Source organism: Antechinus flavipes, chromosome 6 (assembly GCF_016432865.1).
Source record: "Antechinus flavipes isolate AdamAnt ecotype Samford, QLD, Australia chromosome 6, AdamAnt_v2, whole genome shotgun sequence".
Taxonomy (NCBI): domain Eukaryota; kingdom Metazoa; phylum Chordata; class Mammalia; order Dasyuromorphia; family Dasyuridae; genus Antechinus; species Antechinus flavipes.
In genome coordinates, this window is record NC_067403.1 from 192230363 (window position 1) to 192374541 (window position 144179).

A 144179-nucleotide genomic window follows, 5' to 3' on the forward strand; every position below is an offset into this window, starting at 1 on the left:
TTTGAACATATTAGGTGCACAAAAAAGGTTTGTTAAATTGAAATTATGCAATTCAATTCAACAGATTTTATTGGCAAATATGCTTGACAAACCCTGCACTTAGTGAGAAGAGAAACATAGGAATAAATAAGGTACAATGACTACCCTGAATAGCAAATGGTTTAGAAGGGAAGACAAGACCAATTCAAGCTTGATAGTCATACCAAATGCCTCATGAAAGCATTCAGGTGGTACAAATACAGATTATTATTGTTCAGTCACTTTAGTCGTGTCCAACTTTTCATGATGCCATTGGGATTTTTTGGTTATTATTAAAACAATATACAATAACAAAAACACTGGAATGGTTTGCCATTTCTTTCTCCAACTCATTTTACAAATGAGGAAACTGAGGTAAACAGAGTTAAGTAACTTGTCCAGAGTCACACTGCTAACTAGTAAGTCCCTGAGACCAGATTTGAATTCAGGAAAATGAATTTTTCAGATTGCAGGTCAGAACTCTAGTCTAACCCATACTGGAACAGAAATCCTCTTCAAATTACTTCTGACCAATATCATTTTTATATCTAATAATATTATCTAATATAATATTTACCTGAGAAGGTAGGTGAGTATAAATATTTAACAACCAGCTCTATGTAAAAGAGTACATATGACACCTTTTTAAGTTTAATCTTCATTATTAACACTTTCACTATCACTTTCTTAAGATCAGTCAATAAGAAAATAAACCAAGTACAAATCCAAAGCATTTGTAGATTTCCAATATATAAATGTTCATACTATAAACTGAACAATGATCTCTCCGGAGGCAATACAAGCTAGCTGTAACTTATCATTGCCCCCAAATCTTCATCTAATTTGATATTGGTATATTGATTCCACCAGCCTAAAATACACTTTTATCTTTTCATCTCATCCACAGGAATAGCCTAAGAAATTCTGTCAAATGCTAAAGCAAATGTGAACTAGGACCACAGAATTTTATGGAATTATTTTCCTAAAATCCACTTAGGATAACAGACTGAGTTCTCTAAATATGATCATCACCCTCAGGATATTAGGGGTAGCCTTGAGGGGTTGAGAGTTTCTATAATACTCTGTTAATCAGGAATACTGTCTGAAAAGGAAATGAAATTAGTCTGGCATGTCCTGACTCTTTGTGATCACTGTTTTTCCTTTTCTAATTGTCCATAAGCCATTCATGTATCTATACATTGTAGAAGATTGTTGCTTTCCTCAAAATGTCGGGATACATTTGTTTCTATAGAGTTGAAAGCAGAAACGTTATCTAAAGTTTTTCTTTCCTCCAGAGCTGAACATGCGGCTTTGTCCACAGCAGGTGCTTGATAACATTTGTTGAATTTCAGTTGAAAATCTATTCACTTCCACTTGCTGATCATACAGCTTTAGTCATCAACAGCTCTGTTCTTTTCTAAAGAAATTTGTTACTGATTACATAGCCCATTAGTCTTTACTGCATGGTACAAAAATGAAGACCTTTGACAAGATGTCACATCAGCCTGACATAGTGGAAAGAATGTTGGCTCTTGGCAAAGAGTAGGTGGCTCGGATTGAAATCTTAGTTCTGACACTTGCTTAACTGTGTGATCATGGGTGAATCCCTTCCCCTTTCTGGGTTCCATTTTCAGCTTCAAAATAGAGATAGTAATGCCTTTCTCACATGATTATTGTGAAGAAAGTGCTTTGTAACCATTGCTATTGTTTAGTGGGGCACCTGGCCAATACAGACCATACCTTTGGAGCCCATAAAATATGCCATGGCTGTTGCAAATTCACATGGAAGTTTAGTGAGGCTGTTTCTAGGAGGAAGAAAAGGGAAATTAACATTTCTGTAGTGTCTGGAACTATACTAAAAACTTTGTTTTTAAAATAAATATTATCTCATTTGCTCCTCATGAAACCTTTTAAGATGGGTGCTTGTAGTGTTTTGGATGGTTTTCTGGAAGTCTCTGGGCCAGCCTTCATTTCAGCACATTAATTACCACAAGAATAGCCAGGTATTAAAGTCCAAATTCTTTATTGTCTCCTTGCCTGGGACCTGGGCTAGTTTGGTCCCAGTGGAGGAAATGCAGGAGGACAGACCAGCCCCCACGGTGAAATCTCTGAGTCTGAGGGCTTGTTCTCCAATCTCCAATGGAATGAATGTGTCTCTGAGTCCCACCCTGCCTTAGTTTGTCCCAGTTTATAAGCTCTATTATAATGAGATCATTTACAGTATACTGAGTATAAACCAATCATTATATCACTAGGGAACCATTATTTGTTGTAAGATTAAATCAATCATACTGAAGTAGAGAACTATTAATCACCATGCTAAACTAGATAGCCATTGTCTTATCAATTCCACTTAGTTAGCACTTAGTAAGAATCCTTGTTTCCAGTACAGAGTTCTGGCCCATAACAGGTGCCATTATTGTTATTCACATTTTACAGTTGAGAAAGCAGAGGCAAAGACAGGTTAAATGACTTTCCAGGGTCATACAGCTAAGAAATGTCTGAGAACAGATTTGAACTCAAGTCTTCTTGACCCCACTATGCTAATAGGTACCTCAGAAATATGTGCTGGAGAGGTCCTTGTCCATCTTGACTAAGAGGATGAGCACATATTCTGTGACAGCTTCCCATTGAGTTGTTCATGTTATGAAAAATCTGGCTGTTGAGTCAGAAGTAAGCATGCATCTAAAAGGCTCAAGCAAACGGAAGAACTATCTCTAGTGGTTTTCAAGTGAAGAGAAAAAAAACTGGCAGCTATAATATCCAGTCCCTATTGAGCTGCAGATATATGAAATTCCTCTTTCTGTCTCTGTCGGGCTTAGTTCTTTTCCATTCTCAGATGATGAATATCAGAAATAGAATGAACCAGGTTACAATCATGTGAGCTTTGAAAGGATTGGAAGAATCACCAGAGATCCAGCATCTGGAATCCATCATAACCACAGCGAAAGAAGTCAGTAAGGAAGCAACCCTGAGAAATAACTTGCTTGACCCAGCCTAGCAGTAAATTAATCTATAGCAAAGACAGCAGGATATACAGGCAAGAGAGATACATGTTTATAGTCTCTGCTATATACAGAAGTCATCTTAGTTTGGCAGTTGATTCTTTAAGCTTGAGTCCACTTTCCCCAGAGACCAAGTCACTACAGAGATGGTTAAAGGGGTGGGAAAGTGTAAGTGTGTGTATGGTAGAATGGAAGGGGAAAGACAAAAAAGACAGACTTTTGTCCTTGCTATACTTTCTCATAAATATTCCTTTGTCAAAGCTAATTGATTAATTGATATTAGGAAGATATCAGTTAGTAGATGACAAAGGAGAGATATTAACTTGTGATTGATAACCCATTGCTAAAACTTCTCATTGATACAGCATAATAGAAATCCTCAACCCCTCAAGGTTATCCCTCATACCCTAAGGAGAAAAAATGTTGACCACACTTGGAGGACAGAATCTTCTATCCCAACCGGTCATTAGGAAAATAAACTCTGAAGCTTAGATGTTACACTAGGGTTCCATTGTCTATGGATATTGTGGATTACACAAGTTAGAGATCTGAGAAGAAGAAAATTATTAGATCTCCTTTATTTCCACATAGCATGTGGTCAAAACCACTGTAAAAGTATTACTCCTGGAATTTTCCTTAAACATTTTCAGAAACAGAGATTTCCCAATCTCCTTTTGAAATGCTTTCTGGTGTCTCATAACCCAGAGAGCTGGGAATTTCTTACTGGTGACTCATGAAATAGTATGAACTACTAATAGCTCAAATTAATACAGTCCTTTAATTTTTGCATAGCATATTGCGTATATTATGTCATTGGCTTCTCACAATAATCTTGGGAGGTAAGTGCTATTATTATCTTTATTATTATCATCATCATCTATATTTTACAGATAAAAAAGGTTAACTGAGAGATTAAATGGCTTACCCATGTGGTAAAATGTTCAGGTCTTCTTGCCTCTGAGTCCAGCCCTATTTCCACTGTGCCACTCACACCCATTAGTATTTTAAATCCTTTCTTATCATCTGCACTTAAAGGACACTAGAGAATAACTTGTATCTCACTGTCTATATGTTTTCCTTTAACTAATTATGGGGAACTTGATAGACAGTGTAGTAGACAGAATGCTTATTTAGAGCTCCAGAATCTAGATTTATATTCTAGTGCTATTAATTAACACCTAAATAACATTGGGCAACTAGGTAACAATACATAGAGAGCTAGGCCAGGAGTCAGGAAGATTCTTCATCTTTCTGAGTTCAAATCTGACATCAAATACTTAATATCTGTGTGACCCTGGGCAAACCATGTTTGCTTCAGGTTGCTCATCTGTAAAGTTAGCTGGAGAAGAAAATGGCCAACTACTCCAATATCTTTACCAAGAAAACCACAAATGGGGTCATGATGAATTGGACACAACTGAAAAGTGACTGAACAACAAAAATGACATTAGAAAAGGCATTTCTCTTCTTTGGCCTGAAAGATTATGTTAGACTAGATTGGTGGTATAGAAATGATGGCCGTTAAAACGTACATAAGGATTCCTGCAGGGTACATATTTCCTTGGATAAGCACATGTTAATATTATCTATGATTCATTGTATTTTTATTTATTTTGTTAAATATTTTCCAATTCCATTTTAATTTGGTTTGCACCACACTCGAGAATGTTGTGAATCTCATGCAGCCAGGGGATTATATGCTTGATACTTCTGGACAAAATGCTATCTGTGGTCCTTTCTAGCTTTTTTTTTTTTTTTGAAGGGGAAGCCCTTGTTCACTGTTCATTTCTAGGTGACCTGTGAAGTAGGGAAAAGATGGCTATTTGAAAAGAACAACAGGTGAAGAGGATCGATGCTTTGATAATTTGTGGGTGAGGTGGATTTAAAAGCCAAATTGGCCACTCTCCAGCAGATAGCATGATGATATGAATCTCAATAGAACACTAATTCTCTCATCAAACATGGAAAATGGAATTTGGTCACTAACATGGGTTATGGACAAACCTCTGGCTAAAGGAAACATATTGATCAATATTCCAAATAGAAAAAATAATAAATAAAATAAAATTCTATTAATAATTAGAATAATTAAATTAACAAATTAATTCTAAAAATAATAAATAGAATATTAAATATGGCACCCCTTTGTGTTACTCCCCCACTTCCTACATTCCTGCTGCCATATTGGATCTCTAAAGAGTAACCAGGTTCTAGAGGTAAGCTTATGGGTCAACATTTGTCCCTACACTCCTCCCATTGAATGATTCCAGTTAACAAAGTAGGCAGATTAGCTCAAAGCAAAGGCATTTACTAGACTGACATAGTAAAAGCAATACCTATAAACAACTTCTCCATTAAACTTGGAATGTGTTCTTTCCTAAAGACACCCAGTATATGTGAGAGATAAGTACAAACTTTGAGCATAATGATAACGAGGTACACGTGTTTGGAACATATATTGCTAGGATGATTCACAGTTTTGGATCTTCAAGGTTTCTAAAAGTCTTTCCTAGGAGGTCTTCATAAAGTTTCCCCTTGGGCATGACATTTGATGTACAGTTTGCTCAGCTCAGCTTCCAGCATCTTCTCTTATCTGTAGCTCAAATCTGTATTGCCAACTAGCTGTCTCTTGAGTCCATAGTCAGCTCTCTTTTCTGCTGCCAGTAATACCATTTTTCAAATTTACTTCTGTCATCAAGTAACTGATTGCCTTTCTGCATCTATCTCTATTTGGATCTGAGTGTGGGGAGTTCAGTTGCTTCAACTATTTTTTTTTTTAATTCTCTTCAAACTGGACGAGATGTCACTTGCTCTAAGATTAGTTGTCATGATTCCTTTTTCTCTTAGTCCCTTTCTTGCAAGGCTCTTTCACAAAGCATACCTAAAGTCCCTTCCAATTCTACTATCTTATGTTCTATATTATAAGGTATCTTTAAGCCCTGACATTTTATATTTAGTGATCTAAGTGTTACGAAAACTCTTTTCATGAGAGTTTTTTAGGATGTGAGATTGATTTTTTCATCTTCTTACCTATGGTCTAATGGTGAGTGTTGTGGTGGGGTATGTAGAATGAAGCACCATATGGCACAAATATTGAAAACATGCTATGACCAGTTCTAAAACACCAGTCAGAATACAGCATCCTATTCTAAGCCCTGACATTTCAGGGATACTGTTGATGGATTTCCTTATTTTTGAATACCATCCCACTGCTCCAAGATTTTATCTAACAGTTGTTTTCTATTTATTTCTGTTATTGTTGGTATTTTTAAACTTCCCATTTCTTTCCTAGAAATCTTGCTCAAAAATAATTATTTAAGTTCTGTTTGATTGATATAATCAAGTACTTTTATAGGAATATGATACTGGAAATTTTGAAGTTTCATTTTTTTCCCCTCTAGCAAATTTCCACAACTTACTCCTCCACTTTTTTATTCAGTGGTTTCCATTAGCTAGCCTGCTATCCCTATCCAAACCCACTTGCTATAATTGTCCTTCTCCTGTATTGGATACCAATGAGATGCCAACATTACACCCTATTCTTTTCTCATTCCCACATCTTTATTCATATTTTTCCTTGTTGTCTTCTTTCTTTTGTATTCCTTATTCTCTATTGCCATCCTTATCTAAATTCTAAGCAACCTTCAAAATATAGCCCATATCTCCACTTCCCTGTGAAATCTTCCCTGAGAACTAGAGTTCAGGTGTGCAGAGGGAAGGTACCATACTTATAATCAGAAGACCAAGACTTTTGTCTTAGCTTTATGGACTGTTAACATGGCATGTTGTAGCTGTGTGACCATCAATCACTTTGTCTTTCTTTAAATTCAAATTTGTCTTTCTGCAAAATGACAATTACAAGACTTGCCCCACTTATCTCAAATGCTTGTTATGAGGAAAATACTTTGTAAACCACAAAGTGATATCAAAATATGAGATAGAATTATAACATGGAACATCTTAGAAGCCTTTGAGCTTGAATCTTAGTCTCCTGTCTTCTTGACTCTGGCTCCAAAGCTTACTAAGGTAAAAAACTTTTTTTTTCAATTAATGAAATTATTTATTATCAATTAATGAAATCTATTTATTAATTAAATTAAAATTAAATAATTTTAAAATAAAAATAAAAATATTAAATAAAATTTTTAAAAAACTAAAATTATTTATTAATTTAATTATTAAGCTTTTTAAATTAGTAGAACATAAGGTAAAAGTCAAGGACTCTTACCTTTTTTTCTGAGATATATATATATATATATGATAGATAAATTGATAGACAGACAGATAGATAGATAGATGGATGGATGGATGGATGGATGGATCTAAATTAGCACTATGGGGTAGAAGGGTGAAGAAAAAAGCCTAAGACTTCTTCGCTCAATCTTTGCCCTCAAAAAAGTTCTATTTGTGCCTTTTGTTTTTACCTAATTACTACATATAGCCTTCCCCATCTCCTTACCTTCTGTACCAAGTGGGGCTTATTTTGTAACAGGGAAGAAAAATTATATACATGTATTAGCCTTTGTTATTAACATTTTTTTCCTGATAATAAAACAGGATCTTGGAAGTGCAGTGGGCTTCATAGCATGAGATACTACCCAACTTCTGTGCTATTATTGTTTTGTTTTGATTTGCTTTGGGAAGAGGACTTTGGAATTTATAAGCATAGTATCCCACAAAAAAAAAAAGCTAAGTGGAAATTATAAGTAATTTCTGACAAAAAAAATCAGATAGTTTTTGGAACTATAGACTTCTAATCAGTCCCAGACCCAGATAATCAAAAACATAGACTTAATTTTAGTACCTGGGAACTCTGGGTTATTTCAGAAGCTTTTTTAGCTTGGTGTGGTAGTTTATAGTTTCAAGTATGGATTCAGACCCTTTAGCCTGCCTTTGGCTATGAAAAGAGAAGTTCTTCTAGTGACTGAATCCTAATAGGTAGGAGCTGAGCTAGTAGATTATTCTAAAGAATTGAAGCCCAAACTCATAACAGAGAGAAACTTGGGTCTTGTGACACCCAAATTCCCCTAGAAGAAATAACAAAAGATCTGTTAGAGAACATAGATACAAAACCTAGCAGAGGAGAGGAGCATGATGACATCACTCCATAAGGGCAGAAATGTGATTTGTCCTTATCACCCAAGTGCTTCCTTCTACTCTCCCCCCGATTATTTTTACTTTTGATCTATGTTGTGCATACTTATATCTATATGCATCCCCCCTCTCCTCCCAAACTCAAATATAAATTTCCAGGTTATAGAGATAATTGAATTTTGTCTTTGTATCCTCAGTGCATATAATACATGGTACTAAGTGCCTGTTGACTGCGTTAGCCATAAACATATTTCTTACATTCGTTTCCACCTTGCATACTCCCTGGTTAAATACATTCTCTATGTGTATGTTTTTCCACATTGGTAGTATGGTGACCTATAGGAGAGCATACTCCAAGTGTTTCTGAGAAGGGTGATAGATCTTTACTTGTCATTTTATTTGCTATGGATGGGTAGAAGTCATGGCTGTGGTTTTTCATGGGAGTGATAGAAGATCTTGAACCTGAGGTAGTTTTTTAAGGGCCACTAGCTGAGAGAAGTGCTGCAGGTATTACTTGGGACAAGTTACTTCATCTCTCTGTAATTAATCTGGGTCCAAATATTCAAAGTGTCTCTTTTCAGAACCATAGCAGCATGCTGTTATTGTCCTTGGCTGGCAGAAGAACTAGAAACCTTATACTTCAAAAAAGGGCAACAAGGAAAATAGAATCCCAGTTCTAGGCACACATATAGGGTTCTTATTACTTCTCTCCCCTCCTGAACAGCATCATGATTGTTCTGAGCCTGAACTTCTGAAGAACCTCAGTGAAGAATAAATAATAAAACCTTCACAGCCAGATTCACAGAATTGTTGCTAAGAAAATGCTTTATAAAAAGTAAAGCACTATAGATATGAGTGCTGTTATTATTCTAGCTATATTGATCTCTCCATTTCTTTTCTGAAATTCTTTGGTGCTAACATTTACCACACAATTTAGTACATAATAACGTGCTTCCTTCTTGACAGTCAATCAACAAGAAGTTGTTAAACCAGACACTTTGCTAAGTATTAGAATGAAAAAAGAAATGGCAAAAATCAGTCCCTGCCCTAAAAGAGCTTACATTCTAATAAGGGAGATGATGTATAAATAACTAAGTACTTGCAAGCTATCTATAGAATAAAAGGAAAAGGAGATGAGGTGAGAAGCTACTAGCAGTTGTGGAGACAAGTAAATCCTCCTGCAGAAGACAGAATTTGTGGGGAGTCTTAAAGGGAGACAAAGAAAATGAGATCTTGGAGTGAAGGGGCAGAGCATTCAGACACAAAAGTGAACCAGTAGAAAGACAGGGAGATAGAAGATAGAGTGTTATGTTTGAAGAACTTCAAATAGATCAACAATCCTGATTCACAGAGTGCATTGAAGGGAGTAAAATCTAAAAAAATAACAGAAAGTTAGGCAGAAGCTTTAAATATTAAACAGAGAACTTTGTATTTGGTCCCAGTTTGGTAATTGGGAACCTCCAAACCTCATTGAACAAGGAGTGACATGGTCACAATTATGCTTTTAAAAAATCACATTGTCAGCTTAATGAAGGATGGATTAGAATAAGAATAAGAAAAAGAGAGGAAAAGATATAAGGAAAGGAGTTCAGTTAGAATATTATTGCAATTGTACAGATTAGAAATAATGAGAATTTGAATAAGAGTGGAGGTTTTACTTGTGGAGAGAAGTGATCACATACAAGAGATGTGAAAGTAGATATGACAAAATGGACAACAGATTAGATATATAAAGTGAGTATCAATCATAAGTGAAGCATGATACTGAGGTTGTATACGTGGGTACCTAGAAGGATAACAATAATAGGGAAATTTGAAAGAAGACTAGTTTGAGAGAAATGATAACAAATTCTATTTGGGACATAATGAGTTTGAGATGCTTTCAGGATATCAGTTGGAGATGTCCAAAGAGCAGTTGGCCATGTGTCACTGTGACTCAAGGAAGATAACTAGGGCTGGATATCTACATCTGTGAGGTTTTTGTTCAGTTGTTTAGTCATATCTGATTCATGACCCTATATAGGATTTTTCTTGTTAAAGATGCTGGAGTGGTTCACCAGTTCCTTCTTTAATGGATTAAGGAAAACAGAAATTAAATAACTTGTTAAGGTCACAAAACTAATGAGTGTCTGAGGCCATATTTGAACTTAGGAATTCCTGATTCCAGGCCCAGAATTCTATCCACTGAACCATCTCGTAGGGGTCCTCAAACTTTTTAAATAGGGGGCCAGTTCACTGTCCCTCAGATTGTTGGAGGACCGGACTATAGTAAAAACAAAAACTTTGTTTTGTGGGCCTTTAAATAAAGAAACTTCATAGCCCTGGGTGAGGGAGATAAACATCCTCAGTTGCCGCATCTGGCTCTGAGTTTGAGGACCCCTGAATTTTAGTGGCCTCATATATATGGATATTTATATCTGTGTTTATATCTATGAATAAGGCACAATTGACCTTGATATCTTATTGATATTGACATATCTGGGAATCATTTAGATTGAGATAATAAAACCATGATGAGATCACTGACAAACAGAGTAGGGTAGGCAAAAGTAGAAGAGGGTCCAGGACATAACCTTTTGGGGACTCCCTTCACTCTACAAATATGGTTATTATGTGTTTGAGGGCAGGCATTTTTCATATGTATATTTTCCATAGTATTGTACAACAAGTCCTACTCAAAAGGAAGTGTTCAAAAACATTTTATTGAGTCACAGGCTCTTCCTGTCCTACAAAAAATAGTCATCTGTTATTTACAATAATAAAATCATTGAATAGGTCTAATAAATATTATCCAAGTCTTGTTCTGTTTCTTCCCAAGTGATCCACTTTTACCAAATACTAAGTTACTATGAGTGGGGAGAAAGTCAACAAAAGAAGAAATAGTTTTTGAAGCTTGTGGCCACTGGGAGCCTTTGAGTCCATCACTGTCATTGTGCATAGCAGGTACTGGCAGGCAAGACACTGAATATCTTGTTCCCTCAATTTTCTTGTTGGATGAAATTGGGTAATGCTGGCTTGTCAAGCATTTGGAGATTCCCTGATGGGTACTAAGTACAGGGTGTGTGGACAATAGACATTTAGTTCTACATCGTTCAGCAGGGGATTGAAAGTAACTATTTTCAGGAAACAGGTAAACCATGAATTTAATAAGGTTTCACTGGGATTTGGAAAGATTTTAACATAGTTCCAGGATTTGCTGGAGGGAGCAGAGAATGATTAAAAAAAAAAAAAAACCACTGAATTTGTGATGTGAGGATCTGAGATCAAGTCTTATTTGTCATTTACTGTAAATAATTTGGCAGCTCTGTGTCTCTAATTGAGAGAGAGCTAAACCTGAAAGCAAAAAGGCCTGAGTTCAAATGTAGCTTCAGATACTAGCTTCATAAACCTGAGCAAGTCATGTAATGTTTCCTCCCTCAATTTCCCTATATGTAAAATTAGGGTAGTAATAGCATTACCTCCCAAGATTGTTGTGAGGATCAAATCAAATAATGCTTGTAAAATATTTCACAAACCTTAAAGTACTTTAATAATAATAATCTTCTCTGAACTTTAATTTCTTCATTTGGAAAATAGGAAGTTGTATCTGATGATTCTTAATGAGTCTCCCAGCTCAGCAGCACAGTGAAATAAGAGTTCCAGAATCAGAAGAGTCAGGTTCAAATTCACAAAGTAGTTTGATATGAATGAAATGATGAGATTTCTTTTCCCTGAAAGCAAATTTTGTATTTTGGAAAAGAGTAGGGAGGAAGAGATCAATTCAACAGGGACAAAGAAAGAGACAGAAACCAGGAGAGAGGAGATTAAAACAAAGGGGGATCAGACACAGAAACTAAGCCAGAGAGAATCCCACAATATTGAGAGGAGAGCCTGAATTTGCTGACCCCTTCTCTCTTCCATCACTGAAATACCTAGTTTGCTATCTGGCTTTCCATGTATCTCTTGTTTCCTTGAGTCACAGTGACACATGGTCAACTGCTCTTTGGACATCTCTAACTTGCATCTCAAATTCAATGTCCCAAATAGAATTCATTATCATTCCTCTCAAACTATCCTTCTTTCAAATTTCCCTGTTACTGTTATCCTCCTACATCCTTTGGACTTCTTAAGGATACTAAGGAAATATCTGAGAAATAACTGTTGTCCAGTTATCATACCACATTCTCATCATATATGGGTTGGAAGCAAATACTGGTTGGTTTTTGATGGCCCGTCTACCCTGGACTCATACTGTCTTTGTCCCTTTCTCTTTGTGTGATGAGACCCAAGTTCTAGTCAAAGTCACTACAGTGACTCGGGGGAAGATGAAGATATCCCCCAGGGATACCCCTATCCACCCAATCTCTTTTATATACAAGGAATTGGATAATCCATTCATTCAAAATGGAAGAAGTGAGTTTTCTATTGTAGAGAAAGTAGGGATTTTGTCACTTATCAGGGAAATAAAAGGAAAGTTAACAAAGCCTTAAGGTCTTGTTTGGGGTGGGACAAAGAATTAGCATGGACTAGAACTGCTCTGTTGGGAATAGAAATGAGTTAAAAAGAATTTTCTCACTTAAAGTCAAATAAGTGACTTGGACTCACAGAGTGGTGGTTCAGATAGACTCAAGGGAATTCAAAAGAGATTTAGCCTAAATCTATGATCTGTGGACTAGTGGGCTGGCTGTGGCTGAGATTTAATTACAAAAGCATGAAATAGCCAGCCCCTGGAGCTAAGTATGAAAGAGCTTAAAATGCCTTCCTGATGGGAGAAGAAAAGGCCATATATTTCAATGAAAGGCAGAATTAGAGAATAGCAGAGAACCCACACTGAGAAACTCAGCTATGGAAGATGAGCAGTAAGCAAGAGACAGTCTAATGATACAACCTAGCAGTTCAGGCCAGCAGACCACATATCTTGACAGCACCAGGCCACCTAGATGATAACAACGGCTCTATTAAGGGATTAAGGGTCAATATCAGAAGCAAAGGAGGGTTTCAACAGGGATGCTACCCCAGGAAAGTTACTTTGGCTATTTGTGTTTGTATGAATACATGTGCCTTTCTTCATTCATTTGTAGGGTGAATTGTGGGGGGATGATGTGTTGTAAATATGTAGGCAAGATTTATTCTCTACTTTGTAGTATTTAATTAAATGTCTAAGGCTGCAGTAGTAAGGTAAATTTTTCTTTTAAAAATAATAGCTTTTTAGTTTTTCAAAATACATGCAAAGATAGTTTTCAACATTCACCCTTGCAAAATCCTGTGTTTCAATTTTTTCTCCCTCCCTTCCCCCTCCTCTAGACACCATATAGGTTAAATGTGCAATTCTTCTAAACATATTTCCACATTTATCATGTTTGCACACACACCAAAAAAAATAGATCCACGGGGGGGGGGGGGGGGGGGGGGAACAGGACAAAGAAAAAAAACAAACAAACAATAACAAATGTGAAAATACTATGCTTTAATCCATATTTAGTTTCCATAGTTTTCTCTCTAGCTCTGGATGACTCCTTTTGATGAGGTTAGTGGCAGTGCAGAGAATTGTGGAAATCCCCTTTTGGTAGAAGCCGCAGATTCTTCGTGAAAGAATTCAGGAGCCCAAAGAGTTTTAGGTGGCAAAAATGGAAGTTTATTGTCGGATGAGAAGTCAACTTTGCTAAGAGACTGACTTCTTTAGTGGCAAAGTCCTATTAGAGAAATGGAGGCTGACACTGAGAAGAGAATGTCTTCTCAATGGGCAGGGTCCTGGTAGCTATACCAGGGGACCAAGACAATGTCTGCTTTGGACATTCTGCAAACATTCTGCTTGGTGTTGTCAAGAGTAAATAGAAACCTCTTATATGAGCAGATCTTGGTGGGGGATGGGGCAGCCTGAGCTGATAAGATCAGGATCTCCCAAATGAAATTGCTTTGAAGGTTTCCTCAACCTGAATTTGAATAGAAATGGCCCAGACTGATGAACTTAACTTGCCTGGGGAGATGTGCCTCCTAGGAGGACCTGAGACTCCAACCTCTCTTCTTTGCAGATCAAAGGGCAGACAGTTTTAGAGTGTTAATTTTACAGATTAAAGGGAACACAATTTCACACCCCTATCACTTCTGTCACAAGTCTATTGGAATTGCCTTGAATCACCTCATTGATAAAATGAACTAAGTTAAGGTAAAACTTTTTTTAAGCTTTTTTATTTTCAAAACATATATACAGATAATTTTTCAATATTGACCTTTGCATAGCCTTGTGTTCCAGATTTCCCCCCTCTTTCTCTCACTCTCTCCCCTAGATGGCAAGCAATCAAATATATGTTATACATGTTAAAATATATGTTAAATGCAATATGTGTAAACATATTATATAATTCTCTTTTTGCACAAGAAAAATCAGATCAAAAAAGAAAGAAAATGAGTAAAAAACAAAATGCAAGAGAACAACAACAAAGAGTGAGAATGCTATATTGTGGATCCACAGTCTGTTCCCACAGTCCTCTCTCTGGGGGTGGATGGCTCTCTTCATCACAAGATCATTGGAACTGTCCTGAACCGTCTCATTGTTGGAAAGAGTCTTATCCATCAGAATTGATTGTTGCTGTGTAAAATGATCTCCTGCTTCTGCTCACTTCACTCAGCATCAGCACATGTAAGTCTCTCCAGGACTCTCTGAAATCATCCTGCTGCTCATTTCTTATAGAACAATAATATTCCATTACATTCATATATATGGTAAACTTTTCCAAGAAGTAACTGGATTGTTTTTGTTTGCTCCATATTTATATTGCCTTTCACATAGTCTGAACTTAATAAATTTTGAATTGATTTTCATTGAATTCTCCCCCCCTCCTCAGAAAGATACTGTTGAAATGTCACTCTGCCTGCTGTCCTTCCTCCACATCCTCCCAAGCAGAAGAAACCATGAGACAGAAGTAAGACACATGGAGGGATGGAATAAACCATTTCTCAGTATTGCCATGGACCAATCTTTCCCCCAGCACCAAAACAAATTTAACTAAGCTCTTGGACAAACTCCCTAGCACAATCTCTCTCTCCCTCCAGGTGGAGACCTCCTAATTTTGTTTCACACCAGTCTTCTCTCTACAAATCTCCTTCCAGCCAAAGCACCACAAATCCTTTCTTGTTCCAGGCCCACCCACTGTGGACTGTTTTGCCCAAATCCTCTTTGGCATCATCACAACACTCAGAAATGAGCTGAACTGACTCTTAAGGCTGGGAGAACAGAGTTTTTGGCTCTCTAAGTCTGATTGGATTTCTATCTCTGTGTTTCACCAACCACAACCTGGCTGGAGATGAGAGGCAAGATCGGCTCAGCTCTGATTTGTATTCCAGGCTACCACCTCAGGCTCCACATCCCCACCATCCAGTTTATCTCAGCACATCGACCTCCACAATGCACTGGTTAAAATGCCTCATCAATTTCTTTAGACTCAAGGAATCATGAGAACAATATTTTCTGTCTGTGAGCTAACTCTATAGCCTTAGGCAAATGAGTTTCCTTCTCTGGTGCCCAGTCTGCCTTAATGGAAATAACCAAATTTGGAATTGGAAACTTAATGTTCAGTTCTGGCTCTGCCATTGTCACTAGGTGAAATTCTTGTCACAAGCTATGTCACCTCTCTGGGTTTCAGTTTCCTCATATATGAGACAAAGGGTTGGACTGTGCATGATATCTTAATTTTTGAGCATATGACTATGGCTGTGCTCATAGAGGACCAAAATGCCATCATGATGTTGGAATCAAAGTACAGTGTATCTGACTAGCTGATTGGACCAGCCTAAGCTCAGAAGTCTCTACCACAACACAAATAATCCATAAGCACAATTGGAGGAGATCAGATCTTTTTTTGCTCTATTTTTTGAGGTTCCCAGGTAGGACAGAAAATAAACAATGGGACTGGAATCAGGAGGATTCATCCCTATGAATTCAGATATGGTCTCAGACACAAGCTGTATGACCCTAGGCAAGTCACTTAGCCTTGTTCCCCTCCATTTTTTTTATCTATAAAATGAGCTGAAGAAGGAAATGGCAGACCACATTAATATTTTTGCCAAGAAAACCCCAAATGGGGTCACAAAGAGTTGGATATGACTGAACAACCATTCTCTATTTCTCAATTTGTGTATTTTGAATGGGAATGGTGAGAATCTATTATTCCCAACATAATTTTAGCCATTAATAGAAACTGAACAAAGTTGTCAGAAATTATCTGGTGATGGGAAGTTAACTACTTTACAATGTCAGTGACTCTTTAATTAAAAAAACAAAACAAAACATTACTTTCTTCCTCCCCTCTCCTTCCCTCTCCTTCTTTTCCTTCCTTTCCCTTCCCTTCCCTCCCTTTCTTTTCTTTTTCCTTCCCTTCCCTCCCCTCCCCTTCCCTTGGCTTCCCTTCCCTTTCCCTTCTTTTTTCTTCCTTTCCCTTTCCCTTCTTTTTTCTTCCCTTCCCTCCCCTCCTCTTCCCTTTTCTTCCCTTTCCTTCCCATTCTTTTTTTCTTTCCTTCCCTTGTCTTCTATTTTCCTTTTTTTGTATTTTTTGAAATTCCTTCTAAAGGCAAAAGGAAGAAAATGTTTCATCATATTCTGTCACTCTCCTCTTAGCCCCTTTCCCAATTCATAGCATCATATTAATTTTTCATTAAATTTTTCCTGTACTCTCTAATTTCAGGATTCATTCCTCACCACACAAAGACTATTGCAAAAGTCTCTTAGTTGGTGTTCTTGCCTCCAGGCATTTCCCCTTTTCAACTCATTCTCCACATAGACCCCAAAATCATTTTCCTAAAGCACATATATAACCATATCATTTCCCTGCCAAACAGCCTTCAGTGGTTTCCAGTTGCCTATAGGGTAAAACATACTCCCCAGTGGTTGCTATTTCAATCCCTCCATAACCTGGCCCCAAGTCACCTTTCTCATCTGATTTCCTATTGCTCCACTTCACACATTTTGTATTCCACTCAAATCAGAGATGTTTTCCAAACCTGACATTTCCTTCTCTTGCCTTTCTGCATTTGCACAAGTCTCCAATACTTGAAATGTACTTAGTACTCTCTGAAGGTGTGGAAGGCTCAGCTCAGGTGTTAATTCTTTTGGGCAGCCTTCCCTTTTCTTACCTATCCCACCCCCATCTCCATTAAATTGCCTGATTTTTATTTAATTCCCCTAGTTAATTAGTGCCTTCAGGACATTATCTTGTTTTTATTTTTATTTCCCCAGTACCAAATACCGTGCCTTGCACATTTTATAAACTTAAAGCATATTTGTTGAATTTAGAGGATCTAGAATCAGAAGAAAAAAATAGACCTTATCCTGTCTAACAATATTCATGATTTTTCAATGGGGAAACTGAGATGCAGAGAAAGCAAGTAAGAGATCATCTAATTCAGCCATAATCCTGGGATCCTGAGATCTTGCATGAATCCCAGGAAGCCTCTCTAAAACATCTCTGCTAGTCATTGTGGGTTTTATATACGTTCAAATCCATATAGTTGTCATTGCTTTCTTCTCTTTGTTTTCCTTTCCTAGGTTCTCCTCCCTCCTTCCCTTCGTCTCTTCCTTCTTTCCTCTTCTTACCTTCCTTCTTTTCTTCCTTCTTTCCTCCCTTCTTCCCTCCCTCCCTTCCTCCCTTCTTCCCTCCCTTCCTTCCTCCCTTCTTCCCTCCCTTCCTTCTTCCTTCCTTCTTTTCTTCTTTCTTTCTTTCTTTCTTTCTTTCTTTCTTTCTTTCTTTCTTTCTTTCTTTCTTCTTTCTTTCTTTCTTTCTTTCTTTCTTTCTTTCTTTCTTTCTTTCTTTCTTTCTTTCTTTCTTTCTTTCTTTCTTTCTTCCTTCCTTCCTTCCTTCCTTCCTTCCTTCCTTCTTTCTTTCTTTCTTTCTTTTTCCCTCCCTCCCTCCCTCCCTCCCCCCACCCCTTTACTCCCCTCTCTCCCTGTTCCCAAAGACTTGATCTTTTGGTAGTAGACAGTGCAGTTGTCCAATTGACTTAGACTCTCAGCTCAGAACACTCAGTCTCAATCCATTAACTTCATCACCCACCCACCCCCAATTAGCAGAAATTATAGACTTATACTACTATACCTAGCTGCTACTTTTCAAAAATAAACATCCTGATTATTTTGTTCTAAGGTCCTTCCCTGATATGATATGCCATATTTCAAGGTTCCTTCCAGCACTGACATTCTATGTTCCAAAGTCTTTTCAGCTCTGATTTGGATATTCCAAGGTCTTCTTCAGCTCTGACATTTTATGTTCTCAGGTCTCTTCTATCTCTATTATTCCATATTCTAAGGATTCTCTAAGTTCCAACAATCTGTGTTCCAAGGTCCCACCAGCATACAACAGTCTATATTCTATATTCTATGTTAAGTTAAAGTCTGCCTGTCTTTCTTCACTGGTGAGTCTGCAGAAAGGAGAAAAATAATGACCTTGGTTATTCAGACGAGGTTGTGCAGACTGTTTAAAGTGATTATCAGCATGATGCCATGACAGCATTTTTCAGTGCAGTGTGCCCCAAATATCTGTTTCTCTGTGCCACTACGGTGAAGATAACTTCCCTTTGACACTAATGAGTGTGAGCTCCACCTAAAATCCCACACCCCTTTTCAATTAGCAGGAACAGTTTGCATCCTCTCTGAGACTTCCACCTCTTTCACTGGGATTTTGAAAGTATCTCTGCCCTTAGCAGCCTGGGAGGGATGAAATGTTTCCTCATCCTGCTTTAGAGACAGGGAAGAAGAAAAAACCCTTACCATTCAATCCATTGATGTATGCAAAGTACAGGACTAAGTTTCCTTGGAAACAGTGGCTGCTCTTCTTCTGGCCTGAGAAATATTCCCTCCTTTTTTGGCCTGAAATCTTTCAAAGAAAACATTGTTAGTGTTTATTTTCCCCTTATTCTCTCCCCCCACCCCCAACCTCAGGTTATTGCTCTGTTTGCTCCCTGGACCAGCCTTTGCAGATTGCCACTTATTGGAGAGGATCTGATGGAAACACTGTCTGAAGCTTGGCAGCTCTATGCAGGCAGAAATGTGTGTGTGTGTGTGTGTGTGTGTGTGTGTGTGTGTGTGTGTGCTAATGCTGAAATACATTGGGAAGAAGCTTTTGTCTTCCTCTTACTGATAAGGAATCCAGCACTGCCATGGTATAAAAGCAACAATAACAACAACTACACACACACACACACACACACACACACACACACACACACATTATACTAGACCAAGACTTAGAGAGCAACACAACTAGTAAAATAAGAATTTTTCAGTGGGATAGTGATTATGATATTATTATAATGATAACTCATAGAACTACATCTGGGAAGGACCTCAGAGACCAACTAGTTCGACCACCTTGTTTTACTGAGGGAACAACTGAGATCATAAGGATACTTGACTTTTTCACAAATACTCCCAGGGTCAGACAATCCATTTATCAAGTACCTATTATGTGCTAGATGCTGAAGTGGGGAAAATTTTTTCTTTGATCTCAATGAGTTTATAGTGGGGGGAGAGAGTGAAGCAATAATTCCATTTGTTTAAATCCTCCCTCCACCTCCCCTCACCCCCTAGGAAGTAGTCTTTATAAAACGTCACAGCACTGTGGTCCATCTCTAATGTTCTTATCAAACAATGTTATGTGTTAGAGTTATTCATGTGTGTTTTTTATATCCTCATTAGGCTGCAAGCACCACGAGGTCAGGGATGGTCTCATTTAAACTTTTAATCTTTCCTGGCACTAAGCACAGACAGGATTTCACACACATCATCATCATCATCAACAACAACATCATTACCACTGTGACCACATATATACAGGGCTGTGTGCCAGGCATTATGTAAGCACTTTACAATTATCTCATTTTGTCCTCAAAATTCTAATCCATTATGTTTTTTCCCATTTAACAGATAAGAAAATGAGACATATTATAAACCACCTGGATAGGAAGTGGCAAAAGATAAATTGATACCAAATCTTCCATCCCCAGTTCCAACAACTTTATAATGACATGTGTCTGCTAGGTCCATGGGGAAAACCACTTTTGTTTTATCTTTATTGAAATTTGCTCAGAAAATATCTGGGTTAGTAAATATAGACTTAAGTATAATGGATTCTTATTGTGATGAACAGATAGTCCCAAAGGAACGTAAATTCTCTGAGGACAGGGACTATTGTCATTTTTTTTTTTTTTTTTATACCTCTTTCTCCTTCTAGACATTATCTCCTCTCTGGATTTTCACGATGCTGCTCTCAATTATCCTTCTGCCTGTCTCATAACTTCTAAGTCTCCTATGCTAGTTAATCTTTCAAATCACATCCTATTAGCTGTGTGTTTCTCAAGTATATAATCTCAGCCTTATCTCTCTACACTCTCTCATATGGTGGCCTCTCATCTGTTCTCATGATTTTGATTTTTATCTCTTTTCAAATGACTTTCATTCTCCATCTCTAACCCTAGTCACTGTCTTGAGCTCCAATTGCATGGTTACACTTCATTTATAGCTTCTATACCTTGATTTTTAACTGTTTTCATTATTAGAATACACGGTCATCTCATCTCCACCTCTTAAAATTCATCATTTACTTTAAAATGCTAGTTTTATGACATTTATTTTACATGAATCTTTCTAAACACTCTACTCCAAATACTGGTGTTCTGCTCAAATATTTACCTTGTATTTCTTTTGTGTGTACTCACTTATTTATGTTTTGTCTACAGATTTTGGATGTGAATCCCTTGATTGAAGGGACCATTTCATTGATGCTTTTATATTTCCATGGCCTGGAACATTATAAAGGCTTAATAAATATTTGTTGATTTGTTAGCTAGTAGAAAATGAGTTGCCCATTCGACTGCATATAATAATCTGTACAACATGAATTCTTTATCCCCTTTATTTGTGTATCTATATTTGACTTAGTTAATATCTTGGGAATGATATTGTCAATAATAATAAATCAAAAGTTCCCTTAATTATTAATTTTAAGTTATGATAGTATTCTTGGATCCAAAGGACTTGGATCGAAAATCCAGGATTTTTAATTACTGTTTTATGAAAAAGTCATTTTAACTCCTGTGGGTCTCACTTTTCTCATCTGAAAAATAAGAGAATTATAATAGAATATCTATATGATCCTTTCTGTGTCTGAAATTTTAAATTTGTGCCAAATCAGGTTCAGAGAAGGCTCTCCCGATGAGCTGGAGAAGAGGCAAGTGCCAATCTCACCATCAAGGCTTTCACAATATGCTTAGTCTTTATAAAAGACTTCCTCAAGCTCACTGTGCATAAGACTGTAGCTAATTACACACAGCTGCCAGAGATCAATGTGTGACTATTGCAACCACCTATTTCAGCACCTGAATAGCAGCTTATGAATTTGGACCATGGACAGCACCTACTTACCATTAAATGGTACACTACACAGACATAGACGGACACAGACAGACACAGACACACACACACACACACACACACACACACACACACACACACACACCCTTCATTCCATGTCTGTGAACAGTGGAATAGAAAATTCCTAAGCTTTTAAGGCATCTCCCTTGATCTTCTTAGCCTTTTATAACAACCTCAATTGGACCCTCTATTTCCATTCTCTCCTTCCCTCCTCCAATCCATTGCACCATCCAGAATCATTCATTTGACTTCAATTTTTCTTTATTTCCTAATTTTGTATACCTCTCTTCTATCATTCTATAATCCTGCCTGACTGGACTACTTGGTGTATTTCCTGGTCTTTTCCTCAGGCTTCTGTGTAGTCACATATGTTTCCCTCTTGTTTAAACAAGCAACAGTTAGATAGCACAGTGGATAGAGCATTAGATAACTCCCCCCCCCCATCCCCATCCCACACTCCTGAACAGGGTTCAGAAAGACCTGAATTCAGATATGACCTTACATACTTACTAACTGTATGACCCTGGGCATGTCATTTAATCCTATCTATATTAGTTTCCTCATCTGTAAAATGATCTGGGAAAGGAAATGGCAAACCACTCTAGTATCTCTGCCAAGAAAACTCCAAGTGGCATCATGAAGAATCAGACACAATTTAAACAACTGAACAATAACAATGCTTAGAACAGATTTGCCTCCCTTCCTTCATCATTTTAGTCTGCTGAAAAATCCCTTTGTGGTTAGAATCAGCTCAGTATTCACTTTCTCCATGAAGTTTCCCTTGAACCCCCAGCTAAAGGAAGCTCGCCTCCCTTAATCCTACTTCAACATTTTATCTCTTTCTGTTTAACCTCTCAGACACTTGCCACATTATACTTTATATTCAAATCAACAGGCATTTGTTAAGTATTTACTATGTGGCCAGCACTATACTAAGCACTAGAGATACAAATAAAAGAAAAATAAGTTCTATTCTTGAGGAACTTACATTCCAATGAAGGAATACAGTATCCAGAAGTTGAAAAGTGTATATAGGGAGTGTTAGTAACCAGCATGAGGGCATAATGGAGGAAGGAATTCAGATACAGAAGAGAGGGCCCAGAAAGGAATGAAGAAGTAAACATAACTGTCCTAGAGTCCTTCCTAAATTGGAGGTTCAAGGAGGAAACTACCAATCAGAGGCAGGGGCTGAGGGATGAGAATGTTGATGGGACATGGTGGAAGAAGAAGTCTGGAGAGTCATAGGGAGGTCTAGAGAGAAACAAAGGCCTAAGCATGGCTGGCAGGGGGGCACTTTCTTAAAATAAAGGATTCATTAACTATAGGAGTTTGCAAATATTCTTCAATTATCTGTTAGGATATTAAAATATTCACTAAGTACTTTATCAGAGAAGTTTGGGGGACAGAGATAAGAGAGGAATAGAGACAGCCAGGCAAGAGAGAGACAGAAAGAGAGAATATCCCTTTCCCAAAAGGGAAAAAAGATATATGGGAGAGTAGTGGCCAGTTAGGAGAGCTTGGTCTGGAGAGCCACAGTGATGATAATTTGATCCATACACTTTCCAGTAGCAATAGTACTATTGATTTGATTACTGTTCCAAGAACAAGAAGTAGAAAGTTGTGAAAAGGGGATGAGGAAATGAGTGAAAGTAGGATACATATACACTGGCAAGCAGATGCCAAGATGCCCTCAGTAGACAAATGGCTGCATGGATGTAAAAACAAAGCATGGTTTGGGATAGCTTTGGTGGACTAGATGCGCTAGTTTTCATTCTTCACCACTGTCTGAGGGAGCTTCTTACCTTTGATCCTCTTCTCAGTGCCTTAGAATCTAGTCTTTAGGGATTGCTATGGTCAAAAGAGCTATCTCTGGAGTCCAACCCAAATGACATACAATCCACCCAAGGCTTGTACTCAAGACTTTTCCATTTGATAGCGCTTGCCAAAGCTTGTGCTCCACAGATGGAGCTTTCAAGAATCTAGTATCAGGGACAGCTAGGTGGGTGCAGTGGATAGTGCAGCAGCCCTGAAATCAGGAGGACCTGAGTTCAAATTTGAGTTCAGACACTTAATACTTTCTAGCTATATGAGCTTGGGCAAAGTCACTTAACCCCAATTGCCTCAGCCAAAAAACAAAACAAAACAAAACAAAACAAAACAAAAAAAGAATCCAGTGTCATTTCCATCCCACTTTGAAGGATAAGAGGACTTTTCCTAAAAGAGCAATAATAATGGAGCATTTAAAGTTTATAAAATCATAAATTCAAAGCTGGAAGGGACCAGCTAATAAAACACCCCAATTTCACAGATGAAGAAACTGAGCATCTTGACCTGGTCTTGTCCAAGGTAAATTCCAGAATCTAGACTGGAACTCAGAAACCAATCTTCAGAATCAGTATCTTGTTTACAAAGCATTGTACTACAAACAGATCTGTGCAAGCTATTAAGATTAGGGGCTCCCTTTGACATTGTTGAGTTCTCAGAGTTTTGCGCATAGTAGGCAGATTATCAGTATTTGTGAATTTAAATTGTATCAAGAATATGCTTTTCTTTCCCTGGAGCGAGACATCCTAGACTTCTAGTTAATATCTGAAAAACCTGAAAAGATTGGGCTACAGAAATTCCCATGGTGACAAATTCATGCTTTCAGGGCTTGGATGTTCTTGAATTAATTTAAATAATCAGTTTAGCTTCATTATTCATTAGCATTACTTTTTATTTCTTCCTTAGGTGAAGTTGTTTTTCTTTCCTTTCTACTTGTGATCATTGTGTGAAATCCAGTGTTTAAGTTTGCCTTACAAGTAGGCTTTTCAAATGAAGTGATGGTAAGGATTTCTAGTAATGGTCTCCTCACACTCTAGTATCCACCTTTCACCATCCAAACACATATTCCCTTAATAATCTAACAAAGTCTAATCTAAAATTAAACCATTAGAAATTTCTCCCTTTAGTTTTTTATGTCTTTATGTCATCACAGACTTATAGGAATTAAGAATTTAAAGGAATCTTAAAGTCCATCTCTTTTTACCCCTTCATTTTACAGAATATGAAATTAAGATCAAAAGAGGTCAAGTGACCAAAACAATGCAACCAATTACTGGCAAAGCTGGTACACTAATCCAGTTATTCTTATTCTAAATTAAGGTATCTTCCCAGTATAACATGATTCATCAAGTCTCTATGGAAAGGTTGATCAAATTCTGGGTCCCTCTAAGAATGAGTCCAGAGATTCTCCTAGCAAATGTCTCAATTGTATTTTCCTCAGTCTGAGGTGCTACAAAACAGGTCAGAAATTCCTTTATAAGACCCCACTGTTTACAATACTAATAAGTGACATTTCTTAATATTTGCAACATGCTCTCCTCACAAACATTCTAGGAAGTAAGACAGGGAATATAAGTATCTAGATGGACAAGCTGTTAATAAAACCCAAATCTCCTGATTGCAAGTCCCAAGATCTCTCAAATAAATATACCTTCTGCTTCTTATTCAAGCATAAAATCCTTTGAATCCCAGCTCTTTCCAGTCTACACATCCATTATAGAGATGTCATGGTTCCATGTTAAAGGCACATAGAGTTGGTCCCTGGGTAAGGAAAACCTGGGTTTGAATCTTGCCTTTCCGGCTAATTTCTTATTTAATTGTGAATGAGCCACTTTCTCCCCCTGAATAATAGTCATATCATCTGCCATAGCAGGGAAAAAGGATAGGAATAAACATTAATATAGCATCTATTACATGCCAGGCACTGTATTAAATGTTATTTTTATTTTTATATAGATTTATAAATATATATTTTATAATCTTTATTTTATTTTATTATTAATATTTATGAAGATTATCTCATTTGATCTGCACAACAACCCTTCAATGGAGATGCTATTAGTATCCCTATTTTACAGATGAGGAAATTGAGGCAGAAGTTAAGAAACTCACACAGAGTTCCACAGAAGGATTCAAATAACTCAAGTGTTCTTGACTCTATACCCTACAACACCTATATAACATTTGCTGATTTCCCCAAAGTCACACAGCCAAGAAATACTGGAACCTGAACTTGAGCCCAGATATTCAAACATTCCTTTCACTATATTGTAGTCTATGCCCTCAAAGGATTACATTGTAGAAGAGGAAATCGGGTGTATCATGAAAGCATGGAAAAGTAAACAATGGCACAATACTAGACAATGAGTCTTGGACTCAGTAAGACTTCACCTTCCCTCTATTAAATCACATCTGTGGGCAAGTAACTTGACCTCTCAGTGTCCCAGATACATCTCCAAGGCTTTAAGTTGCAGAAAAGATTTCCATTTGAACTGATTGAGGGAGTTTTTCTCTTGGAAGGGAATTAAATAAAACACACAAAATAAATAAATAAGCCTAAAAGAATACCAGAATCATCAAGTCAACACATGATTTGATGCTAAATGAGGAGGATAGAACAGACCTGTCTTCAGTTGATCCAGATCAGTGCATGCATCAACAAACTTATTCAAACATACCCATCTGTTAATTCATTGCATGTGTTAACCCTGAGACTACAGTGTGAATAGAGTAGGAACATGTGTTCCAAAAAGCTCAAACAGGATATGTCCTTCACTTAACTTTGTTATAAGGTATCCCCCTTCAGCTTTCACCTCTTCAACACTTCTTATTCTGATCTCTGATCACAGTGAATAAATTCAGTGTTTTACATATCTATTTGGGACTTAATTTGGTTTCATATTTACCTAGTATTATATTAGATTAATATACTATATAATACTACTATACTATACTATAATACTATAATAATACTAACCTAATATAACAAGCATTTGTTAAGTGCTTACTATGTGCCAGGCTTTATGCTAAGTGTTTGGGATAAAAATTAAAAGGGGAAACAATTTCTTACCACAGGGAACTTACACTCTATTGGGGAAGATGGTATATAAATGAAAAAGCATAAAATAATATTTATGTGGATAAGTTGAAGGTAACTTTAGAGGTGAAGACACATAATTAATCATTCTTTACTGTTTCAAAAGATCTTTGATTGCATCCATATTCCACCCATCACTTTTTGCCAACAAAATCATAGGCCTTCCTCTCTTAGTAAGGGTTGGCAAATTGACAATCCTTAAATACCCTAAAGTTTGCTGACCAATGAGTCGTTGAGTTAAAGTCCAACTTGTGGCTAATAAAATGGAGTTGGAGCAGATCAGAACTTCTTAAACTTTTTGCCCATAAAATTTTTACACAATCTTGAGTCTATATGTACTTAAAATAGGTATATAAATCAAATGTTTACAGATAATAAATCATAATTTCACAACCCTTGCATTCAGTTATATGAGGCCATGCACTATAGTTTAAGTAGCTTTGGATTAGATGACCTCTATCTTTTCAGCTATCAGATCACATGTGGGATGCATGACTAAAATCACGGCTGATTTCAAATCCAATATTCTTTCCGCCAGGGCATGACATAATACATTAGTACTGGAGTGTTCATGAGGATAGATCTGGACCTGAATCTGATTGATGTTAGTACTGGATAAAAATATAAACTCTATAAGGGCAGAAACAATGTCTTAATTATCTTTGTATCTCTCTCATGGCCACATTCACTGGAAGTACTGAACAAATGGATGATGAATGAATGGACTTCATCTTGAGAATTTAGCTAAGATGTCTAGATCAAAAAACTATCTTTGTCTTTTTCTTGGCTCTTTGATTTTGGTCAAGCAATAAAGGTCTTTTTCTGTTTATTGTTGAGTCATTTTCAATTATGCCCAACTCTTCATGATCTCATTTAGAGTTTTCTTGGCAAAAATATTGGAGTGGTTTACCATTTCCTTCTCAAAAGGAAATTAAGGTAAACTGGGTTAAGTGACTTGCCTAACGTCATACAATTAATATCTGAGATCAGATTTTAACTCACAAAGATGAGTCTTCCTGACTCCAGTTCTAGTACTCTATCCACAATGCAACTTAGCTGCCCCCACAAGACTCCTAGTTTTACGTATAACCTTAGACAAATCACTTTCTTTGAAAGAACTGAACTAGATGATCAGGAAAGCCCCTTTCAGCTCTGATTGGCTTCTTCTAATATTCATCCAATTTAATTAAACAGACATGTATCAACAAAGACAAGAGCAACAACAATTCTTTCCCTAAAGAATTTGCTGGGGGATATGATATAAAATGTAAGCAGTTCTATCACATCATATCCTTTGTACAGAATTATTTGAAGAAGTTGAAAGAAATATTAATAACTACTGGAGGGGATCTGTCAGGAAAGACTCCTTATAAGTAGTGGCACCTGGGAAGAGCTTGAAGCAAGAATGTACCAAAGCATACAAGTGGGAGATGGCACTCTGAGTGTGGGAAACAGCAAGCAAGTCTGATTGTCTGGAATGAGGAAAGGGGGAGGAATAAAAAAGAAGCCTGGGAAGGTAGGCTGGAGTGAGGGCTTTGAAGAGCTTTAAATGCCAAGCTGGGGAGGTTGCATTTTATCCTGTTAGTGCTAACATTTTATGTTTTGTTCTGAGATTATACTATTCGATGCTTTATATCCTAAGGTCCCTTCCACCTCTGTTATCCTTCTGTTTCGAAGGTCAAAGGATCATGGATATAGAGTAAAAAATGATTCTCAGTGATCTACTTTCCAATCTACTTCCCTCCCCCAATTTTACATATGAGGAAACTGAGATCAAGAAAATTAAGTGGTTTGTCCAAAGATTTGAACCTGTATCTTTTGACACCTTTACATTGTACTAGGTTTTTGTGCAACTCTTCCAAGCTTCAGTTAACTCTAGTTAATGGTTAACTCCAGGAACTTCCCCGAAGTCATTTTTTGTAGTCTCTTTTCCCCCAACTTGGTATGAGGAACAGAGGAAATTAGGCTTCAGTGAATGAGCAGCTCCTTAAGCCATCTCCAAGAGAGCTAAAATTTGGAGGAGATGCTGATTGCAAATTGGAAATAGTGGTGGAGAGCTCCCGGCCTCTGTTTTGACAACTGGATTTGAAACAAAAAAATTTTGTGTCTCCTGATGTCCGGTTGGCCCCCGCTGCCTTCAAGAATTCAGTACAAGTTCCTCCGACTGATCATTAAGGCTTTCCACGGTCAGCTCCAACTTGCCTTTCTAGTCTATTTCTCACTATTCTCTTTCACATAGCTTATCCCCAGCCCTCTCAATCTGGACTATTAGTGATTGTTCCAACTGATCTGCTGTCCCCTATCTTGATTCTTCTGATGGATTGCTCCTTCTGTGTCATATTTATTGAAGGCCTTCTCGTCCTTAAAAGTTTCATCTCAGGTGTTGCTTTTCCCCCACATCACTCTACCCCAATATCCACCCCTACGAGCTTCATCACCTTACCTTCTAAATACTTCATGCACTAGTTTTCTAGAATGTCTCCTTGTCTCCTATCATGCTTTGCCTTGTCATCTCAGTGATTTTTATGTCTGTCTGTATTCTTCTTATTAGATCATAAACTCTTTGAAGGCAGGGCTTGTGTCATTTTTAAAACCCCAGCGCCTACTCAGCACACATCTTAAATAAATGATTATGCAATTGAATCTACCAAATATAAATAAAATATTTTCCCTACTTTCTAACCTAACACAGATTTAGAACTGGGGGGGTTTCTTTGAGAGCACCTTTTCCAGCCCTCTCATTTTACAGATGAGAAAACTGAGACACAAGGAAACTTAAGTGACTTGCCCAAAGTTACACAGGAGTAAGCCTCAGAGGTGAAAAGAATTATTCCAAGTATTGACTGAGCAGCTGATCATTTCCATTAAAAGTTTGCAAAGTACTTCCATCATAACCTTGTTAGGAAGGGTAAAGGCTTATAGTCAGTTTACACATGAAGAAACTGTGGACCAGGGTGATTACTTGGCTATGTCCCCACAAACTGCTTTCACCCATTTCCTGACTCTAACAACAGCAACAACTTACTTGGCTGTAGTACTCTAAGATTTACAAATGACTTTCTTCTCAAGAACTCAGTGATATATGAGTAGTACAAGATTGAATTATTATCATTTTAGAAGAGGAGGAGGAGGAGGAGAAGAAGAAGAAGAAGAAGAAGAAGAAGAAGAAGAAGAAGAAGAAGAAGAAGAAGAAGAAGAAGAAGAAGAAGAAGAAGAAGAGAAGAAGAAGAAAGAGGAGGAGGAAAAGGAAGAAAAGAAGGAGGAGGAGGAGGAGAAAGAAAGGAATAAAAAAGAAATAAAAGGAGAAAAAAAGAAAAAGAAGAAAAAGAAGGGGAAGAAGATAAGAAAGAGGAGAAAAGAAGAAGGAGAAAGAGGAGAAGAAGAAAAAGGAGGAGGAAAACAAAGAGGAGGGGAAAATAGGAGGAGGAAGAGAAAGGGGGAGGAGGAGGAAGAAGAGAAGGAGGAGGAAAAAGAAAGGAATAAAAAAGAAGAAAGAAAAGGAGAAGAAAAAAAGAAGAAAGGAAAGAAGAAAGAGAAGAGGAAGAAGATAAGAAAGAGGAGAAAAGAAGAAGGAGAAAGAGGAGAAAAAGAAAAAGGAGGAGGAAAACAAAGAAGAGGAGGAAGAGGAAGGGGAGGAGGAGGAGGAGGAGGAGAGAAGAAATAAGAAGAAGAAAGAAAAAGAAGGAGAAAAAAGAGAAGAAGGAAAAGGAGAAGGAAAAGGAAGAAAACAAAGTGAAGAAGAGAAGAAAGAAAGAAAAGAAGAAGGGGAAGAAGAAAAAGGAGAAAATGAAGAAGGAAGAGGAGCAACATTGAGGTCCAGAGAAAAATGCCCAAGAATATACAGGGAATGAGGTTCCTCATTCCAAATCTGCTAGACTACACCCTCGTCCTGGTCCTAAGTAAAGACTGAACAGGAAACCAGTTCTGCCCTTGGGGAGTTACCATCTTAATCAAAGGAATTGCTAAAGCTTTCATTAGCCATGATGTCGAACCTTGGTCCTTGATTTTCCCACCTCCTTTTTCTAGGGGAGAGTATCCTTTCTTTATGTTTAGGGGAGGCACTTTTCAATGCATAAGTTCTTCTACATATCATTTCTTTTGAGTTTTACAGAAACCCATGCAAGAATTGTGCAAGTTTGATTATTCTTACTTCATTTCTGTGTGCTCCCAGGGAAACTTCAGAAGAGACACTTTTGCCATATCAATAATTGAGCTTTACACTTTAAAGAAAGAAATAAATCCTGGAGTATGTTAGCTTAACATGTTTGAAGTGGAAAAAACTCAGGGGAGACGCATTTCCAGGGGTGCCAACACTCACTTACTTTGCCAGCTTCATGCAGAAATGGAAGAGTTTGCCTGATGCTCTGGGAAAGTATACTTTGCTTTTTCTTTGTGTACTCAGTGCTTAGCAGTGCCCAACAGATACTTATGATTGTTTGCTATTGATTAATTGGGTTCAAGAAGCCTGGATTGTAGGTCCAATTCTACCATTAACTCATTTAGGTGGCTTTGGACTACCATCAGTCCCTTTATTTCTCTGGACTACAGTCTCTTTGTCTATAAAATGAAAACATTGGACCAATTATCTCTAAAGTTCCTTTGAATTCTGACATTTTAGGTTCTATATTTTAAAATCTCTCTCAGCCATATCCATTCTATGTTCTAAGATCTCTTTCAGCTATGATAGTCTCTTCCATTCCTAACATTCTATGTTCTGAGATTTCTCCAAGAAGTGATAGTTTGTCTTCTAAGAATCCTTCCAGCCCGACATTTTATATAATTCATTTGATCCTCATAACATTTTCTGAGGTAGCTTAGCAATATGATCTCGTTTCACAGAAGCAAAAACTGAGCCTGAGAAAGGTTAATCAAGCTCTCTCTAGCACCCCAGAGTTGGGAAGAATCTAAGGTTGTATTTAAACCACATTTTTCTGATTTCTTGTTTAGCTCTCTATGACGCTTATTTACATGTGGGTAATAGAATTCATTAAAAGCAACTGTTTACTGAAGTATGGTGGCATAGACCTCCCTAATGACCCTTTTTTACTTGTGAATTAGCACATTTCATAACGGAAAGAACATTGGACTTGTAAACAAAGGCTCTGGGTTCAAGTCACAGCTTTGCCACTTAGAGACTGCTTAATCTTGGGCAAACCTTTTTTTTTTTTTTTCTGGGTTTCAGAATATGTAAAATGAGAAGTTTAAATTAGATGATACCTAGGTTCTTTCAACGAGGAGGCACAGAGAGCCAGACCTGGAATCAGGAAGATTCATTCATCTTTGCGATTTTAAATCTGCCCTCAGACCCTTATTAGCTATGTGACTCTGGTGAAATCACTTACCCTTGTTTGCCTCTGTTGTCTCATCTGTAAAATGATCAAGGAAATAGCTACTTTAGTATCTTTACCAAGAAAACCCAAATGATGTCGCGGAGTCAGCACAATTGAAACAACTGAATAGTATTTTGCTTTTTATCAAGGGACAACTCAGTTTGAATGAAGAGTGTCCTGCCTATTAACAACAGAAAACCACCTTCTCAATCTATTCCTGTGATTCATATTGCAGTCTACTTATTCTGACTGGAAATAAATGGAGGAGAGGCAAATCATTATATCCCCATTTCCAACAACTAAAAGGTAATAGAAGTGAATGAAATATCAAGAGAGAAAGAAGAAGGTCCAGAGATATTCTCAGTAAGTGGCCAAGGGAAGGAGACCATATAATGCTGGTCATATGATGGATATTATACAACAGCAACCTAAAGAAAGCCATATAGAAGCAGGAAATCATTGCTATAGCCACCTGAACAGGCCCCTTTCTTGGGCCAGGTAGCTGGATGACACTAGGCCCCAGAAGATACCTTCCAGTCTTGTAATTGGCCAGACCAGGCTAGGTAGAGAGGCTATAACTCGTAGGGACACAGCTGGGAGCCACAAACCTAAGAGTGCTTATTAAAGTTGTTTATTTTGTCTTTCTCCCCACCACTAGGGTGGGAGTCCTACATTTCACAGACAGGAGAGGCTTTCAAAGACACACAGTAGGTAATAAAAACTCTGATAACTGGTATTGCCACAGGAATTCGACTCTGTTCTCTGCCAAATTTCTCTCCAGTGATTTCAGCTTTCTCAGCCTCCTGCTTATACCACACTTGCCTGTTGCCTTTTCTATACACAGACAGAGAAACAAAAGCAATAATACTAATAAGTACTTTAGGAAAAAAAGGTTTATGATCAATTGATTGTTGAAGTATATCTGACAGTTTCCCAAGAAACCAAATCTCTTTTTGTTTTGTTTCGTTAGTTTTTTTCCATTAACCCTGGACTTGTGGTCAGCACAGCAGAATCGGGTTCAACTTTAGTTTCTGTTATTCATTAGATATAAAATCTTTGTTGCAGTGAGTGGTTAGATGAAGTGGTTAGAGCACTGGGCCCAGAGTCAGGAATACTCATCTTCATGAGTTCAAATCTAACCTCAAATACTTCTTAGCTGTATGATCCTGAACAAGTCATATAACTCTGTTTACTTCAGTTTCCTCATCTATAAAACAAGTTGGAGAAGGAACTGGCCCACTCCACTACCTTTGCCAAGAAAACCTTAAAAGAATCGAACATGATTGAAGTGAATGAGCAAAAAAAATGATCTTGAGCAAATGGCTACTTCTCCTTACACCTCAGGTCTCTTACTTGTATTTTCCTAATTCCTTCAGGGATCCATGGTTTTTCACTGACAGATTATAGATATCTGTATCTTAGTAGATAGTTCTCTATATTTTAGTAAAGTTGTGGCAATAATAATAATAATAATTTCCACACCTACACCCCATCCCCCCCAACAACCAGTCCTCTGTTGTTGAGTTTCCTGACTTTGTTAGCCATCACACAGCACATCTGGGCTAACCCTGGATTCAAGTGCTAAGCCCTTCTTGTTTGGTTGTTATTGGTATTCAGTCATTTCAGATATGTCTGACTCTTTGTGATCCTATTTGAAGTTTTCTTTTTTTTTTTTAATAACTTTTTATCGACAGAACCCATGCCAGGATAATTTTTTACAGCATTATCCCTTGCACTCACTTCTCATTTGAAGTTTTCTTGTCCAAAATTCTGAAGTGGTTTCTCATTTCCATCTCCAGCTCATTATATCCATGAGGAAACTAAGTAAAATAGGATTAACTCTTAATTATAATACATGTGTAATTATTATAATTATTATTAGTATCACAGGATCGTAGGGGTTTTAGGTGGCAATCTAGTAAATAGAAGAGATCTAGTTCTTAACTTCTTTATATGTGTCATGGATCACTCTAGCCATCTGGTAATCACTCTGGACCCTTTCTCTAAGTAATATTTATAAAATAAAACAACAAGAGTACAAAGTGAACCAATTACATCAAAGCATAGTTATCAAAATATCAATGAGACAACAAGTTCATGAAGGTAGCCTAGGTAATCTAAGGCAGATCCCTTCATTTCCTGCTTTCCATTTTAAATTAGCAAAGAAAGGGTATTTCAATTAGTAAGAAAGGCTAAATGAAGTCCCCAAGATCACACAGCTAATAAGCAGTAGAATGGGGATGCAGTCTCAGGTCCTCTGACCTCCACATCCACCAGCTACTTTTCTATCACTTTGAGTTACTTGAGAACAATGGCACCAGTGGGGCTGAATTTATGCTGCTCTGAATCAAGTGGAGGATCACTTCTTAATTATTCCTTGTGTTCACTCAGCTTTTCTTGCCCAATTATTTGCCTTTCTTATTATGCTTTGCACAGGTCAGTGTTAGAATGGATGGCTCATTTCATTAATGATAGGAGCTGTCCATGAACAAAAGGTACCAGTCCTGAAACCTCTCAATAGAAGGAGGTCCAGTGGGTATCTTCCTTTAACTTAAACTATTTCCAGAGAGAAGTATGGAAATGTGGATGTAATGGGAAGTAATAGGCTTGTAGCAACTAGAGTCAAGAGAAGACCTCTGACTTTTACCAACTTGATGGTCATGAGTAAGTCACTGATCCCTCTAAGCTCAATTTCTTATCTATAAAGGGACTAATAATACCTGTGGGCCTACCTCACAGGATTGTGATAGGGTCAAATGAGGTAAAGACTGTACATTGTTACACAAATGTCAGCTGTTATTATTTTCGTCTTTTCTTTAGGGCATGGTTCTCTGAAACTCCTCATTTATTTGTCAAACATCACCTGAATGAAGATAAGGCTCGACAAATATAATATATAATTTTTATATTTTCTTGACCAAAAAAGAGCATGGATTTTCCTGTGGATTGGTCCTAGTGGAGAGATGCATGAACTGGGGAATCAGAAGACTTGAGTTACAGGATGGCTTTCACTCAATCAGGCAAGTTAGTTTCCTTTACTGATCCTCAGTTTCCAAATCTGTAAAATGAGGGTAAGAATATCTGCCATCCTTTACCTCAGAGAGACATTGTGAGGAATCATAATGATGATTGTGAGCATATGCCAAAACACTGAAAGTGATAGCCAAATACTCAACAATACCATTGTATGTTATTTAATGTAGTGACATAGCTAAAAGGCTGACCCAGGAGTTTAAATGTGAATCAATCAACTTTAACATGAAACTTGAATTCCCAAAAACATCTGCTTTGGCTTTGGAAAATGAGGGGACTGAACTAATCAATATCTGAGGTCCCTTCCCATAGGTAATATAAATGACCCATATGAATTTTGGTTCTGATATTTTTTCTATGACTGTGGACTAATCACTTGGGATGAGAGAACCCTAAGTCAAGGGATTATAGAATCCTATTTTATAATATCCATATGATCTGAGCTGATTGTTTTTCCTTTCTTGTTTTCAGGTTCCTTTTTAGTAAAATAAGTGGGTTGAGACTAGCTGACCCCCTAAGGTTCATTCTCCCTCCAGATCCCACAATCAGTTTTCTCATCTGTACAATGGGGTTAATAATGCATGCATTCCTTACCTCACCCAGAACTGTTTTGAGTAAAGGTACCTTTTAAACCTTGAAGCAAGGAATGAGTTTTTATACTGCTTAATAATACCTTTCTGCTCCCCTCTCTTAACCAGCCGCTGTTAAAGGTAGGCAGGGGTGTCATTCTGAGCTGTATCCTTCCTAGTCAATCCCACCTGCTCTTCATTTCTCCAAGCACCAGAGAAGGTACCCACTCAATGCTCTCCACAGACCTACACAAAAGGCAGTGGTTTCCGTAGCAACAGGACACTTCCACCACAGCATTTCTCCCTCACTGAACATTCCCCCCCCCCAAGCCAACCTGTTTCATTCCCTGAACATTCCTCTCTTTCTCCCATTGTCAAAAGTGCCAGGACTTATCCAACAAAAACAATGTTTTCCCATGCCACGCCAGAAGGAAAACAGGGCTCAGGCTGTTCTGGAAATTCCATAGTTCTGGACTTAGGCAGAGGCCCCTGATTCTAATCCTACCTCTTTCTTTGTCTATATAATATTGGGATTGTCACTTAAATTCTCTAGATTTTGGTTCCTTCTATAAAAGAAAGGGGTTTATAGATTGTCGACACTGGAAGAACCTTAGAACATGAAATGTAAACATTAGAAAAAACTTAGAAATAGCTCACCTAAAGTTACATAACAGTATTTAGCAAAGCCAGAATCTGAGGCCAGATCACACAATCGCATATCCTGACATCTCAGAGGATCTGTAAACTCTGAGAATCCTATGTAACCTTCCCCTGGACTGGAACTAGCAATATGGCTGGGTCTGGAGAGCAAGCCTATAATCTCTAGTATTGGGAGGATAACTTGGTGAATTTCAGGAGCTGAAGAATTCTGAACTGTGCTAGGGCTGAAGCCGATTAAGTGGCTGCACCAAGTCCAGCAATGGTCTGGAGTGCCCTCAAGAGTGGGAAGCTACCCAGGGTGCCTAAGGGAGGGTGAACTAGAAATGGAGCAGGTCAAGGTTTCCTTGCTAATCAATGGTAAAATTGGGCCTATGAATTGTGCCAGTGCACATCATCATCATCATCATCACCATCCCCCCACCACCATCACCACCCCCCATCATTTTTAACATCATTACGACCACCACAACTACCATCATCATTATCACCACCACTACCACCATGCCACTTTCTCTTCCTCATCATCTTCTTCCTCTTCTTTCTCCTCCTCCTCCTCCTCTTCTTCTTTTCTTCTTCTTCTTTTCTTCTTCTTCTTCTTCTTCTTCTTCTTCTTCTTCTTCTTCTTCTTCTTCTTCTTCTTCTTCTTCTTCATTTTCTCTTCCTCCTCCTCCTCCTCTTCGTTCTATTCTTTCTTATTCTCTTTCTACTTATTCTCTCCTTCTTCCTCTTCTTTTCTTCTTCTTTTCATAACCATATTCATCATCACCAGTTGCATCATCTATATATATATATATATATATATATATATATATATATATATAGTGCTTTAAGGTTTACAAAGCTCTTCTTTACAATAGCCTTATGAACTATATTCCTACACCCTCTCCTGAAACTACTCTAACGACATTACCTTTAGAGTCCAATGACCTTCAGACAATTAATAACCCTGTCAATTAATAACCATGATCTTGGTCTACTTACTAATTCCTTTCTCTCTGTTTCATGTTACTCCTAATTCCTTTCTCTCTGTTTCATGTTACTCCCCTGTAAATCAATATGGTTGGTATAGATATCCTTAAGGTCCTTTCCAATTATAACTCTATGTTCCTATGACCCTAAACCTCCTATCATCCTAGATTCTGACCTTACCTATCTTGACCTCTATGAAATATTTAATGCTAAGGATCATTCTTTCTATCTTATTCCTCTCTTTTCCCTTACCTTCTATGATACTATGCTCTCATCTTTCTTCTACTCTTTGACTATGTCTTTATCTCAATTGTTTATTTCTCTTGCTCATCCCATCTCTTAAATATGATTATCCTACAAAAGGGGGGTTTATTGTGGGTTTCCTTTCTCTTTCCTCCCTCTTGAGAATCTAATGGATTTCTCCTAGTTTCCATTATCACCTCTATATTGTAACTCTCAAATCTACATATTTAATCTTCTCCGACTCTCCTCAGAGCTTCAGCCACAATTTTCCAAATGTTTGCTAGAAATTTCTACATGACTAGAATGTCTTAACTCCAATATCTCAAATCCAATGGTTTCTTTACAAGAATAATTATTTTCCCAGAAAACCTGCCCTCCAATTCAATTTCATGTTTATGACAATTCTGCTACCATCTTAATCACTCAGATTTGGATGTTTCATATTGTCATTGACTCTTTCCTTTCCCCCAGCTCCTCAAATCCAATCCGTTTTCAGTCAGTCAATCTGTTGGATCTATTTTCACAATCCTCAATCCCTTCCGTAGATACCTGTATCCAGAACTTCACCCTTTCTAGGCATTTAGATAGTACTATGGATAGAGAGCTTGCTTTTGAGTTTCTGCCCTAGACACTTATAAGATATGTTACCCTAGGTAAATCCCTTAATTTCTTTCAGCCTTGATTTCCTCATCTGTAAAATGTGGATAATACTAATATCTGTCTTGTAGAATTGTTATGAGGACCTAATCGAGTGAATTGATATATGTAAAGTGTTTTGTAAACCTTAAATCACTATGTAAATATTGGGTATTATTGTTGTTGCTTTTATTGTCTTCACTATAATAATGTTATGTTAAATGGCCTTTCTGACTGCAGTCTCTCCCATCTGTCTTACTGAAGTGAGTGCTTTTCATCTTTTTAATTCACCACTTGAATCATACTACTTCTTTACTCAAAAATCTCTTCTGGTTGCCTATTACCTAATGAATTGAAATTAAACTCATATTTGTATTTAAGATCCCTACAACTTAAAAGAGTATTTTTCTAGCCTTATCTTACATTATTCCATTATATAATCTCTTCAATTTAACCAGAGGGGAACTATTTCTCATTTTCCATTCTTTCCCTGTTCTCTCCTACCTCTTCATCTTTTTCTCGCGCTGCCCTGCATATCTGGAATGGATTTCTTCGTATCCCCCACCCCCTATCTCCGTGAACATCTGTCGACATCGCTCTGTTCCTCTAACTTAGACAGCATAGTCTCCAAGCAGCCAGCAAGTTCCTTTCACTCCTTCAACACCCAGCTGAAAATGAACTTGCCTTCCTAACATTCCTCTGAATGCATTTCCTGGACAGCTCCTCCACCCTGACTTCAGCCTTCCCTGTACTCCTTAACTTTGGATGTGTTTTTCCCTCATTTCATTGTAAGTTCCTTGAGAGTGAGATCTGTGTTTTGTCTAACTTTTTTTGTATTCCTAGTGCTTGTGTACCAAGGCTTGTATCTAATAGGTACTTAAGACATGTTCGCTGACTGATCAAATATGAATTATTATAATGTGCACAATGTACACGGTAGCCACAATGTGCTACCAAAGTGTCGGCTGTAATCATTACAACTCTCCTCATCGGAGGGTGTGGGTGGAATTTCAAAAGCCGAGAATTATTCTTAAAAAGCATAATTTCAGTTTTGTTAAGCATCTAAAGATAATTTTAGGCAGGTGTTCACATATCATAGGCCCATTAGGAGCCTTGAAACCCGAGTTGGCATTTTTCGTCGGAAAAGGAGTTTCTTCCACAGTTTCAGAAAAGACTTTGGAGCCTTAGATGAATGACACAATGAAAAGAGCTCTAGTTCTAGAGCCAGCAATATAGCATTCAGCATCTAACTCTTTACTTGCTAGTGAGTAAATTATTCACTTCTGTCACCTCAGTTTTCTCATCTCTAAAATAAGAATGGAAAGAGCTCTGGTTCTAGAACCAGCAGTATAGAGTTCAGCTTCTAATTCTTTACTTACTAGTGAGTAAATTAGTCACTTCTGTCAACCTCATTTTTTCATTTCTAAAATGAGAATGGAAAGAGCTCTGGGTCTAGAACCAGCAGTATAGAGTTCAGCTTCTAACTCTTTACTTGCTAGTAAGTAAATTAGTCACTTCTGTCAACCTCATTTTTTCATCTCTAAAATGAGAATGGAAAGAGCTCTGGGTCCAGAACCAGCAGTATAGAGTTCAGCTTCTAATTCTTTACTTACTAGTGAGTAAATTAGTCACTTCTGTCAATCTCATTTTTTCATCTCTAAAATGAGAATGGAAAGAGCTCTGGGTCTAGAACCAGCAGTATAGAGTTCAGCTTCTAACTCTTTACTTGCTAGTGAGTAAATTAATCACTTCTGTCAACCTCAGTTTTCTCATCTCTAAAATTAGAATAACAATAGCTATACTATATTATAGACTTGTAGTCTGGAAGGACAAAATTAGAATCATGCCTTTGTCATTTGCCAGTTAAATGACTCTGAATAAGTCTTTTAAACTCTCTGAGCTTAAAATGGAGCCAACAAAAATTGTGTTACATGAGAAGCATTATGGTATACCTGGAAAGAGCACAGTGTTTGAAATTAGAAAAATCTGCATTCTAATCTGGCTTTTGACACTGGCAGTGTGATTCTGTGAGCCTCTCTGAGATTCAGTTTCCTTTTTGGGAAAATGAAGATAAATAATACTTATTGAGAGACACTGTGGTATATTGGGAAAGCTCTGAGCTTGAAATCAGTATGAACTGGGTTTGAGTTAAAACTCCAGCACTTTGTAATTGTCTCACCTAAGGCATATCACTCCCTTTTCTGAGTTAATCTGCCTTTTTGTTGAACAAGCATAACATTACATGGGTTTTTGTGAGGATAATAACATGGGGTTGTTGTGAGACTCAAATGAGATTACGTATGTAAAGGGCCATCTAAATGGCAGTTATTATCATTACTTGCTTCCCACTATGGTTGTGAGGGAGGTACTTTGTAAACCCCAAAGCCCCATAGAACATGAGCAATTGTTACCATGTGAAACCTGTCCCTGTACTGCTAATGTGCTCTCCCTGTTGGTGCTGAAAAAACTTATAAAGCTTATCAGAAGTCAAATTTTCCTTTAAGAAAATAATTTTGTCAGCAAAAATGGTGTGTGAGGTGATGCTACTGTTTACCAATCTGGGAGCTAAGAAATGCTTAGTTGTTCCATTTTCTCTCTTGTATATTCCAGGTCTCTGTGGAGTAGCTTAAAAAAGGCAGTAAGAGGCTGAATCAGCTTCAAAGAAATGTCAAGGAAGGGGCTATCTCTCCTACATAGATACTGAGGTGTGGATAGTAAGCCTGAGTTCATAGGATCATGGATTCAGAGCTGGCAGGTTGGGACCCCAGAGGCCATTTCATCCACAACCATCTTCTTTTTACAGATGAGGAAAGTGAGGTCCATCAAAATTAAGTGGCTTATCCAAGGCATTTCATTTTACAGATGAGATTACTGAGCCACTAAGAGAGATGAAGTTGATGATAACAGGGCTTATTATTGTTGTCCAGTTGTGTCTGACTCTGTGTCCCCATTTGGAATTTTCTTAGCAAAGATACTGGAATGGTTCACCATTCTTTCTCGTCTATTTGACAGATGGGGAAACTGAGATAAACAGGGTTACAGGACATGCCCAGGGTCACACAGCTAAGAAGTGTCTGGAGGCCTGATATGAACTCAGGGAAATTGACTGGTGTTTCAGATGTGTTTACTGAAGCACAGAGAGAAATAAAGGGATTTGCCCAAATTATAAATGATTGAACCGGTAGTGGTTAGAGACAGGATAAGACACTTTATAAGTCAGAATAAGAACAAATCAAATTCTACCTCAGATATTTAGCAAGTCACCTAATCTGTTAGCTTGTTTCCTCATTTGTAAAATGGGAATAACAATAGTACCCCTCCCATAGGATAGTTGTGAGGATCAAATGAATCAGTATGGATAAAGCACCTTGCAAAACTTTAGGCACTAGAGAAATGTAGGTTGTCATTTGAACCTATGTCCTCTGACTTCAAATCCAGCAAAATTTACAATTTACAATTGCATCATGTAGGTTTCCTGAGAGTTACTTTTGACTGTTCCTCCTTCCTCATTACTCAGATCTAATTCTACCTCCATAATCACTGTTATTTACCTCTTCTTCCACCATTCCATCTTAGTTTTAGTGCTTATCACCTCTTGCCTACTCTCTTGTAATAACCTCTATCTGGGTCTACTGATCTCTAGTCTTTCCCTTCTGAGTTCTATCCTTCACACAGAAGCCAAAGATCATCTTTTTAAGATATAGATCTGATCCTGTCATTCCCCAGCTCAAAAATTCTCTGTGGCTCACTGGTGCATTTAGGAAAAAAGACAAATTCTTTAGCCTGTGCTTGAATCCTTCCTTTCTCTGACCCCAATGGCTTAATCTGTTCCAATTTGTTTTTTTCAGGAAGAAAGGAAGGAAGGAAAGAAGGAAAAAGGGAAGAAAGGAAGAAAGGAAAGGAGGAAGGAAGGGAAGAAGGAAGAAAAGAAGGGAGGAAAGAAGGAAAGAAGAAAAGAAGGGAGGTAAGAAGGAAGGAAGGAAAAAAGGAGAGGCTCAAACCTTCTTTTTCAGGCTATTTATACTCCTTTAAGAATGACAAATTTCAGTAAATTTAGACTATGAGTTTTTCTCTAAATGCAACTAATTTATCTCCTTTCTCCAAGCATTCCAATTGGCTGTTCCTCAAGTTTGAAATGTATATTGTCTTCATTTCATGTCAAAGGCTATGTTTTCCTTTAAGACTCAGCTAAGCTGTTACTTATCCTGCGGAAATTTCCCCCAATTTTATTCTGGAGGCATAGTCACTGAAAGTATTTTTGTTTTGTTCTTGTTTAGGGGCAGTGATATGTGCCCTAAAGAAAATTAATTTATCTGCTGTGGGGAGCATGGATCATCAGAGGAGAAAACAAAAACTGAAAGACCAATTAGAAGGCTACTAAAATATTTTGTGTGTGAGATTATATGTGTGAGATAATGAAGATCTGAACAAAGGTTATCCTATGAACAGAATAAGTAATAGCATAACACAACTAATAATAATTCATATTTATATAGTGATTACTATGTGTCAGGCACTGTACTTAGTGCTTTGACAATTATGATTTTATTTGATCCTCACAAAAATACTGAGAAGTAGGTATTATTATTATCCTAATTTTACGGTTGAGGAAATTGAGACAGAGTTAAGTGACTTACTTAAGGTCACACATCTAATAAGTGTCTGAAGCCAGATTTCATCTCAGATCTTCCTGACTTCAGCCCTGATACTCTATCTACTGCTCCACCTAATTGCTTCAAAAGAGGAAAAAGGGTGAAAATGTTTTAAATGTATTGTCAGCAAGACTTGACAATTCAATGGATATTGGGGGTGAAAGGAAGGGGAAAGTCTGAGATTATAATCTTGGTGATTAAAAGTTTAATGATGCTCTTAACAGAAATATTCAAGTTTGGAGGAGATACAAAGTTTTTTTGTTTCTGTTTTGTTACTTTAATAAAAAAGATTTGAGATTCCTCTCCTCTCCTCTCCTCTCCTCTCCTCTCCTCTCCTCTCCTCTCCTCTCCTCTCCTCTCCTCTCCTCTCCTCTCCTCTCCTCTCCTCTCCTTTCCTCTCCTCTCCTCTCCTCTCCTCTCCTCTCCTCTTCTCTCCTCTCCTCTCCTCTCCTCTTCTCTCCTCTCCTCTCCTTTTCTCTCTTCTTCTCTTCACTCCTTCCTTCCTTCCTTCTTACCTTCCTTCCTTCCTTCCTTTTTTTTCCTTCTTCCCTTCTTCCCTTCTGTCCTTCTACTATAATGTGTGCTCTTGAGCAAATCACATTACTTCTGTGGGAACCTCTGATCTGCCTCACAGAACTCAGGGATGATGATTATGTGATCTCTAAATTAGAAAAATTATTAAAATTATAGTACCTGCCTGCTCTTTGAGGTCCTGATGTTTAATGGCAACAACTAGAAGATGCAGTTAGCAAACGTCTCAATTCTTCCACCTTCCAAACAATTGGGAGGCTTTCTACACATACCAGCAAGCATTCTGCCACAAGTCACTTGTCACTGCAGCCATTGCGGCAGATGGAGTATCCTCACAGTAAGTGGCCTCCATTTGGGATTCATACTCAATGTACAATTTATGCTCCCAAACTCTAATTGTAAATTATGTGAACTCACTCTGCTACAAGCTTTTTGTCTTAGAGTGAAACTTTCTGGCTGCCAGTTTTTTGATGAAGAAAAATGAACTGTTTACCTCACAAGAAGTAATACCCAGATCCTTATCAAAGAAAACTGCTTCTCTGCCATCTTGAACATCAGAAAATCATAGAATTTCAGGGATGAAAGATCAGAGAATACAGAATGTTAAAAATTGAAAAGTAGTTTAGATTGCTAGAGTTGACAGGAACCATTGAACATGGAACATCAAAGCTTGGAGTAAATCTAGAACAAAAGATGTTATAACTTGGAAAAGACTTTAGGACACAGAATTTAGAACTTCAAGAGAGATTAAAACATAGAACATAGAATGCTAGAGCTGTAACTGAACTTAGACTATAGACATTAAATTGTGAGAGGTGAAAGATCTTAGAACATAGGATGTTGTAGCTAAAATGGAGCTTAGAACATAGAATACTAGAGTTAGGGTCTCTTTATGATATACAGTATTAAAATTGAGGCATTCTAGATCAAAAGATGTCAGAATTGCAAGTGAGTTTAGAACATAGCATACCTGAGCTGGAAAGGAACTTAGAACATAGAACACAGAGACCCAAAGTTAAAAGGAGCCTTAGTCTATAGACTATTGTAGCTGGAATTGACTTTAGATAATAAATAGAATGTCAAAGATGAAGGAGCCTGATAGATTATGTAGGCCAATTTTCTCATTCATTTGACCTAACAGAAAACTAAGATCTAGTCAGAAAGTCTGACTTACCCAGGATTTAAAACCTTATAAGCAACAGAATAGAAACTCGAACTCAGGTCTCCTAATTCACATCTATTCACTAGACTACATGGCCTTCTTATATTTCTATAAGACACGTAGAGTTAAGTACTATCCATCACCCCAGAGCACAGACAAAAGGGGTAGTTGGGAAAGAATGGGGCTTGATCTGCTAAGTTTTAGACATGTTAAGGTTGAATTGACATTGTTATGTTCAGTCAAAGACTCCTAAACATTAAAGATATATGTAGAGTTGTTGGAGTTTCCTAATATGTAAAATCCCTTATCACACAAAATCTATGCTCTTTAGGATCTCAAAAGTCCTTCAGGTCTCTTTCTTTCCCCTTGCTACCCATTGTTAATAATTTGACTATTCCTATTAATTGTCATACTCACCTGGTCTTTTGCAATAGCCTCCTAGCTGGTTTTCTCATCTCCAGTCACTAATTCTTCCAGTCTTAACATAACTGCTGAAATAATCTTCCTAAAATACAGATTTGACTGTTCCTCCCTTGTGCATGGCTCCCTGTGGCCTTCAGGACAAAATATGGATGGATGGATGTATCTTTGAGACCTCATCTTATATAGTCCACCTTTCATGCATTCTGCATTTCAACCAAATATGAATATTTTCCATTCCTGCAACTTGTCCTGCCCCTTTCTACTGTTATGCCTTTGTGTACATTGTCTGGAATGGACTCCTCATCACATGCTGGAATCCATTTCTTCCTTCAAGACCAGGACAGGTATCACTTCCCCCATGGATAATGATAATGTAAATATTGAGATTTCCATCGTATCTGACTCTTCATGACCCCATTGAAGGTTTTCTTGACAAAGATATTGGAGTGTTTGCTATTTCCTTCTCCAGTTCATTTTACAGAGGAGGAAACTGAGGCAAACAGGGTGAGTGATTTGTCCAGGATCAGGTATTTAGGAAATGTCTGAGGCCAAATTTGAATTCAGATCTTACTTAAAAGTACATATATTCCTTATCCCTTCTCCCAAATTTCACTTCTCTCTCCCCTCTCATCCTGTTAAGAATTACATCTCTATTTGTCTTCACAGCTCCTAGGATCACAAAGCTTTCTTCAGGGAACCATTCAAGCAGTTTTGAATCTTGGATGGGGGCTACATATGACCTATTTAACTTTGATATTCTGGATTTTGTGTTTTAGGATCCCCTTCACTTCTGATAATCTATGGTTTATATTCTATCATCCTTTTAGATCTGACATCAATATTGTATATTCTAAACCAGTGGTTCTCAAAGTGTGGTCCAGAGAATCCTGGTGGTCTCTGAAACTCTTTCAGAGAATCTACAAATTCAAAATTAGTCTTTATTTCTAACATCATAAATATCTATAAATATAACCCACATACATTAAAAAAAATCTTTGGAATATCCTCAGCAATTTTTATAGTTATAAAGGGAGAATGAGAACAAACGTTTGAGAACCACTGTTCTAAACCTTCTCTCAATTTTAATATTTTTTGTTCTAAATTTATTCCAGTTCTAACATTTAATGTTCTCTAATTTAAGATCTACGTTCTAAGGTCCAGCTTTTGATTATATGTTCAATAATCCAAGGTCTCTTCTAGATCCAGCATGCAATCTATCCAAATATATTCTGTGTTCTGTTCTATAATCTAAAACCCATTCCAGCTCTGACATTATATGTATTCTATGGTCTAAAGTTCTATCATACCATGTCTAGATATACTAGGTAACCCTAGTATTCTATGTTTTAAGAACGCATCCAGCACTAACATTCTATATTTTATAATCCAAGGACTCATCCAGCTTTAACATGTTCTAAAGTCCCATCCAGCCCTGAGGTAGGACTTTTTTATAATCTAATTTAAAGTTCCTGACATTCTATGTTCTGAGTTGTACAGCCCCTCACAACTTTAATATTTTATTTTCTAAGGTCTATGTTCTTCTGGCATTCTATGAATATGTGCAGTTAGAATATATATCCAGGGAGAAAAAGAAGTTAAGACAGGACAAAAATGATACTAAAAGCAGAGTTTCAGGAGGCCTCCAAAGACAACAGTATTCTCTCTTGATTTAAGACTCTGGCCTTTGAGATTTATAAAACCCACATTTTATCAGTCTGTCTGGCTTTTTTCTAATCTTATGGTAAAGCAGCAGCAATGAAACCACAGGGGAGAGCTCATCTCTCTTGCAAAGGAACACACTAAACACATTAAAGAGGAATTAGAAAGGGCCTGGAGTTTGCTTTCTGTTTGCTTAATGGACATCGGTTGCCTGTTAACCTAACCTCCACCAGCTATTGATGTGTTTCATAAAATATCCTTGGCCTTGAGTACCTGCACATAGCAGGAACCTTGTAATCAGGCTGCTTTAAAAAATAGCTCTGCCTTTGCTTTCAGCATTTCCTTACCCAAACAAAGGCTACAAAAATGTTTACAACACATTCAGAGACCCAGTCTAAATGCAGCTAATTCTGAGGACTATAACCTGGCAAGATGGTTCATTAAGTGTGGACTTTGGCAGCAACTATGGAATCATAGCCTATGGGAATAGTTGAATATTAGGTCCAACATAATAGAATCATGGCGTTCAGGGCTGGATATCATGTCCTATCCAAATCATCCAATCCTTTTAAGGAACCACCTTTAAAATATTACTAAGAGAAACTCCTATTTAAACACTTGCTCCATGAAAGGGAATCTCCCTTTCTACCAAGGCAGTTTATTCCATTAATTTTTATTCAATATAATGTTCATTTATTAATGTCTTGAGTATAGTGCATAGGTAGTTTAGATATACCTGATTATCTAAAAACTTTTCTTTATGTATGTCTCCTGTGAGTGTTTTAAAAAAATTTTGGTCCTACTTCTGTTGACTAGAGTGACAGAAAATAAGGCCGAAGTGAGCTTTGAGATTTCCCCTCCTCAATTGTATTTTGTTTTTCTAATTTTATGTAAAAGATAATTTTTAACAGTGATTTTTGTAAGATTTTGAGTTCCATTTTTTTCCTTTTTTCCTTCCTTCCCTCCCTCCTTCCAATTCAGCAAACAATATTATAGAGGTTGTATATGTACAATCATTTTGAGCATATTTCCATTTTAGTACTTTTGGGAAAGAAAAATCAGAATAAAAGGGAAAAACATGAGGAAAAAAAAGCAAACAAACAAGAAAAATGTGAAAATGATATATTTTGATATGTATTGAGTCTCCATACTTTTCCCTCTGGTTGCATATGACATTTTCCATCCTAAGTCTGGGGGAATTGTCTTGGACCACTGTATTTCTGAGAAGAGCTAAGTCTGTCATAGTTTATCATCACACAATTTTGCAGTTACTGTGTACAAGGTTCTCCTGGTTCTGCTCACTTTACTCAGCAACAGTTTGTGTAAGTCTTTTCAGGATTTTCTGAAATCAACCTGCTCATCATTTCTTAAAGAACAATAATATTCCATTCCATTCATATACCATAACTTATTCAGTCATTCTCCAATTGATAAGCGTCCAGTCATTTTCCAATTCTTTGACACCACAAAAAGCTGCTACAAACATTTTTGCACTTGTGGCTCCTTTTCCTTCTTTTATGATCTCTTTGGGATTCAGATCCCATAGTGCCACTGATGATGAATCAAAGAGTATGCCCAGTTTTATAGCCCTTTGGGCATAGTTCCAAATTTCTCTTCAGAATAAGCTTTCAGATTTTTAAATATATTTTCTTCTTCTCCCCATTCTATAGCTGTTGATTAAACCAATCATATGGTAGTCTTTAGCTCTCTTGCTATCCCAATCTTCTCTGGATTCATTCCAATTTGTTGATGTCCTTCCACAGGATTGGGCTCAGAATTAAATCTGGGACACTAGATGTTTTCATATCTCCTCAATATTCATTTTCCTCATAAATTCAATAATTGATGAATCATTCTTTTTTCTTTTGTTTTCTTATTCTATTCTTTTTCTTTTTTGTTTAAAATCCATTCATTATTTACCAGTAGAGATCCTTTCTCCACTAATACAGATCACAAATCCCTCCATGACTTAGGAGATAGTTTCATAAGATGCTCTATGCAAGGACAAAAATATATTGATCAGCTGATTGATGATGAACATCTCTACAGTTAGTTAGCTAGGCAAGTCTGTAGGTATGGATACAGTCCATACTTAGGACCATCCACAGAGCTTTTCTATCTCAAAAGGATCCACAAAATCATACTCTACATTAGAAGAGCCCAACATTGGTGAGCATAAAGAATGGAAGCAAATATTTTGACATACTTTAAAAGGTATTCCCACTGATCACTAATGGAAGGAGAAAGGACCAACAGGAATGCTCCTCCAAACCAGTCAAGAATAAAGTGGGTAGAATACCAGGACATTAAATCAGAAAGACCTACATTTACATCTTCCTCAAATAGTTATATAATCCTTAGAAAGTCACTTAACTATTTTCAGTTTCTATTTCTTCATCTTTAACTTGGAGGCCAAAAGAGCTCCTACTCCACAGGTTTTCTGTAAGGACTAAACAAGATAAAACCTAGGATATGTATTCAAAATTTAGAGGACCATGTTATAGAAATATTATAGAAGATGTTGCTGTTTTATTAAAACTGAGGTTGACCTCAGAGAATTGTAAAGACCAATCTATCTCTGAGGAGCTATAATTCTATGAAATTTTATCTCATCACACATCTAATCAAAGGCTGGCTTCTCAATGTTCTGTCTTGTCCATGTTTAGAAAAATGAGTAGCTATACTATAAGCAGTAGTCTTATGCTAGCTATATAACATCTAGAGAAAGAATGGCTTTTCAATGCTGTGTTTCCTGTATGCCCAGAATAATCAGGTTAATGCACACCTGGGAAGTTGGAATATTTGATCTATCTTTATGTCCTCCACAGTCTTCATGACTGCAAGTCTCATAATCCCAAAGGTTATATGGAACTGGCCAAAGAGTGATTTCATCCACTCTACTGCATGGTTATTGATCAGTTTCTGATAACTTCCCTAGACATTTGAGGTTACTGAGTCTATCTCTCTGGAGAAAATTTTTGCCTCTTGAATGATGATAAAAAATCATTATTAATGGATATGATGAAGTAATTCATCCTGAATGCTTTCATAATTGGAAATGAAATTTATGGGTAGATGCTTGCCAAGTATTTTCCAATGTCAAAGGAATATTTGATTAAAAATCTGGGTCAGTCTTCTTAAAAACCATTAGTTGGAATTTTCTTAAGCCATATATTATAGAATCAAAAAGCAGTTAGTTAGAAGAGAACTTAGAACATAGAACATAGAGAATTGCAAAATAACCCATAAAATAGAAAATGTTGCTTAAAAGGAGAACTTTTAATGTTAGGATATTGGCTATAAAATAAAGAGGTAGCTTCCTCAAAACTACTTGGAGCACATTATGTTTACTCTTTTTATGTCTCCCTGTTGAATTGTAAAGACTACAAGGCTGCAGATCAAGAGACCTGATTTCTACTCACAGATCTCCCACTTTCTATCTATGTGACCTTGAAAAGGTCAATTCCTTTTCTCCACATCTATTTCCCCATTTGTGAAATTACCAAGTTGGACTAGATGGTGTCTAATATCTCCTTTAGCTCTTAATAACTCTATGTGATAGATTAATATGTTTCCAAGCAAAAGGACAATATACAACTATGTAAAATCAGAAACAAATTGTATTTTATAGATAGTATGTTCAAAGAAGAGAAAGCTGAGGAAGAATAGAATAATCAGGGAAAACTTCCTGGACCCAAGAGATATCAAAAATGTAATTTAACACTTTTTAAAACAAAGAAATTCAAACCAAGAGTAAGTTTCAAATTTATGGTAACAAAAGAAACACAAATTAACACTATTATACCTAGAAAATGGGGGGAAATGCAATATCAATGCTGGAGAGGCTGAGGAAGACACCCTAATCCATAATTTGAGAAGGTCAAATTGATCCAATCATTCTGAAAAACAAACTGAAACGATGTAGGGCAAGTGGCTAAATTTTCATTTCTTTGATCTGGGATTCCAATGCTGGGAATCTAAAAGATCACAGATAGAGAGAAAGACTTCACATACTTTATATATTCAAAGCAGCACTCTGTGTGATTATTAAAATTAGAAGGAAATTAAAAGATTGATCATTTGTGACAGATAAAGACAATAAAATATCACTGCATCATAAAAATGATGAATATAAAGAATTCAGAGAATCTTGGGCAAGCTTTTTAAACTGATGCAGAGTAAGATAAATTGAATCAAGAGAGTACATGACCACATATACATGATCACATAAAGGAAAATAACAGCAAAAGCCATAAGAATTCAGATCAAAAGAGTGACTGATGCACCCCACTTTTCTTGGTGAAAAAAAATGGTGAACCATATATGGATTTAGAACAAGGCATAAATTATGAACACAGTCTAAGTGTCAGATTCTTCACTTCCCAAGCCCATTAATTGTGCTATGTTTTGAGGAAAGATTCCATTAAAGGAATGATGGCTATTGGGAGGTGACAGTGATATTTTATTTTATTGTGTTCTTTTTAAACACCCTTAAAGCATCAATAAACATAAAAAAGCTTCATAGAAAAAGTGAGAAATGAATTAGATTTTGAATTTTATATATATATATGTATATATCTATCTATCTATCAAATATGCTGATTTATTTGTTTTCAGTTTAAAATTAAAGATGCTCACAGAACTAAAACAGTGGCATCATCGAGCACTGACATTGTCCATATTTAACTTTAATTCCAACAAAAATTTAACAAAATAATCTTCCCTAAAGGGATCATAAAGAGTCATACGTGACTGAAAACCACTAAACAGCAATGACAGAGAGCTGTAGTATAGGGATATATTATATTCACAAATATAATATAAAATGATGAATAATTTTAAAAAAATCATTAAGCACTTGCTATGTGTCAGGAATTGGGCCAGATCCTGAAGATTCAAGATTACAAGAGCGATTCAGTCTCTCCCCACTCCAAGGAACTTATGTTGTAGTAGAAGAGTATAGAAGTGGTAGCTAGGGAAGAAACGATGAGTTGATCCATAGGACAGTAATTAATGTGTTTTCTTCAGAAAGAATGGTTATATAAGTTGATTTGATTTATGGAATTAAAAATAAGATATGAAATAATGAGAAAGTAAAAGGGTAGGGGATAAATAATAAAATGAAGAGAACATGATAATTCCCTTAAGAAAAGGACAAACCAAGTGCTATTCAAGGTTTAAAAACATAAAGATCAATACTGACTCAGATCTGGAGAGCAGTTTGGAGCTATGCCCAAAGAGCTTTAAAACTGTGCCTACATTTTTGATCCAGCCACTACTGTGTTTGTGTCTCAAAGAGATCATAAAAATGGGAAAAGGACGCACACATGCAGAAATGTTTGTTGCAGTTCTTTTATATGATGGCACAGAAGTAGAAACTGAATGGATCCCCATCAATTGGGGAATGGCTGAATAAGTTATGCTATGTGGACATAATGGAATATTATTGCTCTATAAGAAACAATGAGCAAATTGATGTCAGAAAAGCCTGGAAAAACTTACATGAACTGATGTTAAGTGAAGTGAGCAGAACCAGAAGAACATCATACACAGTAGCAGCAAGATTTCATGATAATCAACTATGACAGACTTAGCTTTTCTCAACAATATAGTCATCCAAGACAATTCCAATAGACTTAGGATAGAAAATGCCATATGTAGTCAGAGAGAAAACTATGAAGACTGAATGCAAATCAAAGCATACCATTCTTACTCTTTTTTCGTTTGCTTGGTTTTTCTATCTCATTTTTTTCCCCTTTTGTTCTGATTTTTCTTTTCCAACATGACTAATATAGAAATGTGTTTTAAATGAATGTATATGTATAACCTATATAAGATTGGGGAGGAGGGAGAGAAGGGAGAAAAAATTTGGAATTAAAGATATTTTTCTTTTATTTATTTATTAAATTAAGATTTTTTATTTACAAAACATATGCAAGGGTAATTTCTCAACATTGACCCTTGCAAAGCCTTCTGTTCCAAATTGTCCCTTCCTTTCACCTCTCCCCTAGCTAGTAGGTAGTCTAATACTTGTTAAATATGTTAAAATATATGTTAAGTCCAATATATGTATACATATATATACAATTATCTTGCTGCACAAGAAAAACAGGATCAAGAAGGGAAAAAAAAAAAACCTGAGAAAGAAAACACAATGCAAGCAAACAACAGAAAGAGTGAGGATGCTATGTTGTGGTCCACACTCAGTTCCCACAGTCCTCTCTTTGGGTGTAGATGCCTCTCTTCATTACTGAACAACTGGAACTGGTTTGAACTATCTCATGGTTGAAGAGAGCCATGTCCATCAGAAATGATCATTGTATAGTCTTGTTGTTGCTGTATATAATGATCTCCTAGTTCTGCTCATTTCACTTAGCATAAATTCCTGTAAGTCTCTCCAGGCTTCTCTGAAATCCTCCTGCTGGTCATTTCTTACAGAACAATAATATTCCATAACTTATTCAGCCATTCTCCAAATGATGGGCATCCACTCAGTTTTCAGTTCCGTGCCACTACAAAAAGGTCTACCACAAACATTTTTGCACATGTAGGCCCCTTTCCCTCTTTTAAGATCTTTTTGGGATATAAGCCAATACAAACACTGTTGGGTCAAAGGGTATGCACAATTTGATAGCTTTTAAGCATAGTTCCATATTGCTCTCCAGAATGGTGGTAGCCATTCACAGTTCCAATGTATCAGTGTCCCAGTTTTCCTCCATCCCCTCCAACATTCATCATTATCTTTTCCTGTTATTTTAGCCAGTCTGAGAGGTCTGTAGTGGTATGTCAGAGTTGTCTTAATTTGCATTTCTCTGATCAATAGTGATTTAAAGCACCTTTTCATCGGGCTTACAAATAGTTTCAATTTCTTCATCTGAAAATTGTCTGTTCATATCCTTTGATCATTTATCAGTTGGAGAATGACTTGAACTATTATAAATTTGAGTCAATTATCTATATATTTTAGAAATGAGGCCTTTATCAGATCCTTTGGATGTAAAAATGTTTTCCCAGTTTACTGCTTCCCTTCTAATCTTGTCTGCACAAAAACCTTTTAACTTAATATAATCAAAATTATCTATTTTATGAACAATTATCATCTTTAGTTCTTCTTTGGTCACAAATTCCTTCCTCCTCCACAAATCTGAAAGGTAAACTATCCCTATATTCTTCTAATTTGTTTATAACCTCATTCTTTATGTCTAGATCATCAATGCATTTTGATCTTATCTTAGTATACGGTGTTATGTGTGAGTCAATGTCTAGTTTCTGCCATACCAGTTTTCAATTTTCCCAGCAGTTTTTGTCAAATAGTGAATTCTTATCCCCAAAACTGGGATCTTTGGGTTTGCCAAACATTAGTTTGCTATAGTAATTGACTTTTGGATCTCAAAATCTTATAAAAGTGAATGTTGAAAACTATCTTTACATATAATAGGAAATACTAAAATATTATTAAGTGAAAAAATACTGATTCAGAGAATCCTGGAAAACTTTGTGAGGATTTGATAAGTGATGGGGTATGTTTCAATGGTCAGAAGTGGAGAAAACAGAGGGCATTACAGACTTATGAAATAAAATGAACAAGTGAAAGAGGTAGCATGACATGCAATATATTTAAAAAGTATTAATGCTTAAAGTTCACTACTTCCATTCAATAAATGTTTATTATGCACCTCCTCTGTCTGAGCATCCAGGGATAGTGGGAGAACAGATACAAGGACTAATAAAACAACCTTAATAGAAACACTATGATGTTGACCAACATATAACACTTTATACCAAGATAAGGTCAAAATGGGTTCCTGATTTAGACATAAAGGATGATACTATAAGCAAATTAGAAGAACAGGGAAAGTGTATCTCTCAGATCTGTGAAGAAGGGAAGAATTCATGGCCAAAGAAAAACAAAAAAACATTTTGAAAGGCAAAATGGATAATTTTGATTGCATTAAATTAAAAAGGGTTTGCACAAACAAAACCAATGCAACCAAGATTAGAAGGGAAGCAGAAAAGTTTTGGGAGGGTTTGGGGGAGAGAATTTACAGCCAGTGTTTCTGATAAAGATCTCATTTCAAAAAAAGATCTCATTTCTAAAATATATAGAGAACACATTCAAATTTATAAAAACACAAATTATTCCCCAAGATAAATGGCCAAATGATATGAACAGACACTTTTCAAAGAAAGAAGTTAAGGCCATTTCTAGTGATATTAAAAAATGCTCTAAATCACTATTGATTAGAGAAATATAAATTAAGACAACTGAGGTATCACTTCACATCTCTCATATTGGCTAAGATGAAAGGAAAAGATAATGATAAATGCTGAAAGGAACGTGGAAAAACAGGAACACTAATGCATTATGTGGAGTTGTGAAATGATCCAACCATTCTGGAGAGCAATTTGAAACTGCCCAAAGGACTATCAGACTAAGTATACCCTCTGCCCTCTGATCCAACAGTATCTCTACTAGATCTAAGAGGGGAAAGGACCCACATGTGCAAAAAATATTTATGGCAGCCCTTTTTGTAGTAGCAATGAATTGGAAATTAACTGAATGACCATCAGTGGGAGAATGGCTAAATAAGTTATGGTATATGAATGTAATAGAATATTATTATTCTATGAAAAATGATGATCAGGCTGATTTCAGAAAGACTTAACATGAACTGATACTGAGTGAAGTGAGCAGAAAATCAAGATAACATTGTATACAGCAAAAGGATTATATGGTGATCAACAGTGATGGACTTAACTCTTTTCAACAATGAGGTGATCCGAGGCAATTCCAAGAGACCAACAAATAGAAAAGTGCCTTCTGCACTCAGAGAGAAGACTATGGAAGACTGAATGTGAATCAGAGCATATTGTTTGTGTTTTTTTTTTCTTTCTTGGGTTTTTTCTTTTTTGATCTGATTTTTATCTCCCAATATGATGACTATGGAAATATGTTTTAAATGATTTACATGTTTAATATATATCAGATTGCTTGCTGTCTTTGGGAGGAGAAAGGGAGGAAGAAAAAGTTGGAACACAAAGTTTTGCAAGAGGTGAATGTTGAAAACTATCTTTACATGTATTTGGAAAATTAAAATACTATTGAATGGGGGAAAATTAGAAGTATCTCATATTTGTGAAATGACAAAAAACCTACTATGATGCTAGTAGTTGAATATTGATGGTGATGGTGGTGGTGGTGATCCCTTCTCAGCCTCATTCTTTCTTCTAGAGAGTACCACTATTAGGTCAAAAGTGAAGACAACTGGTCTGGGATGCTGTGGATGGAAATTATACTCATTTTATAGGTGATAAAACTGAAGTCCAGAAAGCACACAGAGATTATCCAAGATCACAGAGTAATTACTGGTAGAGTTAGGGATCCATATGCTATACCACATAATTTCTATGATGCTGATATTCTTCTCACAGAAGATACTACTTTACATCCTTCTCATCACCAAGAATAGAATAGAACAATGAAGCAATAAAAGCCAGGAAAAACAGGGTTCAGATCTTTACCTAGACAAGTTATTTAACATCTCTCGGGCTGTTCCTCATCTATAACAAAGCTTCCTAAACTGTGGATTGTAACTCCATATGGAGTCATGTAACTGATTGGGGAGTCATGAAATTATCATTTATTATCAGTAAATGTTTTATTTATATACCTATTTTATACAGCTATATACCCAAAGTTGTGTAAAAATTTCTCTGGCAAAAAAGGGGTCGAGTGGAAAACGTTTAAGAAGTCCTAATCTATAAGATAAGGATAAAAACAGTTCCTAACTCATAGAGTTTTTATAAGGATCAAATGAGATAATATATGAAAGATTTTGCAAACTTTAAAGTTCATCTAAATGTCAGTTATTATTACTATTGCTCCCTTCTCATCTATGAGAGCTCATTGTTTTCACACATCACAAGTTCTAATATAGAAATGTCCTGCACAGAATGAAATGGTCTTGCTGTAAATAAACTTGCTTGTAAATTCCATGGAGATTGTTTCTATCATATCTCATCACTTCTATCCCAAAGTATACTCCTTCCACCAAACTTGACCAGTCTCTGGACATTTCACTTAATCTAGTTTTCTGATTTCCTTGCCTTCACTAAAACAGTTCCCTGGGTCTGGAATACTTGTACATCATCCCTTTCCATTTCTGACCATTTAACTTCTACCCTTCCTTTAGGATTTGGTGAATACCAACAACAAAAACCACAAACATTTTTAAAGCACCTATTATATTCCTGGCACTGTGTTAGGCACAGAGACAAAATAAAAAATAATTTATAGTTTTGGGGAGGGAGGAAGTAGTGGAGATAAATACAAAATATGTTTAAAATGGTTTCCAGGGGAAGAACTTAACTATAATGTGAAGGAGAGTTTTCCAGCAGTAAAACAGGGGTTCTCAAGGGCACAAAAGAACAATAGGATGAATGAGATAAGGACCCCTGTGAGAATGGAGTTGACAGGAATGGAACTACAAGGTAATCTCCATAAAATCTTTCCTGCTCCCCCCACCACACATCCAACTAGAAGTGACTTTTCTCTCCTATGAATTCTAATGACACTTAGCTTCTACCTCTGTAGACTTATCTCAGATTGCCTTAAATTGTAGGCATTTGTCCCCATGTCTCATCTTCCTTTTAAAGCTGTGTCTTTCCTAAGAATCCCTTTCTTATTTCCATCATTGTCCCACTTGGCATATGTCACATATGCGTGATGGGGAGGAGTGGTCATTAACGGTATATTGAATGAGAGAGCAAACTGAATATCTTCCTTAACTCAAATTATCTTTATTGAAAGTTTTTTTTAAATGTTCAAGAACTTTATGATGACCTTGTATTCTACCTCAGGATACTTATGTTCGAAACATGAGCTCTTAACTCACAAATAACCATTAGCAAATTGTGAGTCATAAAGGCAGAGATGGAAGTGACCTCAGTGATCATAGAGTCCAGTCCCTGGCTAGGCTACAAATCCCTCTTTTGCATCCTTGACAAGAGGTCATCAGTCTGGATTGTTAGCTAAACTTGTCCTCAGTGCCCCTAAGCACTTCCTTTCTCAATCTTCTCCCTTTCTCTCTTTTCTCTTTATTCCCTCTCATTGAGTGTTCTCTCCTCTGGAAAGGAAAAATCTTATCTACTGGAAAAGAGATTCCAAGCTTCCTGCTCTCTCTAGTCTTTTCTTACCCCTTGCCCTTGGATAAATCTTGGTTTCTCTTTGGCTTCTTTGCCCGTGGCTCTTAGGTAAGGAATTTTTTTTTTTTTAGCATTTAGAAAATGGTAGGGATTGTACTGGAGAAAGAACTCATCATCCTTCTGGAGTTATTCTTTGTTTTTCCTTCCCAATCACTCCTGGAAGCTGCATCCTACTAATTTTATTGGCCCATAGAACAAAGGAAGAATTTAAGTAAAGCCACTTTTAAACTTGAGTTTTTGTTTTTAAGTATCTGTGAAGGAGATTTTTTTTTTTTTTCTATTCTCAGAAAGAGACATTCTCTGCCCCAGGAATGACATGAAAGATCCCTGCTGCATAGTTAGTCAGTATTCCTTCCTTTGGAAGAACGTAATTGAATCTTAGTTCTTGAAATAACTTTTTAAAATCAATTTTATGAATGATTTACATATTATCTAGCTTCAGGAGCTATCCCTACATAAAGGAAGATCAATATGTGATGCAAAGACCAGACTAGGAATCTGGAGAATTAGGTTAGAGTCTTGGAACTTTGGTTATCTTTCTAGGTGATCTTAGGCAAAGAATTTTCCCACTGGGAGCCTCAGTTTCCTCCCCTATTAAATGAGTTGGGCTAAATAATGATTTTTCTGATTCCTTCTGGTTCTAACATTATGTAATGACAAAGTAAACAAACAAACAAAACAGGGCCTTGCTCACAGGTGGATTTATATGTGCACTTAAATATTTGTGTAATTGAATTAAATTCAGTCCATATAATACTGCAGTGAAACTAATTCATTGATGTGCAACGTGGTTTAGTGCAAAGAATACTGGATATGTAGTCAGAATAACCTGGATACAAATCCAAGATCTATCAATCATTCCTCACCTTGGCAAGCCATTTAAATTCTCTCTACTTCACTTTCCTTATGTGTAAAATGAAATGCTTTGACTTCATACTGAAGATCCTGCCTACTTTGAAGTCTATTACCCCAAGGAAAATGTCTTATATGTACAAAAAAATTTATAGCAGCTCTTTTTGAGGTGGCAAAGAATTGGAAATTAAGGGGATGTCTATCAATTAGGAAAAGACTGAACAAATTATGCTGTATGGTTGTGATAGAATACTATTGTGTTATAAGGAATGAGGAATAATGTTTCAGAAAAACTAGGAAAGATTTATATGAACTGACGCAAAGTGAAAAAGGCAGAACCAGGAGATCATTGTATACAGTAACAGGAATATTGTAACAATGGTCAATTGCGAAAGACTTGTCTATATTAATCAAGATAATGATCCCAGACAATTTCAAAAGATTCATGATGATGAAATTCTATTCACCACCAAATAGAAAACTAATAAACTCTGAGAGCAAATTGAGATATAATTTTCTCACTTACTTCATTTTTCTTGGTGTGTGTATGGGGGAGGGTTGAGGGTATGTGACATGGCTAATATGAAAATATGTTTTGCAGGATTGAATAATTGGTATAATACTTGGCTTCTCAGTGGTTGGGTAGATTGTAGTTTTGTATTCTGGTCTTTAAGAGGACCATGACATTAGGAAGGTATTGCCATGACATGCTAGTGAATTGGATTTAATTGAGAGAGAGAGAGAGAGAGAGAGAGAGTGCAAAGTTACCAGACCCGCTTTCTCCTTCAGAATCATCTGGGTCTTATTGTAAAAGATAGATCTGAATGACTAGAGATGGCCTTGGATTTTCTGGGAGACCTTGACCTTTTTAAATTAAGGTCTTTTCAAGAGCTCAGTTTACTTGAGGCAATATCCAACCAGAGATTAAGGCTAGGTTAGAAATGAGGCAGAGAACAGCCTCTATTGCCTAATCAAAAGCCAAATCAAAACAAAAATTATTCTGAGTTCAAGTCTGGAGGGTAGATGGGGTCTGGAGAGAGGAAGAAAATGTGGAAGTCAAAAGTAAAAAGAAAAAAGATGTTCAAAATAAATAAATAATAATTTAAAAAAAAAAAACATTTCAATAGGGGAAAACATTAAATAAAGCCTGTCACCCTATGCTTTAGTCAGAGCCTTTCCTTAATGGGGGTCTTCTGTTTTCCTACCTCTATACCTTCCTTAATAGTATTTCCTTTGCCTGAAAAGCTTTCCTTTTTGCCTATTGAAATTTTATTCCTGTCTCTTTCAAAAAGCATTTTGTGACTATTCCAATCTTTTTCTTCCTCCCCTCTCTCTAGGATTTGGCCTTCTACCAGGTATCTAACAGAAAGGGCTTACTGATGGACTGTCTTATATTGTGCCTTTGTTTCTTGGGTATAAGTTCTGTCTCCCTGATCATACTGTGATCCCTTTGAGACGGGCATAGAGTGAAACAATAGAATTAAAACTAGAGGGGACTTTAAATGTGACCCAGTCAAGTCAAATCCCCCTATTTGACAGATGATGATGGTTACTGTTGCTAATACATGGAGTAGTGAGAATTGGGGAACCTCAAGTTTCTAGCAGCAGAGGGGAGGCTTGGAAAAGACTCTGCAAAGTGGCTTCCAGAAACTTCACTGCCTCAATGAGCCAAATAGAGTAGGGCTTTTTATTTAGCTCACACTGAGGTATGCCTAGAGGGCAGGTATTGCAATTACTATCTGGCTAAGCAGGTGTTGTATATAGTTCCAATGGGTGGATTCAGGCCCTTCCCAGCAAAATAGGAGGAGAAAGCGATAGAAAGATGAACAGACACACACAGAGAGAGAGACAGAGACAGAGAGAAAGAGACAAAGTCAAAGAAAGACAGAGACAGATGACAGAAAGAAAAACACGGAGAAATGGAGAGACAGAGAAAGATAGAGACAGACTAAGAGACAGTAGGAGAGAGAGACAGAAATCGACAGAGTTACAAGGAGAAAGAAAAACCGAGAGGAGATAGAAAGGGAAAGAGAAGGAAGAGACAAGACAGACAGAAACAGACAAGACAGACAGAGACTAGAAATAGAAAGAGGAAGCAGAAAGACAGATAGAAAGAATTGAAAAGAAAGCAGACAAGGGAAGAGTGATAAAACTCCAAAAATTGAGGGATGTGAGGGAATAAATATCAGACTTAACAAAATTAAAGAGGCAGCAAAAATTAGGCAATGAATGGACAACGTCCAAAGACAGCCTGGAAATATTAAGCCATCTACCTCCCTGTGATCCTTAGTGGCTGATTCTGTCTCTCTGACTTTTAGCATGTAATGCTAGAGCTTAGGACTTTAGATCTAGAAAGTAGGGTGTCCAATCTGGAAAGGGGCCTAGAGCTCCTCTTATCCAGTCACCTCCTTTTAAATTTAATTTAATTTTATATTTTTAGCTTTTTATTTTCAAATCATATGCAAACATTCACCCTTGAAAAACCTTGTGTTCCAAATTTTTCCTCCCTCTCTTCTCCTACCCCATTCCTTAGATGGCAAGTCCAATATAGGTTAAACACATGCAATTTTTCCACACATATTTCCAAAATTATCATGTTGCACATGAAAAATCAGATCAGAAAAGGAAAAAAATGAGAAAGAAAACAAAAAGCAAGCAAACAACAACAAAAAAAGGTGAAAATATTATGTTGTCATCCACACTCAAACCCTATGGTCCTCTCCCTGGATGTAGATGGCTCTTTTCATCACAAGACCATTGGAACTGGCCTGAATCATCTCACTGTTGAAAAGAGCCACGTCCATCAGAATTGATCATCAGATAATCTTGTTGCTGTATACAATGATCTCCTGGTTCTGCTCATTTCACTCAGCATCAGTTCTTGTAAGTCTTTCCAAGCCTTTCTGAAATCATCCTGTTGGTTGTTTCTTATAGAACAATAATATTCCATAACATTCATATACCACAACTTATTCAGCCATTCTCCACAGTCACCTCTTCTTACAGGGGTAGCACCTATAGCCCCCAGTAGTGACCTCATTTGCTTTGGGTCACATAGCGAACTAGTGACAGAGCCAAAAATGAGAACCTAGGTCTCTAGACTCTAGATATCTGCCCACTGGCTTGGCCCCCAGTTGAGATATTGCTCTAAAGATGCACCAAAGAACTTGGCTTCTGGGATGGAGGAACTTTGCACGGGAGCATCCATTCACTGGGCCAGCTTCACATAATGTTCCTGTTTGTCTCGGAACCTTAAAAAAAAAAAAAAAAAAAAGAACAAATCCCATTCCTGCCTGGAACACCATATGGAAATGCTACTTTGCTCACCGGGTGGGCTATTCCTTGGCTTTCACACATGGACAGCAGCTCTTTATTTTCCTATTCTTTGGATTTCTCATTTACTCACAAGAAGAGGAGAATTCAGAGCCTGGGGCACAAAGCCATGTTGGATTGTGCAAGCAAATGCTTTGGCATACTGTAGGCAGGAGCCAGAGCGGGAAAAGAGCCCTGCTTGTATCTGTCTGCTAGAACTAGTGTCATGCTGAATAGCCCTTGGCCTGGCTCCTCCCTGTACCCCACCCACCCTCCCCCACCCTCTCCTCCTCCCCCACCCCCCCCCCCACCCAAACTGAACACAATTAAAAACTGGTGAATTCCTGAGTCTATTGGGTTGGGGAGGGGAGTGATAGGAGTGAAGGTAGAGGCTGGGAGGAGGAGCCTGGCCACTTTAAGAATTTCTTCTGGTCAATTGATCGACCAACATTTAATACATCTTCTCTAGATGCTAGGCACTGGAGATGTTGTTATTGTTTAGTTAGGTTTTCTCAGTCTTCTGACTTTTCCTGACCTCATTTAGAGTTTTCTTGGGAAAGATACTGGAAAATGGTGTGCCATTTTCTTCTGTAGCAAATTTTCCAAATGGGGAAATTGAGGTAAACAGGGTTAAGTGACTTGACCAGGGTCACTGAGCTGAGGAAAGATTTGAATTCAGGAAGATGAGTTTGCCTGATTCTAAGCCCAGAGTTCTATCTACTTTGCCACCTAGACAGTGGGGATATAAAAACAAAAAATGAAACAACTTTTCTTCCCCTCCCCTCTCTTTCCCTCCCCTTTCTCTCCCATTCTCTTTCCTTCCCCTCCCCTTTCATTTTCTTCCTCTACCCTCCCCTTCCCTTCCCCTTCCTTTTCTTTCCCCTTTCCCTTTTCTTACCTTTCCCTTCTCTTTGCCTTCCCTTTCCTGCCCTTCCTTTTTTTGCCCTGCTTTTCTCTGCCCTGCTCTGCTCTGCCCATCTTTTCCTGCCTTTCCCTTTCCTCTCCTCTCCTTTCCTTTCCTTTTCCTTTCCCTTCCCCTTCCTTTCCTTTCCTCTTTCCCTTTTCTACCTTTTTCCTTCCCTTTCCCTTCTTTGATCCAGTTCTGATGATGGTAAGGTTTACTCATTTCCCTTTCCTCCCTTTCTTCCCTTCCTCTGTAAAAGCTTTTTTATACCTCTTTTATGGCAAATAATTTATACGTCTCCCTTTTTCTTTTTCCCAGGATATTTCTCTCTCATCCCTTAGTTTCATTTTTTTAGATATTATCCCTTCATAGTCAACTCACATCTGTGTCCTCTGCCATGAGTAAACCTTACCATCATCAAAACGGGATCAAAGAAGAAATAACATATACTTGCAATATGCTGGCAAAAAAACAAAGAATTCTGAGCAGTAAGAAGACATTCTTCCTATGCATTTTCCATGCATCTCAGACAAGGCAAATAGCTAAGTTTTAAAAAGGAGGTGGTCCTGGTATTAGTCCTTAAAGAAATATAAGGATCCTGTAGAGGAGAAGAGAGAACATTCTTGTGATTTGTGAAGCATAGAGGCAGGGGATGTAAGACTGATTCCAGTTACAGCAAATAGACCAGTGTGGCTAAAAAGAGTTCATGAAAAGAAGTCACCTTAGGTCATATCACCTTGGAAGAACTGAAGTTACAGGTCCCTTGTAATAACTTTTAAAACACCTTCACAAAATCCCTGAAACTAGATGCAGTGTACCCTCCACCCTGGAAGCAGAGCCATTATTTAAATAAAGAATGAATAGCCCATAAATAGGCTGAGAAAACAAAAAGACAGAAAAAAAGAATGATGCAAGAAAATCATGAAAAATGGGTGAACACTTTGGTAAAAGGGATAAAAATACTGAAGGAAATAGCACCTTAAAAAAACAGACCAGGACAAATGATGAGATATAAAAAACCAATGAGGTGAAGAATGATTTGAAAAACAGAATTGGTTAAATGGAGGGGAAAAGGCACAAAAATTCACTGAAGAAAAAAGTTCCTTAAAAACATAATTGGCCAATTAGAAAAGAAGACATAAAAGCTTTCTAAAGAAAATAATTCTTTAAAAATTAGAACTGAGCAAACAAAAAAATTAGTGACTATGAGAAATCAAGAAACAATGGAACAAAATCAATAGAATGAAAAAATATTAGACAATGTAAAATATCTCCCTGGACAAAACAACTTACCTGGAAAATAGATCCAGGAAAGATGTTTTTAAAATATTGGACTACCTGAAAGCCTGATCAAAAAATAGAGTCTAGATATTATCTTCTAAAATATCTAAAGGAAAAAATTATTAATCTAAAATTATCAAGGAAAACAGCTCTGAGAGTCTTGCACCAGAAACTAAGATAGAAATTGAAAGAATCCACCAATCATTTATTGAAGGAGATCCCAAAATGAAAATTTCCAGAAATATTACAGTTAAATTCTAGAGCGTCCAGGTCAAGGAGAAAATCTTGACAGGAACCAGGAAATAACAATTCAGTATCATGGATCCACAGTCAGGATAACAGAAAATTTAGCAGCTTCTATATTAAAGGATCAGAGGCTTGGAATATGAGGACAAAGGAGGGGAAAGGAGCTAGGATTACAACCAAGAAGCACCTACTCAGCAATATTAAGCACTATCCTTCAAGGGAAAAAAGAATGTTCAGTGAAATAGAGGACTTTCAAGAATTATAAAAAGACTGGAGATGAATAGAAAAATTTACTTTCAAATATAAGATTCAAGAGAAGCATAAAAATGTAAATAGGAAAGACAAATCATACAGGTCTTTAATAAGGTTCATCTCTTTACATTATTACATGGGAAGATGATACTTGTAACTCATAAGAACTTTCTCATTTTTATGGCAGAGGACACAGATGTGAGTTGACTATGAAGGGATAATATCTAAAAAAATGAAACTAAGGGATGAGAGAGAAATATCCTGGGAAAAAGGAAAAGGGAGACGTATAAATTATTTGCCATAAAAGAGGCATAAAAAAGCTTTTACAGAGGAAGGGAAGAAAGAGAGGAAAGGGAAATGAGTAAACCTTACCATCATCAGAACAGGATCAAAGAAGAAATAACATATACTTGCAATATGATTATATAAATTTACCTCACCCTACAGGAAAGTAGAAAGGGAAGGGGATATGAGAATGTGGGGACAGTAAGAGAAGAGGGGACATATTGGGGGAGGGGTGATCAGAAGCAAAATACTTTTGAGGAAAAATATGGTAAAAGGAAAGAAAAAAATAGAATAAATAGAATAAATATGATAAGAGAAAAGTACTGTTAATAATAGTAACTGCAAAAAAATGAAGTTTCTTAGTTAAGGGCCTCTTTTCTCAAACTTATAAAGAACTGAGTCAAATTTATAAAAATAAAAGTAATTTCTAATTCATAGATGACCAAAAGATAGAAACAACTTCCAAATGAAGTAATAATAAAAGTTATCAATGGCCATATAAAAAGTGCTCCTACTATTAATTAGAGAAATGCAAATTAAAACATTTTTGCAGTACTACCTTATACATATTAGACTGGCTAATAGAAAAGGAGAATGACAAATGTTGGAGGGGATGTGGAAATAATGAGACACTAATGCATTTTTGGTAGAGTTGTGAACTGATTCAACCATTCTGGAGAACATTTTGGAACTATGTCCAAAGAGCTATAAAACTATGCATACACTTTGACATAGTAATACCACTACTAGGCCTATATTCCAAAAGAGATTTAATGAAGGAAAAGGACCTATACGTACAAAATATTTATAGCAGCTCTTTTCTGGTGCCAAAGAATTGGAAATTAAAGAAATGCCTATCAGTTGGGGAATGGCTGAATAAATTGTGCTGTGTAATTAGGATGGAAAACTATAAGATTATTAAGAATGCCCTCAGTAAAACCTGAGAAAACTTACATAAAGTGATGCAAAATGAAATGTACTGTGTACAAACAAGAGCAATAGTATAAATGATAAACTGTGAATGATTTAGCTTTTCTCAGAAAAACAAAGAGCCAAGACAATTCTGAAGAAGTTATGACAAAAAATACTATCCATTCCCAGAGAAAGAATTGATGGTAGCTGAATACAGATGGAAGCATACTTTTTTTTTTACCTATTTTATATTTCTTGATGATTTTTAAAGTCTATGTTTTCTTTCACAACATGACTAATTTGGAAATATTTTGCATGATTACACATGTATAACATAACAAATTGCTTATCTTTTTAATGGAAGGGGGAATGGGAAAGAAGGAAGGAAGATGATTTGGAATTCAATGTTTAAAAAATCAGTTTTAAAATTGTTTTTACATGTAACTGGGAGAAAATCAAATAATAAAGAAATTAAAATAAGCAAACTAAGGCACCATGAGTAAAAGTGATTTGTTTACCATCATACAGGTGGAAAAGTATCTGAGCCAGGGCTAACATCTAGGTCATTCATGGTCTTTCTGCTATACTACATATTTTTTATTATAGCTTTTTATTTACAAAACATATGCATGGATAATTTTCATCATTGACCCTTGTGAAATCTTCTGTTCCAACTTTTCCCTTCCTTCCCCCCATTCTCTCCCCTAGATGGCAGGCAGTCCAAAACATGTTAAATATGTTAAAGTGCTATACTACATATTTAGGAAGATCAAAAGCACATCTCTATTTTCCCATTCTACTGGATGTTTGATCTATGTAGATTAGAGTGATAGCTCCCTGTAGATCATAACTATAACTCCCATTTCATCACGGTTTGTGTGTAATTCTAAGCTCTATTTAACATCTTAAGAAACTGAGGCTCAGAAAGGTAATATTATGCCTATGGTTATACAGTGTCTCAGATGCTCCATTTCAATGTCTTCTTGGAAATCTTAATCTTTCAAAGGGTTTTTTTCTCCCTTATATCTCTTGCTCTGCTTTTCACCAGCCTCCAGAATTACATACTCAAGTACAGCTGCCAAGGAAATGAAGCTGTGCCATGAAAAGAAACTTAAGAAGGGGCATCATATTTCTCAAATCTGCAGTCTCTTTTCTGCCCTTCATCTACCATTTCTTTGCTATAAAAGTAGCTGGTTTTATTCTTTTTATCTAATAAAATTGTGGTAGCTTACATCTGTCTTGTTTAAGGAATGAGCTGACCTTAGAATGTAGAACATAGAATGTCAGAGCTAGAGGGGTTCTTAAAACACAAAGCATAAAAAAATCAGAAGGACAAAATATGAAGAACTAAAAAAACACAGAAAATCACACCAAAAATAACCTTTTAATATGGATTGTCAAAGCTGGGAGAACCATCATATAGTGTTAATCCTGGAAGAGCTGGCAGAGACCACAGACTATGAAACATAAAATGTTAGTGACAGAAAGGATGTTGGAGTATAAAATGACAGAGCAGAGACATGGAAACACATAAAGACAAGCCTGGAAGGGACCTTCAAGGTTAATCTAGTCTGTTATAAATAAGAGTACTGAGCCCTTATGAAGGTAACAGAATCTGCTCCAAGTCAAACATTAAAATAGTGTCAGAGCCAGAACTAAATCTCAGGTCTTCATACCTAGCGACTGGTGACAATATTGACAAATCATCAGCATGAAAACATTTACCATTCGGTTATTAATGGATATATTGGCAAAATGCCATTTGGGGGGTATGGAAAGTGGGAGTGTCATTGGTGATCTTGCCAAACCCTGACCTATGCTACAGGACAAAGATGCTTCTATGGCCTAAGTCTTGAAAGGAAAATAGTTCTTAAAATCTACCTTTCATTTTTTTTCTTTTGAGAGAAAATAAAACTGTCAGTTTAAAAAGTGAAAATTAAAAAAAAAATTAATGGTCTTGGAATCTCAGGAACTAGATTCAAATTTTGAGTATGACCTGAGTCCCCGGACAGTCTCTTAAGATCATAGAATTATAGTTCTAGCTAGAAAGGACCCTAATTGGATCTTATTATAAAGATGAGGAACTGAGACCCAGGGATTAAGTTATTTGTCTAGGATTACATAAGTAATAAGCATCAAAAGGGGTCTTTAAACCTAGGTCCTCAGACACCAGGGGCAGGTAGATGGTGCCCTAGTGCCATATCTGGAGTCAAGAAGACATCTCCCTGAATTCAAATCTGGGGACATGTGCTGGCTGTACATTTAATCCTGTTTGCCTCAGTTTTCTCATCTGTAAAATGAGCTGAAGAAGGAAATGCCCAATCCTCCAGTATCTTTCCCAAGAAAATCCTCAGTGGGGTCATAAAGAGTTGGACACAACTGAAAAATGACTGAGCAGCCTCAGATACCAGAGCTAATGCTCTAGCTACTGAGCCATCTCTCTCACCTTTAAACCAAGGCCAGTAATAGTGACTGAAAATTATGCTCCTTGTTCAGATACCAGCCTGCCTCCTGGGATCCAGGAGACAGATCCAAGCCTTGTCTCTGCCATTTATAAGTTGGGTGACCTTCAACAAAACACTTCTGCTTTCTATGTTCTGGCTTCTTCCTCTATAAAGGCACATTAAGTAGACTTACATTTGCTTCTTTCTAGGGTTGTTGCAAGGAACATGAGTTGTAAACTTTAAAGCACTGTTCAAATTGGAGCTAGGTCGGGGAGGAAAGCTAATGTTGGCTTCCCTCTCAGCTCTCCATCCCTTACCCTGGCAGAAGAGAGCTTACAAATGCACACCAAACACTACAGATTGCTTCAGTGTCTTGACATTCTCTGAATAAGTCCAATAATAGATATTTTATTCTGGGAGATGAAAATTACCTCTCTGTGAGGCTTATTGCTCTGAGAAAACCAGGATTGAGATACAAGATTATTTAGTGAATGCTGCTCCAAGTTTGATTGGATGCCCGGTCTAAAGTCATTTGTTTGCTTGGAAGTGGGGCATTAGCTGCTGCATGCGTGGGTTTCCTGTCAGCCAGGTTAGCTGCTCTGTTCCATCTCTGTCCCTGAACTATTCCCTGATTGAAATAAGAGGTTTCAGTGAGCTAGATTTTCTCTTCTGTGTGTGGTAACTTCTGAAAATTCAGGGATGCCTTCTCCTTTGGGGATACACAATCCAATTCCATCCAGGTTGCAGAACACCTATGACCCCAAACAGGGGCAGGTATCGTGGACAGTGCCATTTTGGACCCTTAGTCCTGAGGTTACTGATTGTTCTTTGAACTTTATGTCCTCGAACCCCCTTTTCAGGAGGGCAGTAAGTAGCATAGTGGAAGAATACTGACTCTGGAGCCAGAGGTTGGGGGCTCAAATCCTGATAGATGTCTACTACCTCTGTGACTTCAGGCAAGTCATTTAACTTCCCTGGGACTTAATCTTCTCATCTGTGAAATGAGAGTATTAGATTAGATTGCCTCAGAAGTACATTCCTAAGAGATATTGGTCCTTTCCATCCTTCCTTCCTTCCTTCCTTCCTTCCATCCATCCATCCATTCATCCTTCCATCCATCCATCCATTCATCCTTCCATCCATCCATCTATTCATTCTTCCATCCATCCTTCCATCCTTCCTTCCTTCCTTCCTTCCTTCTTTCCTTCCTTCCATCCTTCCTTCCTTCCTTCTTTTCTTCCTTCCTTCCTTCCATCCATCTTTCCTTCTTTTCTTCCTTCCTTCCTTCCTTCCATCCATCTTTCCTTCTTTTCTTCCTTCCTTCCATCTTTCCTTCTTTTCTTCCTTCCTTCCTTCCTTCCTTCCCTCCCTCCCTCCTTCCTTCCTTCCTTCCTTCCTTCCTTCCTTCCTTCCTTCCTTCCTTCCTTCCTTCTTTTCTTCCTTCCTTCCTTTTTTCTTTCTTTCCTTCCTCCCTTCCTCCCTTCCTCTCTTTTTTCCTCCCTCCCTCCCTTTTTTCCTTCCTCCCTTCCTCCCTCCTCTCTTCCTACCTCTCTCCCTCTCTCATTCTCTCTCTCTCTTTCCTTCCTAACATGAAAATGTGTTTTATATGGTTATACACATGTAACCTATATTATTATGTATACTATATTTAACACGTAATATTATACATTAGATTGCTTGCCATCTCAGAAAGGGGAGGGCGGAGGGAGGGAAAGATAGAATCTGGAGGACAAAACTTAAAAACAAAGAACATTAAAAATTGGTTTTGCATGCAATTAAGGGAAAATAGAATATTATTTTTAAAATATCAAAGAACAAAATATAAGCATTCAGAGTGGGATTTGAATCCAACTATCCTTTATTCCAAGTCATCTATCTTCTATGCTAGGTTGCCAACTCCTATTAGAGGGTGTGCATTGAGTAGCGTGTTTTTAATAAAAAACATGTATTGGATCTTTCTTTTCATAATTAGAGTACATTTCTTTTGCCCTTGGCTTAATTCCAAATTACTTTCAACATGGATCAAATTTTTCTTCGAAATTTTTCTATATATTATCTATACGCTGCATTCTCTTCTAAGTTTCTTTCTTTTTCTAGCATTCTCTGAAGGATGTACTTAATGGCTGAAGAAGACATTATATGAGTGTAACAAGCCAGACTTCAACTTCAGGGAAACAGGGTTGGAGTAATTCCCATAGAGGGAGGATGTGAGAGCGGGTGTTTTGGGAAGTCCCACAGGGGAAACACATTAAAAGTTCTAGGATTCCTAACTATCCCCGATTCTCAGATCATTTTAAACTATGAAGTAATGCTATTATTATACTCAGTAAATGATACAAGATATAATTAATATACCAGAGTTTCAATACTTGTAAGCCATCACCAGTCACAAAACCACAGAGCCTACACTTGGGAGGCAGCACAGAGCCCACAAGATGGGTGCTTGTTTCAAAATATAGTATTTGCTATCTCTATGTTTGTGTAAAGAAGAAGGGATGAAAAGAAGAAAAAAAGTCAGGCCAGATCCTTTTTGTTATAATTACAGCAACTATTGGGGTTGTTTATATTATGGTCTACTTCTTTTCTTTGCTCTTTGAGCCTCAGTTTACTTGTCTGCAAAATGGAATTGAGAATATTTTCACATTTTTATTAAACCCCTATTTCTGAGGCCTTGTGTGTATTTTCAAAGTTTATTTGTTTTTTCCCCCCAGGCATGATTTGTGATGTTGTCCCAAGCTCCCAAAGTCCTAGGTGTGAATGTAACTTAAATAAATTTCTGTCATCAAGAGATAGTTTTCTATCTTGTGTAGTACCTGGTTAACCATCTTTAAAGAATATAATCTGATGATAAAGTAAGTGATAATTAAAATACTGAAGGAATATTTTGACTTGCTTCCTTCCCAGAACTTTTGTTGTAAAGGTACCCCTACAGCATTGTAAAGCATATTATGATTTATAAAAATTTTAAAATATTGTTACAAAACAAAAAATATCTTATCTCCATTTGTGATGTTACCTAATTATTCTGAAGCATGGTTGGCAATGGGACATGGCTGGGCAGTATCAACAACAGCCTAAACAGGAAGATTCCTGAACAATAGTACTAAAGTAAGACCTAGAATCAAAGAGGAAATAACAATAGGTTAACTATGGTTCAGAGATGCAGCCAAGGATTGTATAATCCTCCATTCGTAATGAGATGTAACCAAATTTTATTCCATGTTGTCCAGTATTATTGTCTACTTTAATTCAGGAAATATTTATATAAGTGCGCTCTCTCTCTCTCTCTCTCTCTCTCTCTCTCTCTCTCTCTCTCTCTCTCTCTCTCTTTGTCTCTCTCTTTATCTCTCTCTTTCTCTCCCCCTTTCTCCCTCTCTTTTCCCCATTATCTCCTTTCCCCTCTTTCCCTCCCTCCACTCATTCTCTCTCTGTGCATATAGATAAATGTAGATATATCTATATCTATCTATATATATATATATAGATACACATGTATAGATATATATATGTATGACTGTCACATAGATCTCCATCCATATAAAATGCTTATGAAAATAATCTATACCCACAATGAGGATGCCCTCAATTGAGATTATTAGTATGAAGCAGGAATTATTTTATGAGACATCTTTACCATCAAACAATAAACTGAAAAAAGTCCACAATGCAAGATCCAGCTGTTCCAGTTGTTTATTGACTATAAAACATTATTTGACGTGATAATGCAAAAGCCACTTTAAAGATTGGTCAGCCAGTCTTTGAACTATCTGTAGAATTTTTAATATATTTGACAGTTGTTCATATTCCAAAAAGAATTTTCTCTTGGGCTACCTTCTTTTATTTCTTCAACTGTACGTTCTATAAATGTCTTCAATGGGTGGCAGTGGAAAAAAGAGAGTGATTTTCTGACAAGCCTTTTCAATACATGGCCTGAGACCATCTTAGAGACAGCTAGGTGGTACATTGGATAGAGTACTGTGCCTGGAATCAGGAAGACCTGCTTTCAGATCTGATCTCAGATCCTAGCTTGAAAACCCTGGTCAAGGCACTTTACTTACCTTACTCTCCTCATCTTATAAAACAAGGAGAGTACCTATTTCCCAGGGTTTTTGTGCATATCAAATTAAATAATAATTACAAAGTACTTAGCATAATGAATAGCACATGGAAAATACTATATACAGGTTATTATTATTATTATTATCTTTACCTGTGGGGATGCCTCAGAGATCTCATCAATGACTGGTCCCAGTCTGAATCTATATGCTGAATTTGTGGAGGGAAGGAGAGAGAAACTAGCAAGGATCCCATGTTCCTGTTTCTCTCCACAGCTCCATAGCTGTTCTGATCCCATCCTTATTAGCCCTATCCATCCTACCTCTAATTCATCTCTCTCTTATAGCCTCTACCCCCTCCATTGCAAGTCTTAGGTCCTAATTTGTGGTGCTGCCATCAGCAATGGTCCATGGCTCTTTCCCCTTCCTCAACATGTGATCCCAATCACTTCCCAGTCCTGGGAGGAAAATGAGAGAAGAGAGAGACCTTGAAAGTCTATCTTTTATACTGACACTCTATCTAGAATAGATACCTATTCCTAGAATATCAGAATTACCAGAAAATCAGCATCCTGGGAGTGAAGAGACTTCAGGAAATTACAAAGCTCTTTTATTGATGCCGGAGTTCTACTGGAACCAATGGTACCTCTTTTTAATAATACAAATATGAAATAACATTGTTTTATGTCCATAAGTCTGCAATGGCCAAAGCAAATAAATGAAGATTCACTCAGGGGTCAACAAGAGGTACCTACCGGGTGTGAGGAGATTGCATGGAAAAATAAATAGGGAACTCTGTAGGGGAACTGGGGTCAAGAGTGACACTGAAGAAACATCATTAAAAAACTGGACTGGTCATGTGTTGAGACTGAGAACTCAGTAAATGCTCAGTGAATTGAACTGACAGGTGCAAATATTTTATAGACAAATATTTTAGCCGTTCCTTCAGTCAGAGAAATCCTTACATAGACACATACACATGCACAAGCATACAAAAATAAAACATTCTATCTATTGTATCAACATGCTATATCAAACCTTCATTTCTCTTACCTTTGAAATCCAGTGTGTAATTCAAGAGAGACAAGACCCATTTGTTTCCTATTTACAAACCTTTATGAGTTATCCAAAAAGGCTTTGGGCCATTTTATTAAACCTTTAAAGTTTCTTTTTTGTTTTTTCTCATAAGCAGGAAATGACTTTGTGCCAAGTCTAAGTGAACTGGAACCTCTGAGGTTCATGCTTAGTTCAAAACCACCAAACCATGAATTCAAGGTAGGCTGAAAACTTTGCAGAGTCCACTTTCTTCGTACCAAATTTACAGAGTCAGCACCAAATCAACTAATTGCTCTCAAAAACGTTTATTAATGTTTCTACACATACACACACACACACATACACACTCTTCCTTACTCCTCCTCCTTTCTAACAAAGAAGTAAAGTTAACAAAATAAATCAGCACAATGTGCATCCTTTAAAATGTACCCCTCATTCCATACCTAGAATCCACCATTCCTAGAGATCACATGATCTTCAGTACAGCAATGGAGTCAGGGAACTTGCGTTCAAGTCGTCCCTCTAATACCTATTGCCTATAATTTGGAAAAGTAATTAACCTTCCTGGATCTCAATTTCCTCATGTATGAAATGAAAAATTTAGCTTTGTTGATCCTTTTTAGATCTAGATCTATGACGTTATAACCCTTTGAATATCATAATTTGCCCAGCCATTCCCCAATTGAGACTTACCCATCTTTCTACAAAAAGCACTGCTATGAATATTTTTATGTGTATGGAATAATTTCTTCTGTCTTTGCCTTCTTTGGCATATATGGTTGATATTAGTATTGCTGGGTCAAAGGTTATGTACATCCTATTGATTTTTGAAACTATTTTCCAGAATAGTTTAACCAATTTGCAGCTCTACCAACAATCTATTAGCATAGCTGTCTTCCCATGGCACTTCCAGAAATTACCACTTTCATTTTTGGTAGATAATTGATTATCAATTATTCTGAGTCTCAGATTTTATATATTTTAAGATGGGGATGATAATCCTTAAACTATCTAGCTCACAAGGTTGTAAAGTATTTAATGTGCCTTAATGTATTATAGGGATTTAATACAAGTTCATTTATTAAATGCCTATCATATCTGAAAATGCGTGCTCAGCACTGAGGAAATAAAAATAAAATTATATATAGATCTTGTTCTCTGGGAATTTCGATTCTAGGAATGATGTTATTTCCCTGATGAGAAATTCTTGACTGTTATTAAGGAGGTAATAATAACTATGATAGAGTTTTAAGGGTTAACAATAGACCAGTGGCTCTGTAGATAGAGTGTTTGACCTGGATCCAAAGAAGGGAATACTTGAGTTCAAATCCAGTCTCAGAAACTTTGAGTAGGACTCTTAATCTTTGTTTGCCTCAGGTTCTTTATCTGTAAATGGATGTAGTAATAGTACCTGCCTCCCAGGTTTGTAATGAGGATCAAATGAGATAATATTTGAAAAGTCTTAATGCACCATTTAAACATTCATTATTATTATGTGTAATGGTTGAGGAAAGAAAGCCCAGGACATGGACACAAAGATGATGAATCCCAGGTAGAATGTGATAACTGGAGAAGATCCCATCAAAAAGGTCTAGGAGAAGTTGAGGAAGGAGAAGACATATTTGGCTGGAGGATTCTGGAAAGGATGCATGGGACTGATGGTTCCTAAGATAAACCTGGAAGGGAGGAAAGATTCTTAAAGTCAGAAATGAGGAAAAAGTACATTCCCTGAATGAGGAAGAATCAATGTCATTGTATAAAGACAGGAATCAGCATGGAGATTTTGGAAAGCAGTTACGGGTCTACTTTAGCAATCAATTGGATGAAGAGGAGAATACAAATTAAAGCTAGAAAGGGAAGCTGAGTCCAGGCTTGAGGAAGCAGGAGGATTATTAAACTAGTGAAGTAGCATTTTGTCCAAGAGGAAATAGTAACTGTGGAAGAATTTAGAGCAGGGAGATGACATGACCCAAAATGCCTGATAGTGTTCAGCCTGAGGCTGGGTCATTCACTAGGAAAGCAGTAGAAAAGATTCCTTTTTGAGCCTAAGTTTTGCCTGGATGACCTCTAAGGGCCTTTATAGCACTGAATCTTTGTTTTTATGACTGGGGTATGAGCCAAGCTCTGCAGTCCTGTCCCCACTTAATTATATCCCCTGAGATTACTTCTAGACCAACAATAATAGCTCTTTGGAAAAGTCCCAGTAGTCTTTAGTCAATGTTGGCCCTTGGTTGTATTGTGAAATAAAGGCAACTTGTCTTTGGAACCCATCCACCTCTTCTTTCTTTGTACCTATCCCTGCTATTGTCATCAAAATAATTGCTAACATTTATATGGTGCTTTTAGTTTCCAAAGCACTTTCCCTATCTTTTCTCCTTTGGTTCTCATAACAACCCTGTGAGGGAGATACCATTATTAAAAATGGTTTATATATTTAATTTATATGTAATATAATATACATATATATAGTTTACATATAAGGAAACTGAGGCTTACAAAGGAAATTTACTCACTCCTGTTACAGAGAAAATTATTTATTATATGGGTTAATATTTGAACTCTCTCTTCTTGGGTTCACATCCAGAGTTCTGTCCATTGTGCTACTTAGCTGCCTCTACAATAACAGTAACTACTTTAATATAACCATTTATAGTTTGCAAAACATCTCATGTACATGAACTCATCTGATCTGAAAGATAGATACTATTATTTCAATTTTACAGGTAAGGAAACTGAGGCTGATATGTTAATTAGCTTACCTAGCTAGGTTTACACTTCTAGTAAGTATCCAGTAACTCAGAATTTGAATGTACATCTTGACACTAACCCTAGGACCCTCTTTACTTTGCCAGGTTGCTGCTTCCTGCAAATCATAGATTAACAAAAACATTATGATGATGCTAAAGGTTTCCTTTGTAGCAGATGCCTTATTACAGAATAGAGGCAAGTCTGTATGCTCAAAGTCCATGCCCATAGATGACAAGGTCTACATAATTCTACTCCCTTGGGGAAGACTTAAGATAAAAGCCAAGAGAATGATCTCTTGGGTCTACCATCTAGGGATCCACTGGATCAGCAGGTCAGCCCTTGGGCATGAATGCTTTCAGCTACCATAATTTGGGAAGACTTTCCACTTCATTCCTCTCCTGATCCTCTTCCTGACTTTTTCTGTACTTCAAAATCATGTTTTTATTGTTCTCTTGGGCTTCCTCATCTTGGGAGATCCCATCATGGTATTTTATAAAGTCCTTTCATCACAACAATCTGAGATTGGAAGTAGAAGTAATGATCTTCACCATTTGACAGGTCAACTGGTGAAGATCATTACTCACACTTCCAATCTTTGATTGTTATTAGAAGACTTATTTAAGATCACACAATCTGTTATATTAGTCCTTCACAGGGCTGCTTCAAAGACCAAAGGAGAAGATAAACAAAGTCCTTCTGGATCATTTTTTAAAAAAATACTCAAGGACTATGTGATCATAGACAAATTATTCAGGCTTTCTGAATCTTTGATTTCTTATCTGCAAAATAAAATACCAATAGTCCTTACAGAGATTCTTCAAACACCAAAGGAGAAGATAAACATAAAATCCTTTGGATCAATATTTTTAAATACTCAAGAATTATGTGAACATGGGTAATTCGCTCATACTCTCTGAACCTTTGATTTCTTATCTGCAAAATGAAAATAATACCAGGAGTCCTTATAGGGATGCTTCAAAGACCAAAAGAGAAGATAAACATAAAATCCTTGGAAATCATACACACATAACTTTGCACGCACACACATGTACATTCATGTGTGTGAACATATGTACATATAATCATGTGCATGTAGGTATGTATACATATGCACTGTATACCAATGCATGTATATAATGCATGTGTATGTGTTACACATGTATACTTATATACAACTCGCATATACATGTATGTGTATCACATGTGTATACATGATGTGTATCAGTCTTCCTTTCTAAAAATAGGGATAAAATACTTTAATTTTTTAAACATATAATTTACATTCTTACCTAACCTGAGTGCTGTATCACAAATGAAATAATGGATATAACCTGCTTTGTACATACAACATACAATTTGTTATTTGTACAATTGATGATGGTTAGGGTATAAATAAGTGGAGGAAAGAGATAGTATGCTAATTATTGGGTTTTGTCTGGAAGTTCTTGGGGGGATTGAGGTGAGGATTTAAAGTACCATGGTCTTTTAAAGATTATTAAATAAATTGCAAGATTCCAACTGGGCAAGTTGCTACTGCTCAGACTTTATTTGGGAAAGCAAACTAAAATGCAATTGGAACATGATTGTTTTTGTTTAAAAAGAAATTTTAAAAGCATGGGGGATAAATGGAGGCTGAGCAAAGATGCAGATGACAGATTAGGGCCTTTTCTAGGGCAGTGAGGGCATCCATTCATTTGTCGCAGAACAGTCAATGAGTCAAGTCACTGATGCTCTGTCCTAAACACTGTGGAAATAAAGGCAAAAAATAGTCTCTACACTCAGAACTCAAAGTTTATTGCTAGAGACCACATGAAAATAGCCATGCACAAACAAGATATACACAGAATAAATTGAAGTTCATAGAGAGAAAACACAAGCATTGAAGAGGATCAGTAAAGAATTTTCTTGCAGAAGAGGGAATTTTTAGTTTGGACTTGCAGGAAGTTAGATGAAGAAGAAGAGTACTTCTTCATGTCTCCATGGCATAGCGCCAATGGAAATGCCCAGTCTGAAGATTGCATCTGTTCTACAATTGTTCTAGGAACAATAAGGAAACCAATGACACTGAATCACTGGATTTGGAACCAAATACATGTATGTGTATCACATGTGTATACATGATGTGTATCAGTCTTCCTTTCTAAAATTAGGGATAAAATACTTTAATTTTTTAAACATATAATTTACATTCCTATCTAACCTAATTTGGAAGAGAACTGGATTTGGAACCAAAAGGTCTGGATGAGAATTCTTCCTCTGCTACTCAATCCAAGAGTCTGTCTCCAGCTGAGCTTCAGCTTGCTCCTATATAAAATGAGGAAATTAGACTAAATGCTCAAAGATTCCTTTCAATGCTAAACTGGTTTGTTTTCCTTTTTTTTTTTCTGAGGCAATTGGGTTAAGTGATTTGTGATTAAGTGATTCTTCAAGAGAGAGTTAGATAGGAAAGACCTGGAAAGGAAAGAGGAAATTAGGAAGGGAAGGGTTTTGAATGCTAAACAGAGGCTTTTACATTTGATCCTGGAGATGATGAGGAACCGCTAGAGTTTACTGAAAAAAGAGCATTATTTGGATTTGTACCTTTGGAAGGTGAATTTGATAGATGAATAGATGAGGAAGTGCAATGGAGAGATATGTCAGGGAAAGAGACCAACTAAAGCTTTTCCTTTTGCAACCAAGAAACTAGCATTATGAAACATCTTGCAGACCAAGCCAAAGAACTTGAACCTTATATAATTGATATTCAATAGGCAGTTATGAAAAATGTTTGATCCAAGAGGTGATATGATTAGAAAGTTGCAATAAAATGGTATATTTGAAAGCATGTGGAGAAGGAATCTAGAAGGGGGCAACCTTAGAGGAGGCTATTACCTAAATCCTTTTGTAAGATGTCCATTGCCAAAAAACTGAAAAGAATGAATCTGAGAGAAAATGTAAAGAAAGTATAATAAAAAGAGGACTGGATTTGGAACCAAAAGGTCCGAGTGAGAATTCTGCCTCTGCTATTTAATCCAAGAGTCTGTCTCCAGCTGAGCTTCAGCTTGCTCCTATATAAAATGAGGAAATTAGACTTAAATGCTCCAAGATTCCTTCCAATGCTAAACTATCATGGTTTGTCTTCCTTTTTTTTTTCCTGAGGTAATTGGGGTTAAGTGATTTGTCCTAAGTCACATAGCTAAGGAGTATTAAGTGTTGGAGATCAGATTTGAACTCAGGTCATCCTGACTGCAGGCTGGTGCTCTATCCACTGCACCACCTAGCTGCGCCTTTAAGCCATTATCTTTAATGAGAGTCCATGATGATAGATGGATAGATAGATGAATGTAGGGAATGGAGGAAAAGAAGCAAAGAAATTTCTCTGGCAGCAAAGGCAAAGGTCTCGATGCTTTTGCATCCTAGTTTGAAGGAATGCGGGAGGTCTGCCTGAGACACCTCTGGGAAGGACTCCAAAGGATTGTCAGAGTATTTTGAAATCCTAAGAACCGAGTGGGTAGGCGCCTTTGGAGGGGTGCTTATAAATAGGATCAGAGGCTGACACCGAGGACAATAGTGCCCAAGCAGGAGCCCTCGGAGGAAGGGAGAGAAGGGCTGGCTGATATGTGCTCCTCCCACATTCTGCTGAAGGTGCGCTGGACTGTTTGAGGAGCAAGGAAAAGCAGTAAGAACAAATGCAACCCCAAGCTTAGCCTGGAGAAGAGAAGGCTGGGGAGTTGGGGAGGGTGCTGGCAGGTGGTCAAAAATGGTGTTTTAAAACAGCTGAAGGTCATTCTATATGATAGAATACTTTTGCTCTGCTTGGCCCAGAGGCCAAAGTAGGAAGTTATAAGGAGTTTGTTTTTCATCAACTTTCAATCAACTTCTATAGTTAAGCACCTGCTTTTGCAATAAGTAAACATTTAATAAATACTTATTGCATTTTATTGAGTTGAATAGCATTTCTATTCTTAAGAGCCATCTAACAATGGATGAATTATGAGTGCTCTTGAGGAAGTGAGTTTCCACCCCTGGAGATGTTTAATCAGAGACTGGATAAAAACGAAAAAAAATGTATATTATTGACAGAGGTTTTTAGCCTTTGAAGGAGGTTTTGTATTTTGAGAATGGTGAAAAGGGATTTGAAATTAAGTTGGAGAATAAGGTGACTGAGTGGCAAATTAATATATTGGAGATATTTTGCTTAGTTACAATGAGAGACTTGGGTTGACATCCCAGCCTTGGGCAAATGCTTTAGTTTTTAGGAACTTTGGGACAAAAGCAATTGTGCTATTTCCTTCATAGAACTGTTTTAAGGTATTTTTTTAAGATGGGGTCTTAAAATGGTCTCCCTATTTCACCTACACTAATAATGTAAAATTCACAGGACCAATCCCATAACTGATGGGCACAGGAACTTTGACCTGTTCTGTGTCTAACCTGTACCAGTTTACCCTCCATAGGCAAACTGATAGTAATATTCTCCCTTATAAGGGCTCACAACATTAATGATGACCTTAATATGGCTACCCAACTGGCACAGCCCATTGCATCACAGAGTTTCCAAGCTCAAGAGATTTGCCAGCTTCAACATCTCCTTGAAAATGGGGTTATAGCTGTTAGCTGCCATGCCTGAGCAGGAGAATACTTTGTAAATCGATATATGTGTGAATTTATCTATTTGTCTATCTGGCTTTCTACCATCTATTATTAAGATATTGAAGAAATCATTCCTTAAAGTGGTAAACCTGAATTCTTAAAGGGAATGACATGAATAGATAAACTCTGATAAACCAATTAGAAAAGCTTTAAACATGTGTCTGGCATTTGCTTTTTTAATGGGGGCGGAAGTGGGGATAAGAGAGAGAATCTGGAACTCAAAGTTTTAAAAACAAATGTAAAAAATGTTTTAAATGTCATTGAGAAAAAATAAAAATATATTTAAAAAAATAAATAAATAAATCTGTGTCTGAGGAGGATCAGACTGTTTAAATTAAAGAAGCTGATCACCAGGTAAGATACAGAGGTGGATCTTTTTAATCATAGTATCTGTTTAATATAATCTAATTATATGGGATAATAGTGTTCTGGACTTAGTGTAGGGAAGATCTTAAATATACCTGATGCCTAGAGAAAGTCAGTTTATTTATCTAATCTTCAACTTTCCCTTCTATAAAATGGTCTTAATGATCTCTAAAGATCCTTCTATGGTTTGATCTATTGTGTTGTCCACCAATGAAATCATAACTCTATAGAACCAAGAGAACATTGTACACAGCAACAACAAAGATTACATGATAATCAATTGTGATGGACTTGGCTCTTTTCAATAATGAGGTGATTCAGGCCAATTCTAATAAACTTGTGATGGAGAGGCTACCTGAATTCAGAAAGAAAATTATAGGAAGTAAATATTGATCACAATGTAGTATTTTCACCTTTTTGTTGTTGTTGTTGTTTGCTTGCTTAGTTTTTTTTTCCCTCTCATTTTTTTAAGTTTTTGATCTGATTTTTCTTGTGGAACATTATAAATGTAGAAATATATTTAGAAGAATTGCACATGTTTAACCTATATTGGATTACTTGCTGTCTAGGGGATGGAGGAAGTGGGGAAAGAGGGAAAAATACATAACACAAGGTTGTGCAAGGATGAATGTCGAAAATTATCTTTGCAAGTATTTTGAAAAAGCTCTTACTAAAAAAAAAGAAAATAAACATCATTATAAGTAATAAAAATGGGGGGGAGAAAGAAATCATAACTCTGTGAAGGATTGGAGAATTATTGATATCACCTACTTCCTTCACCAAATGTGAATACATTTGAGATCTAGCATGGTCAGATCTTTGGCTCCTGTTCAGCTCACAATGGTTTTCTACCACTCATCAGACTAAGTTCAGAATTTTGTCTTTGCTGTGATTCCCTTTAACTCTTTTCCCACCTAATCTATACAATAGTATCCCCCAGTACTCACATATAATCTTAGCTCTGGCTTGGTAGTTCTCTTTATTTCATTCTAAGCACACTGTATAAATTTCCCCACTCTGTGATTTTGCTCATCGATGTTCCCTAATTTCTGATGTGTTCCTTATGAAGAAGCTTCCTTGTTTTAAATTGTATGCACTGGGACTCATTGGTTCCAAATATGTGGTACTTATAAAATATAGTATCTTTACCCAGCCCTTTTAGAGTAATTATTTTTCCTAGAGCTAATGCCCTGAATATTATTTCTCTAGGCAGATTGAAGTCACTTAGAAGGCAACCTCTATGTTTTATTCCCTGCATCTTTACAGCATTGAAAAATGGACCCATGGTGATAACAAAAAAGATCTTCTATTTCCATAGCTCTTTAAGGTTTGTATAACTCTTTGCCTCCAAATGACCAATGTCTCCCACAGTTTACAGATTATGAAACTGAGAGGATGGGATTTGTCCAGGGTCATATAGCTAGATAAGTGTCTAGTCAGGAGGAGAAATTAAAGTCGCTCAACTCCAGACTTATCTCATTGTCCTTTCCTCGAATGCACCATGCTATTTTGCTATTCACAACAGTAAGAACCTCCCACTTTGCCAATTAAATGTCATAGAAATTGGTAAGATGAAAGGTATTGATTTTCCAGACCAAATGTTCTCCTGACATTCATTTTTCTAGTTCTTTTCTCTAAATGTCAGAAATGTCTCAGAAGTATGTCTCTTGTCTAAACACTTGAGCATTGTGAATGTTTCCAAAGACTTCTAGAAAGATAGGAGTCCAATCTTTCTCTAAGTTTCTGAGACAATACAATCTTTAACTTTAGAAGCTGTCAAAAAGTATTCCTTATTTGAAATCACTCACCCAAGCTTGTTTTATTTAAAAGTATGGTTTATTTTTTTGGTAGCACTGTAAGGTTTACAAAGTACCTTCTTCAAACAGCTAGATTTTAGAAGAAAGTAAATTCTGTGGGATCTGCACAGCTGGACCCTTTACAACCCAACTCAATAATTACCTCCTGCAGAATATCTTCCCTGCTTCGCCAACAACTCTCCTCACACCTCAAACACCGAATAGGGGTCCTTCCCTTTTGTGAACGCTCAACCCTCTGATTTATTTTCATCTTTTACTTTGTGTGATTGTTTGGGATGGCTGACATAAGTAATATCCTTATTTTACAGGTAAGGAAACTGAAACACAGGGAGGGGAGATGATTTACTTATTTCACAAAGTCTGTGATGTAATGATTAACAATGAAAGCTACAAGACATCTAAGATTTCAAATCTTTTGTAACTCATTTCTAGGTCTGCCCATTAGCAGTCCACAATAAGTTGATCCCATGGATGGATTGAGAGACCTTTCTCTTATTAGTATCTAAAAATCCTATGGCAATAGTTATTTCTCAATCTCCCAAACATTAATCCATCTCCTTAGGAATGTTTTTCCCCATGATCTCACAATAAAATTGATCTATCTCCTTTTATTATCCTAAATAAATAATATATAAATAAATATCCTAAAATAAGTATAAATATTTATTATTTATTTTATTATCCTATTATCAATAGAATCATTGATAATAGAACCAAGAAATACCTAAAAAGTCATCATGTTCAACCCCTTCATTTTACAGATGAAAATAGGAAATCAAGTGACTTGATCAGTCACAGAGTCTCTAAATGTCAGAGTAGCATTTGAATTCAGGTCTTCCTAAGGCCAGCAATCTATTTACCATTCCAATCTTCACATACTTTGCAGAAATTCTTAATGAAGACTGCTTCTCCTATGTATCTAAACACTCAATGAAGATTGTTTCTCATATGTAGCTAAACATACAAATACAGTGGATGTGAACTAAGTACCTACTGCACACAGAGATGTAAAGTTTAGATTGGATGATGTTCCTGTCCATTTGATGAAGCTCTTCCCATTATATTCTGATAATTCTCAAATAAGAGTAAAAGAAAAATGCTTATCAGGATGTGGAGGTCTTCTTGTCGCACAGCAGTGTCTGAATCCCTACCAAGCACTTACCTCTGATCTTACACACGCTGCAATTGCTGGTCAATTCTAGGCCCTCTCTGGAAGAATTGGCAACATCCTTCCCCAATAGTTTTACCTTTTTTCAGGAATAAAATCCCACAGAATTGAGATTTATTCCCAGCATCCTCTTTTAAAATGCGTGTCAGTTGCAAGAAAAGCATCCAAGATGAGAGGTAATTAAATATGGTAGACCAAGCCAGAAAGACAGTTTTCATCAGAAAACAGAAAAGGCATTGGAATTAGGGATTTAAAATCTTGAGTGCCAGTTTGATATACTTGCTAATGAGGAGTGATACTTTAGGAAAGTCACTAGGCCAGGGGATCTCCATTTTCCTGCAAGTTCTATGATTATCTCTTTGTGTTATCTAGTCATTTTACCCTTGTCTGACTCTTTGTGACCCAACTTGGGGTTTTCTTGGCTAAGACACTGGAGTGGTTTGCCATTTCTTTCTCCAGCTCATTTTACAGATGAGGAAACTGAGGCAAATAGGATTAAGTGACTTGCCCAGGGTCATATAGAAGCCATGTCAGAAGCCAGGAACTTGAAAGATGTGTCTTCAAGATATGTAATCTCTTCATTGAACCATCTAGCTGCACCCTTTTCCTCTCTGGGCTAAATGCTATTATCAGCCCCTATTCATCCTTTAAGATTTCTTTACACTTGAACTAAGACCAAATGAAGGACAAAGACTTCTCTTTAGATTTTTTTCCCCCAATGTTTCATCTGCTGTGGAAGGGACCTGGGTTCTTAAAGGCTATTCCAGTGGAAGTCAGCTTCTCATTAGTCCTACTTAGTGTGAAGTATGAGCCTCAGAATGGACTGAATATACATCTTCCCCTTCTTAAAGAAGGAACTAGAGAAAGGGCTTAGAGGTAATTGAGAGTTTTTTGGAGGAGGAGACTGAGGTTTAGAGAGATTAAGTGTCACAAGTGGGAATCTAAACATAGATTTTCCTCACTCCAAGTCCAGTACAGTACCCACTATGCCACAGTACAACTTGATCAGGTTAGGAATATTGCTAAACTCAGAGAATTTATTAACAGAGGGTTAGGCCATGGAAGATGAATTTTCCAGTCCCATCAGTTCACAAAGCTTATCTTCTAAGGCAAAAGGGACTGCAATCCACACTGGCAAAGGGAGCCCTACACTGAAAAAATGGAGTTATTGAAATACTCTTTCTTGCAAACAACTCAGCAGCAAGTCCCCATGACTAACTCGCTCTTGCTCTAAAAAAGAAGCAGGCATCCCAGAATACCACTTTAGAAATGTTTTGAAAAGTTCAGACATAAAATTAAATGAAATCACTCATGCAAAGGCAAGACTAAATGCTTTATAACAAAAATACTTCCAAGCAGTAATAGAAAACCTAATTTGCAAGCATCTTCCTTTTCCTGCATCTGCATCTTTAACCAAAAAGAAAGGATCTCCCAGGATGGAATTTCATGTCCTCTAAACCAAAGCTTCTTAAACTGTGGGTGGTGACTCCTTATAGTGTTGTGAGGTTGCAAAAATATGATTTACTATCAGTAAATATTTTATTTGTATTCCTACATTATATCCTAAACGCCCAGTGTTGCATAAAAATTTCTTGGGCAAAAAGGAGTCACGAGTGGGAAAAGTTTAAGAAGCCCTGCCCTAAATAGGGTAACTACCCAATCCTATAAATTGCAGGGCCAAACTTTACCTAGAACTATGATTTGGGATGCTAGACAAACTATCATGTGAGACCGGATCAAAAAATATTCCCTCCAGAAAGCCCTCTCTGATTCATGAACCTTCCAACTCCAGTGCCAACCAACTCTTTCCTCTTATGAATTTTAACCTGTACCTTATACTATAAGGGATCGTTTTTCTAGAGCAGAGACTCCACAAAGACAGGGAACCATGTCTTATTCTTTTCTTTTATAGGTCTTAAGTAACAGTTGTGATATAATAGATACTAGTCTTAGAGTTTGAAGACTTGGAGATATTACTGTAACTGCTTCCTTGCTAAATGTGAGACTTAGCATCTTTAGACTTCCTCTTCATCTGTAAAATGGGGATAATATTATCTTACCTGAGAGTATAATTCAGGCCTAGTCCAGTAGTTTTCCATCACACTACTTTGCTAATCTCCAGTTTCTTCAGCTTTAAAAGGAGTATAAGATGTTGCCCTGCTGACTTCACAGAGCCATTAACAAATAAACTGGAAACTGGAAAGCTCTGTAGAAAAGTAAATTATTTCTCTTCTTCCTACTTTTCCTTTTTTTCCTCTTCGTCCTCACTTTCCTTTTCCTTTTTCTTCTCCTCTTCCTCTTTCTCTTCCTTATTCTTTTATTCTTCTTCCTCTTTCTCTTTCCCCTCTTCCTTCTTTTCTCCCTTTTCTTCCTCTTCTTCCTCCTTTTTTCATCCTTTTCTTTTTCTTTCCCCTTCCTCCATCTTTTTTTTTTTACCATATCTTTTTAATTGTTCCAAGAGAAACATATTGAAATACAGCAAACTGGGATTTCAACTCTGTTAAACTTTCTCATTTTTCTTCCCCTCCCTTCAATCTGTGTTCCAAATCCAGTCTCCCAAGGGAGAACTCTGTAGTGGAAATCCCTGTCATGAAGGCAAAGCTGGAAGGATTCTGAAGCCTGGTATTCTCAGCCTGACTAAGCATTATCTCTGGGATTCTGTCTCTCTTTGACCCGACTCTGGAGCCAGGGGACAGAGAGAAGAGGCTGAACTGACATCTGCTGTTACCTTTCATCGTCCAGTCATTGAAGCAAACTCAGGTTGATCCAAGAACCCCTCTCCAGCAGACCTTACCTATTCATGGACCCTCTCTCTGGGCTCTATGCATAGGGATCCCCTAATTGCAAAGGAGAGAGCCAGGGAGAAATCTCCCCTTCAACAAGGCAGCATTCTGAGGGTAAAATTGGACCATGGTTGCCTTTCATGAGAAACGAATCTATGCTTAAGTAATATTAAATAGTAGAAAGAATATAGTACTGGGCTTGGATCCAGTAAATAACAAGCAGTTAAAAAATACTTACTATGAGTCAGAAACCATGCTAATCACTGATGATGAAAGGAAAGACAAAAGCATAGTCCCTGCTCTCAAGAAGCACACATTCTATTGTATGTGTATAACCTATATTGGATTATTTGCTATCTAGAGAAGAGGGGAGAAGGAGAAAAATTTGGAACACAAAGTTTTGCAAGGATGGGTGTTGAAAATTATTTTTGCATGTATTTTGAAAAATAAAAGTCTATTATTATTTTAAGAAAAGAAGCTCACATTCTAGTGGGGAAGACAAAAGAATCTGCCACTTGGTGGTTATGTAGCCTCAGGGAGGTTACCTTCCTTCTTTATATCTGTTTCCTTTTCTCTATGGTAATGAAATTAGATTTCTAGTTCTGACAGTACGTGGTTCTTTCTAAGACCAACTGTCTATATATCCATGATGGGATGGAGAAGTGAAAAAACTGCCTGAACAATCAAGGACTGTGATGGAAGTGCAAGCAAGAGTGACTTTATGCTGCCAAAAAAATCTCCCCCTCCGTCCCTCTCCCTTGAGGCAAAGAAGCATCTTTGCTTCCTTCTGTCACTCAGCCTGAAATCCCACTTGATAATCAAGGTTTGGTTAGGATTCCTGAAGTCTAAACTTGACCACCATTTATGTCTTTGAGGTATAACACTCATCTAGTCACTTCCCTTCTTTGAAATCTAATCATATCATTTGAGATAAGCACTATTTCTGTGATTTTTATCAGTATAGGGAACTTAAGTCAGCTCCTTATCTGATAGTCTTAGAGAATTGCCTAGGTCACAGTGGTTCTCAAAGTATGGTCTAGAGAATCCTGGGGATGTCTGAAACCCTTTTAGAGGGTCTATAAATTTAAAAATAGTTTTTATTTCCAATATGGTAAATGTCTATAAATATAACCCAGATAAACAAAAATGCTTTGGAGAGATCCTCAATAATTTTTAATAGGATAAACATAATGAAAACAAAAGTTTGAGAACCACTGGCCTAGGACATTAAGAGGTTGCATGGTTTGCCCAGTACAGAAGCAGGCTTGAACACAGGGGTCTTCCTGATTTCTATACTATACCTACTCCAATGGCTGTTGAATAGAGTTGGACTAGACAGATTCTGAGGTCCTTTTGAACATGGGTCCATGATTTAATGTGAATGATAATAATCCTAGGCAGTTCTCTACTCCTCTCTCCAATGCAAAATCCCCAATAAGCTTTCAAACCCAGGATCTCCTATTTACTAGGCAGATGTTTTGGCCACCTAAGTGGTCTACGGTCAAATTCCAACCCTAGTACCTACCAGCTATGTAACCCTGGGATATGTGGTCAGCTTGAGCTTTCTCATTTATATCATGGGAACAATAATATTTGTACCATTTATCTCCAAGATTGGTTTTGAGAAACCAAGATTGGTTTGTCTCAATCTAAAGGCTTGTACATAGAACTTATAATTAATAATAATAATAATAAAGTTAAGGGACTCTTGTTTTCTAATTGTCTTCTTCCCTGCAGCAATCAACAGAAATTTCATTTAATAAATAAATTTATCAGAGTTAGAACTGATCTTATCCAATCTTCCTTTTTTTTTCACCTTTAAATCACTGATAGTTAGAGGAATATCCTAAGGATTCAATCCCATTTTCTTTGATCTAAAATTCATTGTTTTGGTTTTTTTTTTTTTAGTTTTTTTTCTTTCTTTTCTGTTATACCCCCTTAGCACCTCCTCTTAATTTATTGGGAATCATTCTGGGCCATTACTATTCTTTGAAACACAAAGATAAAGGATCAGTGATTCTGTGGGTTGAGAGTCCCTTAGAAGCTGGATATAGAGATATCAGGCCCAACATACCCAGGGACATAGTAGACAAGTGTTGTGCGAGAGTCCTTGAAAGTCTCCTTCTCAAAGAGATTTCCTGTCACAGTCTGTAAAATTCCAACATTATTACATTCCTTTGGGTTAAGTTATCAAAAGCTACCTTGGAGGGGAACCTCAGCAAGCCTTAGTTCTTCATTTAAGCTCTACTATGGTAAATGGAAAAATAAGGTCTGTAAGACTCCTTCCAGGTATGTTTTTTAAAGGTTTATGGTCAAATCGAACAGATTATCTAATTGTCCTAGGGGAAGAGAGGAAGAAAGTATGACCCAGACATAAAAGGAGATAGGACTAGAAAGTTTTGATGGGAAAATCTTAAAACGGAATAAGATAAAAAAGTTTTCTTGGGAGATATGAAAAGGTTTAGGACTGGAAAGTTGTTATGGGGAGATCTGAAAAGAGGATAAGATGGGAAAATTCTGATGGAAAGAACTGAAAAGAGAATAGGACAGGAAAATTGTGATGGGGAAATTTGAAAAGGAACTGGAGAGAGGCGTGGGTTGGTGACCATAAGAAAATGAGAAAAGGGCCAGTTCTATAGTCCCACAATACCAAAATGTCGCTGTTAAAGGAGATCTTAGAATATACAATGATAGGCCTACAAGGAGCATAAATATAAAATAATGATATTTATTGCATACCCTTTTGTTCAATATTTATTTTACAGAAAGTACTAAGACCGATACTGTGTTTAGATAAGAGAGGATCTTTTCCCTTTAGGAGCTTAAAAACTAGTCAAAATACAAAACCAGATAATATAATGTGTCATATTATATAAGGGTGTTAGAAAGATTTAAAATGCTATTGTGCAAGATAAGGAAACAGTCTCCTATTGGATCAGGGACATCAAGGAAGGCTTTCTGGAGGAAGTGACATTGAAGTTAGATTTTAAAGGAATTCAGTAGACGAGAAGGAAGATTCTGAATATTTTCAGATATACTTAGTAGAACATGCAAAGGCTTAGGGGTGGAAAGTACAGGATGGGTTTGAGAGAAGAGTTTTTCAGTTTGGCTAGAATATAATATATAGTAGAGTAATTTAAAAAGAGAATAAAAGGATAAGATGGTGCCAGATTATGCTGAATAAAGGAGTCTGAATTTTACTCAAGAAACAATAGAATGACACTAAAAGTTTTTAAAGAAAGGGGATAACATGACCATATAAATGCACCAGAAAGATTACTCTTCTAACTATTTACAGGATAGATTGGAGGAAGAGAGAATTGATATGAGAAAATCTGTACTAAGCTAGAAAAAGGGTGATGAGACCAAGGCTAGAGGAGAATGGTGTAGACAAGAGAATGATTAGAATCAATAGTAATTGCTTGGATATGACAGGGAAGAGAAAGAGCCAAAAAATAACCTAAGCTTTTGACCTTGAAAGATCAAGTGAGTAGTCATAAACTTGATAGACATAGTAAGATTAGAAGAATTTGACTTGGGACAAAAATAACAATTTCTGTTTGGCACATGTGAAATTGGAAATAACATCATTATAATATAGAAGCAAGAATGTTAGACTTTGGAAAATAGAATGTGGTTTTAGAGATAGAAAGTGATTTTAGACTGTATTATTATAAATTCTAAAAATAATTTTAAAATTTAAAATATCTTAAAATTTTAAAATAAAAAATGTTGAGATTTATTTGTTTTAATAGTCTTAGAATTTTTATTTCATTGCTCTCACTGTTGTAGTGCTTCCTGACAACTCTCCCTTGCAACCAAGAAGTACAGTTAGATAAGACAAGTCAACATCTTCTTCATCTGCCAAGGCACATCTCATTCATAGCTTTCCATTGCTTCTGAAGTTTCTGTATTAATCAGTCCTGCTTCAAACATTTATTAGTTGTGTGACTCTGGATGAGTCATTTCACCCTGCCTGCCTCAATTGCTTCATCTACAAAATGATCTGGAGAAGGAAGAGGTAAATCATTCCAGTATCTTTTCTAAGAAAATCCTTAATGGGTTACAAAGAATTGGGCCCAACTTAAAAATGACTGAACTGAAGTAATTTCTTTTTTTTTTTAAATAACTTTATTGGCAGAACCCATGCCAAGGTAATTTTTTACAACATTATCCCTTGCACTCACTTCTGTTCCCGATTTTTCCCCTCCCTCCCTCCACCCCCTCCCCCAGATGGCAAGCAGTCCTTTACATGTTAAATAGGTTACAGTATATCCTAGATACAATATATGTGTGCAGAACCGAATAGTTTTCTTGTTGCACAGGGAGAATTGGATTCAGAAGGTATAAATAACCTGGGAAGAAAAACAAAACTGCAAGCAGTTTATATTCATTTCCCAGTGTTCTTTCTCTGGGTGTAGCTGCTTCTGTCCATCCTTGATCAATTGAAACTGAATTAGATCTCTTTATCGAAGAGATCCACTTCCATCAGAATACATCCTCAAACAGTATCGTTGTTAAGGTATATAATGATCTCCTAGTTCTGCTCATTTCACTTAGCATCAGTTCATGTAAGTCTCGCCAGTCCTCTCTGTATTCATCCTGCTGGTCATTCCTTACAGAACAATAATATTCCATAACGTTCATATACCACAATTTACCCAGCCATTCTCCAATTGATGGGCATCCATTCATTTTCCAGCTTCTAGCCACTACAAACAGGGCTGCCACAAACATTTTGGCACATACAGGTCCCTTTCCTTTCTTTAGTATCTCTTTGGGGTATAAGCCCAGTAGAAACACTGCTGGATCAAAGGGTATACACAGTTTGATAACTTTTTGAGTATAGTTCAGAATGGCTGGATGTGTTCACAATTCCACCAACAATGTATCAGTGTCCCTGTTTTCCCACATCCCCTCCAACACTCCCCATTATCTTTCCCTGTCATCTTAGCCAATCTGACAGGTGTGTAGTGGTATCTCAGAGTTGTCTTAATTTGCATTTCTCTGATTAATAATGATTTGGAGCATATTTTCATATGTCTATAAATAGTTTTAATTTCTTCATCTGAGAATTGTCTGTTCATATCCTTTGACCATTTATCAACTGGAGAATGGATTGATTTCTTATAAATTAGAGTCAATTCTCTATAAGAACTGAAGTAATTTCATAATTTTTCTCTTGGTTCAGTTTATTTTGCTCTACATCCTCAGAGAATTGTGTGTGTGTGTGTGTGTGTGTGTGTGTGTGTGTGAGAGAGAGAGAGAGAGAGAGAGAGGAGAGAGAGAGAGAGAGAGAGAGAGAGAGAGAGAGACAGAGAGGGAGGGAGAGAAAGGGAGAGAGAGAAAGGGGGGCAAGGGAGAAAAAGAGAGAGAGAGATAGACAGACAGACAGACAATCAGAGTTATGTGATTTGCCCAGCTAGTAAATGTCAAATGTTAGATTTGAGCTCAAGACCTCCTAATTCCAGAATCAGTGCTCTCTCCATTGCACCACTTAGGCCCTAGAACATTCAACTTGTAATCAAGTAATCTATTGTTAATTTCTTAGGAGAAATGACTATGACATTTAAATCTTTGATCTCTAGGATCTAGCATGATGCTTTGAAGCAATAGCAATAATACCTAACATTTTATATTGTGGATTATAAATATTATCTCATTTGTTTCTCATAATCATCTTGGGAAATAGGCACTTTTATGATACCCATTTTACAGATGAGGAAACTGAAGCAAGCAACATTAAATAACTTGCCCAGTGTCATAGAGCTAAGAAGTGTCTCTGGTGGATTTGAATTTTTGAATTCAGGGCTTCCTGATTCTAGACCAAGTGTTCAACCCACTGTACCTAGCCAATATAGTTTGCACTAAATTTATATGAGATGAGTGGATGAATAATGAAATAAAATGAAAATAAATAGAAGCAATAAATAAATAAAGATCAACAGAGTTAAAAGGGATTTTCAAAATTCTCCTTTCAGCCCTTCCTTTTCAAATTATCCAAATAAGAAAATCAAGGTCCAAAGAGGGCAACCCCCATGTCATGTAGGGAGTGAGTTTTGAAGGATAAATGCCTGATTTTTCATGTCCCACCCAATATGATCTTTCTGCATCAACACATATTTCTGTCCATCAGTGATTCCCACGTGTTTGTAGAAACAGTTCTCTCACTGGAGAATAAGAAGTTGAGCATTGAACTGACTGAAAGTCTGAGCTCACCTTGTCATAAGTATAGCCTTGGACCCCAGAGTTCACAGAGCTGTTCACAACTTGCTGGATCCATTGGTCTTCTGGACTGCCAGCCCCAATCTGCTCCCTGTGGGGTGCTCACACACACACACACCCCAGGGTTTCGGAACAGACTGTCTTCTCAATAGGCCTTTTTTCCCCCTTTAAATTTGATGGATTTCAGGCTAGACACGACAGGCTTGACCGGAAGCGTGCAGTTGCCATGGCATTCCAGAGGTCGCCTGGGGAAACCACGTGGGAATCAAACATTAACACTGGCAGATGCCAAAGGGACGAAAGACAAACACCTCTATACAAGATGAACGATGAGCAATGCAATGGCCGGATAATTAAAATGGGAAAAAAAATGTTATTTTTACTTGAGGTTTTGAAAACTGTTAAACTTCATTTACTCTATGAATTTTTATCCAGATCTTTATTTTATTTTATTTTATTTTTGGGTCATGATTTCACCTCTAACTAGCTGAGGAGAGGATGTAAAGAAAAACTATCTTTCCCATGTTATGGAATCATCCTATACTCCTTCAGAAAAAAATTATTTATGACTTGTTAGCCATGGAACTCCCAACCCTCAATTTCTTTCTTAGGCAAATGAATGTTTGGTAAGATATAAAATCATGTAGTCAATCCAATTTAGTGCTTTACATACTAAATTTCTGATCTCTCTTCACTTCCCCTAAATTTCTCCCACTGTCCCTCCCAGAAAGCCATTCCATAGAACAAAGATTATTTTAAAAGATATATTTAAAAGATAAATACACAAAACCAACCAATACATCATAAAATCTGAAAAATATATGCAATATTCCTCACTTTTGTACCTCCCATCTACAGAGGAATTGAGGGAAATCTTTTTTTATAATACCTTTTTATTTTCAAAATGCATGCAAAGATAGTTTTCAACAATCACCCTTGCAAAACCTTTTGTTCCAAATTTTTCTCCCTCCCTTCCTCTTCCCTAACAGTGAGTAATCCAACATAGGTTAAACATGTGCAATTCTTCTAAATATTTGCATATTTATCATGTTGCATAAGAAAAATCCTATCAAAAGGGGGGAAAATGAGAAAGAAAAAAACAAGCAAACAAACAACAATAAAAAAAGCCCACATTCAGTTCCCACAGTCCTCTCTCTGAGTGCAGATGATTCTCTTCATCACAAAATCATTGAAACTAGCCTGAATCATTTCATAGTTGAGAAGAGCCATGTCTATAAGAATTAATCATCATATAATCTTGTTGTTGCCATGTACAATGATCTCCTGGTTCTGCTCATTTCACTTAGCATCAGTTCATATAAGTCTCTCCAGCTTCACTGAAATCATCTTCCTGATAATTTCCTACAGAACAATAATTTTTCATAACATTCATATAAATTATTCAGCCATTCTCCAACTGATGGGCATCCACTCAGTTACAATTCCTTGCCACTACAAAAAAAAAAAAGAGCTGTTACTAACACGAGGGAAGTCTTAAATTTCTTTTTGGAAGTAATGTCAACAATTGCCTATTAAGTGTCTACTTTGTGCCAGGTGCTGAGATAAGAAGAAGGAAGAGGAAGAAAGTAGTTAGCATTTATGTAGTAGACTAAACAAAGCATTTATGTACTAGACTAAGCAAAGCATTTTACATGTATATTAACTCATTTGATTCTAATTATAAGCATGCAAGGGTTATTATTAATTACCAAGGTTATTATGAATTATTAATTTATTAAAATTTGATTTTACATAAGAAGAAATTCAGGCAAACAGAGATGAAGTGACTTATCCAGACACACTGCACCCAGATCCATCCAGTAATCATCTGAGATAGGATTTGAACTCAGGTATTCCTAATTCCAGATCCTGACCTCCCTCCACTCTCCCATCTAGCTGCCTAAATAAACCAAAGCCCAAATAGTGCCTTTCCTCAGGGAGCTTCCATGTACACCTCAAGGTATAGCAGAAAGAATCTTGGGTGAGTTAGGATTAGTGTATCTGAGATACAAAGCATTTCTGGTGATGGTGGGAAGAATACTCATAACCTGGGTTGGTCAGTAGTTCATGACTCAATAGATAGAAGAATTTCAGAAACCAACTGGTCCTACCCTTTTATTTCACAGCTGAAGATATTCAGAGCCAGGTGACTTGTCTACAATCTTATATATAGTAACCACCTGGTAGAATTTGAACTCATGTCCTTTGATCAAGAAAAAATGAATCTAATGTAGAGGTGACACCTGAGCTAGCCCCATTAAGGAAGATAGGGAAACCAAAAGGTGAAAACTAAGACTATTAAAATGGAAAAAAATGTGGTTTTTATTTGGGGTTTTGAAAATTGTTAAACTTCATCTACTTTATGAATTTTTATCCAGATCTTTATTTATTTATTTATTTATTTATTTATTTTAGCTCATGATTTCACCTCTAACTAGCTGAGGAGAGGATGTAGAGAAAATAACCCAGGTGTGGGAATTAAATGGGTAAAGGCCCATTTCCCCAAAGTGAGAGATGGAACACAATATATCAAGAATGTTAAAAAGTCCATTTGGGCCTATTATGAAACCAGCTTGAAAATAGGAAATCAGAGGAAAGGAGCCCCAATAGTGACAGAATCTGGCACTTTAAAAAATGAAAGTCTTAATTCTAGAGTTTAAAATAAAATAACAGATCTTCCTAAATAATAACTTGGAAGCAATAGAGCAAGGCAGGGAAATGGGCTAAGCGACTGAAGTCAGTCTCTCACCAGTGGAGTATTACAAGGGGATAAACACAATTACTTTTCCATTTTTGTTTATTTGAGCCCAAAAAGCAAAGAGAAAAACGGAGGCAAAGAAATTCATATGTAAATTTTCCAAGATGTGGAATTTTTTAAAATAAAAATTTTACTGATTTGTTTTCTGTTTTTAAATCATCTTCATTTTCAAATATGTCCCTTTTCTCCCTTATCCAACAAATAACCTTTTCTAAAGAAAAAAATCAAATAATTAATAATAATAATGATGATGATGATGGGAGGAGAAGGAAGGTGGTTCAATAAACTCAACTAATAAAACATCTGAGTCTAACAGCATTCCATACCCAGAAGCCCCCATCTTTAGCTCAGGGATCTATCAGAGTGGTTAGACCCTCCCCCCAGTCAGACACAGATTCTATTCTTTCTATATCTTAGCAGGCTTAATGAGTTGTTAAAACCAAAAACATGCTCATTGGTGACCATCTCTTCAGTGATAAGCTTCTCCCAACAGAGTTTGGCCAGACCTGGCATGACAAGCAAATATTTCACTCTTAAAGGATTTTCAACATTCTAGGACTTGGTATGATTTGAGTTCTGCTAGCAGAATAATTGAGAACTCACAAGCAATTTCTTGACATGATCAGGCAGGGAAGAAGAATAAGGGAAGGAAGGAAGGAATGAAGGAAGGAAGGAAGGAAGGAAGGAAGGAAGGAAGGAAGGAAGGAAGAAAGGAAAGAAGGAAGGAAGGAAGAAAGGAAAGAAAGAAGGAAGGAAGGAAGAAAGGAAGGAAGGAAGAAAGGAAAGAAGGAAGGAAGGAAGGAAGAAAGGAAGGAAGGAAGAAAGGAGGGAGGGAGGGAGAGAGGAAGGAAGGAAGAAGGAAGAAAGGAAGAAAGGAAAGAAGAAGGGAGGAAGGGAGGGAGGGAGGGAAGAAAGGAGGGAGGGAGGGAAAAATATAAGATGAAAAGATAGGAAGAAAGGAAAGGAAAGAGAAAGGAAAAGCAAGGGAAAGGAAGGGAAGGGAAAAAAGGAAGGAACAAAGGATTTGCATTTGATCCTCACAATAATCTTGTCAGTTAGGGAGAGCAAAATTAGTAGAATACATTTGTGTTGTATACCCACTGCTTTACACATAAAAAGATTCTAATCTTTCATTCATTTTATTTTATTCATTTGACAGAAGAAGAAACTGATTTTCAGAGAAGGAAAGTGATCCCACAGAACTTAGAATCAGGAGTAGGGAGTCGAAGTTAGACCCACTGCTAAGTTAGAGATTTATTTCTAGTTCAGGATTCTCTGGGGCTGGATCAGATAGGTTTACAAAAAAGCAAAGTGGGTTATACAAAGTTACCATTGAAGATAAGTTACAGATCTGGGATTCAAATTCAGCTCTCCTATCTCCTATCTCAGTGTTCTTCACTCAAATTAAATAAAAATAACAGAAAAATTCAGGTCTTGTTAGAAGCTGATTTAGAACCCTCTTTGCCTTGTCTTTTGGAAGGGAGATTCTCCCATTCCTATTTTAAATTTCATTCCACACAAGCAGTCATGTATACATGTATACACAAGTAAAGGCTCCTTACGTGGACCAAGAACTTTTCAAATGAGAAAAGAGGCTTATTGTCACCAAAGAAGAAAAGTAAACTGAACACCAATGTTATTTCCTGATAAGAGATTAGAAATAAAGATCTGACTCCTTATCAGAAAAACACATTTCTCTATTTTTCCATAGCTGATGGCATTGGAGCCCCAGAATCCCATATGTTTGATCTCCCTCTGATGTCCCCATGATTTCTCACAGAGTGCAATCTTTCCTCTACTTCACATCTCCAAAAAGCTGGGGGAAAGGCCACACACCAGTAGAATTCTGTCACTTCCTTTGGCCAAGGTAAGCTAGCTTTTCTCTTCAGGAGGGAGCAGAGGGCACCTACTTTTGCTCTTTTTGAGGCAGCTAAGTGGCAAAGTGAGTAGCAAGCCAGTCCTTGACTAAGAAAAACCTGAGTTCAAATCCCACCCTAGAAACTTCTTGGGTAAGTCAATTTCCTCAGTTTCCTCCATTTTCAGATGAGTAAAATAGCACTTACCTTGTAGGGTTATTGTGAGGATCATTAAAGTTCTTGGCACACAGGAGGTACTATATAAATGTTTATTCCCTTCCCTTCTTTACCTTTTGACTTTCCATAGAGCAGAGAAGGTCAGAACTAGAAAGAAGTTTAGGACACAGAACATAGGTTGTTAGACCTCAGAGAGATAGAAAATAGAAAAGGGATTTCTATACCTAGAAGGGAGCTTAGAGCTCAGATATGAACTGTGAAGTAGGTAGCACCCTGAAGACTTGGGTTCAAATCCTTACACAAATATGTGAATCTGTTTCTTTAGCTCTAAAATGAAGGCTTTTATCCTTTGCAACTCCATAGTTTTTTATTCCTCCTTTCATAGATGAGGAAGGTAAGGAAGGCTCTGAGAAGAAAAAATGAATTGTGCAAGTTATATATCAATGGCCAAGTGAATAAAACTGTGGTTGAATAAATGTTATCCTCTCCCTAAATGATTTTTATAAAGTCACTTCTCCCCTGACTATAGTTAATTGATCTGTGAAATTAGGGAATTAGACCATCTCTGAGGACATGTAAGATGATATGTTTGGTTTCTGATAATTATTTATAATCATTTTGCTCTTTAAAAGTATTGTTATACTGCCAAAAGAGAGACAGCTGATGAGATAGTAAGCAAAATCTCTCTTGAATTGTATGGCAAATCATATCTATGACCTGCTAGGTCATTTACTGTGGTATATGCCTCCTTTTGAAGAATGTAGGTCCTATCAATGTATCAGCAAATATGAATAATGCCTTTATTCCTTTGGAGAAAATCATTGCAGATGATTTAATTCCCACATATGATCCCCTGTCTCCATAAGCCTTGCTTTCTTGTGCTGAACATCAATACCTTCTCATAAACAATCCAAGCACTAAAGCAATTTCCTGACAATTTCCCCAGCATGACTGAAGTCTGACACAGTTTGAACATATTTCCCCAAACACGCATGTACATGAAGTGCATACTTATGGTTCCTCCATTATAATCCCACCCCATATATCACAACACCTGTACTTCAAAGCAGCTCAATTCTCCTGGTAAGATTCTTGTTGAAAAAGTTCTGTGATCCTGAAACTAGACAGTTCTTTCCCCCATAGCCCCCACTGTGCTTTGCACCTTGCTGAGTACACAAGAGCATCACTCCTTGGGTTCCTTTTACCAGGTGGCTGGAACACCTCCCCAAGTCCTGTTCTAAAACTAGACCTCCATTCCAGGAATTTTAACCATCATGGAGCTAAATAAGCTTCATGATGTGAGCATGTGTTACCTGTACTTTGTATCCCTTCTTGTGTTGAGCATAGTGATATGCACACAGTAGGTGCTTAATAAATATCTGTTAAATAAATTTATAAATAGGGGGTCTCTTTTGCTCTTTCCTTCCTGATGCACAGAGCTATATTTTGTATTTTGGTACAGAGCAAGTACTCAACAAGCAATGAGATATAGTTGTAAGAGACAGATGCTACAGTCTACATCAAGGATACTAAGGCTGAGTGGAAGTGGGACACTATTTTCTGTTGTGTCAATAGTTGGAAATTCTTGCCAGTGACACTGCTTTAAGTAAGAAAACACTGGTTCTATAACTTTGTCTTTACAGGATCCTAGGTTTGTGTCCTAGGCAAGATGAGGAATCATATTTTATATTCCAAGTTCCTTTATCTTCATCTGAAGACTGGCCCTGATGGATCTATTAGTAGATGAGTAGAATATCAGTTGTGAAGTGTATTTTATTGACTTCACAACAGATGTGCCTGTGGGTCATAAAGTAGTTAGGTGGAGGGAATGCAGTAAAGTAAACTAAACTGTGTATTTTCTAGAAATCCTTTCTGTTATACAGAAACTAATATGTTTAGAGAAGGCTATAGACATTAGATACAGGGCTTTTTGGTTGTTTTTTAATGGATTGTTATATTAATTTAATACAAATTTATAATTAATTACAATTAATTAATACAAAATTAATTAAATTAAATTAAAATTTAATACAAAGATAAAGCTCTGTATACATTTCTCCATATTTGTTCTCTTTCTCTGGGGAAATGACCCAACTATATACCAAAGTCTTCTTAGTTAGGGATGATTGACATATGTTAAACTCAGAAAGTGGGATACAGTTTCCAGTAGGATGAGCAGGGTGGAAAATTGGGAGATCAGAGATGATTCTGATTGGAAAAAATCTAAACTAAATGATATGGGTTTCCCTACCTAGATAAGACATTGTTCTAGACATCAGAGAGAGAGAGTGCTTGAATTAGAGGGTTGGTAATTTCCTAAAATCATAGTGGCCTTGGTGCTTACCAGAATTTCACATACTGTGAATAAAGCACCATAACTACCAGGTTAGCTACCATGGAACTGGTCCACATGCTGATCCTGCCTCTTGCACAGGAATCAGGTTGCTGTCAGGGAGGGAATCTAGTATTTCAAAAAAGCACATTAATATTCTCTTCCCTCTTCTCTTTCCTTGCTCTGTATTATTTATCTCACTCTCAGTCCCACTCTGTAGGATACTATCATGTTCAAACTTAGAAGTTATACTCCTAAACCAAGCCAAGCTGTGATAAATAAGCAATATGGCATAAAAGGGATCTGGAATAAGTTATCTCTAACGTCCCTTCCATTTCTTATGATCGTGTAAGTATAAAAATGTATGTGACTAAAGGAGAAAGACTTTCTGCAGGGATTCCAGCAACCCCAATTCAGCAAGCATGGCTATATCTCTAATTAGATTAGGAATAAGGAGATCAACGCCTTAGTCCTAACCATGCCATCTACTACTTTTATCATTTTTCTAAGCCCCAGTTTTCTTATCTACAAAGTAAGGAAGATAATACCTGCCCTACCTTCTTCACAAGTCTTTCTTGTTCAGGTTAAATGAAATGTTGAACACAAAGGTGTTTTGAAAAGAATAAAGTATGACACAGATTATTAGTACAGTCATTTCAGTGGTGTCCAATTCTCCAAAACTCAAATACAAAATTTTGGATTTTCTTAACAGAGATACCAAAATGGTTTGCCATGTCCTTTTACAGTTTATTTTGCAAATGAGGAAACTGGGGCAAATAGGATTAAATGATTTTCTCAGAGTCACAGAGCTATTAAGTGCCTGAGACAGGATTTGAACTCATAAAAGATGGGTCTTCACTTCAGAGACCAGCACTCTATCCACTGTACCTCTAGCTGCCCTATTATACTGTACAGAGTATATACTATATACAGTATGAGTTTGTAGTATGGTATAGTATAATAGTATAGGAATTCTTAATCTGAGGTTTGTAAACTTGGGTTTTTTCATATATATTTTGATGACTTTAATATATATTTTAATATATATCTGATTGCTTTATTTTGATATAATTGATCCTTTGTCATCCCATGTATTTTATTTTATGCATTAAAAATTACTATGAGATAGGATTATGAGTTTCATCAGTTGGTCAAAAGGTTCCATGACACAAAGAAGGTGAAGAAAAAAGAAATATAATAGGAAAGATACTGTCTTTGAACTGAAAACAGAAAACTTGGTTTTGAATCCTGGCTATTGATTACCAAGTTGTGAATTTGGACTTCTCCCTTCCCTGCTCTGGACCTAAGTTTCCTCTCCTGTAATAGAGAGGGAATAATTTTTGTATCAGTTACTTTAAAGAGCTTGTATGAGGAAAACCTTTTGTAAAACTTGAAGTATTAAGAAAATGAGAGCTATGATTAGTCTAAAGCCTCCTGAGGCTATCTATTACATTGTAGGACAGCATTTATTGTGAGGGAATGAGAGACATTTTATCCTTCATCTTCAAATTTGTCAGAGGATGTTACTGGGGCTGTTCACTCCATGGGGGTGGATCCATTGACTGGTAATTTACCTGTGGGATCCAGGAACTGCTACCAGAGATAGTTCCAGCATATGCTATTCTGGAAAAAGGTAAAGTCATGAACTCCAAACCAGTAGACAAAGCCAGCCTTATCACAGTCTAATTAAGTGGTCACCTAATTGGAATGACTTTAGGGACATCAGGAATGTATCTCTTATATAGGAGCATATCCAGAGACTTGGGAAAATGAAAACAGATAGACTTGATAATATTATGATTGGTTAGATGGATTGGGGTTGGGGCATTCAGGTGAGGCAGTAGATAGAGCACTGGGCCTGGAGTTAGGAAGACATGAATTCAAATATTGTCTCAGATTCTTATTAGCTGTGTAACCTTAGCCAAGGACACTTAAATCTGTTTGTCTTAGTTTCTTCATTTGTAAAATGTGCTAGAGAAGGAAATGGCAAGCCACTCCAATATCTTTGCACAGAAAACCTCAAATAGGGTCATGAAAAGTAAGACATGACTGCAGTAACTGAACAAGAATAACAACAAAAAGGGCTGGTAACATTTCTGGTGGAGAAAAGGTTTAGGAAAACAGTATTTATCGTTATATATCAGAAAATTTTTCACCTGAAAAACCTCTTTTAGATCAATCATAGACCTATGTTCTAAAAACTTTCCCAGACATAGCATTCAATGTTCTAGATTTCAAGGGTCTTCTGTATACCATATAGTCTAAAGTCTTTCTCTGATATTGTATGAGTATTCTATTGTCTTTCTAGTTTGTGACATCAATAAATCCATTTTTCTCCCTCAATATTTTGTTCAGTACTCTGTAATGGATATTCAAAAGTGTTCACTGACAGACTGAAGCCCAGGGGAAAACTTGGCTTTCATTCCTGGTATGCAAATCATATTTTCCATTAGCACAGCAAATGTTGCCTTATGTAATTGCCATTATCATTGATACTCTAATTGGGAAGAATCACTCACTTTAGGAATCTAGCACTTAGCACTAAGCTGAACACATAGTAGGTACTTAAAATTTTTTTTTGACTATGTTTATCTCCCTTGTGAAAAAAAATAGCAAGTATAGTATATTCACATGTTTCTTGTTCAGAGGTAATTTTCCAGTTGGTCATCTATTTAGAAAAGATTTCTGAATTAGGAAGGAAAGGAGAGAAGCCTCTCTGCAGGCAGGATTTGGGGGCACAATGTCTACACATTAAAATTCATGTTCTTTATATAAGCCTAATTCACAGCCTATTGATTCTTAATTTATACACACTTCTAACAGACCTGGGTACCTGGTTTTTCAGTCCAAATATCAGATTGAAAGAGAAATACTGAAATGTGGCAATAACTAGAGCCAGAAAGACTGTAACAAATTGCAAGTCTGATAGTGAGACAGGGAGACAGGAAACCTAAAAAGCAGAGACAAGAACTATAAAAGCCTGCGGCCATTCTGTATAAGGGCAAACAGCCAGAACCACTTCAATAGTCCTAAGAGCTTCAGTGTCTCACAGCCCAGTGGAATAACTGATCTTTATAATTATGACCATGAGTCAATAAGAAAAGGTTAAATGATGCTCTTTGGGCTCTGTCTAAGGAGGGGTGCAGAGAGGAAATGTGTGATGCATTTCAGAAAAATTTCCATCCAGAGCAGATAAAGTGAAAAAAAAAAGATTTTGGTGTTTAAAGAAGCAAGTTTCAGTTACTCAGGAGCAGGAATGTGTCTTATGTAAACTCTATCTTCTGAACTCCAAGCATGAGTAGGTTTATTAATAAACATTTGTTGAAAGAATAAATGAATGAATGAATGCATGAATGAATAAGCACTCTCTATGATAAATTCTAGGGAAATGAGGGATCTCTGTGCTGAAACAAAGACAAATGAACTACATGGTATGGAAGTTTCATATTTAATCATGCGATTTGAGGGGGTAATTGCTGATGATTAGGAAAAGAGTTAAAATATTTGGACAGACAAGTTACCATTTGAACTACAGGTGGAATTATTTTATCTTCATAATTATTCCACCTGAAGGGGAAAGAAAGATGTTTTGAATAGTTTTAGTACTTGTAGTCTTGCCTTAAAAATGTTTTGGGCAGAATCAATGGACAATAATCCAGTTTCGTGTAATTAAGAGTTTAGTTTTATTTTTGGAAGGATGGAAGGCACCATGCTCAGCAGTTCTACTGAACTAACCCCCTGTATGATTGTATTTCATTTATTTTTGTAGCCCCCACAGCTCCAAAGCTCTGCAGAAGATCTAGAAAGAGGAAATCATAACAGTTTGGAATGGTAATGAAAGATTTTTTGTAAGAAGGGGAATTTGAGCTAAACTTGGAAAGATAGGAAGGATCTGAACAGGAGAAAAGAGAGAAGGAAGCTTAATTTGGTATAAATACTTTCCCAGAGCTCTTTATTGGTTATTCTAAAATGTCTGTGTGGTATGGATTTTATTGACCATGAAAAGAGGCCTGGGCTATCTTCAAGCTCTTTATTGATCCTTTTTTATTCTATTGACAAGTGCTTATACTGAGAAAATCACTGATATTTTGAAAAATAATAATTAGTAAGGCTTATAGACTCTAAAGGAGCTTACAGTATAGTAGAGGAGACAAAAATAGTAGGGATTGAGGACACTAGCAGAACATAGAGTAGAACTGATTTCAAAAGGGATTAGCAAAGGAGAGAAGATTCACCTCTTTCTTCTCTGATTAGGAGGTCAAAACCAGGAGCTGGAAGTTACAAAGACCTGAATTTTGTCTGAATGTAAAAAAATCTCCCTAATAATTAATTAGAACAGTCCCAAAGAAGGAAGGCCTGTATAGTGAGTACTAGATTCTTTATCAGTGAAGATCATCCAATACAGACTGGGTAAACCATATGTCTGGAGTGGTATAGAGGGGATTCCTGTACCCTGTATTTTCTATGAGTTGGACTAATGAATCTCGGAGGATTCAAGGACTTTCTAACTATGTGACTTGTTGACCAGAAGATACCACCTTGTAGCATGCTAAATTCCAATTATTTGTATTGTATCCCACTATGATATCCCTTGACATTATCAACATCCTCATTATTTTCATCAACAACAATACAGGTAAAGTGGATTTTTCACTTAGATTTTCAAAGTTGGAATCCTAGTACCTATCACCTAATGGCTGGCATATTGTAGGTGCTTAATAAATGCCTGTTGGTTGATTACTAGAAAGATTCTTAGAGGAAATCCAGTTGTATTGCCCTTACTTGAATACTTCCAGTGATTAGACAGTCATACCATGACAAGTTTTTCCTCTTGATGGGATCTACCAGAGCTTGTACTTCACCATGAAAATTTAGCAAACTCAGGGGCATCTCCATAAAACAATGAGAAAACAAAGGAAAACACCAGTGGAGAATCTATTCCCTACAAATATGATTAGCATAATATTAGTATCATATTCTTCAGCCTTAGTAGTATTAGTATCATATTCCTTAGACTTAGTATTAGAATAATATTAGTATCATATTCTTCAGTCTTAGTATTAGAATAGTATTAGTATCATATTCCTTAGACTTAGTATTAGAATAGTATTAGTATCATATTACTCAGTCTTAGTAGTATTAGTATAGTATTAATATCATATTCCTTAGACTTAGTATTAAAATAGTATTAGTATCACATTCCCCAGTCTTAGTATTAGAATTAAATTTTTAGTTTTACAATTAATATGGTATAATAGAATAATAATGACATATTATTATATTATGTATGTAATATATAATATGTACATATTGTAAATATAATAATAATAATATTAAAATTATAATAGCATCACATTACTCAGTATTAGTATTAGAAGAGTGTTAATATCACAATATTTAGTATTAATAGTAATTTTAATTACAATGTAATTTTAATTACAAGCATTAGTATTGTTAATATTGCATTAGAATTACAACTATTCATAAAGGCAATTAGGTGACATAGTGGACAAAGAACTGACTTGGAGTCAGGAAGAACTGAGTTCAAGTCCTGCCTCAGGTATATACTTAACTGGGTGACCTTGGACAACCCATTTTATCTCCTTCTGACTCAATTTTCTCATTTATAAAATGGTATTAATACCATTAATACAGGTAATTAATATCATTAATACTATTCTAATACTAAGTCTAAGGAATATGATATTTACCTACAAGGTAAGTCTGAGAATCAAATGACTTAAATCATTTTTCTTTGCTTTCAAGTGTTTTATAGAAGCAAATGATTATTATCATAGTTCACCAAGTTTTTTTTTTTTTCCACATGCACTATTTAAATTGATTCTTCCAAGAATGCTGTGAGGAGCACTTAGCAGGAATGATTATCCCAAATTTTAGGAAAGAAGGAAGAAACCAAGCATTTATTAAGTGTCTATATATGCACTATGCCTCATTTGAACCTCACAAGAACCCTAGCAGGTAGATGCTATTATGAGCCCCATTTTACATTTGAGGAAACTGAGGCAGACAGAAGTTAGATAACTTGAAGATTAAGTGAATTTTATAGATTAGGAAGTAAAGGCTCAAAGAGGATCAATAACTCTACATCATATGAAATAAGCGGTAAGCGATGTAGACAGGATTCTGATCCAGATCTCCTGGCTCACATCCTATGAGACAACTTGAACAACTTGTGTGTCTTTGATAAAAAAAAAAGTCCAACATTTTAATTGGGGTGGGGGAGGTGAGGCATAGAAGTTTGGGGAATGTAGTGATGGTGATCGCAGCTTTGAAAGAACATATGGTGCTGCAGGACTATTTTTAGGGAAACTTTCCCCCTGGAAATGTCAGAGAGTTGGACACGTTAATAACTTCCATTGGATTCACTAGCATGTGGTTTAAACTGATCTTGTTTGAGCTGTAGGAAGTAAAATGGTTGTTTCCTATCAAACCTCAAGTATGTGGTACAAAGGTACAATGCTTTTTTAAGCAGAAGGTCATGGAGGAACAGTGTGGTACAGTGGATAGAGTGCTGGGCACAAAGTCAACACAATCTGCATTCACAACCTGCTTCAGATACTGCAACGTTATTCTGGGTAGGTCACTTAAACTCTGATTGTGTCAGTCAGCTCCCAAGACTTGTGGATAATAATAAGGGCCAAGATTCACATATTTGTCTCACTTCGTAAGCGCATGGAATCTTCACATGTAACCCTAAACAGAAAGAGAGATCTCTGCATAGAGAGGAAACACCATCTAGGGGCATGAAAGCTGCTATGGCTTTATTTCTCCTTTGAGTTCACTTTTATCAGGTTTTATTTCATCATGAAGCAGTCCCAGAATCCCATTCAGAACATGTCCCACTAGCTCTTCACGTCACAGGTTCCTCCCCTAATTTAATATCAAGAAGAGCCCCCAAATCTATTGTGCTTTAAATTTTGCAAAATAGTTTTCTCAATACAAACCTGTCAAGTAGGGAGTATTCCATAAGTCTTTCCAAAATGGTGTGTATAAATCCAGGCTTTTGTTACTATAACAATAATTATAGTAGCAGATATCATTATTTAGCAGAATCATAAGGCTATAGAAATGTGGGATAGCAGACCTTAGTTGTAAAATCATAGAGTTGCTATCAGATCTAGAAGGCAGAGTCAGATGGCACCTAATCTGACCCCTACTTGAATAAGTATCCCCACTATTGATATAATTTAGGTTCAGGCAATTTCTGATTCCAAATGTTATAGTTGGAGCTTGCTAAGATTGTAGGGACCAAATGTTGGGGTTCAGTCATGAGAATTCACAATGACCATTCTCTTTGACAGAAAGAAGATTTATTTAGGAGAAGAAGTTACAGATAAAATGAAGAGGTACAGTAGACAAAGAGGTGGTAGATATGAAATAGAGTTATAGTTAGCAAGGAAAGGGGGGTTAACAATTAATGATGGAAAAGACAAGTTCTCTAGTGTAACTCACAATTAACCAGGAGAAAAGAAAGATCCCGTGAAGTTTAGCATCCTTCAAGAATTACTTAGCTATGAGGAGAAAGAATAGAGACATGGTGGAGGATGAGAGGAGAGACACCATGTGGCATGGGGGAAGGGACAGGGAAAGGACTGCACAAGGTGGACCGACCCAAAAACAAAGATGGCATGAGCCATGGACAAATTTGAACAGATTTATAGGGGAAATTTAGCCTCAGAGGTTTGATATAACTTGGATTTCTGACCGGACATAGCAAGGTGGGGCTACCCATTATCTCTACTGAGGGTGGGACTAGGGAGCTAAACTGATTCCTAACATACCCTTCCCTGCCTACCCTAGAGAGCAATTCCTTCAATACTCCAGTCTGTCTCTGCCAACTGCACCCAATTATTCAGGACCTCATCACTAAGGCATCCTCCAAAATGATCAGCCAGCTTCTACTTGAATAACCCTCCAATCACCTGTCTCCAGTAATATTGGTAACTCATTATCTCTCTATATGCTACATTTCATTCTTAGCTCAAATTGTTAGTTTTTTCTTCCCTGGAGCTGAATCTTTGCAATTCTATAACTTTAGTTACTACTCTTTTCTGCCTTTTAGGTCCAAAAAGGATGAGTATGATACTTATGATGTCTTTTTAGAGATTTGAAGACAATTATCTTGTCAATTATCCTTAACCTTCTCTTCTCTAAGATAAATACATGTAGTAATTCTTATATGCTGGATATTGCAATCCTTTCTTTGTATTGGTCACCTTCCTCAGGACAGCACTTAACAAAATGTGGTACTTAGAACTAAGTGTCAAACTCCAGGGGAAGTCTGGCCAGGATACAAGAGACTAGGATAATTGTTTACCCTATGAATGAATGAAATAGAGATGACAGATAATGGGAAGAATACAGAACTACTCAACCTTAATGTTGCTTCTTTTTTCTCTGTCAAAGATAATGATCTTCAAATGAGGAAGGAGAGAATAAAAAAAATAAATGGAGAATTAAAATCTAAACTAAGTGGGAAGATGATAAGAGATCATCAACTGTCCTCAAAAAATTTGACTTCATCTCACAAAGAATTGGTAAGTATAATTACTGAGCTGCTGCCAGTGATCTTTGAAAAATCATGGACAGTGGGAGAGCTTCCAAAGGATGTTTTGATTTTCAAAAAGGGGAGGAGACTATATCATATTCTTGGTTGGTGAGGACGACTTTTCTTCCTTAGGGGGGAAATTATTGTTATTGTTCAGTTGTTTGTCATGTCCAACTCTTCATGACTCACTTTGAAGATTTTTTGGGGCATAGATACCAGAGTTGTTTGCCTTTTTTTTCCTCCAGCCCATTTTACAGATGAGGAAACTGAGGCAAACAGGCTTAAGTGACTTGCCCAAGATCACACAGCTAGTAAGTATCTGAGGTCAGATTTCAATCAGGTCTTCTTGATTCCAGGTCTAGCTCACTCTATCTGTTGAGCCAACTAGCTACCCCAAGGAGGAAAAAAATAGCAATCATTCAAGTGGTCATTGTGAGCACTTAAAAGGAGAATGCCTCTTAGTAGAAGTTAGATCACCACTTTTCAGGATGTTATAATAGAGATTCCCATGCAAGTGTAGATTGAAATAGATGTCCTCTGAAGTTCCTTCATCTCTGAGATCTATGTTTCTATGAAAGTGATCTTAAGTTTTTGATCTGGCTGATCCCTACTGAGAATATAATTCAATAAAACACCCAGGTTATCCTTGTACAAATAGCTTTCAAATTTATCTGTGCTTATTTAATTGATTTTTTAACCAATATTCAACATTTTACATTTACATTTACATTTACATAAAAGGCTATTGCATTTGATCTTATATTGGACTTATATTGGGTAAGAAAGCAAAAAAGTCTTTGTTAGGTTGAATAAATTATCTGTTATACTCTCACACAAAGACACACACACACATATTTAAAGTAGCTGTTCCATAAAACCACCAATTCTCAAGTTTGCTTAAAATAGATTCCATTTTATTCTCAGCGATTTAAAACAAACAAAAAGTTTAGGACCAGATGAGGCTCTGATGGTCTTTTATTAAGTTCCTTTTGTGTGGTGAATGCTTTGGAATTCTTAGGAATTGCCCAATGAAATTCTTGAGTCATCAAGGGTCAAAATACTTGTATCAAGACATTTGGAAAAAGTAAAGGGCGTTTCCTATTCTTGAATTAGAACTATTTTTTCATATGTATTAAACGTAAGTAAAATCCTACGGTAGGATTTTGGGGAGTACAAAGGAGATTATGAAGGAGCCCCTTCCCTCAAGGAGTTTATAATCAGAGAATAGAAGAAAGGAGTTGGAAAAGTAATAATGGCCTGCTTCAGAAACACTCTTGTACCCAGAACCCTGAGATAGCATACTAGAGGGGAATGAGTCTGATGTTGGGATCTGGGAGACCAGACAACTAGTACTGGGTTGGCTACTCACTCACTGTTTGATTTTAGACAATTCACTTCTCTTGAACCTCAGATTTTTGTTCTGTCATATGGAGAAAAGTAGTTCTTGCCCTACCAAAGTGAGCTTTAGCAAAGACTAAGAAGATGTAAGAAGTGGAATACTATTATTAGAACATAAGTTTCTTTTTTTTATTTTCAAAACATAAGCATGAATGGTAGAACACAAGTTTCTAAACTCCAAATGCATTTTTGTTTTGTTTTTATTTTCCTTCTATAACATCATCAATAGCCTCCCTACTCATGTCCTCTGTTGTTACTACCCTTGTGATCTTAGGCAAGTCCTTCCTCTTTGGATCTTAGCCTGTCTATACTATCTCTATGGTCTGATTAGCTAAAAGTTTTATGATTCTAAGTTGGATAAGTCCATCCCTCTAAAAATAGAAATGTTGTACTAAAGGGAATCCAGAAAGAATCCAAGGGTTTGTAAATATGAGAATGAAGGACAAAGAGGAAATTTCAGGTGGGATATTTGGGATCTTTATATGAGTTGATTGCTGTCCTTCATGTTTTGAATCATGATTACAGTCTAGAATTTATATACTATTTCCACATGCTCACATGTCTTTATTCATTATGATTTCATTAGTGTTAATGAATCAGTGCAAAAAGAAAAATTTCAACAGTATTTTCCCCCAGTTTTCAAGTATATGATAAGAATTTGAGTTAATTTTGTTTACTTGAAAATCTGAAAATATAGGAAAATAATGGCCTTTTATAAACCAAAAACTGCATTTATAGGCGACAGTATCTCCTGATGTCATGTATCATTAAAATTGTCTGGCTCATAAAGACCAGAGGCAATGTAATATAATGAAATGAGTGTTAGACTTTAAAATTGAAAATTTGAGTTTGAGTGCTGGCTCTACCTCTAGCTAACTAAACTTCAACATGTTATTTCATCTCTCTTAACCTCAATTTTCTCTTCTGTAAAATGGGAGAATAATGTGAAACTCTCTACTTGACACAGTTGTTTTAAGGAGCAAATGATAATCCAGAATCACAGAGTTGGCAGGGACATCAGTGGCCAGCTAGTCCAACAGTTCAACAAGGTTTCATCCACACTTAAGGATTCTCGGTGATGGAGACCTCATTGCCTTCTTCTTTTTTAATTCATACCCAGAAATCTCTTATTCTGATGCTTAAGAATTTTTAATTACCACTGAGCACTTCATAATCTCAAACCATCTTGAACAATCCCTAAACATATGAGATAAATGATGATGTTGCTAAGGTAAGCCAGGATATTAATGAATAAAAATAATAAAAAATGTCTTGATTATGAAATATAAAAAAATGTCTTGAGTGACCTCACTACTTTCTAAGGCATCCCATTCCACCTATGGAAAACTCTTAGGAATTTAGTCCTGGTGTTGTGCCAAAATTTGTCACTCCCAATATTGCTTCTAATTCTCCCTCTGGGGACCAGCTGACAAAATCCCTTCTCTTACATAATTAAAGCAGTTCAAGTATTTGAAGAAAGATATCATGTTTCCTCTGAATCTTTTTCCCTCTGGGGTAAAACTTTCCAACTTATTCTATTAATGCTTGACTGGCATATTCTCCAGACCTCTCAGTGAATACCTTCCTGACTTTAGGTATATAAACTTGTTCTTTCTTTGTTCAGAATATATTGATTACTGTATCTTAATATTAGTGGTTTCTTTTATAATCCTTTGCATTTTATTTTATGCATTTAAAAAGTGTTCTGAGAAGGGTCAAAAGGGGTCCAGAACACAAAAAAGTTTAAGAAGGCCTTTATAATTGTTACCCTGTTGCAGACACACTTGCATTTGTCAGTGTCCTTTCTGAAAATGTGATTCACAGAATGAACCGAATAAAATATATCATAAAAGGTTTCTCCAGGGTGAGAGATGTTTTTAATCCAACTGTATGACCTTCACATGTGTAGCTAATCGATTTCATCTTTGCAATGGGGAATTTATGGGAGAATACAAACATGGGATTCCCAGGTTGAGAATGGATTGACGAGCTGCAATCTGTCCCTGTGGAGGAAACATCAATGAGATTATATTTCAGAACTGAACTCTAGTGTTCATCTTATTAGATTTGGCCCATTTTTCTAGCCTTTCAAGGCATTTTTGGATCTTAAATTTGTCATCCAAGGTGTTAGTTATCCTTCCCAGCTTTGTCAGCTACACATTTGATACCTGTGCTCTTTACTTATTCATTCAAGTCTTCAGTAAAATTGTTCAATATCACAAGGCCTAGGATTAGTCCCTGGGGCACTAGACTGGAGACTTCCCTCCAGGTTGAAATTGATCCATTAATGGCTATTTGTTGGGCCTAGACATTCAACCATTTCTGAATCTACCTAATTATACTATTGTCTGGCCCACACCTTACTGCATTGTCTAGAATGATAGCAGAGACTTTATCAAATGCTTTACTGAAATATAAGTAGTATAAAATGTCTCTGACATTTTCCTGACCTATTTACCCATCAATTTTATAAAAAAAAAGGGGAAAAAAGATAGTTTGATTTGACTCATTTTGGATAAAGTTATATTGGTTCTAACAAATTTCTTTCTAAATGCAAAGCGATCATATATTAGGTAATGTGTTTCAGAATCCTGCCAAAAATTGAAGTCAAGTATACTGGCCTACAATTTGAAGATTTGATCCTTTTCTTTTTTTCAGAAACTGGCATAATATTTGTCTGTATCTAGGTCTGCAACAACTCCTTTACTCTCCACTTTTTCAAAGATCATTAGCCTCAAAATCTGTCTGCCAATTTTTTAGCATTATAAAATATAATTTGTCTGAACAAGATAACTTGAAACAATTGAGAGCAGCTCTCTTAACATCATCCCATTTATCTTGGTTTTTAACTCCATGTTAAAAGTCACTTGCTCCACTTTTTAAAGTATTAAATTATCATTCATATAAATCAAGGATTTCTTTTGGGGTAGGATGAAAATTCAGGAAAATTTGTAGATCAGGGTGCTGGAGCTGAACTTAGGAAGATTCAGTTCTAATTTTATAAAATTATTATGTGATCTTGGGTGAGATTTGGGCAAATATGGACCTTCCAGGGTGGCTTTGAGCATAAAATGAAGTAATGTTTGTAAAGCACAGCTTCTCATATAGTAGACAATATGTAAATGCAAGTTGTTTTTTTAAATAATAATTATTATAAATATTCTCTTTAACAATTAAAGTAGTGATTCTTAATTTGAGGTCCTTAAAAAAAAACACATATTTTACTAATGGTATATATATATTCAGTATAATTGGTTTCCTTTGCCAAGTTATGCATTTAAAAGTATTTAGAGATTCAATATTTATCAGTCTGCCAAAGGGGTCCAAGACCCATTCAATAAAATATTGAAAAACTCTATGCCAAGATTTTTCTTTTTTCTTTTTTAATTCAGCCTCAATTTCCTCCTTTTACCTAGATGTTCTATAATATACTCCCACTAGAATAGTAATTCTATTTCTCACACTATTGACTCTTGTTCAAAGGTTCTTTCCACTATATTTTACCCAAATGGGTCTCAATTTCATTACACTATTTTACCTTCTTCATATAGAATGGGATACCATTACTTCTTTTATTGACTTTCTTCCTCTTTAATAGATAAATCCTTTCAAAGTCATATTCTTTTTTTTATAATAACTTTTTATTGATAGAACTCATGCCAGGGTAATGTTTTTACAGCATTATTCCTTGCATTCACTTCTGTTCCAATTTTTCCCCTCCCTCCCTTTACATGTTAAATAGGTTACAGTATATCCTGGATACAATATATGTGTGCAGAACCGAACAGTTTTCTTGTTGCATAGGAGAATTGAATTCAGAAGGTATAAATAATCCAGGAAGAAAAACAAAAATGCAAGCAGTTTATATTCATCTCCCAGTGTTCTTTCTTTGGGTGTAGCTGCTTCTGCCCATCTTTGATCAATTGAAACTGAATTAGCTCTCTTTATCAAAGAGATCCACTTCCATCAGAATACATCCTCAAACAGTATCATTGTTGAGGTATATAATGATCTCCTGGTTCTGCTCATTTCACATAGCATCAGTTCATGTAAGTCTCACCAGTTCTCTCTGTATTCATCCTGCTGGTCATTCCTTACAGAACAATAATATTCCATAACATTCATATACCACAATTTACTCAACCATTCTCCAATTGATGGGCATCCTTTCATTTTCCAGCTTCTAGCCACTACAAACAGGGCTGCCACAAACATTTTGGCACATACAGGTCCCTTTCCCTTCTTTAGTATCTCTTTGGGGTATAAGCCCAGTAGAGACACTGCTGGATCAAAGGGTATGCACAGTTAGATAACTTTTTGAGCATAGTTCCAAATTGCTCTCCAGAATGGCTGGATGTGTTCACAATTCCACCAACAATGTATCAGTGTCCCTGTTTTCCCACATCCCCTCCAACATTCCACATTATCTTTCTCTGTCACTCTAGCCAATCTGACAGGTGTATAGTGGTATCTCAGAGTTGTCTTAATTTGCATTTCTCTGATTAATAATGATTTGGAGCATATTTTCATATGTCTATAAATAGTTTCAATTTCTTCATCTGAGAATTGTCTGTTCATATCCTTTGACCATTTATCAATTGGAGAATGGTTTGATTTCTTATAAATTAGAGTCAATTCTCTATATATTTTGGAAATGAGGCCTTTATCAGAACTTTTGATTGTAAAAATGTTTTCCCAGTTTATTGTTTCCCTTCTAATCTTGTCTGCATTTGTTTTGTTTGTACAAAAACTTTTCAATTTGATATAATCAAAATTCAAAGTCATATTCTAATCATAAAGCATATCCCATCAAATCTCAATGATATCTAAAAAGTCAAATGTACTTTCTTGCATCTAGGTTACATTATTACTTACATTTTGTGCATTTTAATAAATATAAATATTATAAATATAAATATATAAGATATATATTATAAATATATAAATTATATATATATACACATGTATATGAATAGCTAGAGCAGCTAAAACTAAAAATGATAACCAGACAAAATACTATGGGGATTTAAGGAGTAATAGATTATTTTCAGTAATAGATAGATTTTCAGCTACATAGATGGCACAGTGGGTAGAGTACCAATCCAGGAATTGTGAGGGCCTGAGTTCAAATATGGCTACAACCATTTTCTAGCTGTGTGTCCCTGAGCAAATCACTTAACTCTGCTTCAATTTCCTCATCTGTAAAATGAACTGGAGAAGGAAATGGAAAAGCACTCTAGTATCTTTGTCAAGAAAATTCCAAATGAAGTCATGGAGAGTTGAATATGATTGAAATGACTCAAGAATAAAAACAAATGTATATATACAGTGCTATAGAATTACTGATCAGTTCTAATGAAATGCTGTTTCCCTGCTACCCCATTGTGGTATCTGATTCAGTAAAGGTACTGGACAATATTCTTCTTCCCTCTTTATTTTCAATTTAAAATTATCTTGATTAGATTCTGAAAAGCCCTGCTATTTATTTATGAATATTTATATGTATAAATATGTATATATTATATATGCATTTATATATGTGTGTATATGTATTTTTGCTTGTGTGTAATGGATAGAAATAGATATTTTTTCTATAAACAGCAAGTCTCATTAAAAATATTCTGAATTATAAAAAAGGAGATGACCTAGTTAAAGAGCATTCCTCATCTTGCTACTTTAGTTTCCAGTGTTTTAGTCTCCAGATTGTGTGTGTATGTGTGTGTGTTTATGTGTGTGTGTGTGCCTGCCTTATTAGGTGCATTCTTTCCTTGGCCAAAAGCCCATCAGGAATATATTTTAAATTTGAGGTCTCCAAACTCTTTTTTCCTCGTACATTCCTTTCAGTAATGCTTTTTAAAGCCCATGTCCCTTATAAATGTGTTTATTTATAAATAGCATAATGTATCACTGTATTAAAATATTATATATATGTATATCATGTTACATACATTGCAAAATGTTCTGAAAAGAAACTCAGAAAATAATGAAAATAGACATAAAATGATTAAAATATTTTATTAATGGTACAAAAGACCTACTGATTTCACTAAAAAAAAAAAAAAAAAAACCTAATGTGTGTAGCATTGTTTGTTATTTTGTAAAAGTAATACAATTGAGTAGGCATTGTTATTTTTAACCCTATGGGATACAGTGATTTAAAGAATCAGTTCTGAGTTAAGTTTATTTTAATATTTGCTTTGAATCAGGCTGCCATGGCTGAAAAAGATCCTTCAGAAAGATATGTGGCCCCAAATGGCACAAGTGCCTCATTGGCTGTGCTTACTAAATCATAATACTTATTTTCAGTTCCTTCCCCCAGTTATGTAATCATAGAATCTCAGAGTTCAAGTGATGACTGAAATTCAGCTTGGAAATTTCCATGTTCCCTTGACTGAGAGTGGGGAAATGGAATGGTCTCCGGAAGTCTGATCTCAAGTAGTGATAGTGACTTCCAGAAGGAGAGAGGGAGACAGTAGTAAGTCAGCAAGTTGCCCAAATGGATCCAAGTTTCTAGGTGTAATTCCTAGCTTTCTATTTTTACTTCCAATTTATCTGGTAAGTTTACAGAGTCTTTCTAATAGTAAGTCATTTTGGTGATGGAATTGCAGTGAAGAGATAATTCTATGTTAAGCTGCTGGAGGCCCAAGTCCACTTGTAACATCAGTGGCTAGAGCCTTATACCTCAGGCTGGCCATTGCTTGTAGCTCCCAATGCACTTCCTGAGCTTTATTGCTGTAGCTCCTCCCATCTACAGAAGATTTCCTTCTTCTCAGAGTAGGTAGAAGAACTGGGGAGGACCAATCTAAGAAATGGTCCCTTCTTGCATAAAAAGCAGAGGGTCAAAGTGAGGGTGAAGTATATCTTCCATAGAGATTAGGGCTGGCCAGAGAATGATTGCCTATCTCCCTGCCCCATAACCTGGGGAAAAATACAAATAACAGCCTATCCTGGGCAGCAGCAGTTACAAAGAAAAGAGAAATGGTGGTTGGTGATAAAAAAAATGATGTGGTGCTCTTTCTTTCCATTACTTTTTCCACTGTTCTCTGGATTATCTTGTTCTCTTCTTGGGTTACTTTGGAGACTATTCATTAAGCCAAAGTCCAGAAATTCAAATGCTACTCTTAACCAGTTCTAAAGTTCGTATATTTCCCTTCTAAAGTCCTTGCTTTCAATTAGCAGTGGTGATAAAACTAGCTATGTCCCAAGTTCTTGTCTTTCCCCAAAGTTCAACTACTCTAATGATGCTTTCGAGGTTCTTTCTGATAGGGTCATCTCTCCCCATGTGAATGTCAGGAGTAAGTCAGGATCATCAGGTTTGGAAACTCTTGAAAGGTTCTGTTATATCCCTGATACCCTGGGAAGATAGCAGACCTCTCTATTGTTCACAACAGATCGACATATGGCTCCCTCATTACCCCTCAGCAGGAAATTGCCAACCACCGTACCTTTTTTCTTTCTTTGATCATTTCAGAATGACCTTTCTCCTGTTAGAATTACATTGTCATTTCTTAGAGCAAAACAGACTACTTCCTCCCCAGCAGGATCAGCTCTGTGGTCTATGAGAAAAGCTTTATACTAATTACAAAGCTCCCGGTGTTCACTGGGTCCTTCCAAATGGGTCTTTCTTCCTTTTTTCATCTGGAATGAATTCTTTTCTCATCTCTGCCTATTAGAATTCTTATATTCCTTCAAAATTAAATTCAAACATCATCCATCTTCTCTATAGGATCTTTTCCTGATAACCAGGCTGTGGGTGCTTGCCCAAGAAATTGTCTAATATTTACTTTGTATCAATTTATTTATATTTATATATGTTGCATATGTATTTTATTTATATTTATATATATGTATATATGTAGTAGTTTTCTTCTGATAGAATTTAAATTTCTTGAGAGTAAGAACAGCTTCATTTTGTCTTTGTATTTCTAATGCCTAGTATGGTACTCAGCACACAGTAAGAATTTGGAAAATGTTTGCTAATTGAATGATTTTTCTATTGTCCAGTCTAACAGTACAGATTAGGATTATTTTCTGTCTCTTATTTCTTTCCCCTTTTCTTATTTTTTTTCACATTTTCCACTTATAATTTCCTCTCTAAGATACTCCCCAACTGCTACTTATACTAGTAGGTTGGACCTTAGAAGACAAATTTTATCTCCAGTCCCTAGGGGCAACTCTATGGGTCTTTACTCTTAACATGATAGCCAATGAACCCCCACTGGTGTTCTTCCCATTATCAATGAGCACATTCAGTTGTTCAGTTCTTTTGTTCATTTGATCATTCATGTTCAACTCTTCATGACTCCATGGACCATAATTTCCATGGGGTGTTCTTGGCAAAGATACTGAAATGATTTGCCATTCTTCCTTTACAGAGTCCATATGTAGCTCTCTCTGAATACAGTGTCTATGCTTGGTGGGTCCCTAAGTTGTCTTCCGAGGTCTGCTGCTTTCTTGGAACCATAGTTGACTTTCCTCTCTGCTTCATATAGTTATGCTTCTTGAAACTATTTCCTTCTCCAATCAACTCTCTCTGAATCTACTTCTCTGTGTGGTTCTCCTCTAATTATAAAGATATTATCTTCCATCAGTCCATTAGCATCGATGATATATTCTATATGGGGAAAGGGGCAGGCAGAGAAGAAAGAAAATCCTTATTTGTCCTTTCTCCCCTCTGTTGAAGTTCCAAGGAAATTATTCTTCCACAAATGCCTCTGATACTTAAATGTAAACTCTTCAACTTTTGAACAGTTTCTTTCTTTTATATATAGGGCAAATAGGTATGACAAATTCTCTTAACTGATCACAGGATTGTTCCCATGTGGCCTCAGTTGCCTTTACCCAAGGGCCAAGACTTTATAATATTCTCAGATTGATGAAGAAATATAATGAAGCTTCCATGCTTTCCATAGGAAAATTCCTCAATGCCTCTTTTAAACATTGTGATCACATTTTGGACTCTGTATAAGATTAATGGAGATAACATATTGTGTATGTTGCTTACTCTGTTACTATATTAACAGCTCCAGAGAAGGAAACTCTTTCCATTCTGAATTCTTTAAGGAAAATTTAATTCTCTCCAATAACCTTGAGTTCTTAATTTGAGATTAGTTGTTTATTGGTAGATTTCATGGATTATATGAATTTGAATTGGAAAAAACTTTATTTTTACTAACATTTATGTAAAATTTGGCTTTTCTTTCTATTAGGATTTTATTAAAAGCAATAAGAACAAAAACAATAACAACATTATGGTCAGAGATCCATAGATTTAAATCTACTTCCAAAAGAGTTTATGATGCAAAAAAAAAAAAAAAAAAAAGATGAACTTCTAGCCTACGGAGGCTAACAGTACAGATTACTGTTTCAGTAATCTTAAAATTAATATTTTTTCAGTATTTTTACTTTCTTTTCCATGAACTAGACCAACTTATACTTTTTGAATGGATGGCTATTATGAGGCACTAGTAGAAATTAATATTTTTTGTTGTTGTTCAGTTGTTTTCAGTCATATCTGTCTCTTTGTGACCCTGTTTTGGGTTTTCTTGGCAGAGATACTGGAGTGGTGTGCCATTTCCTTCCCCAATTTGAGTAAACTGAGGCAAACAGGGTTAAGTGATTTGCCCAGAGTCACATAACTAGTCATTGTGTGAGACTAGATTTGAATTCAGGAAGATGAGTTTTACTGCCTCTAGGCCCAACGTTCTATCTCCTATGCTACCTATATGTCCCAATTTTTCCTTTAAGTTACTGAAAAATTCCTTGAATCCTTTACTTGAAATGAAATCCTCAGTTTTCTCTTCTATTATTAATATCTTTTGTGGTCAGAGCCTATAGATACCAAGTGTTGAAGTTGGGCACTGACCTCAAGTCTTTGATTTCTAGTTCTTTGATCTTTCTACTGGAAGAGATCAAACGTCAACTTTCCAAGGGTTCGAAGAGATTCACAGATTATACTGGAATTGGGAGGGTACATTAAGTTCCTTCCAATTCTAAGATTCTCTGAATCTACAACTATTTTATGCTTCCATGCAACAGACAAGGATTTTGGACCTGAGAGAGAAACTGTGATGTGTTCAGATTCATACTGTGCACTAGTAGCAGAATCAAGAATTGCACCCATGTCTTTTGACTTCTAGCCTTGATTTTGGTTTGGTGATTTATGTATAACTGTGCCCAACACGGAGCAGGGAAAAGTGACCTATATTTGGAGTGAAAGGTCCTATTGACTTTAGAAAAGGAGGAAATGAGATGAGATTATCCATTTCTAGGGCTTATGATAAAAACTCAGTGTTTTTATGTTACTATGGACAAGTCACTTGACACCAATTGCCTTAAAAAAATTCAAAACGAAAATGTTTCAAGTACAATAGAAATAATTTGGCATGAAGATTATCATTTGTTTTCTTATTTTTATATATCATTCATATGTGCAAGAAACATTTTGATGTTCCTAAAGGCATCAAGGATTGCTAAATATGGATGGTCCTCAAGACAGAGTCAAATGACATTCTACATCTTAACAAAGCCATGCCAGCAGCCACACTTTAAAGGGGAAACTGAGGAATATGAAGCAGATTGTCCCTGCTGTCAGAGAGCTTGCAAACTAATTGGAGGAAGGTAAGGCAGGTATGCATAGAAATAACAGTAATGTAAGATACCAGGAAAAACAACAAAAGAAGAGTTATTGTGAAAGGAAAAATCATTTTTGACTGGAGACCAGGGAAGGCTACATATAGGAAATGCCCCAATTTGAGTTGATGTCTTGAGAATAGAAATGATCACCAAGAGGAAGTGACAGAGTCTGAATTCAAGCAACTTTTTTACTTCAAATCTAGGTGGTTAAATAAAGTGCTGGACAAAGAGTGAGGAAAATGTGCATCCAAATTTAAAATTCCAAATGGGGTCAAAGAACATAGTGCTTTATAACTCCTTCCTTCCTTCCTTCCTTCTTCCTTCCTTCCTTCCTTTTTCCTTCCTTGCTTTCTCCCTGCCACCATTTCTCTCTCCTTCTTCCTTCCTTCCTTCCTTCCTTCCTTCCTTCCTTCCTTCCTTCCTTCCTTCCTTCCTTCCTTCCTTCTTCCTTCTTTCTCTCTTCTTTCCTTTATTCCTTTTCTTTCCTTCCTCCCTTCTTACTTTCTTCTTTCCTTCTTCCTTCTTTTCCACTCCACCATGAAAAGCCTGTTTGTAAATTCACCTTTTTGTAGTCATGCATTAAGAAGTATGTCTAATTTGTGTTTCCATCTCTTAGTCAGCATACATGACAATAGTCAGTAAGCATACACTGTAAGCATTATAATATATAAAGCTGTCTAGTATAGAGATTATTAAAGAAACATTTACATGTTCATCATCACCAATATACTTCCAAGATCTGTATTTCATCAGTATGGGGATTTCCTTTATCCACAGGGTTAAAGTCTCTCCAGGCTTTAATAGATGCTCTTCATGAGAGTTGTTTGGACTGATCAAGTCATCATTCTTTGGACATGCTGGTGATAAACTCCAAATTTGCTAGGCTGCTTCTCAAATAGCAGCCTACCTCCAGGGCAATATGCAAAACTCAGTACCACTTACCAGAGTATATGTTTCATGATGGTCTTTGAGAGCTCAGCATCTCCTCCATGCCTCATAAGGCAATAAAGAATAGCATCGGTAGATCAATTATGGCAGTAATAGCTCCTCCTATAGTACATTTTGGCTTACAAAGTACTTTCCCCACATTGAACCTGGGAGGTGGGTTGCCATTTTGAAGGAATTCCAGATGGATTACAGATAATATAATTGATCCTCACCCAGACCTTGCAATTTCTCACTTTTCAGAGATCACCAAAAATCATGAAGTACAATAATAGAGGCACATTTAATTGCAAAATTTTTTTACAATCTGCAGCAATCCTGATGTTACCATAATGGCAAACCAAGCAGTCCCAGCTAACCAAGAATCTAAAGTAGTGACAGCCTAGTTCTAACATTGCACAGATGGCTTCTCAGCACAGCAGGAGACATGGAGGAGGGGGAGAAAGAAGTCATTGGGGTGTCTGTTCAAATCTAATTCACTTCAATTAAATCGAATTTCTATAGCATTTTAAAATTTACAAAGAAGCTTGCTTGCAAAAAACCTATATGGAGTGAGAGAAGGCAATATAGTCTTGGGCAATTTTTTACCCTACATTATTGATTTTTTTCATAGATATAGTTAAGTGAGTTTTCCAGGGTCACACAGCTAGATGAAGCGGGAACTGATATTTCAACTGGAACAAAAAATTCCTGTTTCCAACTCTTACATACACACACGTACACTCACACATATGCACACATTTACCAAAATCCTGCCATGTACAAGGCCGTATGCTACTCACTATGAGAAAAAAACATGATCCAAATTTTAGGAGAATATGGCCTGAATACAAATAATAATGGTAAAATTCTACCTAAATGCACGACGGGAGGCTTCTGCAGGGAAAAAGGAAAATATGGAGCTTGAAGAAAGAGATAACAAAATACAGGGGATTCTTGTATCTACAGTCAGATCATCTGAATTCAAATCCCACCTCTTACCCTTGCTACCTGTGTGACCTCAATCAATCAGTCAATAAATATGTCTTTAGCACCTACTATGTTCTAGGCATTGTGCTAGATATTGGGGATGTAAGTACAAAGAATGAAATTATTACTATTCACAAAGGATTTATATTCTAATAAAGGGGACAATATCTAACCTCCCTGGACTTCAGTTTCCTTAGCTATTAAAGGAGCAAGTTATACTGGCTGGTCTCTGGGGTTCCTTTCAACTTTAGAACTGATTCTGTGAATGGGTAGGATTTCACCATGGAGATTAGGATTAGGAAACTTTAGGTATATAAGGATGATAGGGCAAACAATGGAGTCAGGAAATCAAGGGCCATGATAGGTGATGACAAGTCAGATTGTATGAGTCAAAAAAATAAATGAAGCATTGGGTTAGGTGTATAGTGTCTTGGGTGAGGAAAGTTAGTTTCTTCAGTTCTCTCTCTGTGTGTGTCTGTCTGTCTCTGTCTTTGTCTCTGTCTCTGTCTCTCTCTCTCTCTCTCTGTTTTCCCCTCTTCTCTCTCTCTGTTTTCCCCTCTTCTTTCTCTCTCTGTCTCTCTCTCTCTTTGTCTCTATCTCTGTTTCTGTCTCTCTTTGTCTCTGTCTCTGTCTCTGTCTCTGTCTCTCTCTGTCTCTGTCTCTCTCTCTTGCACACACACACACACACACACACACACACACACACACACACACAGCCCTTTTTATGTAATCAAAGAAAATAAGTGGCAGATAGCAATGAGGTAAGGTAATATAGACATGGCCATAGGCTATAAATTTTTCTTAATGAAATTAGAGAACAGTTAGATTTTGGCTGTTTAAAAAAGATCATGCCCTGATGGCCGTTACCCCTGGGATTACATATACAACAACTTGTTCACCATTCCCCAGTTGGTCATCCCTTCAATTTCCAGTTTTTGCCACCACTAAAAGAATTTCCATAAATTTTTTTGTGAATATATGTCCTTTTCCTTTTTGCTTTTTATCTCTTTGGGATGCAGATCTTGTGATAGTATATGCTTGGTTAAAGAATATATATGATTCTATAGCCCTTAGACAGAGTTCCAAATTGCTCGCCAGAATGGTTGAAACAGTATTCAACTTCACCAATAGTGCATATATTTTAATTTTCCCATATACCTTCCAAAATTTATCATTTTCCTTTTCTGCCATATTAGCCAATCTGACAGATGTGAAGTAGTAACTCAGAATTGTTTTGATTTGCATTTCCTCTCAATTGTGATTGAGAGCATTTTTATATGAATCTAGATCGCTCATTACTTTGAAAACTGTCTGTTCATATCTTTTGTCCATTTATCAATTGTGGAATGGCTCTTATCTCAATAAATTTGGCTCAATTTCCTATATGTTTGAAGAATGAAGACTTTATCAGAGAAACTCACTATAAAAAATTTTGCACAATAACGATTACCAACTATCTATTTTCTTCTATCCTATTTCCCCTTGTTTAATCATATTCTCTCTTTCCTTTTACCCTATCCATTCTCAAAAGTGTTTTGTTTTTGACTTTTACCTCCCTCAAATAGCTCTTCCTTTTATTAATCCTCTCCATCTACTTCTTTTAACCTCTTCTCTTCCTACTTTCGAGCACAGGACAGATTTCTACACTCAACTAAGTGTGTATATTATTCTCTTTCTGAGCCAATTCCATTGAGAGTAAGGTTCAAATGTTTCTTCCTCATTTCCCCCATTTTCCCTCTCAACTATAAAACTTCTTTCAGGTCTCTCTCCATGTCAGGTAATTTATTCCATTCTATCTTTCCTTTTCCCATCTTTTTGTTCTTTCTCATCCTTAATTTTATTTTTGCAGATATCATCACATTCAACTCACACCTCTGTTTCTGTCTATTCATACTCCTTCTAATTGCTCTAATAATGAGAAATATTTTTTAGGAGTTATCATTTTCCCATGTAAGAATATAAACAGATTAGCCTTAACAAATCTATTATGATTTCTCTATTTACCCCTCTTTGTTTTTTGTGTTTTGTATTTGAAAATCAAATTTTCTATTCAATTCTGATACTTTTATTAGGAATACTTGAAAGTCATATATTTCATTTTTTTTCCCCTGAAAGATTATACACCATTTTCCTGTGTAGGTGATTGCTGGTAGTAATCCTAACTTTTTTGCTCTCTGGGATATCATATTTCAAGCTTTTCAATCTTTTAATATAAAAGCTGCTAAATCTTGTATTACCATGACTGTGGCTCCATGATATTTAAATTATTTTTTTTCTGCTTGCAGTATTTTCTCCTTGATCTGAGAGGTTTATCATTTGTCTATAATATTCCTGGAAGTTTTCATTTGGGGAAAGTTAAAAAGAAATAATCAGGGAATTCTTATGTTTTCTATTTTACCCTCTAGCTCTAGAATATTAGAGTGGTTTTCCTTGATAATTTCTTGAAAAATAATGTCAAGGCTTTTTTTTTTTCTGATAATGACTTTCAGATAGCCTAATAATTTTAAAATTATCTATCCTAGATCTGTTTTCCAGGTAAGTTCTCTTTTTAATGTGATATTTCACATTGTCTTCTATTTCTTCATTCTTTTGATTTTGTTTGAGTGTTTCTTGATATTTCATGAGGCTATTAGCTTACATTTGCCTAATTTTAACTTTTAAAGAATTATTTTCTTCAGTGAACTTTTGCATTTCTTTTTCCATTTGTTCAATTCTATTTTTTAAGGAGTTATTCTCTTCAGCAAATTTATATATACACATATATACAAGTACAGATATATTTTATATATTATTAAATAATATATATGTGTTATATACTATATATGTATACATTTCCATTTGGCCAATTCTGCTTTTCAAGGCATTCTTCTTTTCATTGGATCTTTGTGGCTCTTTTACCATTTGATCTAATCTATTTTTAAGGTGTTATTTTCTTCAGCATTTTTTTGCTTCTTTTTTCACACTGTTGATCTGTTTTTCATTGTTTTCTTCCATCATTCTCATTTTTCTTCCCAAATTTTCCTTTACCTCTCTTAATTTGATTTTTAAAATCCTTTTTGAGCTCTTTAATGGCCTGAGACAAAATCCTATTTTCCTTGGAGGTTTTAAAGACAGAAGTTTGACTTTATTGTCTTTTTCTGAGTGTGTTTTGATTTTCCTTGTCATCCTACTAATTTTCTATGATCAAAATTTTTTTCTGCTGTTTGCTCATTTTCCAGACTGTTTCTTGAATTTAAACTCTATGTATGCCAACACAGAGCTTTGCTTTCCAAGTGGAGGGTGAATTGTCCCAGGTCTCAGTTTTTTTTTTTTTGGTCATTGTTGTTGTTGTTGTTGTTGTTTTTACAGCTACTTTCAGTGATAAATCTGAGGACTTGTAATTTTTTGGCTCCTCCAAAGGAAGAGGTATATTTACACTATCTTGTACTGCACACTGGTTTGTAAGCAACCACAAGCATTCTTTTCCATTCTGGAATTGTGATCAGGGACCCGGATTCCCTGCAGCTACAAACTCCACTATGCTAGTGCTCCTCCTCTCACTGGGATTAAGACCCAGGACTGCAGCCCAGATCCAACTATAGGCAATGAAACAGAATTCTGTTCCTGGTATTGGCAAAGGGACCCTGTAAATCTCCTTTTGATTTGCTGTCTGATTCCCTTAACCATCTTTGGACTGAGAGCCACTGCTTTTACAAATGCAGTTGCCCTGAATGATATCTGATCCTGGTTTGCTAGGACCCAGGCTGTGTTGACATGGTCTGCACTGAATTGTGCTTCTCGCTCACCTTTATGCAACAAATCTTTCCTGCTGACCCTCTAAATTATCTTGTGCTGGACAATTGTTTCATTCCATCTTTTGGGGGGTTCTGTCGTTCTAGAATTTTTTTAGAGACATTACTTAAAGGTATTTAGAAGGATTAAGCAAATCCTTGCCTTGACATCCTACAGATTACTTTTGAACATAATTATGCTGTTACATCTTCAGTGAGCCCAATTCATGTACAAAAATTTGAGTGGGGGAACTAGTTCCCAGAGGGTGTGCTGTAAAAGCAAGAGATGTTGGAGATACTATTGACAAGAATTTATAATCAAATGAAAGTGTGGTGCGAGAGAGAAGGAGGAAACAAGAGTACTATGTAAGTATATGGCTAGGTGATTAGAAGACTGGCAGTGCAGAGGCAACTATGGAATATGTTGCAAAAAAAATTGGAGCATAGAAAGTAGGTTCAAATCCTGATTCTGCTACTTATGACTTGTGTTTTGGTACATAACTAATTCTCTCTGGGCTTCAATAGAGTGAGACTAGTCCATCTTCAAGGTCACTACCAGCTGCAAATCCCAAGAACTCCCAGTTCTCAGACACAACTAACGTTCATTCGGACCTGGTGAAGAACATTCCATTTAATTGCAAATACCTCAGAGAGTCTGGAGCAGTCTGATGTTGCTTTAACAGCAAATGAAGCCCTGAAGTCTCATTAGGAATCTGAAGCAGTAGCAACTCAGTCAGAGCTAATGTGAGGGTAGCTCATTAGTGCAGTAGGAAATGGAAGGAACAGAAACTGATGAATGAGCCTTCATGAAAAGCTTTTTCCTCTACCTTGAATGTCTTCCTCTATATCTTCACCTGTTGGAATCCACCTTCAAGGCCAAACTGGTTGCCCTCTCTCTTCTAGGAAGTCTCTCCTAACTTTGTCTAGCAATGGCACCATGTTTAGGAGAAGTCCTGGTGATTCTCCATGTGCACAAACAATGGTTGCCTTTCTTCAGTGTCCATTATAGGTGAAGAAAATACGTTTTAGCTGAGGGCAAGCCTTTGGGAAAATTTTCATCATGGAAAAGGCAAACAAATTTTATCCTGAAAAATTACTCTATTCTCTTCAATGTTTAAAAAGGAAAAAAATTAAGCTGTATGCAAGGTATTGTGCTAGACTGTAATAATGCAAAAATTAAAAGTGATGGAGTCCCTATTCCAGAGGTATGAAAGGTATGAGAAGATAAGAGCATCCATATCTCTACCTACCTATCTATGACCAAGCCATCTACCTTTAACTTAAGGGCATCTAATATCTAAGTAGCATATAAGCTCCTGAAGGACAGAGGCTAGTGTTCATTATGTCTGTGTATCATCAAGGCCTTGCAATAATATGAAAAACTTGTTGAATTATACTAGATTCCATTGATGTAAGGCCTTCCTCCAATAATTCAGACCTAAACCCATCCTTTGTCCCTATTCTACTGTGAATCATCCTTAGGGTCCATATATAATGATATACAAACCAATTATTTCAGAGAGGTACTAGCTGCTAAGGAGCAGCTTGGTGGTGCCATAGTGTACAGAGTGCTGGGCCTGGAATAAGGAAGATTCATCTTTCTGAGTTTAAAGCTGTGTGACATTGGGCAAGTAATTTAATTCTGTTTGCTTCAGTTACCTCATCTGTAAAATGAGCTAGAGTAGGAAATGGCCTAACCACTCCAGTATCTTTGCTAAGAAAACCCCAAAAGATTTCACGAAGATACAACTGAAAATGGCTAAACAAAACTCTTTTTTTTGTAATTGAACAAAACTTAAAATCTAAAAACTGCCTATCAATTGGGGAATGGTTCAATAATTAGTGAAACATGAATGTAACAAATACTATTGTGTTGTAAAAAAAAAAAAGAAAGAAGAAAAAGAGGATTTTAAAAAAAGTCAACATACAAACTGATGCTGAGTGAATTAAGCAGACCTAAGGAAAAAATTATGCCAAAACATCAATATAAAAATAAATAATTTTGAAGACTTTTATAAATTGAAGAATGAAATGATCAGAACTAGAACAATTTTTACAATAACAATGTTGTAAAAGACTAATAACTTTGTAACAACTCTGATCTTCCAGCATCCAGAAAGATCTTCCATGATTCTTGAAGACTGATGATAAAACATGTTATTCGTGAGATAGGTAATATTTAGGGTGAAGGATGAGGCATATATGGGATTTTTTGCATAAAGCTATATAGGGTATTTGTTTTAATTTATTCATTTAATTTTTACAAAAAGGGCTTTCCTTTTTCTTTTTTTAATGAGATGGAAAAGAAAATATATTTCTGCTTGATTTTTTTCATAGTCATATGGAGGGATGCTTCAGATGTGAAATGTTACATGCATTTTCCATTAAGACTATTATATTGTTTTACTTAATTTTTTACTTTGTTATGAGAGACCTCTGAGGAAATGGGAATCCCTATAAATATTTGTAATTATAAACTAAACATATCAATAAAATATTTTTTTAAAAGACAGATGTGTAAGTAGAATTGAGAAGACTTATAGACTTACTATATGTGAGAGATGAAAGAATGACTTGAGGATGATGATTGTGCCCTTGAAAGAAAGAAGAAAGTTTAGAGGAAGTGTGAATATTTGGGGGAGGGCAACATAATAGTTCTTTTTTGGACATGATGAGTTCAAAATGTTTATGGGGTATCCAATTAAGATGATGACAATGATAATGATAAAGCATTTTTAAAGTACTTACTATGTGTCAAAGATTAAGAAAGCTCTGGAGATACAAGTACAAGAAAGAAAAAAAATTCTTCCCTCCATGAAAAGTATAACCTAATGGAAGAAGAGAACACATAAAGAAGAAAATGGTAACGAATGTACCCTTGAGGAAGTGACATGGAGGACAGATACTTGGCAAGCTGAAGCAGCTAGGTAGAGTAGTGACTAGAATGCTGCATCTGAAGTCAGGAAGACCTAAAGTTAAATCTGGTATTTAGCAGTTTCCATGGTGTCTGCCTGGGTTTCTTCAACTGCAAAATAGGAATAACATAGCATTTATCTCCTAAGCTTGTTAGAAGGCTCAATTGAGATAATATTTATAAAGTACTTAGCACAGTCCCTGATATAGGGTAGACTACAACTGATTATTCTTCTTCCCCTTATGTAATAGAGCAAACCTCAAGGTTAGAGGAAGGTGATTAAAAGTGGCCCACAGAGTTCAGGCAACATAATTTGGAAATGCTAACTGGGAAGTGATGTGGAGACTTAATCCAACTGGTAGCTAGTAAAAAAGGTTTGTAGCTCAGGAAAGGCTAATGCTGGATTTAGAGAATTTGAATTCTATGGGGTATACCAAAACTGTAAGATTTGGGGACACCCTGGATATATATGTATAGATAGATAGATAGATAGATAGATAGATATAGATATAGATATAGATATAGATATAGATGACAATGGACCCAAAAGAAGCTAATATGGTCACCAAGAGAGAATATTAAAAATACCTTCTTGGTGGACACCTGGATGAGTCTATGTTTCTTTTTTATGTCATACTTAGTACTAATAATCAAAGAGTAACTGAGTAATTGTTACTTCTATAAAGAATTTTCATAAGGAAGAGACTTCTCAAACTTTATTAAAACACTTTTTTATAGTAAAAATGAATTCTACATACAATGGGATTTTGTATTCTTTGCACTTTTCCATGAAGTGTATGAATAGAAAGATGAGGTCAAGTGGAGAATATCATTAAGGAAAGCCAGACAATTCTTTTTTCATACCTTCATTAAGGATGCTTTTGATGCATAACTAAATCACTCTCATCAAGATTTTGTAGAGATAGGAAAGTAAAAATATGGATTGAAGATTACTTTCTTAGCTGCCTTTGGTAAGGGGGATTATAATAAGGTCCGTGATTTTGCGCAAATCTTTGGTACCCTTTTCTCTTTTAGGCATCTTGAGAATTGATCCTGTCAAATCCTACTGAATTTCCTCTAGCCTAATTCATCCCCCACTCCATCCTATATCTACTGATCAAGACAGTTCTTCCCATCGAATTGTCTTTTCTACTTCACACCTTAGATCAAGCACTATGATATTGGAGTCCATAGTCCCTGTCATCACTATCATTGATGGACAGAAATATTTGTGATGGAAATATTTGCAGACATTATTCTTTATTTATGTATAGACCCTATTTTTTAAAAATTAATTCACTCTTTTCTTTTTAGTTTAATTCTTAAATTCCCTCAGCATAACGATTACAATATCTCACATTTACATAATATTTTAAGATTTGTGAAATTTTAATATTTTCATTTAATTTGACCAACAGTTTTGTCAGGCCAGAGCTAATGTAACTCCTATTTTAAAAATCAGGCTCAGATTATTTGCCAATGGTCACAGAGTAAATTCACAAAACAGACTTGTAACCCCAAGAATTTTATGATAAAGGACAGAGAATAATTATCAGGATTTTTAAAAAGTATTTTGAGAAGTGCGAAGAGAGAGAGAGAGAGAGAGAGAGAGAGAGAGAGAGAGAGAGAGAGAGAGAGAGAGAGAGGAAGAAAGAGAGGAAGAAAGAGGAATGGAGAGAGAGAAAGAGAGAGGGGGTAGAGAGAGGGACAGAGAGGGAAAAAAGAGGCAGAGAGAGAGAGACAGAGAGGGGAGAGAGACAGAAGCAGGGAGAGAAACAGAGGCAGAGAGAGAGAAAGGAAAAGAAGGAAAAAGGGAGAGGGAGAAGGAGAGGAAGAAAGAGAGGGAGAGAAGGAGGAGGAGGAAGACAGATAGATGGACAGAGACGGAGAATTCACCCTGGATTTCGCTAATAAAGACTTAGGAAGTCTTCAGGAAAGAAATGGTATCTGAATTCAATTTTTATAGAAGGGAGTTATTTTAATAGATAGAGATGTGAGGAGATGGTATCCCTTTGCAGTATGGCATATATAGTATATGCAAAAGGATGGAGATGAGAGAAATTAGAAGCAAACACCATCCCAATAATAGATTTATTTGTCTAGGATATAGAATACATTAAGGAAATTCTGGGAATGGTAGGATTTTAAGATCAAAGATTTAGAAGTGAAAAAGACTTGGAGAAGATCACATTAACACTTTCATTTTATAATTGATGAAACCAAGACACAAAGAACATAAGTGATTTGTCAGAATAACACAGATAGTGTTGTCAGAATTTGAACTCACATCTTTGTTACTTCAATTCCACCACTAAGAAATGTAACATGTTTATCAGATTACTAAGCACCAGATTGTAGTGGGCCTGAATTTCCAAATGTACTTTGTTCAGTAGATAATGAAAAGACACTGGTGTCACTTAACTCTCCTGGGTCTCACTTTCCTCATCTGTAAAATAGCTGTAAAATGAGGCAGCTGGATTAGATGGCCTCTGAGGTCCCTTTAAGTTCTACATCTGTGAACTTATTATCCTATTTGGAGCAGATCATAATAGAAAAATAAAAAAAAAACTAGCTCTTACTTCAAGCAAGATATGGAAAATGGGATAAAGAGAGTAGAGATATACATGGTAATACTTTATAGCATACAAAGCACTTCCCTTATTACCCTATGAAGCAGGCAGGACAAAGAATATCATTATTCCCATTTTATAGATAGAGAAACTAAGGCCCAGAGAGCAGAAATGACTTGCCTATGGCTACTCAGCCGGCAAATGTCTGAGCTAAGATGAGAACCCAGATTCCACATCTCATGGTCTTTCCATAAGACTTTACAGCCACTTTAATAAGGCATCATTTACTAAGACAATGAACCTTACCTCTTCCATGAACTTCTATGAGACTATTCAAGCCCAACCTTTTATAAATCCTTACTAATTTGTAGCACATCATTTGCTATTGGGCTGGTCTGATCTCCTTGCTATGGTTGGGAAAGCAGCATCATGAAACAGAAACAATCTTGAGCCTGGGTTCAAACCCTAATTTTTAATCACTTCTGTGACTTCACTTCTCTGAGCCCTAAGTTTTCTTGCCTTTGGAATGTTCTATTTCTCTGTAACGTTATCAATGTCTCATGTTAAATATCAAATCCCATCTGAAGACTTGAATTTCTGCAAAGACTTCCTTCACAACAATTCTGTGATGATTAAGAATCCCATTTCAAAGATGAAAACAATGGGATTTAGAGATTAAATAATTTAATCAAAATCAACCGGTTAGAACAACAACGTAGGATTTAAACCTTTGACTCATTAGCCCAAGATCAGGACTTTGCTGCCTACTAACTATACTTCTTGGAGAAACCAAATAAAATGGAATTAAGCCAGTTTCAAATATCTCTCACCCCCTTTGTCATGGCTCCCCCTTTTTAAACAATGGAGGAGGATTGAATCATTTTTTAATCTCCAGTCCATTTTTTTTCTTTTTTCTATACCTCTTTCCCTTCTCTCCAGCAAACTCAGAAAACCCAAGATGCTAAGGAAGAGATTTCGGTGCCTTCCTTCTCCCCTGGATGTTGGCATCCAGACAGAAGCTTGGATAATCAAAAAGAGAAAACTTCTGCTGGTGTTTCCAAATGTTGCCCACAGCTTCCTTTGTTCCTTACAGCAGTTAGGGAAGAAGCCAATATGGTTTTTGCTAAATGTTACCTATAAAGTGAGGCTACTCAATCAAGGGAAATAAGACTCTGGAGAGCTACATACTAATAGATCTCACAAATCTGGGAAATAAGAGTACATATTCTTGGACTTGATGGATTGTAGTGTCTCTTTATATTTTATAGATTCATTAATCAAAGAAGAATTTCTTTAACCCTTTTTTGGCTGAAGATGAAGACTATGGACTCCTTGTCACAAAACCATCTTTAATTATGTAAAATAAATAAAATACTTGGGATTACAAAAGGAACAATTATACTGAAATGCAATTATCGATTTTTTAAAAAAATTCAGACTCTAATTCAAGAACCCTTGGCTTGAGCTCAGATAAAGAAAATTTTCCTTTCTATCTTCTCTTTCTGTTTTATATTCCTATAAGACTGAACTTTAGCTAGCTGTTAACATTCAGATTTTCATCTTTTTGATGTACATAGTCTTAAAACTATGAGCTGCAAGGTGCTCATATAAATGGCATGTTTATGAGGACTTAAAACCATTCCTAGCTAATGAGTTATCACAGAAGGGTCCCATGGGAAGAGGGGAATGTATCCTACTGAAACTCAGAGCATCACATAATTTGTCAGAACTAATTAGGAGGCAGAAGGACACCTGGGGGGGAGCAGGCAGGGCTGAATATTGAGCCAGGCCTCTAATTTTGTCCCCAATAGGCTTTCCTCAAAATTGGGCCAAGTCTCTTAGCATAACTACTTGACTTTGAGGTTGCATTACTTGGAAGAAAGAACCCTCTTGAGACCAAAACCTGCCCTATTAACGTGTAGCACTGAGTACGATCATCTCCCAAATTAGCGAGAGCAGGGCTCCAACCTGTTTAATGGCAATTGAGTCTAGCCAGAAATGTACATTAACATTTTTCCTGGTATAAATTGTCTTATTTAGGGACAAAATTACAGATGAGCCCATAGCATCTTAAATTTCAATCCATCTCATTCCCTCTCCAGCTTCAACTCTGTTCATTATGTAGATTACTTCCCAATCTATCTCATCAGCCCTTTCCCAGACCTCATTTCTTTCTACTACTCTTCACCTGGATGTCAATATCTGTCAACAATGCAGAATAGCCACAACCAAACTATTTGTCAATTTATCTTTCAGTCTCTCAAATTCCAGACTCCAAATTTTTCCTAACTTCCATATTTTCTTTAATATCCTAATCATCCTGAGACACATGTTAGCTTGTTAAATAGTTTATTAGACTTGCTGTAACAAAGTATTGCGTTCAAATCCCATATCTGATACTTAGTATTTGTATGATCATGGACCAAATTGTTAATATCTGAGTCTCATTTTCCTCATTTATAAAGGAATGAATTGGACTAGGTGGTTTCTAAGGTCTCTTCCAATCCCAAATTTATGACTTCTGATTCAATACTGAATTGAATTTTTCTCAGTATCATACTAAACAGTAAGATTTACATTCTATAATTGCCAGAGACTTATCAAGGCACTGAATAGAGAAAAGAGAACCATAGTTAGATTTCAAATCACACTGCGGACATGAACTGTTTGACCCCGGGCAAGCTGTTCACTTCTCAAGTGTCCCTTAATCAATTCTCTAAGACTATATATTATAGAATAGTAAATGATCTGCAACAGTAGAGAGAATTTATTCATGGGGGAATTTCGTCTGCTAATGAAATAGGTGAGTAACAAGAGAAGTTTATTTTAAAGACAGATGCTGCTGCTGATCACGTAACTTGACCATAGATCCAAAAAAGTACCTGTGAGGGTCTTGTGTCCAGACTTGACATAGGGAATGCATATGTTGATCAATCTAGGACAACTTCATAGAAAGGCTGGCATTTCAGGAGCTATTCAGATAACAGGGGAAAGATATCTTGGTTAAATAGAGGTGGATGATCAAGATAGCAAGGAGCTAACAATAGTTATAATACTGAACCCTGTGATTTCTTTTACCTGTGTTGTTCAAGGGAACATATTGGGCATTTAGTTCAGTCCATATCAGAACAAGAATCCTTTTTGCAGTATCTCAGATGACCTCTGCTGAATACTTCCAGTGAAACTGGATTATCAACTCACTTGGTTGTCCCATTCATTTTATTATTATACTCAATACTTCAAAGGATTGTGGGTAAAAGTTGTGGTAGAGGCCTTAAATCCCTGCTATCCAAGGGGTTGACACTGGCCTATCTCTCGAGAGCAAGAATTCAGAGCTGTACTGGACAAAGATCTATCCAGAGGTCCATATTGAATTCTTCATTAATATGCTAACCTCTTCTCACCAAAAGCTAGGGAGAGAACCACCATGCTGCGTAAGGAGAAACTTCACTGAGCAGATCAGAATTTTTGTGTCCACTAGATTGAGATAGTTCCAACTCAAAAGATTGTTACATTTTTAATATAAGCATTTCTACTTGGGTAATCTGTAAGCACTACAAGTTAGGACTTGAGTTACCCTTTTGTTGATTGTCTAGAATTAAGAAAGTGATAGAGAAAATGTTGATGATGCAGATTAAACTTAGAAAAGTATCATTTTGGATAATTGCTTGCTAAACTTTTTTACATTTTATTTTTATTTTTTTCCTTAATTACATGTAAATAAAAATTTTAACATTTAAAAAGTGTTTGAGTTCCAAATTTTCTCTCTCCCTCCTTCTCCTCTCCCATCCTTGAAAAGGCAAGCAATTTGACATAGATCATGCATATTCAGTCAGACAGAACATTTTCATATTACCCACGTTGCAAAAGAAAGTACAAATAAAAAATATAGTAAAAGTATACTTCAATTTGCATTCAGACTCCATTAATTCTTTTTCTGGAACTGGATAACATTTTTCATCATTAAGTCCTTTGGAATTGTCTTGGATCATTGTATTGCTGAAAATAGTTAAGCTATTCACAGTTGATCATAGTACAATATTGCTATTATGCATGATGTTCTTTTGGTTCTGATCATTTCATTTTACATCAGTTCATGTAAATCTTCCCAAATTTTTTCTGAAAGTGTACCACTCGTCATTTCTTATAGCACAATAGTATATCATCACTTGTTAAGTTTTTATTAGCACATTGCTGAATAGGACCCTGAATGACCCCTGTCCTTTTAGCCTGGATGAGATTATAAATTTAGAAGGAATAGCAAGTTGTACATAATGGATTTGGGCTTTGATATACAATCATCTTTTTTTCTATTCTATTATCATGGAAATGATTATTTTTCCCCTTAAGTTCAGAATAAAATAAATAATTTTTAAAAGTCTTCAAACAAACCTAACTTTGAAAGATTTTTGATTTAGCTGATTTGACTTTTGCTCTATTGCGGTCTTTTTACCAATAAAAATCACAATCTCTCCATCCTTTGAAGCCAAGTTCATGAATTGTTATAGACCCAAATTCACAGATGGACTTTTAGTAATGAGTTGCCTTACTTTACTTGGATATTTGTTTGGCCCTTAGACAGCAAGAATATATATATATATGTATATATGTGTATATGTATATATGTATATATGTATATATATATACACACACATATATTTTTTATTATAGCTTTTTATTTACAAGATATATGCATGGTTAATTTTTCAGTATTGACAATTGCCAAACCTTTTGTTCCAATTTTTCCCCTCCTTCCCCCTACCCCCGCCCCAGATGGCAGATAGACCAATACATGTTAAATATGTTAAAGTATATGTTAAATACAATATACGTATACATATACATATACATATACATACAGTTTTTTTGCTGCACAAGAAGAATCAGACTTTGAAATAATGTACAATTAACCTGTGAAGGAAATCAAAAATGCAAGTGGACAAAAACAGAGGGATTAGAAATGCTATGTAGTGGTTCACACTCATTTCCCAGAGTTCTTTCACTGGGTGTAGCTGGTTCTATTCATCATTGAACAAATGGAACTGATTTGATTCATCTCATTGTTGAAGAGAGCCACATCCATCAGAATTGATCATCATATAGTATTGTTATTGAAGTATATAATGATCTCCTGGCCCTGCTCATTTCACTCAGCATCAGTTCATGTAAGTCTCTCGAGTCCTTTCTGAAATAATCCTGCTGGTCATTTCTAACAGAACGATATATATATATATGTATGTATGTATGTTTTTCCAGTTTCACCTTTCAGGGTTTGAATGCAAGAATGAAGGCAGGAGAGGAGAAAGGATTTGATCAATAGAGTAATATAGAATCACTAAATGTCAAGGCCTGAAGGGATCTTGGATTATGGGACAGGAACATAAGAACTGGGAGAGATCTTGGAATAAGGAAAATATCAAACTGATAGAGGTTTTAGAATATGGATTGTCAAGATCATGGGTGCTTAATACATGCCTGCGGCTGTTTTCTGATGACAAAATTAAAATGAATGAGTATAGGAAGAGCTTTGTAAGTAGTAAAGTATAATCAGGTAAGAGATTGTTATCTTCGGGTCTAAGAGATACATCTTTTGAGCTGTGGAAGTTAGTAGCTATATCAAGGCCGGGTCCAGGGCCAGATCACAGCCAAATCACTCTCTTTTATTAGCAATGTTCAGGCCATCAATCAAATAATATTTTCCCTGCTATTGAAAACCCAATGGCTGGTCACTTCAAGCTCAGCAGAATAGCCAATTATATTTGATTTACACCATTGTCTTTCATTCAGCTCTGTTTATTATGCAGAAAGGGATCTGGGCTTCCAAAGGTAAAGCCATTCATTTGTCCTTAAGGAGAGTGATCTATGCTGAAACAGAAATTTATATGGCCCAGAATGGGGAGTAATAGCCAACGGTTTGGGCTCAAAACAAGTAGACGCCCAGCTCTTGTTGGCAAAAGCCAGTTTTCAAACGAACTTAAACCATCTCTTATCCAATTGATCAAAAATCATATTATGCAATTATTCAGTATTAATTTCCTAGAATCTTGAAAAAAAATCATTCTAGGCCAAGTATTTTCTCTATAGATGTGGATATAGTCCTAAAATGGAAGGTTTTTAATATTCACCCACATTAGTTAGGTGAAAGTAAGCTTTCTGAGGACAGGACTTTTTAAAAAAAGATTTTGCTTCTGTATCTAGAACAGACCCATAACAAACAGGAGTAAATGAAGCTTTCCATCCATCTGCTGTCCTACAGTAAGGAACAGAGACATGGCTACCTCTGAGAGATTCTCTAGGGGATGGGCTATCCCCTTCCTAACATCTCTTTTCCTCTCACATCAGACTTTCCTCTGACTTCTATGTCCTCTTTATGATTGAATCATTTCAGTTTTGTCCAACTCTTTAATACCCATTTGGGGTTTTCTTGGCCAAGGTACTAGAGTGGTTTGCCATTCCCTCCTCTATTTCATTTTACAGATGAGGAAACTGAGACAAACCAGGATAAGTGACTTGTCCAGGGTCATACAACTAGTAAGTGTCTGAGGCTGGATTTGAACTCACAAAGATAAGGCTTCCTGACTCCAGTTCAGGTATTGTATCCACTGCATGTTCTAGGTTCTCTACTCCATCAATTTAACTCCATCAGCTCTAGTTTTAGCTAGATTTGCAAAGAGTAGTTGCTTAATAAATGCTTTATGAATTGAATTGTAATTATATGCTTTAAAATATGTCATTTATTTCTCTGGCTTTAGTCACTTTAGTCAATATGGATGGATGTGAGGAAGTTCTTACTACACGTATCTAATGGATTTTTTTTTATCAGAATCATCATGGCACAGTGAATAGAAAGATGGTCTCAAAGCCAGAAAGCTCTAGATTCAAATCCTGTCTCTGATACATATTAACTGGGTAAGTCACTTCTCAGGGCTATGAACAACTCTTTGACCCTCAATTACATTGATAAAGAGTTTCTTCTCCTTGGATTTCTTTGTACTAGTAACATCAATCTCCTAAATTGGCAGGTCAAAGGAATGTATAGAAACAATATATTTGTTTCAGCAATGTTCTCTACCACCATGGGTGATGTCCTGCACTCAAATCAGATAGAAATATAAATGGGAGGAGAGGTCCTTCAGATGCTCTTCTTTAAGGATAAAAATTAAAATCTGAATCATTACAAGGTCTCTTCCAGTAAAGTATAGGATCATAATCTGATAGTTGGAAGAATTGAAAGTATCTAGTCCCTTCATCACTAAAATGAGAAGAAAACAGAGGCTCAGAGAGTTGATATTACCTGGCCATTCTTTTACAAATAGCCTAAGAGATACAGCTAAGGTCTCCACCCAGTTTTTCCAACTCTAGATTCATCATCACTCTTAAAGCAATGTTATATTTAAGCCTAAAATAATTTATACAAAGAAAAATGAATGGATTAGAATTCCTATTTCTCAAGCTCTGGCATACTCTGATTCAATATGGCAGTCCATGCATGTGGGACAGATATTGCAGATGGATGGTGAGCTTCCCCCAGAATTGAAGAAGAAAAAGAGAGATGGCTAGATTGCATTCATACAATTGTGCAGTATTTTCAATAATCTCAAATTGTTCCCTGCACAAAGATCCAATAATCAGAAAAGGAGATAGATTGTCATGAGATGAGAGTAAGATATAGCAAAGGGACATCCTAATGGCTGTAGTAACATCTGTAGAATATGAAAAGATCTAAAACAGGGTTTCTTAAGCTTTTTTCCAATTACAACCCCTTTTTTGTTTAAGAAATTTTTATGTAACTCTGGGTATATAGACATATAAAACAGGTATACAAATCAAACATTTACTGATAATAAATCATAATTTTATGATCCTCACATTCAGTTATATGATCCCACCCCATGTGAGAACCTACAGTTTAAGAAACTTTGATCTAGAATGGGGATTCTCAACTTTTTTGTAGTATGGATCCTATTTTGGCAGTCTGGTAAAGCCTATGGATTCTTCAGAATAATATTCTTTTTTATATAAAGCTTTTTATTTTCAAAACATATGGACAAGTAACTTTCAACATTCACCCTTGCAAAACCTTGTGTTCCATTTTTTTTTCTCCCTCTCTTCCCTCCACTCCCTCCCCTAGACAGCAAGTAATACAATATATGTTAAACATGTACAATCCTTCTATACAGATTTTCAGAATTATCATTCTGCATAGGAAAAATCAGATCAACAAGGGAAAAAAAGAGGAAGAAAACAAAATGCAAGCAAATAATAACAACAAAAGTGAAAATACTATGTTGTGATCCACACTCAGTCTCCACAATCCTCTCAAGGTACAGATAGCTTTCTCCATCACAAGACCATTGAAATTGACCTAAATCATCTCATTGCTGAAGAGAGCCACATAACATCAGAATTGATCATCACATAATCTTCTTGTTGCTATATACAATGTTCTCTTGGTTCTGCTTACTTCACTTAGCATCACTTTCTGTAAGTCTCTCCAAACCTTTCTGAAATCATCCTGCTGATTGTTTCTTAAAGAACAGAAATATTCCATAACGTTCATATACCATAACTTATTCAGCCATTACCCAACTGATGGGATCTACTCAGTTTCCAGTTCCTTACTACTATAAAAAGAGCTGCTACAAACATTTTACACATGTGGGTCCTTTTCCCTTTTTTATGATACAAGCTCATTAGAGATACTGCTGAATCAAAGGGGTTACAGGTTTTTTGAGTACATATTGCTCTCCAGAATGATTGGAGTTCAGTTCCACCAACAATGTATTAGTGTCCCAATTTTCCCACATCCTCTCCAACATTCATCACTATCTCTTCCGTGATCTTAGCCAATCTGAGAGGTATGTAGTGGTACCTCAGAGTTGTCTTAATTTGTATTTCTCTGATAATAGTGATTTAGAGCATTTTTTCATATGAGTAGAAATGGTTTTAATTTCTTCATCTGAAAATTGTCTGTTCATATCCTTGGACTATTTATTAGTTGAAGAATGGCTTGTGTTCTTATGAATTTGAGTCAATTTTGTATATATTTTAGAAAAGAATCCTTTATCAGAATCCTTAGATATCAATTTTTCCCAGTTTATTGTTTCCTTCAGAATAATATTGTTAGATATACAAAAGAAAACATGGGATTTCCAAAAAAAAACCAATTATATTAAATTCCAATTATTGGAATTTGTCATTCATTTTTTGTGTCTGTCCCTTATATATGGACTGTCGTATTGAATCAGATATTGGTCAACCACCTATATGCCAGAGCCTTGGATAGGCATTTTAATTTAGTCATTTTTCTTACGTGGTTTGTTTCAATACTAAATTTAGCATTACTAAAAAGTGATGATAAATCTAGAGATGGGAGACCTAAGCTGAGACCTTAGAGGTTCTGGATCCTTGGTCCTTCTTCAAATTGTAGACTCAGGAGAGGGTTCAATTTGAATTAATTATATATACTTTTGTATGAATTTCAGGCTAAGATACACATACCTATTTGCATATATTTATATATTCCTACAAGACATATGTGTACACACATACTATATACATGCATACATAGCTATGTGTTTATTATGTATATGTACCTACAGATATACATACTCATATATATATATAAAAGTCCATATATATATATATATATATATATATATATATATATATATATATATAAAATGCACAAATATACATGTTTATATAAATACACATGCATAGATACACAAAATCAGTACAGGGATATAGTGAATACAAGTCTGACCTTGGAGTCAAGAAGTCTCAAGTTTAAGCCTTTCATTTGACACACTGAACAAGTCATTTAATCTCTCAGTGTCCCAAGGCAACTCTCTTAATACAGAAATTTATGTTAGTGGAGGGAGTTTCCATACCAGGAAAGCTCCTGTACTGACAAAATTACAAATTGACTATTCAGTGAGAAAAAAACATTGCTAATCATGTCCTCCCTCTTAGGCTATGAGTTCCATGAAGAGTTGGGCTGCAGTTTCTCTAAATGGTGCATCCTTCATAGTCCTGAGCAGAATTCTGCAACCTTAGGGAATATTTGTGGAATTGAATTGCTGAACTGAGTCCCTGTTTTTGTGTTCCTTCCTCCAGGGAGATTTCCGTTTTCAATTCAAGTTTACTGAACAAGTACCATGTTAAAGGCTCAGTGCCAAGCCCTACAGGAGATAAGTAACTCATCATGGAGACTTTCAAGGAGTTCTGAAAGAAAATAAAACCTTTAGCAGATAACCATAATTGAAATCAGCCTGGATCCTCTAATCCAGGAGAGTTAGAAGACAAATTCTATAACTCCTCAAAAAGAAAGACTCATGTGAATTGTTGTTGCTTGATTGTTTTTGAGGCAAACAGGTTAAAGTGATTAGCCACCACTAGTAAATGAATTTGAGTTCAGGTCTTCTTGACTCCAAGGCCACTTGACTCCAAGGCACTGCATCATTTAGCTGTCCCCACTTATGTTCTTGAAGGAAATCAGGAAGGCTTCAAGGTGGAGGTGGAGTTAGAGCTGAGTTTTGAATAAAGGGCAAATTTCAAGAGATGGAGAAGAAGAGGAAGAGTTCTGGAAACCAGTGAACAACATGAGACAAGGCAGAGAATGGGCAAGTAAAACTACCCATTTTTTCTTGAAATGGGGAATCTGGCAGGAAGTAAGATAGGAAAGGTGGATAGGGACCAGATTAAAAAGGGTCTTGAATGTCAAGCTTTTAGGTGAAGGTCAGTATGGTGTTAGGTAAGCAGTAAGAGTCAGAAGTCTTGGTTTGAGACCCTATAAAGTCCTCTCTGGGTTTCAGTCTTGGTGTTGACCCTGTGAACTCATTGAACCTCAGTTTTCTCCTGCATCATATAAGTGGTATGCTTTGCAAAATTTAGCATGTTATTGTTTACTACAAGTAATTATTAAATAAACTACCTTTTGGGTCATGGGGAATCCCCAAAAGTTTTAAGATCATACTGGTACCATGTGCAGGATGGACAAAGTGGGGCAATTAGAAACAGGATGCTATTCCAATTGCCCATGGAATGCACAAAGTCCTAACTAGCATAAATCTGGATTATTACTATGAAGAAAGAATCATATAATTTGCAAAAGTACTTTCTGGGATCAGCCAACAAGTAGAGTAAGGATTTGGGGTCATGGAGATTTTTGATGCTTCTGAAGCCTTGCCATGTACTTGGCCATATAGGTATCTCTATTTGAGTACATCTCAGGACTAAAGATCCAGTCCTGTACCCTACCCGAGAGACTGTCCAAATGTTTATCCTATCCCCAGATGCCAGCGCAAACTCTCCAACACCAACTAGTAGGAGGGCTAGTTTTCAACACATCAATCAGAAAGGACTCACCCATCCAAACAAGTGGTGTCTCCCTCAAACGGATGCTGCTGAGAGACCTTCAGGATTTTCCAATCATGTTTTTTTGTCACTGATAAAATCTCCAAGCTGGGAAGACACCAAGATTATCTAGTCTGTATTGTAGATGAGTAAGAGTATCCTTTATAATTTTCTGGACAGATTCAGCTTCTGCTTGAAGACTTCCAATGAAAGGCAGCTCACTGTCTATCAAGATGCTCTAGTTGTATTTCCCTATGATATGGTTAAGTATCATATCTTTTGGGATAAGGACTTATCTTCACAATCTATGAAAAGCCTCTGAGGGCATTCTAATTCAACAGCATTTCAACAATTTTAAAAATGAAATTCCTACTAACTAGGGTAGCTAAGTGGTGCAAAGGATAAAGTTCCAGGCCTGGATGCTGGAAAATGAGAAAACTCTTCTTAAGTTCAAATCTAGCCTCAAATACTCACTAGTCGTGTGAACCTGGGCAAGTTATTTAACTGTTTGCCTCAGTTTCCTCAGTTGTAAAATGAGCTAGAAAAGGAACTAGCAAACCATCAAGAGGCAATTGGAACTGTCAGATCTAGTAGCAAGGGACTGAACTAGAGTGATGTCTAAGTGGCACCTAGTATGCACCAGGTACAAGAGCTCAAAGCAAGATGGGAAAAAACTCATTATCTGCAACTAGATTGTGTTTTATTGGTAGAGGAAAGGACTAAGCCAAACAACTAAATATAGCAGGATGACTACAGAGAGGCTTGGAGAGACTTACATGAACTGATGCTAAGTGAAATGAGCAAAACCAGGAGATCATTATATACCTCAACAACTTTTGTAGCAAAAACTGATATTTCCAAGGGTTTTTGAGTTACTTTCTCAACTACATTGGATAAAGCCAGTTCAACTTCTCTCAAGGTCTCTTGAGCTTCTTTTGTAAGCTGGCGTGGTGAATTTAAAGCAGTGTCTCCCCTTAAAATGTCATATAGGGGTTGCACTAACTTCAGCTGCTATTGATCCTCCTACTCCAGACATATAGGTATCTGCTTTAATCTTTGGCCAGTGACTGGGCCAACTGGC

The 144179-nt window shown here is 36.4% G+C and overlaps 1 long non-coding RNA gene across 1 annotated transcript; it reads left to right on the top strand.

Annotated features, from left to right (window-relative positions):
- The first annotated feature begins 34593 nt into the window (after window positions 1-34593).
- LOC127539817 (uncharacterized) lies at window positions 34594-108650 on the top strand. The gene is made up of 3 exons (XR_007948035.1): window positions 34594-34791; window positions 41730-41841; window positions 108398-108650. It is a non-coding gene; the product is annotated as an uncharacterized LOC127539817 (long non-coding RNA).
- The last annotated feature ends 35529 nt before the right edge of the window (window positions 108651-144179 follow it).